At 43.0% G+C, this 123,029-nt stretch overlaps 4 protein-coding genes and 2 long non-coding RNA genes across 7 annotated transcripts; all 6 read right to left on the minus strand.

Annotated features, from left to right (window-relative positions):
* Positions 1-221: 221 nt before the first annotated feature.
* On the minus strand, positions 222-6,370 carry LOC309395349. Its single transcript, XR_014175888.1, has 3 exons — positions 6,001-6,370; positions 1,477-1,600; positions 222-233 (listed from the first exon to the last, which is right to left on the minus strand). It is a non-coding gene; the product is annotated as an uncharacterized lncRNA (long non-coding RNA).
* Positions 6,371-9,358: 2,988 nt separating this feature from the next.
* LOC309395081 (placenta-specific gene 8 protein-like) lies at positions 9,359-14,431 on the minus strand. The gene is made up of 3 exons (XM_081958875.1): positions 14,310-14,431; positions 12,755-12,879; positions 9,359-9,762 (listed from the first exon to the last, which is right to left on the minus strand). Exons 1-3 carry the CDS (start codon positions 14,419-14,421, stop codon positions 9,658-9,660), a joined length of 342 nt encoding a protein of 113 aa, XP_081815001.1. The 5' UTR covers positions 14,422-14,431; the 3' UTR covers positions 9,359-9,657.
* Positions 14,432-31,874: 17,443 nt separating this feature from the next.
* LOC309395518 lies at positions 31,875-33,783 on the minus strand. Its single transcript, XR_014175920.1, has 2 exons — positions 33,071-33,783; positions 31,875-32,928 (listed from the first exon to the last, which is right to left on the minus strand). It is a non-coding gene; the product is annotated as an uncharacterized lncRNA (long non-coding RNA).
* A 754-nt stretch (positions 33,784-34,537) lies between these two features.
* On the minus strand, positions 34,538-45,456 carry LOC309395347 (placenta-specific gene 8 protein-like). Of its 2 annotated transcripts, none has more exons than XM_081959504.1 (4): positions 44,961-45,456; positions 39,951-40,072; positions 38,082-38,206; positions 34,538-35,076 (listed from the first exon to the last, which is right to left on the minus strand). In XM_081959504.1, exons 2-4 carry the CDS (start codon positions 40,057-40,059, stop codon positions 34,972-34,974), a joined length of 339 nt encoding a protein of 112 aa, XP_081815630.1. In that variant the 5' UTR covers positions 40,060-40,072; positions 44,961-45,456; the 3' UTR covers positions 34,538-34,971. The 2 variants fall into 2 exon arrangements, with proteins under 2 accessions (XP_081815630.1, XP_081815629.1); XM_081959503.1 differs by lacking the exon at positions 44,961-45,456 and adding an exon at positions 41,645-42,184.
* A 5,084-nt stretch (positions 45,457-50,540) lies between these two features.
* Positions 50,541-82,029, minus strand: LOC309395785 (uncharacterized protein). The gene is made up of 9 exons (XM_081960318.1): positions 81,759-82,029; positions 72,416-72,532; positions 68,351-68,475; positions 67,271-67,372; positions 67,099-67,165; positions 56,138-56,254; positions 54,231-54,355; positions 51,714-51,822; positions 50,541-50,677 (listed from the first exon to the last, which is right to left on the minus strand). Exons 2-8 carry the CDS (start codon positions 72,519-72,521, stop codon positions 51,718-51,720), a joined length of 747 nt encoding a protein of 248 aa, XP_081816444.1. The 5' UTR covers positions 72,522-72,532; positions 81,759-82,029; the 3' UTR covers positions 50,541-50,677; positions 51,714-51,717.
* Positions 82,030-100,177: 18,148 nt separating this feature from the next.
* Positions 100,178-117,218, minus strand: LOC309395519 (placenta-specific gene 8 protein-like). The gene is made up of 5 exons (XM_081959837.1): positions 117,128-117,218; positions 109,499-109,629; positions 106,731-106,855; positions 101,019-101,123; positions 100,178-100,437 (listed from the first exon to the last, which is right to left on the minus strand). The coding sequence occupies exons 2-4, from the start codon at positions 109,599-109,601 to the stop codon at positions 101,019-101,021; spliced, it is 333 nt and encodes a 110-aa protein (XP_081815963.1). The 5' UTR covers positions 109,602-109,629; positions 117,128-117,218; the 3' UTR covers positions 100,178-100,437.
* Positions 117,219-123,029: the final 5,811 nt, after the last annotated feature.

The raw sequence follows: 123,029 nt of genomic DNA on the forward strand, positions 1-123,029 counted from the left end.
CCAATTTCATGAGTATTTCTTAATATTCTAGTTTGGGGTGTTTTTTTTTTTTAGCTAGAATTTATAAACCTGAAGTTTGTCTAGTCTTAGGTAAAGTAATCTACTTACAGGGATATTGTATTTTGTCCTGTAGACAGCTCGCATGGCCACACTTGAGCCATAGCAACAACATTCATTCATATCTGCAGCAACTTGGCATCCCAAACAAGGGAAGCAGAACAATCCACAGAGACCTATAGAGAGGAAGAAAAAGGCCCTGTAGAAATATTTTGGCAATGCGTTGAATGACATAAGATTTATGGCCCAGAAAGTGCAAATTATGCTATTTGTGCAACATCAACAGTGGGAATGCAAATGCTAGTTAAGACATCACTTAGCAGAGGGGAGGGCTGAAAAAACTAATGTACACACCACATTAAATTAAAAGCACACTCTATTGTATTTTTCTGTATACTGATGTTCCCAACTATTCTGACAGAGAATTAAGGAAATTACTGTCGGAGAGAGACTGGCTGAGCCAGGGAGTGGAATCAAACAGGGAACTAATCTGGAATCCTTACATGGGCATAAGGGAATGAAGTCTGATCTTCCCTGAATGTTGTTTAACTTTATCTAGTCTCACCAGTGCAAATCGCCTGTCTAAGAAGCTTCCTATTTTAGAGGCCTGCGTAATAAAATAGCTAATTGAATTCTTTGCACCTGGATTGATTGTGCCTAACAATTACCAATAGAAGAGAATATTTGTAGCTCACCTTGGAGCTGTTGTGTCCTTGGTGATCTCTGAACTTGGTTGTTTTCTTGCAAATATTTCATTACCCAAGTAAGTAACAGCTTTGGTACTAGCATGGATGCTGTCCTAGCACTGATGATATTCCCTACCTGGGTAATGAAACACGTGCAAGACAACAGCCAAGCTCCCAAAGCAGCAAGGAGCCCTCATTATGAACGTTAAAATTGAAAACATTAAGAGAACATCATATTGCTTTCTTTAAAAAAAAAAACCATTTAGCATAATTCTTCAGGTGGGTAGCATCAGGCATAAAAAAACCAGGTGCCAGAATGGAGTTTACTTCATGCTTTGTGCCAGAATCTGATCTACTAATGGTCAAGACAGATTGGTGCTAAATAAGAGTCAACAGAATTCATGGGGGACTGGACTTAGATCTCCGGTGGGAGCATAGCGATTCCAAACTGATGGTGCGTTTCACCCCACCCACGGGCTCAGCCTGGTCATCTCCTTCATGTAGAACCTTAAAGTTCCATAAACAACTTTTGATAGTATAGAAGCCGTGTCTCCCTTTATATCTTGCCATCCTAATTCCAATCCAGGGGGCTGTTCAAGAATTAAACATCCCTTGCTCAAATTATAAAGAACAATTTATTTCTGCAACCTATCCAGTCTGGAAGGATATTCAGCCCATTCTTCCCAAGAAGGCTTCCAAAACCCCACTATCAGTTATTGGCCTGGTCACTTACAGACTTCACAATCGCTAAAGCAGTCACATAAGTCTGTTTGCCAATTGTTTCTGTTGGGCTGGACCACCATCATCATCTGTGGCTGAGTGACAATCACTGGCTGAACATTCACGGTGGACATTTTCTAAGAAAAAGAAAGAAAAGAGTCAAAAAGAGAAGAAATGAATGAACAAGCTGGGTAGAAGGCAGGGGTGAAATGCTACCGGTTCGCACCGGTTCGTGAGAACTGGTAGGGACGATTTTCGTTGGTTCAGTGAACCGGTAGTAAAAAAAAAAAAGCTTCCGAGGATCGTACGGCTCATCTGAACCTTTCCCCTCCACTTCTTAATGCAATTTTTACTACCAGTTTGGGCAAATTGGCCGGAAAAAAAATGCTTTAAAAATCGGAGGGAAAGCTTCCAACAATCGTGCGGATCAGCTGGGAGCCGCGCAATTGTCAGAAGTTTCCTCCCCTCTTTCTAAAGCATTTTTCTCCTGCCTATTCGCCCGAACCGGCAGGAAAAAAAATGCTTTAGAATGTGAAAAGAAAGGTTCCCACGTTCGCACGACACAGCTGAATCTTTTTTCCCACTTCTTAAAGCATTTCAGGCGAATAGGTAGAAAAAATGTTTTAACATTTTTTAAAAAGTTGGCCATGCCCACCCAGTCACATGATCCCACCACCACCAAGCCACGCCCACCAAGACACGCTCAGAGAACCAGTGGCAAAATTGTTTACATTTCACCGTTAGTAGAAGGTGATCTCAGTCCCAACTCCACAGAGTGGGATCTGGTTGCTAGATTCGATTCTGGATGAAGTCTTTCTGATACACAAATTGGTACTGTGAGAATCTTTCAAAGAGTACTGGGCCTAAAAACAGAGGGGATATCCCACTGTATACTTCCCTCCAAGTAGATGCCGTTGCATTGAGGACTACAGGTTGAGTGCATTTGGTCAGCCAGTCATAAATACATCTGGTGGTGATGATGTCTTACCCCCATTTGTTTTATTCTTATCAAGCAGTAGGTTATGGTCTACTTTATCAAATGCTTTATTGAAGGCATGAGCATGGTTAACTTTCTTAGGGTGCACGGCCCCCCTGTGGAGTTGGCCGGTATATATGAATAGGCTTGTAATCCACATAGTATAAACCATCCGTGGGGTAGCCTCATGTAGCTATAGGAGTGGGGAATGTTTTCTGTATTGTTGCATTTGAGGTCGGTCTTGTTGAGGTTAGCGCAACCTACCCTTCTTTGGGCTTCGCATCCCTCGACCCTAAAACACCAGGGTAAAGACGAGACGGCTGCTATGTGTAGAGTGTACATGTCTACGTTTTTACTCTGGGTGACGTTTCCCCAATCATAAATGGCTGAGTATGACGGAGTGATGGGGATGTGCCTACGCTTAGTGTCGTTGTGAATGGCTTGGGGTCCCTAAGCATTCCCAGATGTTTCCTTTCTCTGGGATGACGTTTGGTTCTAAAAATGCAGTTACTTGAGTTACAGTTAACATTATACAACAACATAAAACCTTTATCCCAATATTTTCTTTTCCCATTTTAAGCTAAACACCCCCCTTTTTTTGGGGGGGGGAGTTAATCCTATCATAAAACATGAGGAGGGTGTTTTCCTGTTTGGGCCGCTTATACAAAGGTGTCTGCTTTATGTAAATGGTCATGATGTTTGTGTTATCTTGGAATTTGATTTTGTGCTTTTGTTATCCTGGCCGGTCATTGCTAGATTCCCAATTCTGTTACCCTTTTCCTAACCCCATTATCTTATTTCTTTTGTGCCCAAGTGTAACCTCTTCCTGGCTACGTGTGTGGTTTTCTCTGGCTATGGCTCCTGGCTACGTGCTTATTAATTTTTTCTGTGCTTGCCGTCTGGGTTATTTCTGTTACCTTACTACAGTATGGTAGAGTAGAGTAGAACAGAACAGAACAGAACAGTTGAAAGGGACCATGGAGATCTTCTAGTCCAGTGGTGGGCAACCTTTTTTTTCAACTGAGCCAAATCTCGCCAAAACCACGATTGAAATTTATTTTGAGAGCCACATTTTTAAAACCGAAAATACATAGGATGGTACACTGTTATTTATCTGTGGATGACGCACTGGTATTTATCTGTGGATGACGCATATATGGCATCTTATGTTTGTGTAAATAGTATTATAAAATTAGTGGGGCTCATCATGGATATTTTAAGCAGGGTTCTCCACCTTGATGGATACACCCAAACAGTAGGCAAGAAGTAATAAAACAGGCATGCACACATTGCACTGGCTCTGCAGTCAAGTTGAATAAAAGTAAAAAATGACAACATAAAATGAAATAAAAATCAAGATACAACTAAAAAAGTACATATAAAAGTATGTGAAAACACACTCAAATAGTCCTCACTGGTACTGTTATATATTGACCTCAGAACCTGGCCACTAACTTATTTTGCTGGCTCCTAGATTACGATATTCCGCAATTTTATGTCCACACCCCCTTTTTCACATCAACCCTTTTTATGTCAATCCCACAATGTCACATTTCTCCCCTCATGTCACATTTCTGCCCCTCCATGTCACATTTCACCCCCTCATGTCACATTTCTGCCCCTCGTGTCACATTCCCCCCCCCATGGCCATGGAAATGGAAAAGAAGGAAAGGAAAAAGGAAAGGAAAGGAGAAATGAAAGGAAAAAAATGAAAAGGAAAGGAAGATAGAAGAAGGACAGAAAGGGAAAAGAAAGAGTGGAAAGAATTGGTACTGCTCAAAAGTCCAGTCTCAAGATCGCGTGGACCCCGGATATGCAGAGAAAAGCAGGCTACAACCAGCGAATCATGTTTTCCCAGGAACCAATGAAGCCCCTTAGGACCAATAGGAATTCTCCATTCTGCAACGTCATCGGTATCCGGGCAGAATCTTCCTTGATTTCACCAATCATGGAAGAGAGAATTCGGTGCAGACAGAGAGAAGGGAGGGAGGGGGGATATTTTCACTCACATTTTAAAACTTCTGCGCTGCGTTTCCTTGTTATCTGCGCAGCTTAGAGGGAACATTGGCGGCCGCCCGAGGAGGGAGGGGGGCTGGCGCCCGGCACACAGAAGAGCCACATTAAAGTGTGTAAAGAGCCGCATGTGGCTCGCGAGCCGCGGCTTGCCGACCACTGTTCTAGTCCAACCCCCTGCTCAAGCAAGAAACCCTATCCCATTTCAGACCAATGGTTGTCCAATCTCTTCTTAAAAACTTCCCGCGTTGAAGCATTCCCAATTTTGGTAGGCAAGTTGTTCCACTGATTAATTGTTCCTAACTGTCAGGAATTTTCTTCTTAGTTCTAGATTGTTTATTCCTTTGATTAGTTTCCATCCATTCAAGGAGAAAACCTAGTTTATCTATGGCCATGAAGGGTCTGTGCTGCTTGCAATATGTGACCATCCTAGACCAGGCAAAATCCAGAAAAACATCAGGGAATTTCTAGAAATTCACTCTGACAAATCAGCCATCAACAGACACATAGACATTAACAATGTCTATAGACTATGCAAAAAGAGTCCATCAACCAGCCCAAAAGAGAACAAAAAGACTCCAGCACTTCTCCACCAGCAATCCGCACCCAGATCAGCATAGAATAAATTAATTCCAAGGTTAACTTCAGACCAACAATCAAGTAAACACTACCCCAATCAAGAAATTTCCAAAGAGCCATCAATAAACAAGCCAACCAAAGAGCTCCCACCCACACAGTAAGGCAACCCATCAGCATATAAACTGACAGCAAACAGCCCTCCTTATCACACTGATGATGTTACCTAGTTAGGGTAACGAAATGTCTGCATGAAAATGAGGAAGCTCAGAGAGCACCAAGAACCCCTCATTTCAATCCTGGACTACAAGCATTCTCCTTTATTTGCTATTCTATTCTATTCTATTCTATTCTATTCTATTCTATTCTATTCTATTCCATTCTTGTTTCTCCCCTTTAAACACAGTATGGATCAGGGGGTGGGTTCCGGCAGTGACTACTGCAGAAACAAAAAACAAGAACCGAACCAGTTCTATGGCACAGCCCAGAGAACCAGTTCACGGGTATGGCAGGCCTAAATTGCTGCCGGTTCCAGCGACCCAGGCTGCCAAACCACTACTGGTTCAGGAGAACCAGTCCGAACCGGTAGGAACCCACCACTGGTATGGATACTTAAATAGGCAGCATGGATATTCATTAAATAAAAATAAGGATTTCAAAACTTGGGCACTGGGAGGATATAAGGATGGGGATTAGACATGAAACACTTAATTTAGTTTAGTCACTTCTTAGCTTTCCTCTGCAAAAGTGATCATCTTTATATTTGTGTTACTTTAGGAATCCACTCTTATTTTTCCCCCATGTTTAAAAAATGAGGATTCGGATTCTGTAATATAATACAGAATGTCACAAGAGGGTCTTTTAACAACCAGATTAGGTCCAGCAAGATTAAAAAACTCAGACAACTTTATTAGTTTAGAATAAATGCAAAAGCAAAGGCAGAAAGATTTCAAAGAAAGCAAAATCTCAAACCTTTTTTTCCTTCTTCCTTCCTTCTTCTTTTGGCTCCTCTTTGCTGAGCTGTAATAAACTCTGCCCACTTTTCCCCCCCTGCTTTTGTGGTTTAAAACCGAAAGGGAATGAATTTAGTGAACCAATTTGCTCTGATATTTTTCTAAACAAGGAAGTCCAGCCTGATTGGTGTTTTTGTAAAAAAAAAGCAAGAAAAAAAACCCAAAAGAAAAGGCTAGGAAGAGAAACGAAACTTGGTTCAGATGAAACCATGAGAGGCAATGAGTGGGAATGCTTAGAAATTATCCTTAAATCGATCCTTTCTTGTCCCGTCTTTAGAGACAATTCTGATGTTTCTGTTTTGTGTTTCAGATTCTAGGAGTCAAACAGTAGATCCCCCACTATTTCTGACCCACCCAACACCTCTGATCACAGGTAGTCCTTGATCTAGAACGGGTGTCAAACTCAAGGGGCTTGGAACAGTGGTGGGATTCAAACATTTTTACTACTGGTTCTGTGGGCGTGGCTTGGTGGGCGTGGCGTGGCGTGGTGGGTGTGGCAGGGGAAAGATACTGCAAAATCCCCATTCCCTCCCCACCCCACTTAACTTGCTTTCCAGTTCTGTTCTCCTATTCAGGGCAACAAAAGAAGATCAGCTGGGAGGCAGCAGGGGTGGGGCCAGCCTACTTGCCGGTTCTCTGAACTACTCAGAATTTCCGCTAGCGGTTCTCCAGAACCTGTCAGAAATACCACCTCTGGAAATAGCAAAGGATCGGCCCGTGGTGCCTCTCCTAGCAAAAGTGGGGTGCCGGGGGCTGTGCGTGGCCCCCATGCAACACACTTTGGCCTCCAGGGTGCTCCAGGCAGCATTCCAAGCGGCCTTCCGGGCCCAAAAAGGGGCCTCCAGAGTGCTCCAGGAGGCTGTCCTTTACTCAGAAGGTTTTCAAAGGGAGGAAAGGTACAATATTTTACCTTTCAGGCTTGCAGGATTCTGCAACTATAGCCGATGTCAACAATTTATCGTTCTACTCTTCCGATGGAGTCATTTTCTTGGTCTGGTCTCTCTCATAAGGTGATCAATAGATCAAGTAAGAATAAAAACAAAACAAAATAACAGAAATGTGATTCTTCCCTTGTTGGAAGAAATGTCCTTCTGGGTTCAGTTCCAAGTGGGGAAAAAGACACTGGAAACATGGAGGCTGGTTGGAAAGACGATTTTAATGGTGGATAGGATCACGTGGTTTCAGGACGTATGCCCTCTCCGGCCTTCGATCTTGATCTTGTATTCTGATTGGTTGTTGGACTCCCATGGAGCCACGCATATGCAGCTCTCTAGGATGTGCTTTGAGACCAAGTTTGGTTGCCTTGCTGGCTGATGTAATCTTCCCAGGTGCCTTGTGGTGAGTTTCCGTGGAAGGCTAATTCTACCTTTGTTATGTAGAGTAGACTAGCTCAGGCTTTTTAATGGACCATTGACAAAAGTGGGGGCTACTAAGAGGGAGTCTCTTCCCTGCCTAAAAACATGTTTCTCCATTTCTTATCCAGGGAAATATAATATTCTGCCTTTTTAATATTTCCCAAGAGAATCCATTTTTCTAAGGGAGGGGTGGGTGCTAACTTCCTACAGACAGTTGCCAAGAGCCAATGTTGACTCAACGGAAATTAAAACAAAAACCACACAATCACATTGTTCATTCTTTCCATTGGGTTGATGGGAAACCAGGACAATTGCTTATGTTATTTGTGGAATTCCAGTACAATTGTCCTGTCCCACTTTATATATACCAATGAAAATCTTAGCCTTCAGATTAATAGATTAATAAAATAACCATTACACCATAAAAACAGCCTAGCAAATTAACACCGACCGCTTTTCCCTAGAACAGAATAATATTTGAAACACACAAAACGTGAGATAAGAAAAACAAGACTGTTTTTTATTAATTTCTAGGTAAATTCTCCATACAGAATGGGGCACATTCAGTATAATTGAACCACAGTAATATTTTCCAGACTGCCTTTCTCCCAAATTAATTACAATATCACTTAATGGTAGGGTGGGCTTTTGCGCCATCATATAAAGTATGAATCACTTATTCTCACACATGGCTCTGGCCCATGCAGTTTTGAAATAGGCAGACTTCTAAAGCACCCAAGTTGCTAAGAAGGGAAAGCATTCCGATTATTATATTGGAGGCTGCTGAAATCACTTTATTGGATAGTTTATTTTTGTCCTTTGGTTTTACCATAAGCTGCTTTATGGCAGGGACGTGCGGTCAGGGGAGGCAAGGGAGGCAGAGCCTCACCTCTTTTCATGAAATAATAGTATATAATATTCTATAATATTATATACATCCGCCCGGCCGCGCCCGGGAGCTGCGGAGGAAGAAATGTTGTCAGCGCTCCCGGATGACGAAGCCACGAAAGCGACTGGGGAACGATGCGCAAAATCCAGCAGAGGCAGGAAGGTTCTCGTCGTTCCCCAGTCGCTTTCGTGGCTTCGTCATCCGGGAGATCCGAAAACATTTCTGCCTCCGCAGCTCCCGGGTGCGGCCGGCGGATGTAGCCAGAGCGATGCCGAGACGGTCCGGGCGGACGAAAGCGAGCGAGCGAGCGATGGAGGTCCTTGGTCGCTCGCCCGCCGGACTGCCTCGGCACCACTCTGCCTACCTCCGTCCGTCCGCGCCCGCGAGCTGCGCAGGCTGAAATGTTGTTGGCGCTCCCAGATGACGAAGTCTGCAAAGTCCAGCAGAGGCAGGAAGGTTCTCGTCGTTCCCCAGTCGCTTTCGAGGACTGCGGAGCGCGAGCCGGCGGAGCACGTTCAGGAAGGCGGGGAATGGGATCACGTGTGCTGGAAGCTGAGGCAGCCACAGCTTCCAGCACACGTGGTCCCATTCCCCGCCTTCCTGATGACATCACCAGCCTCACTAGCCATAAACCTCACCGCACGTCACTGCTTTATGGGACAGACTATAATGCATAGGTGAATACAGTATAATCTTGTTTAGAAACCAAATACTAACAGGATCTGACAGGAAGTAGCCAATAAAACTTTCAGGGCTATGTTTGACTACAAAACTTTTATTATTGTGAGTTTCACAGCACATTTAAAGGCACTAGGACAGTTTTTTTTTAAAAGGAACACAAACTATGTAAATGAGCATATCTCCATTTCCACAGTACAGCTGGTCGACTTATAATAGTTTATTTAGCGACTGTTCGAAGTTACTTATGACCATTTTTTACACTTATATCTGTTGCAGCATCTCCATGGATCCATCAGTGGTGAGTTTCCATTTTTGTTCCCTACTGGTTTAGTAGCCCTAAAACAGGAAAGGCAGAATGGTAGACCCGCCAATAAATCTTCAAAGGTCTAGTAGGGTTTTTATTTTTTTATTCTTAATTGTTTCATAGCAGCTGCAACCAAAATGTTTTTGTTTTCCATCTTAAAAGAAATAGGAAGAACAAGCAAAGACAGGATAAACAAGAGCAAGTTTTTGTGTGACTGGATTTTGAGCTCTGAATCGACACTAAAATTTAATTAAGAATATGCTTAGAATTATAAAGGAAGGGTGCCTCTAAATAATAGTACTTCCTACAAACTACTTTAATGCATCTTACTTCTCAGAATTCTCATGAAAAAAAGGAGGAATGTAAAGGCGCTTGGGACGAAGTCTTCTAGAATATCCCCATTGCTTTCCTCAGTTTGATATCTCTCTGGATTTGGCAGAGGGAACAAAGGGGGCAACACCCCACAATGCAGCTATCCTCACAGATGGATCCCTGTTGAAAAGAAAAGAAACCCAATGAATCAATAACCTTTTCAATAGAATAGAATAGAATGAATGGGATTTGAATAGAATAGAATAATAGAATAGAATAGAATAGAATAGATGGAATGTGATATGAATAGAATAGAATAGAATAGAATGGAACAGATGGAATGGAATATGAATAGAATAGATAGAATGGGATATGAATAGAATAGAATAGAATAGAATAGAATAGAATAGATGGAATGGGATATGAATAGAATAGAATGGGATATGAATAGAATAGAATAGAATAGAATAGAATAGAATAGAATAGAATAGAATAGAATAGAATAGATGGAATGGGATATGATAGAATAGAATTATTTATTGGCCAAGTATAATTTGGACACAGAAGGAATTTGGTGCATATGGTCTCAGTGTACATAAAAGACAAGATACATTCGTCACGAATCATAAGGTACAACTCTTAATGATAGTCATAGGTTACAAATAAGCAATCAAATCATACTAGGAAACTATCAATATAAATCGTAAGGATACAAGCAACAGTCACACAGTCATAAGTGGTAGGAGATGGGTGATAGGAACGATGAGAAGATTAATAGTAATAGTAATGCAGACTTAGTAAAACCATGACGTACAGATATGGAATCATGAAAAGCTAACTCTATCTTGGACTGTTGACTTACAACAGTCCATTTAGTGACCGTTCAAAGTTACAAAGCAGCAGAGTAGGCGGGCATGGTCCCACAGGTTACAATCCTTAATTCATGGGACTTGTAACATATACTGCCTTCCCATCCTTATGGGCCAGTTACGTTTGGCATGAAAGTGTCGTTTTTATTTTCATTCCTCTAATTCTGAAAGATTATGGTCTCCTGCAGATAACAGATGAAAGAATTAGCTGTTGGCTTCAGAGTTACAATGGCACTGAAAAATGCGACTTACGACCGTTTTTCAAAATTACCACCTTTGCAGTATCCCCTGAATGAAAATTCAGATCCTTGGAAACCAGTTCATATTTATGACGGTTAGAGTGTCTTGGGGTCATGTGATCCCTTTTTTGTGACAACTGCCGTGATTCACTTAACCACTGTAGCCAGAAAGGTTGTAAAATGGGGCAAAACCAACTTAGCGAATTTCTCACTGAACAATAGACATCCATTCCGTTATGAAAACCTATTTTTTAAAAAGATCCACTTCACCCATCGCCAGTGGCAGCAGCAACGCAACCAAATTAACCACGTGATCGGCTCCATTTCTATTTGTAGTCCTCAGGCTCACTGAGCAGGTCTTTTTTTTCATCGTCCCACAGATGACAAACCTTAATCCATGGGACTTGGAACAAATTATGCCTTACCCTTATGGGCCAGGTTGGTGTGATAGTTACCTTTGGCATAGAACAGCGATAGCAAACATTTTTTGTCTTGCGTGCCATAAGTGGGGGGAGCGCAGGGGGTATTGTGCAGGCGTGCCGCACACATAATGCAATGCGCGACCCCCCCAGTGCACATGCTTGCACTACAGGCGTGACCCCCCCCCAATTTTGCATGCTTTTTTCGCCCTCCCCAGACTCCAGAGGCTTTATAGGAGCATGGGGAGGGCGAAAACAGCCTCCCCTGCCCCCCGGAAGCCCTCCGGAGGCTTCAGGGACCTTCAGGAGGCTTCCCTGAAGCCTCCGAAGCAGTCAAAATGACCTTAGGAGCAAACCGGAAGCTTCCGGTTTGCTCGGAGGGTCGTTTTAAGTGCTCCGAAGGCTTCAGGGACCTTCAAGAGGCTTCCCTGAAGCCTTTGGAGCGCTCAAAATGACCCTCCGAGCAAACCGGAAGTGACTTCTGGTTTGCTCGGAGTGTCGTTTTAAGTGCTCCGAAGGCTTCAGGGACCTTCAAGAGACTTCCCTGAAGCCTTTGGAGTGCTCAAAACGACCCTCCGAGCAAACAGGAAGTTTGCTCGGAGGGTCGTTTTAAGTGCACCGAAGGCTTCAGGGACCTTCAAGAGGCTTCCCTGAAGCCTCCGGAGCAGTCAAAACGACCTTCGGAGCAAACTGGAAGCTTCCGTTTTGCTCAGAGGGTCGTTTTAAGTGCTCCGAAGGCTTCAGGGACCTTCAAGAGACTTCCCTGAAGCCTTTGGAGTGCTCAAAACGACCCTCCGAGCAAACAGGAAGTCCGTTCCTGAACTTCTGGTTTGCCCGTAGGGCCGTTTTTTTGCGCTCCGAGGGGTTCAGGGAAGCTCATGAAGCCTCTGGAGGGCCTCCGGGGGGCAGGGGGGGCGGGGAAGCTCTTTTCTCCCTCCCCAGTCTTCTGTAAAGCCTCTGGAGCCTGGGGAGGGCGAAAAATGGCTTTAAAAAAGGGTGAACACCTCTCATGCCCTGACAAATGTCTCCGTGTAGGTTCGCCATCACTGGCATAGAACAAGTGTCATTTTCATTCCTATAATTCTGAAAGATTATGGACTGCTGCAGATAACAAATGAAAGAATGATCTGTTCACATCACAGGTCAGGTTTTTATTTTCTCACAAACTTCCGGATTGTGTATGCCAGGTGTCTTTCTGAGTGGGTCTAGGACACCTTGTCACATCCAACTTGCAGTGGCCAACAGGCTTCAGGACAACTCGTTGTGGTCAACTCCCCAAGGACAATTTGCCATAGGACAAGAATTACACTGATATTGAAGAAATGATGGAATAGAATCCCTGGAGAAAGGATGCCAAAGGAGGGGCAAAATGAAATGTGAATGACCAAAATTAAAATAATCTTTAAAATATATCTTAAATAATTAGATTGAGTTGTTGAATTTTCCCTTGGCCAGTTGGCCATGACAAGTTATCCCCCAGCAAGTTGGTGGCCTCAGTCTGTTTCTGAGTTGGTATTTCTCTCCAATTTCACGAGTATTTCTTAATATTTTAGTTTGGTTTTTGGGCTGGGTTTTAACTAGCATTTATAAACCTGAAGTTGGGCTAGTCTTAGGTAAAGTAGGTAAAGTAAAGTAATCTACTTACAGGGATATTGTATTTTGTCCTATAGACAGCTCGCATGGCCACAGTTGCACCACACAAACAGCATTCATTCATATCTGAAGCAACTCGGCATCCCAAACAAGGGAAGCAGAAATATCCACAGAGACCTATAGAGATGAGGGGAAAAAAACACTGTAGAAATATTTTGGCTATGCGCAAAAAATGCAATTTCTGCAACATCAACACTGCGAATGCAAATGCTAGCTAAGACATCACCTAGCAGAGGGGAGGGCTGAAAAAACTAATGTACACACCACATTAAATTAAAAGCACACACTATTGTATTTTTCTGTATAATGAGTTCCTAACTATTATGAAATAGAATTAAGGAAATTACTGTCGGAGAGAGACTGGCTGAGCCAGGGAGTGGAATCAAACAGGGAACTAATCTGGAATCCTTACATGGACATAAGAGAATGAAGTCTGATTTTCCCTGAATGTTTCAATACAATACAATAGTAGAGTTGGGTTATATACCTTGGAGGTCTTCTAGTCCAACCCCCTGCCTGGGCAGGAAACCCTATACCGTTTCAGACAGATGGCTATCCAACATCTTCTTAAAGACTTCCAGTGTTGGGGCATTCACAACTTCTGGAGGCAAGCTGTTCCACTGATTAATTGTTCTAACTGTCAGGAAGTTTCTCCTCAGTTCTAAGTTGCTTGTTGTTTAACCTTATCTAGTCTCACCAGTGCAAATCGCCTGTCTAAGAAGCTTCCTATTTTAGAGGCCTGCGTAATAAAATAGCTAATTGAATTCTTCGCACCTGGATTGATTGTGCCTAACAATTACCAATAGAAGAGAATATTTGTAACTCACATTGGAGCTGTTGTGTCCTTGGTGATCTCTGAACTTGGTTGTTTTCTTGCAGATATTTCATTACCCAAGTAACAGCTTTGGTACTAGCATGGATGCTGTCCTAGCACTGATGATATTCCCTACCTGGTTAATGAAACATGTGCAAGACCACAGCCAGGCTCGGAAAGCTGCAACTATCCCTTATTACGAACATTAAAATTGAAAACATTAAGAGAACATCATATTGCTTTCTTTAAAAAAAAAAAACATTTAGCATAATTCTTCAGGTGGGTAGCATCAGGCACAAAAAAACCAGGTGCCAGAATGGAGTTTACTTCATGCTTTGTGCCAGAATCTGATCTACTAATGGTCAAGACAGATTGGTGCTAAATAAGAGTCAACAGAATTCATGGGGGACTGGACTTAGATCTCCGGTGGGAGCATAGCGATTCCAAACTGATGGTGCGTTTGACCCCACCCTCGGGCTCAGCCTGGTCATCTCCTTCATGTGGAACCTTAAAGTTCCATAAACAACTTTTGATAGTATAGAAGCCGTGTCTCCCTTTATATCTTGCCATCCTAATTCCAATCCAGGGGGCTGTTCAAGAATTAAACATCCCTTGCTCAAATTATAAAGAACAATTTATTTCTGCAACCTATCCAGTCTGGAAGGATATTCAGCCCATTCTTCCCAAGAAGGCTTCCAAAACCCCAGTTTCAGTTATTGGCCTGGTCACTTACAGACTTCACAATCGCTAAAGCAGTCACATAACTCTGTTTGCCAATTGTTTCTGTTGGGCTGGACCAACACCACCACCTGTGGCTGAGTGACAACCACTGGCTGAACATTCATGGTGGACAATTTTCTAAGAAAAAGAAAGAAGAGAGTCAAACAGAGAAGAGATGAATGAACAGGCTTAGTAGAAAGCAAGGGTAAAATGCTACCAGTTCACACGGTTCGTGCGATCTTTGGAAGCATCCCCCCCCCTCTTTTTAAAGCATTTTTTCCTGCCTATTCGTCCCAGCCGGCAGGAAGAAAATGCTTTAAAAAGTGGAAAAAAAGGTTTCATGACAATCAACTGTGCCGTGCAATCATGGGGATAATTTCCCCCCCACTTTTTAAAGAATTTTTTTACTACCTATTCACCTGAACCGGTAGTAAAAAAAAATGCTTTAAAAGGTGAGAAGAAAGGTTCCCACAATTGCAGGGCACAGCTGAACCTTCCCCCCCCCCCCCCACTTCTTAAAGCATTTCAGGCGAATAGGTAGAAAAAAATGTTTTAACATTTTTTTAAGGTTGGCCATGCCCACCCAGTCACATGACTCCCCCCAAGCCCTCCGTCCCCCCGCCCCCCAAGTCACACCCAGAGAACCAGTGGCAAAAATTTTTACATTTCACTGTTAGTAGAAGGTGATCTCAGTCCCAACTCCACAGAGTGGCATTTGGTTGTTAGATTCGATTCTGGATGAAGCCTTTCTGATACACAAATTGGTACTGTGAGAATCTTTCGAAGTGTACTGGGCCTAAAAGCAGAGCCTTGAGATATTCCGCTGTAGACGTCCCTCCAAGTAGATGCCGTTGCATTGAGGACTACAGGTTGAGTGCATTTGGTCAGCCAGTCATAAATGCATATGGTGGCTATGATGTCTTACCCACATTTTTTTTTATTCTTATCAAGCAGTAGGTTGTAGCCTACTTTATCAAATGCTTTACTGAAGTCCAAGTAAATTATATCCACCAAATTTCTCTGGTCCACTAATTTTGTCACTTTGTCAAAGAATGCAATAAGAGTTGTCTGGCATGATCTGTTTTTGACAAACCCATGTTAGCTTTTGGTTATGACTCTGATGGCCTCTAGGTGTTCGCTGATTGATTACTTGATATCTTTTTCAGAATCTTCCCAGGAATTGAGGTCAGGCTGATAGAGCTGTAGTTTCATTTTTTCCCCTTTTTTGAAAATGGGAACTATATCAGCCCTTTTCCAGTGTTCTGGGAATTCCATTGCATTCATATCCCATTCCATCTGTTCTGTTCTATCCTATCCTATTCTCTTCTATTCCTTATCCTATCCTATCCTTCTATTGGTAGTGCTAATTGTCACACTTGTTAAGTGCATAACTGGTGGTCCAGGATCTTTAAAAGGTATAGTTCGGTGGTTCTGAAATCATGTCCGTCAGTTCCTTCAGAACCTTTGGGTGTAATCCATCTGGTCCTAGTGATTTGAACTCATCTAGGGTAGACTGGTGTTCACTTACCATTTTCTTCCCTAATTTAAAGTGTTCCTAATCTGTATTTTGTGGTGCTGTCTTTGATAGGCTGAACCAGAAGTGGGTTTCTGCCATTCTGGCCCGGATCGAGAAAACCGGTAGTAAACGAAATGGAAACCCACCACTGGGTTAAATTATTTTTTATCCCTTTGTGTAAAGACACCAAAAACCATTTAAGTAGTCCTGCTTTCTCCCTGATGCTTGTCACTTTCTTGCCACTTTCTCAATTTATAGACTGGGCTTTTATAATCTCACTTTTCAAAATTTCCCAAGCTTCTTGAGTTATTTTCCCCTTGAGGATTCTCATCCATGGAATCCTTCCCACGCTCTCTCTAAGTTTAATGAAATTCGCGCTCTTAAAGAAATCTTAAGGGAGGGAAGCTTCATTTAATATCTGCAGACTGTCTTATCAGCTATATTGCAAGCAGCACAGACCCTTCATGGGGCTAGACAAACTAGGTTTTCTTCTTGAATGGATGGAAACTAATCAAGGAGAGAAGCAACCTAGAACTGAGGAGAAATTTCCTGACAGTTAGAAAAATTAATCAGTGGAAAAACTTGCTTCCAGAAGTTGTGAGTTCTTCAACACTGGAAGTTTTTAACAAGATGTTGGATAACCTTTTGTCTGAAATGGATAGAGTTTCCTGCCTGACAGGGGGTTGGACTAGAAGATCTCCATGGTCTATTCTATTCTATTCTATTCTATTCTATTCTATTCTATTCCATTCCATTATTCCATTCCATTCATACCCCGTTCCATCTATTCTGTTCTGTTCTATCCTATCCTATTCTCTTCTATTCCTTATCCTATCCTATACTTCTATTGGTAGTGCTAATTGTCATACTTGTTAAGTGCATAACTGCATTTCTTAAGTATATGTTGTGAAATTAACTGCCAGTAAGTAGATATGGCGAAAATGCTCTCATTTCGAAACATATATACAAATTTAACCATAATTTCAATTGTGAAAAATTTAAGACAGCTGCAGTGTCCTGAGCTCATGTGATCCTCTTTTGCAACTTTCTGAAAGGCAAAGCCAATGGCGAATCCAGATTCACTTAACAATTGTGTTATTAACTTAACAACTATGTTATTAACTTAACTGCAGTGATTCACTTAACAAATGTGGCAAGGTCATAAAATGGGGCAAAACTCACTTAACAAATGTCTCATTTAACAACATACATTTTGGGCTCAATTGTGGTCATAGGTAGGATTATCAATAGAGTAGAGTATGGTAGGTAGAGGAGAGCAGAACAGAACAGTTAAAAGGGACCATGGAGATCTTCTAGTCCAGCTCAAGCAAGAAACCCTATCCCATTTCAGACCAATGGTTGTCCAATCTCTTCTTAAAAATTTCCCATGTTGAAGCATTCCCAATTTTGGTAGGCAAGTTGTTCCACTGATTAATTGTTCCTAACTGTCAGGAATTTTCTTCTTAGTTCTAGATTGTTTATTCCTTTGATTAGTTTCCATCCCTTCAAGAAGAAAACCTTGTTTATCTATGTGCTGCTTGCAATATGTGACCATCCTAGACCAGGCCAAATCCAGAAAAACATCAGGGGATTTCTAGAAAGGCACTCTGATAAATCAGCCATCAACAGACACATAGACATTAACAACGTCTATAGACTATGCAAAAGAGACCATCAACCAGCCCAAAAGAGAACAAAAAGACTGCAGCACTTCTCCACCAGCAATCCGCACCCAGATCATCATAGAATATATTAACTCCAAGGTTAACTTCAGACCAACAATCAAGTAAACTCTACCCCAGTCAAGAAACTGCCAAAGAGCCATCAATAAACAGCCCAGCCAAAGAGCTCCCACCCACACAGACAGGGAATCCATCAGCATATAAACTGACAGCAAACAGCCCTCCTTATCACACTGATGATGTTACCTAGTTAGGGTAATGAAATGTCTGCATGAAAATAAACAAGCTCAGAGAGCACCAAGGATTCCTCATTTCAACCCTGGACTACAAGCATTCTCCTTTATTGCTATTCTATTCTATTCCATTCTATTCCTATTCCATTCTTGTTTCTCCCCTTTAAATACAGTATGGTATGGATAGTTAAATAGGCAGCATGGATATTCAATAAATAAAAATAAGGATTTCAAAACTGGGATGATATAAGGATGGGAATTATACGTGAAACACTTAATTTATCTTAGTCACATCTTAGCTTTCCTCTGCAAAAATGATCATCTTCATATTTGTGTTACTTTAGGAATCCACTCTTATTTTGCCCCCATGTTTAAAAAATGAGGATTCGGATTCTGCAATGTAATGCAGAATGTCACAAGAGGGTCTTTTAACAATCAGATCCAGGGAGATTTAAAAACTCGGAAAACTTTATCAACTTAGAATAAATGCAAAAGCAAAGGCAGAAAGATTTCAAAGAAAGCAAAATCTCAAACCTTTTTTTCCTTCTTCCTTCCTTCTTCTTTTGGCTCCTCTTTGCTGAGCTGTAATAAACTCTGCCCACTGGGTTCTTTCTGCTATTGAGGTTTAACACTGAAAGGAAATGAATTTACTAATCCATTTCCTTTGATATGCTTCAAAATGAGGAAGTAATTTTTGTTTCAGCCGAATGGGCGTTTTTTGTTTTTTTAAAAAAAACTTAGGGGGAAAAAACCACAAAAGAAGATACAATACAATACAATACAATAGTAGAGTTGGAAGGGACCTTGGAGGTCTTCTAGTCCAACCCCCTGCCTAGGCAGGAAGCCCTAAGATGGTAGGAGGAGAAACAAAAATTGGTTCTGATGAAATCAAGAGATGCGATGCCTGGGAATACCTAGAAATGATCCTTAAATTGATTCTTCCTTGTCCCGTCTTTAAAAACAATTCTGATGTTTCTGCCTTTTTTCCGTTTCAGGTTCTAGGAGTCAAACAGTAGATCCCCCACTATTTCTGACCCATCCAAAACCTCTGATCACAGATAGTCCTTGATCTAGAACAGGGGTGTCAAACTCAAAGAGCCTGGAAATAGCAAAGTGCTTCAGCTAGCAAAAACGGGGTGTGGGGGTGCTATGCACAGCCTCCAAGCAACCCATTTTGGCTCCAGAGTTTTCCAAGCGTCCCTCCAGATGACCAACCAGGCCCAAAATGGGGCCTCCAGAGTGCCCCAGGAGGCCATCCTTGACCCAGGTTGTAAAAGGGAGGAAATTAAAATATTTAACCTTTCAGGGTTGTAGGATTCTGCTACTATAGCCAATGTCAACAATTAATACCCTGTTTCCTCGAAAATAAGACCTCCCCAGGATAATAAGCCCAATTGGGCTTTTCAGCGCATGCGCTAAAATAAGCCCTCCCCCGAAAATATTGCAACACAGAAGCAGCCATGAGGTGACCACGCTCGCCGCCTCCTGTGCCTCAAAAATAATAAGACCTCCCCGAAAATAAGGCCAAGCGCTTATTTCGCGGGGGGGGGGGGAGAGAAAATAAGACCCTGTCTTAGTTTTGGGGAAACACCATAGTTTTAGTCTTCTTACGGAGTAAGTTTCTTGATCTGGTCTCTCTCATAAGGTTTTAGTCCCTCAAGTCTGCATTTTTAAATATTTAGGGGTACGCTTTTTAGCTGATTTTAACTTTTATTATTCTGTACAGCTGAATTTAGGTTTAATTCGCTTTTAAGGGTATTTAAGGGTATTTATCTTTTGTATCTGGTTTTTAATGAGATGCCTGTACACTGTCCCGAGTCCCTTCGGGGAGAGGGGGCGGTCTATAAATCTTGAAAATAAATAAATAAATAAGGTGATGAAGTAGATCAAGTAAGCATTAAAAAAAACAAAATCACAGAAATGTGCTCCTATTTTTGTAAGTGTATAAAACCACGTGTGTGGTGTATAAAGCCATGCGCATCTTGGCCACACCCAGCGCCCACCCACCTCCGGCCCTCAGAGGTCAAGCACAACCCTGATGTGGTCCTCAATGAAATTGAGTTTGACACCCCTCATCTAGAACTAGTGGTGGTGTTCAGCTATGTGGGAGAACCGGTTGTTAACTTTCTAAGCAGTTCAGAGAACCGGTTGTTGGAAGAAATCTCATTTTGTTTTTTCCCCCCCCACTTTACAGGCTAATATGGTAAGGAAGGCAGGAAGGAAACATTCGGGTGTTGTTTCTAGCCTAAACTTTATTACCCTATTCTACGCGGAGCGTGAACATGGGTTTCCATTTTTCTTACTACGGGTTTGCTTGTGCACATGTGCAGAAGCGTCCAGGCGGTTGGGTGGAGCCGCCGTCACCGATCCAGGCCGAACCGGCAGAAACTCACCTCAGGGACACAGGATTTTATATTTGGATGTTTGACAACTGGGTCATATTTATAACGAATACAGTATCCCACGGTCAGAAGGCTTTTGCAGCCTTCTGACAAGTAATGTCTTAGGAGAAGTCCAATTCACTTAACAACAGTGTTACCATCTTAACAACTGCAGGGATTCCTTTAACACATGTGGCAAGAAAAGTCGTAAAATGGGGCAAAACTCACTTAACAAACGTCTCACGTAACCACCTAAATTTTAGGCATGCGCAGAACTGTCAGGTGCGCAAGCGTGCACATGTGCACGAGCAAACCGGTAGTAAAAAAAATGGAAAGATATAGTTCAGTGGTTCTGAGATCTCGTCTGCCAGTTCCTTCAGAACCTTTGGGTGTAATCCATCTGGTCCTAGTGATTTGAACTCGTCTAGGGAAGATAGGTGATAAGTGAGCACTTATCATTTTCTTCCATATTTTAAAGTGTTCCTAATCTGTATTTTGTGGTGCTGTTTTTGATAGGCTGAACCAGAAGTGGGTTTCTGCCGGTTTGGCCCGGATCGGGCAAACCGGTGGTAAACAAAATGGAAACGCACCACTGGGTTGAACTATATTTTTTTCCCTTTGTGTAAAGACACCAAAAACCATTTAAGTAGTCCTGCTTTCTCCCTGATGCTTGTCACTTCCTTACCATTTTCTCAATTTTAGACTGGGCTTTTATAATCTCACTTTTCAAAATTTCCCAAGCTTCTTGAGTTATTTTCCCCTTGAGGATTCTCATCCACGGAATCCTTCCCATGCTCTCTCTCTAAGTTTATTGAAATTAGCGCTCTTAAAGAAATCTTAAGGGAGGGAAGCTTCATTTAATATCTGCAGAGTTTCTTATTAGCTATATTGCAAGCAGCACAGACCCTTCATGGGGCTAGACAAACTAGGTTTTCTTCTTGAATGGATGGAAACTAATCAAGGAGAGAAGCAACTTAGAACTGAGGAGAAATTTCCTGACAGTTAGAAAAATTAATCAGTGGAACAGCTTCCCTCCAGAAGTTGTGAATGCTCCAACACTGGAAATCTTTAAGAAGATGTTGGATAACAATATGTCTGACATGGTATAGAGTTTCCTGGCTGAACAGGGGGTTGGACTAGAAGATCTCCATGGTCCCTTTCTTCTATCCTATCCTATCCTATCCTTCTATTGGTAGTGCTAATTGTCACATTTGTTGAGTGAATAACTGCAGTTTTTAAGAATATATTGCGAAACTGAACTGCCAGTAAGTAGACTTGGCGGAAATGCTCTCATTTCGCAACATATAAACAGATTTAATCAAAGTTTCAATTGGAAAAATTCAAGGCAGCTGCAGTGTCCTCATATGATCCCCCTTTGCAACATTCTAAGAATCAAAGGCAATGATGACGCCAGATTCAGTAAACAATCATGTTACTAACTTAACAACTATGTTATTAACTTAACAACTGCTGTGATTCACTTAACAAATGTGGCAAGGAAGATCGTAAAATGAGGCAAAACTGACTTAACAAATGTCTCATTTAGCAACATAAATTTGGGGCTCTATTGTGGTCATAGGTTGAGGACTATCAATAAAATAGGGTAGGGTAGGGTAGAGGAGAGGAGAACAGAACAGTTGAAAGGGACCATGGAGATCTTCTAGTCCAACTCCCTGCTCAAGCAAGAAACCCTATCCCATTTCAGACCAATGGTTGTCCAATCTCTTCTTAAAAACTCCTGTGTTGAAGCATTCACAATTTCGGGAGGCAAGTTGTTCCACTGATTAATTGTTCCTAACTGTCAGGAAATTTCTTCTTAGTTCTAGATCGTTTATTCCTTTGATTAGTTTCCATCCCTTCAAGAAGAAAACCTAGTTTATCTATGGCCATGAAAGGTCTGTGCTGCTTGCAATATGTGACCATCCTAGACCAGGCCAAATCCAGAAAAACAGCAGGGAATTTCTAGAAGGTCACTCTGACAAATCAGCCATCAACAGACACATAGACATTAACAACGTCTATAGACTATGCAAGAAGAGTCCATCAACCAGCCCAAAAGAGAACAAAAAGACTCCAGCACTTCTCCACCAGCAATCCGCACCCAGATCATCATAGAATATATTAACTCCAAGGTTAACTTCAGATCAACAATCAAGTAAACTCTACCCCAGTCAAGAAACTGCCAAAGAGCCATCAATAAACCCAACCAAAGAATCTCTAAGACGGCTCCCACCCACACAGACAGGGAATCCACCAGCATATAAACTGACAGCAAACAGCCCTCCTTATCACACTGATGATGTTACCTAGTTAGGGTGATGAAATGTCTGCATGAAAATAAGCAAGCTGAGACAGCACCAAGGACCCCTCATTTCAACCCTGAACAACAAGCATTCTCTTTTATTGCTATTCTGTTCTGTTCTGTTCTGTTCCGTTCCGTTCCGTTCCTGTTCCTGTTCCTGTTCCATTCTTGTTTCTCCCCTTTAAATACAGTATGGATCAGGGGTGGGTGACTACTGCTGGTTTGCTTGTGGGCGCGGCACACATGCATGCATGTGCAGTACAATAAAACTTGATCTGCGCATGCGCAGAAGCAAAAAACAAGATGGACCCAGAGGACCAGTTCGGGGCCAACAAACCACTATTGGTTCAGCCAAACCAGTCCGAACTGGTAAGGACCCACCACCAGTATGGATAATTAAATAGGCAGCATGGATATTCAGCCTCAAATATAATAATCGGAATGCTTTCCCTTCTTTGGTTGCTTTAGAACTCTGCACATTTCAGAAATACATTGGCCAGAGCCATGTGTGAGAATAAGTGATTCATACTTTATATGATGGCGCATAAGACCACCTTACCATTAAGTGATATTGCAATTAATTTGGGAGAAAGGCAGTCTGGAAAATATTACTGTTTGCTCAATTATACTGAATGTGCCATTCTGTATGGAGAATTTACCTAGAAATGACTAAAAATAGCCTTGTGTTTCTTATGTCACGTTTTGCGTGTTTCAAATATTATTTTGTTCTACGGAAAAGTGGTCAGTCCACAGATATGGTTTTATACACTTATAAAAATAGCTGTACATTTCTGTAAATTTGTTTTTTAATGCTTACTTGGTCACCTTATGAGAGAGAGAGACCAGATCAAGAAACTGACTCCATAGGAATACTAGAGCTGTAAATTGTTGACACGGGGTTGGACTAGAAGTCTGTCACTGCGAGATATACTGCGCAGGTCATAGGCCTTATCAGCAATGATTTACTGCACATTCTTCTTAACAAGTTTCTTAATACATCACACATTCCAGAGACTTCTTTACTTCTGATCTTCTGTTCGTCTGCCAAGAAGGTGGACGACAATTGCTCTTGCCAGAATGTAACAATTAGATAGATTTGTTTTATTTCTTATTTTTATATTAAAGTTTGTTTTTAATTAGAACATGTTATCGGGTCTTATTTTCACTTTTTCTGAAGATATACTTTTTAGGAAAGCCGATGGTCTACACCTCATTAGCTCAGGGTGAAATTTCCCCTGACAAAGACCTCCAAGGTCCCTTCCAACTCTGCTATTGTATTGTATTGTATTGACATAGGCTATAGGAGTGGTGAAATTCAAATTGTTTTTACGATCGGTTTCGTGGGGGTGGCTTGATGGGCATGGCAGGGGAAGGATACCCCATAATCTCCATCCGCACCCTACTTTGGGGCCATTCAGAGTTGACATTTTCTGGTTCTCCAGAACCTGTCAGAACCTGCTGAATTTCCCCCTTGGGCTATAGTAGCAAAATCCTGCAAGCCTGAAAGCTAAAACATTGTACCTCCATGGCATAGGACCTAGTTATCTGCAGGATCGCATCCTACCACACACGTCCCTGCGACCTATCCGCTCACACAGGGAGGGGCTCCTCCTGGTGCCGTCTGCTAGGCAATGCCAGCGGGCGACGCCTAGGAGTAGATCCTTCTCTGTGATGGGCCCAACCCTCTGGAATGACCTCCCCCCAGACATTCGAACCACCACCGACCTCCGTTCCTTCCGGCAAAAGTTAAAGACTCACCTATTTCAATCAGCTGGCCTGGCACTTTCTTAGTTTTACCTCCCGGGGATTTATTTTATTTTAATTGGGTTTGGGGTTTTAATTGTGATGTTTTTAGGATTAGAATATATTTATTTCTTAGTACAGCCTATCTCCCCCTCCAAATGTATCTTAAATGTATTTTATTATTATGACCGATTTTATCTGTATTGACTGTACACCGCCCCGAGTCCCTTTCTGGGAGAGGGGCGGTCTAAAAATCTAAGAAATAAATAAATAAATAAAATATAACCTTCTGAGTCAAGGATGGCCACCTGGAGCACTCTGGAGGCCAAAATGGGTTGCAAGGAGGCTGTGCACAGCCCCCACCCCCACCCCCATTTTTGCTATTAGAGGCACGGCAGGAAGAACTGAGTGGGCAGAGTTTATTCCAGCTCGACAAAGAGGAGCCAAAAGAAGAAGGAAGGAAGAAGGAAAAAAAGGTTTGAGATTTTGCTTTCTTTGAAATCTTTCTGCCTTTGCTTCTGCATTTATTCTAAGTTAATAAAGTATTCTGAGTTTTTAAATCTCCCTGGATCTAATCTGGTTGTTGAAAGACCCTCTTGTGACATTCCGTATTATATTACAGAATCTGAGTCCTTATTTTTTAAATTTGGGGTGGGGGGGAATAAGAGTGGATTCCTAAAGTAACTCAAATATAAGGATGATCATTTTTTTGCAGAGGAAAGCTAAGAAGTGACTAAAATAAATTAAGTGCTTCACGTCTAATCCCCATCCTTATATCCTCCCAGTGCCCAAGTTTTGAAATCCTTATTTTTATTTATTGAATATCCATGCTGCCTATTTAAGTATCCATGCTAGTGGTAGGTTCCTACTGGTTCGGACTGGTTCAGCTGAACCAGTTGTGGTTAGGTGGCCTGGGTCGCTGGAACCAGCAGCAACGCAGGCCTGCCACGCTCCCAAACCGGTCCTCTGGGTCCATCTTTTTTTGGGGGGGTTCTGCATATGCGCCCACAAGCACTGGCAGTAGTCACTGCCAGAACGCACCCCTGATCCATACTGTATTTAAGGGGGAGAAACAAGAATGGAATAGGAATAGGAATAGAATAGAAAGGAGAATGCTTGTAGTCCAGGGTTGAAATGAGGGGTCCTTGGTCCTCTCTGAGCTTGTTTATTTTCATGCAGACATTTCATTACCCTAACTAGGTAACATCATCAGTGTGATAAGGAGGGCTGTTTGCTGTCAGTTTATATGGATTCCCTGTCTGTGTGGGTGGGAGCCGTCTTAGAGATTCTTTGGTTGGGCTGTTTATTGATGCCTCTGGCAGTTTCTTGATTGGGGTAGTGTTTACTTGATTGTTGGTCTGAAGCTAACCTTGGAGTGAATCTATTCTATGCTGATCTGGGTGCAGATTGCTGGTGGAGAAGTGCTGGAGTCTTTTTGTTCTCTTTTGGGCTGGTTGATGGTCTCTTTTGCATAGTCTATAGACATTGTTAATGTCTATGTGTCCATTGATGCTGATTCGTCAGAGTGAATTTCTAGAAATTCCCTGATGTTTTTCTGGATTTGGCCTGGTCTAGGATGGTCACATATTGCAAGCAGCACAGACCCTTCATGGCCATAGATAAACTAGGTTTTCTCCTTGAATGGATGTAAACTAATCAAAGGAATAAACAATCTAGAACTAAGACGAAAATTCCTGACAGTTAGGAACAATTAATCAGTGGAACAACTTGCCTCCCGAAATTGGGAATGCTTCAACGCGGGAAGTTTTTAAGAAGAGATTGGACAACCATTGGTCTGAAATGGGATAGGGTTTCTTGCTTCAGCAGGGGGTTGGACTAGAAGATCTCCCTGGTCCCTTTCAACTGTTCTGTTCTGCTCTCCTCTACCTACCATACTCTACTCTATTGATAGTCCTCAACCTATGACCACAATTGAGCCCAAAATGTATGTTGTTAAATGAGACATTTGTTAAGTGAGTTTTGCCCCATTTTATGACCTTCTGGCCACATTTGTTAAGTGAATCATTGCAGTTAAGTTAATAACATAGTTGTTAAATTAATAACATGATTGTTAAGTGAATCTGGTTTCGCCATTGGCTTTGCCTTTCAGAAAGTTGCAAAAGAGGATCACATGAGCTCAGGACACTGCAGCTGTTTTAAATTTTTCACAATTGAAATTATGGTCTCCCTGGATCTAATGTGATTGTTGAAAGACCCTCTTGTGACATTCGGTATTACATTGCAGAATCCGAATCCTCATTTTTTAAACTTGTGGGCAAAATAAGAGTGGATTCCTAAAGTAACACAAATATGAAGATGATCATTTTTGCAGAGGAAAGCTAAGAAGTGACTAAGATAAATTAAGTGTTTCATGTATAATTCCCATCCTTATATCATCCCAGTGTCTAAGTTTTGAAATCCTTATTTTTATTTATTGAATATCCTGCCTATTTAACTATCCATACCATACTGTATTTAAAGGGGAGAAACAAGAATGGAATAGGAATAGGAATAGAATGGAATAGAATAGAATAGCAATAAAGGAGAATGCTTGTAGTCCAGGGTTGAAATGAGGGGTCCTTGGTGCTCTCTGAGCTTCCTTATTTTCATGCAGACATTTCATTACCTTAACTAGGTAACATCATCAGTGTGATAAGGAGGGCTGTTTGCTGTCAGTTTATATGCTGGTGGATTCCCTGTCTGTGTGGGTGGGAGCCGTCTTAGAGATTCTTTGGTTGGGTTGTTTATTGATGGCTCTTTGGCAGTTTCTTGATTGGGGTAGTGTTTACTTGATTGTTGGTCTGAAATTAACCTTGGAATTAATCTATTCTATGGTGATCTGGGTGCGGATTGCTGGTGGAGAAGTGCTGGAGTCTTTTTGTTCTCTTTTGGGCTGGTTGATGGTCTCTTTTGCATAGTCTATAGACGTTGTTAATGTCTATGTGTCTGTTGATGGCTGATTTGTCAGAGTGAATTTCTAGAAATCCACTGATGTTTTTCTGGATTTGGCCTGGTCTAGGATGGTCACATATTGCAAGCAGCACAGACCTTTCATGGCCATAGATAAACTAGGTTTTCTTCTTGAATGGATGGAAACTAATCAAAGAAATGATGGGGTTGGACTAGAAGACCTCCATGGTCCCTTTCAACTGTTCTGTTCTGTTCCACTCTGCTCTGCTCTACTCTACTCTATTGATAGTCCTCAACCTACGACCACAATTGAGCCCAAAATGTATGTTGCTAAATGAGATATTTGTTAAGTGAGTTTTGCCCCATTTTACGACCTTTCTTGCCACATTTGTTAAGTGAATCATTGAAGTTGTTAAGTTAATAACATGATTGTTAAGTGACTCTGGCTTCGCCAATGGCTTTGATTCTCAGAAGGTCGCAAAAGGGGATCACATGAGCTCAGGACACTGCAGCTGTCTTAAATTTTTCCCAATTGAAACTTTGATTAAATCTATGTATATGTTGCGAAATGAGAAGATTTCCGCCATGTCTACTTCCTGGCAGTTCAATTTCACAAGATACACTTAAGAACTGCAGTGATTCACTTAGCAAGTGTGACAATATGACAAAACTCACAACAAATGTCTCACGTTAGCACCTAAATTTTGGACATGCGTAGAAGTGTCACACGTGTGAGTGCATACACGTGCACGAGCAAACCAGTTGTAAAAAAAAAAAGGAAACCCACCACTAGGTTGAACTGTTTTTTTCCTTTTGTGTAAAGACACCAAAAACATTTTAAGTAGTCCTGTTTTCTCCCTGATGCTTTTCACTTTCTTGCCACTTTCTCAATTTATAGACTGGACTTTTATAATCTCCCTTTTCAAAATTTCCAAGCTTCTTGAGTTATTTTCCCCTGAGGATTCTCATCCATGGAATCCTTCCCACGCTCTCTCTCTAAGTTTATTGAAATTATCTCTCTTAAAGTAATCTTAAGGGAGGGAAGCTTCATTTAATATCTGCAGTGTGTCTTATCAGCTATATTGCAAGCAGCACAGACCCTTCACGGGGCTAGACAAACTAGGTTTTCTTCTTGAATGGATGGAAACTCATCAAGGAAAGAAGCAACCTAGAACTAAGAAGAAATTTCCCGACAGTTAGAAAAATTGATCAGTGGAACAACTTGCCTCCAGTTGTTGTAAGTGTTTAAGAAAATGTTGGAAAACCATTTGTCTGAAAGGGGATAGAGTTTCCTACCTGAACAGGGAGTTGGACTAGAAGACCTTCAATGCAGTGGTGGGTTCCGGATCCCGTTGCAACCAGTATGGTGCAACGGGGCCCGGCATCCATCACATGAACGCGCGCAGCACACGTGCGCAGCACACGAATGTCTCCTTATCTCCTGCGATGCTCCGCAACGCCTCCGCAACACTCCAACTGCTCGGCGGAGCGTCACGCAGGCACAGTATGCTCCGTGCGCGTGCACGGACGTGCCGAAGAGCTCAAATACAGGTAAGGCGGGCGGGCTCTCGGGAACACCATACCGGAACGGTACCCAGTGCTCCCAGCAGGCACTGGTACACCCGTACCAGGGCGTACCGCCTGCAACTCACCACTGCTCCAATGTCCCTTTCTTCTATTCTATTCTTTCCTTTCCATTCCTTTCCTTTCCTTTCCTTTCCTTTCCTTTCCTTTCCTTTCCTATCCTATCCTATCCTATCCTATCCTATCCTATTCTATTCTATACCATCCTATTACATTCCATTCCATCTGTTCTGTTTTGTTCTGTTCTGTCCTATCCTATCCTATACAATCCTATTGCATTCCATTCCATCTGTCCTGTCCTGTCCCGTCCCATCCCGCCCCATCCCATCCCATCCCATCCCATCCCATCCTATCCCATCCCATCCCATCCTATCCTATCCTATCCTATCCTATCCTATCTTATTGCATTCCATTCCATCTGTCCTGTCCTGTCCCGTCCCGTCCCGCCCCATCCCATCCCATCCTATCCTATCCCATCCCATCCCATCCCATCCTATCCTATCCTATCCTATCCTATTGCATTCCATTCCATCTGTCCTGTCCTGTCCCGTCCCGTCCCGTCCCGTCCCATCCCATCCCATCCCATCCCATCCCATCCCATCCCATCCCATCCCATCCCATCCCATCCCATCCCATCCCATCCCATCCCATCCTATCCTATCCTATCCTATCCTATCCTATCCTATTCTATACCATCCTATTGCATTCCATTCCATCTGTTCTGTTTTGTTCTGTTCTGTCCTATCCTATCCTATACAATCCTATTGCATTCCATTCCATCTGTCCTGTCCTGTCCCGTCCCGTCCCGCCCCATCCCATCCCATCCTATCCTATCCTATTGCATTCCATTCCATCTGTCCTGTCCCGTCCCGTCCCGTCCCATCCCATCCCATCCCATCCCATCCCATCCCATCCCATCCCATCCCATCCCATCCCATCCCATCCTATCCTATCCTATCCTATCCTATCCTATCCTATTCTATTCTATACCATCCTATTGCATTCCATTCCATCTGTTCTGTTTTGTTCTGTTCTGTCCTATCCTATCCTATACAATCCTATTGCATTCCATTCCATCTGTCCTGTCCTGTCCCGTCCCGTCCCGCCCCATCCCATCCCATCCTATCCTATCCTATTGCATTCCATTCCATCTGTCCTGTCCTGTCCCGTCCCGTCCCGTCCCGTCCCATCCCATCCCATCCCATCCCATCCCATCCCATCCCATCCCATCCCATCCCATCCTATCCTATCCTATCCTATCCTATCCTATTCTATACCATCCTATTGCATTCCATTCCATCTGTTCTGTTTTGTTCTGTTCTGTCCTATCCTATCCTATACAATCCTATTGCATTCCATTCCATCTGTCCTGTCCTGTCCCGTCCCGTCCCGCCCCATCCCATCCCATCCTATCCTATCCTATTGCATTCCATTCCATCTGTCCTGTCCTGTCCCGTCCCGTCCCGTCCCGTCCCGCCCCATCCCATCCTATCCTATCCCATCCCATCCCATCCCATCCTATCCTATCCTATCCTATCCTATCCTATCCTATCCTATCCTATTGCATTCCATTCCATCTGTCCTGTCCTGTCCCGTCCCGTCCCGTCCCGTCCCATCCCATCCCATCCCATCCCATCCCATCCCATCCCATCCCATCCCATCCCATCCCATCCCATCCTATCCTATCCTATCCTATTGCATTCCATTCCATCTGTCCTGTCCTGTCCCGTCCCGTCCCGTCCCATCCCATCCCATCCCATCCCATCCCATCCCATCCTATCCTATTGCATTCCATTCCATCTGTCCTGTCCTGTCCCGTCCCGTCCCGTCCCGTCCCGTCCCGTCCCGTCCCGTCCCGCCCCGTCCCATCCCATCCCATCCCATCCCATCCTATCCTATCTTATTGCATTCCATTCCATCTGTTCTATTTTGTTCTGTCCTGTCCTGTCCTATCCTATCCCATCCTATCCTATCCCATCCTATTGCATTCCATTCCAACTGTTCTGTTCTGTTCTGTCCCGTCCCATCCGGTCCGGTCCGGTCCGGTCCCGTCCCATCCCATCCCATCCCATCCCATCCCATCCCATCCCATCCCATCCCATCCCATCCCATCCCATCCCATCCTATCCTATCCTATCCTATCCTATCCTATCCTATTGCATTCCATTCCATCTGTCCTGTCCTGTCCTGTCCTGTCCTGCCCTATCCTATCCTATTGCATTCCATTCCATCTGTTCTGTTTTGTTCTGTTCTGTCCTGTCCTATCCTATCGCATTCCATTCCATTCGATCTGTCCTGTCCTGTCCTGTTTTGTCCTGTCCTATCCTATCCAATTCCTTATCCTGTCCTTCTATTGGCAGTGCTAATTGTCACATTTGTTAAGTGATTAACTGCAGTTCTTAAGTTGCGAAATTGAACTGCCAGTAAGTAGACTTGGCGGAAATGCTCTCATTTCGCAACATATAAACAGATTTAACTATGTGATCCTCTTTTGCAGCTTCCTAAGAAGAAAAGCCAATGGCGAAGCTAGATTTACTTAACCATCATGTTACTAACTTAACAACTGCACTTGAGATAACGCTGTAACATTTCCTACACAGAATCATTTAGAACAATGTAATGATTAAGGCAACATGCTAGAAACCAGGAAGCTGTGAATTCTAGTCCTGCCTTAGGCATAAAGCTCAAGGGCCAGTCAGACCTCTGAGCCCCAAGGAGGAGGCAAGGACAAACCGCTTCTGAAAAAGTTGTCAAGAAAACTGCAGGAACTGATTCAGACACGTTGGAAGAAATGTCCTTGTGGGTTCAGTTCCAAGTGGGGGAAAAGACACTGGGAACATGGAGGCTGCTTTGAAAGATGGCTAATCTTACCTTTGTTATGTAGAGTAGACTAGCTCAGGCTTTTTAATGGGAATCTGTTTCCTGCCTAAAAGCATGTTTCTCCATTTCTTATCCAGGGAAACATAATATTCTGCCTTTTTAATATTTCCAAGGATATTTCGTTTTTCTAAGGGAGGGGTGGATGCTAACTTCCTACAGAGAGTTACCAAGAGCCAACAAAAATAAAAGATTTGTCCCTATCGTCCTGTCCCACTTTATATATATATCGATGAAAATCTTAGCCTTTAGATAATTAAAACAACCATTACACCATAAAAACAGACTAGCGAATTAACACCGACATCTTTTCCGTAGAACAGAATATTTGAAACACACAAAATGTGAGATAAGAAACACAGGGCTATTTTTATTCATTTCTAGGTAAATTCTCCATACAGAACGGCATATTCAATATAGTTGAGCAAACAGTAATATTTTCCAGAAGGCCTTTCTCCCAAATTAATTACAATATCACTTAATGGCAGGGTGGGCTTTTGCGCCATCATATAAAGTATGAATCAATTATTCTCACACATGGCTCTGGCCCATGTATTTCTGAAATAGGCAGACTTCTAAAGCACCCACGTTGCTAAGAAGGGAAAGCATTCAGATTATTATATTTGAGGCTGCTGAAATCACTTTATTGGATAATCTATTTTTTGTCCCTTGGTTTTACCATAAGCTGCTTTACGGGACAGACTATAATGCATAGGTGAATAAAGTGTGATGTTGGTTAAAACCCAAATACTAACAGAATCTGAGAGGACGTAGCCAATAAAACTTTCAGGGCTATGTTTGACCACAAAACTTTTACTATTGTGAGTTTCACAGCACATTTAAAGGCACTAGGACAGTTTTTTTTTTTTAAAAGGAACACAAACAATGTAAATGAGCATATCTCCATTTCCACAGTACAGCTGGTCGACTTATAATAGTTTATTTAGTGACTGTTGGAAGTTATTTATGACCATTTTTCACACTTATGTCTGTTGCAGCATCTCCATGGAAACATCAGTGGTGGGTTTCCATTTTTTTTCCTTACTGGTTCACTCGCTTGCATGCACAATGCTTCTGCCCATGCGCAAAAGCATCCGGGCAGGTGGGTGGAGCCTCCTGCCGCCGCCATTCCCAGTTCTCCAAATCCAGGGTCTTGTGATGACCTTTTACAACCTTCTGACAAGCAACGTCATAGGGAAAGCCCGTTTCCCTTAACAACAGTGTTTAGCTTAACAGCTGCAGTGGTCCTTTTAACACACGTGGCAAGAAAAGTCGTCAAATAGGGCAAAACTCCCTTAACAAATTTCTCACTTAACGACCTAAATTTTGGGCTCAATTGTCGAGAACTACCTGTAGTTAGGATTTTAATAAGCAGACGACGGTCCTGAGCAAAGTCAGATTATCCTATTGTTTAGACCAGGGGTGTCCAAACTTGGAACTTTAAGACTTGTGGACTTCAACTCTCAGAATTCCCCAGCCAGCATGGCTGGCTGGGGAATTCTGGGAGTTGAAGTCCACAAATCTTAAAGTTCCCAAGTTTGGACACCCCTGGTTTAGACTTTTAGACAATCAAGGTTGCAGAGTCAAATTAGCAGAGAGGAGAAAATGGCAGATCAGGTCAGTTCTTCCTTGACGTAAGTGACATTTCTGTCCTAACCCAAAGGTGCGTTTTCAAAAGGCAATTGGACTTCGTTTTTCCTTTTCTGAAAAATGCACCTTTGGGATAACCATGACCTGGATGACCGAGAATCTCCATAGACATTTCTGTCCTAAGGAACTCTAGCTCCCAAAGTAACTCACACACCTACCATCTCTCTTTAAGGATAGGATTGCCGTGACTTCAATCTTGCAGAGTGCATTGATTGCAAATTCTATGTTCATAACTGTATTTGGAGGATACCTCATGAAGTATACAATTCTAACATCCATATACCACGTCAGTGTTCAATGGAGGTCTAGAATACATCATCCTGAGAGGAATTTCAAGTAAAAGAGCTTTACTTTTACTGTGAGAGATGACAGCCCGAGAGAGATGAAAGTCCATTGTAGTGGTGGAAAGGGAGAGATGCTACCAGGTGTCAGGACTAACCATTATTCTATAATGAATAACGAACGTCAGTAACTTTATCATCTACCTCCTATGTTACAAGAATCTCACCCGACAGCTTGTATTCCTGTGGGAATAGCCAGATAAGGCTTTGTGGATCTTGCGGGAGGTGAAGCTTATGCATTGGTGGCTGCTCCAGGACTCCCAGCTAGGCCCTCACTTGACTCCTCCCTCCAGCCTGCCTGGCATTTCCCACACCAGCATTAGGAAAGTACCATTAGCTAGGAGAGTAAGAACAACATAATTTACTAGCTAAACAATCACGCACACTAGTTGTTCTTAAGATGGTGTTCTCCATGTTTTTTTATATCTCGTTTAATTAAAGTTGTGATGTCTGGGAATCACAATAATTCTAGTCCCTCACATCTGGACAGCAAGCAGTTCCAGGAATGCTAGTTATGGCTAATGGCTTTAGATTGTAGTTTTACCTCATATTAATATAGTCTTTATTGTCATTGTACAAAATAATCACAACAAAATTGGTTATATTCTCCAGTTACTACATCTTGCAAACCAAAACCACTAGTAGCCTTAGAATAGGAACGTCAGAATGATAGATACTCCGATAAATCTTCAAAGGTCTAGTAGGGTCTTCTTTTCAAAATTCCTAACTGTTTAATAGCATCAGCAACCAAAATGTTTTGTTTTCTATTTGAAATGAAATAGGGAGACCAAGCCAAGACAGGACAAATGACAGCAGGTTTTTGTGGGACTGGATTTTGAGCTCTGAATCGGTGCTAAAATGCAATTTCTGGGTTAAGAATATGCTTAGAAGCAGGGCGTGGGCTGCTGGGGGTTCGCGTGGATTCAGGAGAACCTCAAGATTCTGTGCGGTTCGGAGAACCCCCAAATCCCACTCCTGGCTGGCCCCACCCACCCCACCCCGCCCTTCCAAGGAGTCCCCATGCGGCCCATTTGGGATGTAGGTAAGTGCAGGGTGTGCATGGAGGCTCGAGTAGGGCGAAAAACAGGGCTACCAGAAGTTCAGGAAGGGCGGAAATAGGCCCGTTCTGGCTTTCAGAGGGCCTCTGGAGCCCAGAGAGTCGTTTTCGCCCTCTCGGAGGCTCGAACAAAGCCTCCGAAGCCCAGAGAAGACAAAAAGGCCCCCTCCCCCGCTGTGGTGCAAGAGGCTGACTAGGCGACACCCACCATGGCCACGCCCACCCAGCAACCGGGCAGAGAACCCCTTGCTAAAATTTTTGAAGCCCACCCCTGCTTAGAATTATAAAGCAAGGATGCCTCTAAATAATGGTTCTTCCTGCAAACTACTCTCCTGCATCTTACTTCTCAGAATTCTAATGAAAAAAGGAGGAGTGTAAAGGCGCTTAGGATGAAGTCTTCTAGAATATCCCCATTTCTTTCCTTTTCTTGATATCTCTCTGGACTTGGCAGAGAGAACACATGGGGAAACACCCCACAATGCAGGTGTCCCCACAGATAGATCCCTGTTGAAAAGAGAAGAAATAGTTAAATAAAAAATTGATAATGATAATAATGTACACCAGTGACGTGCAGTCAGGGGAGGCAGGGGAGGCACAGCCCCACCACTGTCATCATGAAAAGAAAAGAAAATGTAAAAGGAAAAAGGCGAGAGCTGAAGTCAGGCTGAGCTAGTTGCTGCCTCACCGTGGATGACTCTGCTTAACAGTTTAAAAAAGCCTCTAAAAAAGTGCCCTCTACTATGAGGCAGGAGAACTGCATGCCTCATCTAGTCTGACTTTAGGCGTTTTATGATCACTCGAGCAGTGTTAAGCAAGGGTTAAAAGCCTAAAAATTCCTGATGTAGATGAGGCATGCAGTTCTCCTGCCTCATGGTAGAGGGTGCAAAGGAGAAAAACAAATGCGGTTGCTTTAAATTGGAACTGAGCATGCCTGGCTGTGGAATTCTGGGAGTGGAAGTCCACAAGTCTAAAAAAATTTGAAACCCACCACTGTCTCAGTGCCTCACCAGCCATAAACCTCACCGCACGTCACTGATGTACACAATGCGTAGTGTTATGATAAGCAATAACTGGATATGAATATTGAATGATAACCTTGAAGGGAAGGCTAGAAATCCTTTTGGATTATATATAAAGGTTAATAACAATAATAACAATAAAAAAGAATTAAATTAGACACAGTTAAGATTTGATTATTAGGGGGGAAATGTTATGATAAAGGATATAGTCAAATAAAGAAAGGATAATGATAACAATTCATATATATGTATGGGTATAATATAAGGAAACTGGATGCAAATTGTAAACAGTGATTTGGAAAGGAGGATTAGAAAACTTTGTTATTAAATATTACGGATGTTTAGCTAGAATAGGACATAAGGATTCAATGTTAATGGAGGATTTTAGAAATAGTAAAGGAAATGCCAGTATGTGGTTATGTACTAAATTTTGGTATATTTTATGATGAAGGACGTTTAAATAATTATAGTCAAATAAAAGTGGAGGTATGATGATGGTAATATGTATAAACACCTGAGTTTAGTTTAGTTTAGTTTATTTAATTTATAAACCGCCCCCTCTCCCCGAAGGGACTCGGGGCGGTGTACAGACAATAAATATTCAATACTAGATAGTTAAAATACTAGAGTTAATATGAACTAAACTTGATGATGGTGGAAGAGATGCACAAAAGCTTTTTGTAACCAACTGATACACTTTCTACAGTATGTAAAGAAGAGGGTTCTTTATGTTTGTTTTGAAAATTAAAAATAAAAAAAAATTGTGGCAAAAAAAAAGAAAAGAGAAGAAACCCAATGAATCAATAACTTTTTCAACAAAATCACGAGGTAGAGCAGGGGGGGGTCAAACTCAATGTCATTGAGAGCCACATCAGGGTGGTGCCTGACCTTGGGGGCCTGGGGTGGGTGTGGCTGGGATGGGCATAACCAGCTCAACGTCACTCGTCTCAGTGGCACCTATGATGGCCCAAGCGCTCTGCCAGAGAAAACAGGCTCCTGAGCTCTATTTTCAGCTGTGATGGCCTCCTGCAATCCTCTCCCAGTGAAAATGAAGCTCGGCAGGGCTGCAGAGGCATCCTGGGCTGCTTCTTTGCCGTTTCCAGGATGGCTCCATAGGCCAGATCTGTTATATATTGACGAGCCTGGCCAGCAGAGGGCGTTCAGGGAAGCCTCTCTGATTGGTCCAGGCGCGCGCTCCAGCCGGCGGGAGAATTGGTTGAATTCTATTGGTTCGCTGTCTGACAGCTGCGAGTATAAATAGCTGTCAGACGGCTCGTGTTTGTTCGTTCCTGTCAGTTGTTAAAAACCAATAAACGTGTTGCATTACAGCTGCCTCAGTCTCCTCAGTGCGAGATTTAACAAGATCTAAGCAGCCTGCAGGCCAAAGCCAGGCCCCGGGCCTTGAGTTTGACACCCCTGATGTAGAGATATGGAATCATGAAAAGCTAACTCTATGTTGGATGGCAAACTACAGGCAGCCCTTGAGCCACAACAGTTTGTTTAGTGATAGTTCAAAGCTACAAAGCAGCAGGGTAGGGAGGGGCAACGAAGGGCCACCACTGAGAAGGTCTTTTTTCATGGTCCCACAGGTGACAATGCTTAATCCACGGGACATGTAAAATATTCTGCCTTCCCATCCTTGTGGGCCAGGTAGATGTGACAGTTACGTTTGGCATGGGACAAGTGTCATTTTCATTTTCATTCCTATAATTATGAAAGATTATGGTCTCCTGCAGATAACAAATGAAAGAATTATCTGTTCACTTCCTAGGTCAGGTTTGTCCTCCCACAAATTTCCAGATTGTGCACGCACTGCCTTTCTGAGGGGGTCTAAGAAAAGCTTGCCACATCCAACTTGCCATGGCCAACTCACGGCAGCCAACTCACTGCATGACAACTTCCCCATGGACAAGAATTACACTAATACCTTGTTTCCCTGAAAATAAGACCTCCCCAGACAATAAACCCAATCGGGCTTTTGAGCGCATGCACTAAAATAAGCCCTCCCCCGAAGATAAACCTTCCCTGAAAATATTGCAACACAGCAGCAGCCACGAAGTGACCACGCTCACCGCCTCCTGCACCTCAAAAATAATAAGACCTCCCTGAAAATAAGGCCAAGCGCTTATTTCGAGGGGGTGGGGGTCAAAAGAAAATAAGACCCTGTCTTATTTTCAGGGAAACACGGTATTGAAGAAATGATAGAAAAGAATAACTGAAAAAGGATGCCAAAGGAGGGACAAAAGGAAATGTGAATACAAAAATTAAAATAGTTATTTTAAATAATTAAATTGCATTGTTGAATTTTCCCTTGGCAAGTTGGCCCATGATGAGTTGGCCATGACAAGGCAAGTTGGTTGCCCCAGTCCCTTTCTGAACTGGTATTTCTCTCCAATTTCACGAGTACTTCTTAAGATTCTAACTTTTTGGTTTTAACTTGAGTTTATAAACCTGAAGTTTGTCTAGTCTTAGGCAAGATAATCTACTTACAGGGAGATTGTATTTTGTCCTGTAGACAGCTCGCAGGGCCACAGATCCGCCACAGCAACAACATTCATTCATAGCTGTGGCAACTTGGCATGACAAAATAGGGAAGCAGAACATTCCACAGAGACCTATAGAGAGGAAGAAAAGGACCCTGTAGAAATATTTTGGCACAGTGTTGAATGACATAAGATTTATGAACCAGAAAGTGCAAATTATACTGTTTCTGCAACATCAAAACTGCAAATGAAAGTGCTAGTTAAAACATCACCTAGCATGGGGGAAGGCTGAAAAAAACTCATTTACAAACCACATTAAATGAAAATCACACTCTGTTAGATACTTGCTCTAACTACAGTGGTTTCCACCAAGGTCCTCTGTTCCGGCGGGAACAGAGGTTTAATCCTATCGGTCGAAGGGTCTGACAGCTCCCTATAAAAGGGCTGCTGTCAGACTCAACCTTCACTGGATTGTTCTCACTTGTTGTACTTAATAAAGAGCTGTTGTTACCGTTGAGCCTGTGTGTGCCTATCCATTACCCAATCTAACACACTCCATTGTAGAATTAAATAAATTACTGTCGGAAAGAGACTGGCTAAGCCAGGGAGTGGAATCAAACAGGGAACTAATCTGGAATCCGTACATGGACATAAGAGAATGAAGTCTGATCTTCTCAGAATGTTGTTTAAACTTATCTAGTCTGACCCAGGTGCAAACCACCAGTCTGAGAAGCTTCCTATGTTATAGGCTTGAGTAATAAAATAGCTAACTGAGTTCCGCGCACATGGATCTGATTAATTGTGCCTGACAATTGACAATAGAAGAGAATGTACGTAACTCACATCTGAACTGTTATGTCCCTGATATTCTCTGAACTTGGTTGTTTTGTTGCAGATGGTTCTTTACCCAAGTAAGTCACAGCTTTAGTACTAACATGGATGCTGTCCTAGCATTGATGATATTCCCTACCTGGGTAATTAAACATGTGCAAGACAACAGCCAAGCTCGGAAAGCTGCAACTGTCCCTTATTACGAATATTAAAATTCAAAACATAATGAGAACATCATATTCTTTTCTTTAAAAAATCCTTTTAGCATAATTCTTCAGGTGTGTAGCTTCCGGCGCAAGAAACCATGTGCCAGAATAGAGTTTAAAGGTAAAGGTAATGTTTCCCTTGCACATATGTGCTAGTCGTTCCTGACTCTAGGGGACGGTGCTCATCTCCGTTTCAAAGCCAAAGAGCCAGCGCTGTCTGAAGATGTCTCTGTGGTCATGTGGCCGGCATGACTAAACACCAAAGGTACACGGAATGCTGTTACCTTCCCACCAAAGGTGGTTCCTATTTTTCTACTTGCATTTTTTACATTTGAACTGCTAGGTTGGCAGAAGCTGGGACAATTAAGGGGAGCTCACTCCATTACGTGGCAGTAGGGATTTGAACCGCCAAACTTTCTGATTGACAGGCTCAGCATCTTAGCCACTAAGTCACCGTGTCCCGTTAGAATAGAGTTTACTTCATGCTTTATACCAGAATCTGAACTAATGGTGAAGGGACATTGGTGCTAAATAAGAGTCAACAGAATTCATGGGGGATTGGATTTAGATCTCCTGTGAGAGCATAGCAATTCCCAACTGATGGTGCGTTAGACCCCACCCTCGGGCTCAGCCTGGTCATCACCTTCATGTAAAATTTTAAAGTTTTATAAACAACTTTTAATAGTATAGAAGCCATCCTAATTCCAATCCAGGGGGCTGTTCAATAATTAAACACCCATTGCTCAAATTATAAAGAATAATCTATTTCTGCAACCTATCCAATCCAGAAGAATATTCAGCCCAATCTTCTCAAGAAGGCTTTGTAAAACCCCACTTACAGACTCCACAGTCACTAAAGCAGTCGCATACGTCCGTTTGCCAGTTGTTTGCCTTGGGCTGGGCTGCCCCCACCTGTGGCTGAGTGACAACCTTTGGTTGAACATTCATGGTGGACAATATTCTAAGGAGGGAAAAAAAGAGAGAATCAAAAAGAGAAGAGATTAATTAACAAGTTGGGTAGATTGTGGTCTCAGTCCCAACTTCACAGAGTGGGATCTGGTTCAGAGGTGGTATTCAGCCAGTTCTGACAGGTTCTGGAGAACCGGTAGCAGAAAGTTTGAGAGTGGGGAGGGAATGTGGATTTCGCAGTTTCCTTTCCCTGCCATGCAAACAGAACCGGTAGTAAAAACTTTAGAATTCCACCACTGATCGGGTTGCTAGATTCAGCTCTGGACGAAGTCTTTCTGATACACAAATTGGTATTGTGAGAATCTTTCTCTCAACCTGGGACAGAGCCATTCTGAATGTCTAATTGTTCTCTGTTGTTTTGAGAGTGGCTCCCTCTGTGAGTGCACTCAGTCAGTTGCTCCTTCCTCCTTTGATTCTAGTCCCTGTGCTTTGGGATCTTGAAACTGGGTGGCTGCCGGCAAGCCATTGGCTTATCTCTCTCTCTGAAAGCACACTAAATTGACCAATGCTCTGTCCCATTGCTGATAGTCAAAGACATCTAGTATTCTAGTACGTTAAGAGTTACTTTTTATCCTACATCTTCCTTTTTTTTTTGTCTATGAAGATTCTCAATCATCAAATCATGGTTATCCCAAAGGTGCTTTTCCATGCTGTGCTATTAACAAATAGTCTTATAGGAACAACTGTAAGGGATGGAAGCATCATTTAATATCTGCAGAGTGTCTTATCAACCAACCAATCAATCTGAATAGAGCTGGAAGGGGATCTTGGAGGTCTTGTAGTCCAGCTCCTTCTCAAGCAGGAGACCCTATACCATTTCCGATAGATCCAGTCTTTTCTTTAAATTCTCCAGTGATGGAGCATCCACAGCTTCTGAAGTCCAGCTGTTTCACTGGTTAATTGCCCTCACTGTTAGGAAGTTCCAAGTTGCTTGTCTCCTTGATTAGCTTCCATCCATCTTCTTGCCTTGCCTCCTGGTGCTGTATCAGCTGTACTGCAAGCAGCTATGATTCTTCACGGCCACAGAAAATACTGTGTTTTCTTTTTCTTTCTCCTCTTTAAATTGTAGTAGACAGTATAGACATCCAATAAATAAAAATAAACAAGCATTTCAAAATCTAGACATTGGGAAGATGTAAGGGCGAGAATTAGAAATGAAATGCTTAATTCCTCCTTAGCTTCCTCTGTAAAAATGCTTTTATATTTGTGTTATTTTTGAATCTGCTCCCCCCATTTTTTTTTAAAAAAAAGGCGGATTCGCATTCTGTAATATAATGCAAATGTCACAAGAGGGTCTTTCAATAAGCAAATTTGATACAGGGAGATAAAAACTTGGAAAACTTTTATTAGTTTAAAATAGATACAAAAGCAAAGGCAGAAAGATTTCAAGCAAAAGAAGATTTCTTTTTTTATTATGGTTATTATACAGTTTTTATAATTTTATTATTTTATAATATAGCATGCAAAGAGAATACAAAAGTAAATAGTAGGGGAATTTGGGAAGGGAAAAGGGAAATAGTGGGGGGAAAGCAAGGGGAAAAAGAAAAAAAATGCATTGACTTACAACAGCCTTTGGTGCAGCAGAATAAGGCATTAACATCTAACCTCAAGTTTTTACTGTTACATAATAGTATAAACTAGCCTTTTCTATAACAACAAATCCATTTGATCGGTAAAACCCAACATCAAATTTTCATTGTTTTCCACCCCAAGCACAAAGTCCAGGATCGGTTTCCAAGTAGAAAGGAAAATATTTATATCTTTTTCTTCGATCAAAACAGTCAATTTAAACCACCTCAGCTAACTCCATCAGTTTTTGCAGCCATTTCTTCCGTGGTGGGGCTTGAGGTGATCTTCCATTTCAGTGCCAAAAATAATCTTGCAGCCGTCAACATATATAACATCAGAGTTCCAATTTTTTCTCTCTTCCCAAGTCTTTTTCCATTAAACTCAAAAGAAAACTCTCTGGTTTTCTTTCTATCTTCCCTTTAAGAATTCTCTCCTATTAGGATATGAATCCTACTCCGATGTGTCTTTGCTTTATCACACAAAACAAGATTTCAAGCCTTTTTTTCCCCTCCTCTTCTTCCTCTTTTGGCTTCTGTTTTCCGAGCTGTAATAAACTCTGCCCACTAGCTGACTCCTGCTTTTGCGTTTTTAAAATGACAGCTGATGATTACCCTACTAAACAATTGGCTAGATATTTTTTTCTGATGAGGAAGTAAATTTTTGTTTCAGTCAAGTGGAAAAAAAAACTTAAGGGGGAAAAAAAACAAAAGAAGATGGTAGGAGGAGAAACAAAACTTGGTATAGATGGAATACAAGATGTGATGATTGGGAATGCTTAGAAAATTATCTTTCAATTGATCGTTTCTTGTCCCGTCTTTGGAAACAATTCTGATATTTCTGCCTTTTTTCTGTTTCATATTCTAGGAAAACCCTCACTATTTCTGTCCCTTCCAACACCTCCGCCCATTTTATTTTATTTGTATCCCGCCTTTATTATTATTTTTACAAATAATTCAAGGCAGCAAATATGTCCAACGAGAGGGGTTGGTTCCGGCTTCTGTTACTGCCAGTTCGTTCAGGAATTCGCTTCAGGGATGCGCTTCGCATGCACAGTAGTAAAAAAATTGCTCCTGCACATGCGCAGAAGCAAAAAACAAGATGGCGGCACTTACTGTGCCGCCGATAGCACCAATTTGGGGGCGTGGCCGGCCGAGTTACAACCTACTTGACCGAACCAGTCCGAACCGGTAGGAATCCACCTCTGTGTCCAACACACGTTCCTTCTCCCATTTTCCCCACAACCACCACCCTGTAAATTGAATTAGGCTAAAAGAGGGAGGGGGGAGGGAGGGAGGGAGGGAGGGAGAGACAGAGACACAGAGAGAGAGAGACACTGGCCCAAGTCTCCAAGCTGGCTTTCATGGCTCAGGAGAAATTTGAACTCACAGTCTCCTGCTTATCTCCAATCCTATTATTTACTAGAGCAGGGTTCTCAAACTCAAAGCCTGGGGGCCAAATCCGGCCTTTAGGGTGCTTAGATCTGGCCCATAGGGCTGCCCTGGAAACAGTGAAGGACTGGTCTGTGGTGGCTGTGCCAGCGAAACCGGCGCTCGGTAGGGCTGTAGGTGGTCCTCCCGATTCCATTTTCACTGGCAGGGGGTTGCAGGTGGCCTTTGCAGCCAAAAACAGAGCTCAGGAGCCCGTTCTCACTGGCAGAGTGCTTGGGCCCCCACAGACACCCCCAATATGTGTGATGTTGAGCTGGCCACACACACCCTGGCACCCCAAGGTCAAACACAACCCTGATGCGTCCCTCAATGAAATTGAGTTTGACACCCCTTCTAGAGGATTCCCATCCAGTTCCCTCACCTGAAATTGTTTTAAGCTTCCAGAGAAAGACAAAATCAAGCAGGCATCAGCTAACCATCTATGTGTGACAGGGCTGGGAAACGATGGCCCTTGTATGACTGGTAGACTTCAACTCTAGTTGAAGTCCAGTTGCCTCTTGAAAAAGCCTATTTGGGACAACATTGATCTGGGTGATGGAGAATCTCCATAGACGAAGATGTTGAATGGTAATTGGCCCAGGATGGAAACCTTAAATATCCACCACAAACCCTGCAAGGTAAATTAAAGAGTCAGGTGGAAGAAACTGAGAAGTGCATGTGTTCAAATTAGTCTTCCTTGTGAAAAACAACAACAAATGCATGATGTTTTGAAAATTGCAGACATGTGCCATGTTTGTGCTTTGACTTTGCATTCAAATGAATCCTGTTAACAAGGTTATCTTGCCCATTAGAAGAGAAGAGAAGAGAAGAGAACACAATACAATACAATAGATTAACAGAGTTGGAAGGGACCTTGGAGGTCTTCTAGTCCAACCCCCTGCCTAGGCAGGAAACCCTATACTGTTTCAGACAAATGGCTATCCAACATCTTCTTAAAGACTTCCAGTGTTGGGGCATTCACAACTTCTGGAGGCAAGCTGTTCCACTGATTAATTGTTCTAACTGTCAGGAAATTTCTCCTCAGTTCTAAGTTGCTTCTCTCCTTGATTAGTTCCACCCATTGCTTCTTGTTCTACCCTCAGGTGCCTTGGAGAATAGCTTGACTCCCTCTTCTTTGTGGCAGCCCCTAAGATCTTGGAAGACTGCTATCATGTTTCCCCTAGTCCTTCTTTTCATTAAACTAGACATACCCAGTTCCTGCAACCGTTCTTCATATGTTTTAGTCTCCAGTGCCCTAATCCTCTTTGTTGGTCTTCTCTGCACTCTCTTTCTAGAGTCTCCATTTTACATCGTGGTGACCAAAACTGAATGCAGTATTAATACAGACTTTAAAATATCTGCCTTTGTAATTTCCCCAAATCTAAGACATTTTAGAAATAAGTGCTACTCGGTGATAATCAGAGGGAGCAATGATAAAGGATAGTAAAGTAAGACTAAACCTGGAGAATTGGTATCCACTCAATCTGAGTCGGAAAAACAACTACTATATATTGATTTCTATAGAAGGCTGCTACAAAGTCTAAAGTTTTTATAAACTTCCCTGCTATGAAGATCCATTTTCAAGACTTACTGAAAACAATAGCCTACAACACTAGATGTGATCCAAAGCTAATGGATTTTTAAAGCAAGTCATGTTAAGATTCTTCATTCCAAAATGATTAGTACGCATTAAAAATAAAATATTGAATTACTTCATGAAACCGCCCTTATCGTTTTAATGTAGGCCATTACAATGTGACAGATTGTTCAACTTGTGTTCTGTCCTCTTAATGCTCAGCACCTTGTGCATTTTGCATCAGTCCATCTTTGGCAAATAAATCGGGTTAGGAAAAATAAATCAAATACATTAATTCTGTTTCTGACCTGTGATAATATTTTTGAGGAATCGGGAGTCGTCTTCTGCTAGGAACCTTTTCTTGTCGCCATCTTCCGATTTGGAAAAGTGAAAATTAATGATCAGTTTACCCTCCGGTTTGGTTTCCAGGGAGCTCCCAAATTTTCAAGGCTTCCTATTTAGATCCTATTAGCTTGTAATATTATGGAGAGGTGCATTCGTTGAAGACAGTTGCCACTTCATCAAGCACAACGAAGCAGCTGTGGTGCGTCCTTTGACAAATCCAATGATAATTACAGAGGTATTTCAGCATAGCAACTGGAAACCTGTGCTGTTTCCCAGCAAAGTAATTAGATGTTTATGTTAAAGAAAAGTGCCTGGAGTTCACAATACTGAAGTGGATTTCTGCTCATGTAAGATAGGTCTTTACAAAAAAAAAATTCTTCCTAGCATTTTTCCGCAAGGACAGACAGAGTTAGATGTTTTGGGTTTTTTTGTCAGATCAACCTAAGTGTCGATCCATTGATTGTGACATGAATTGACTGACCCGCTTGTCACCTGAGTTTGAGATTTTGCGATGAGAGAGAGTGCCTGGCCAAAGGCCACCCAGCTGGATTTCATGTCTAAGGTGGAACTAGAATTCACTGTCTCCTGGTCATTGGCTGGATCTAGGACTTAGGACAACTTAGAATCAAATGGAGGAGTAACAATTCTCTCTTTATTGTAAAGTTACATTATTAACAGCATCTTCCCAGCCTGCAAGTACATCTTTTCCCCCTGCCCACCTTTAGAGTCCAAGAAAAAAAAAACTAAAGTAGGGAGAGTCCCTTCTAAGATGTTTGCCATGCCCCATTTTGTCTGTGGGCTCAGCTGCCTCTTATCTGACTTTTGCCTAGTCTTCCTCCTGTTTCTCAAGGTCATTCGATAATTGGATTGATATTTGCAAGATGCTTTTCTTGTTTACACACTACCAGGTGCTTTTGTTTCTCTTCTCTTCTCTTCTCTTCTCTTCTCTTCTCTTCTCTTCTCTTCTCTTCTCTTCTCCTCTCCTCTCCTCTCCTCTCCTCTCCTCTCTTCTCCTCTCCTCTCCTCTCCTCTTCTTTTTTCTTTTCATTTCATCTATGGTTACTCTCAGTCATCCAGGTCATGGTTGCCTTAAAGGTACTTTTTCAAAAGGCAACTTTTTTTTTCCTTGAAAATTTTTCTTTTTCCTTTTTCCTTTCCGTTTTCCTTTCCTTTCCTTTTTCCTTTCCTTTCCTTTTTCCTTTCCTTTTTTCCCTTTTTTTTGGTGCCCAGTGACACCATTTCCCCCTTGTTTATTTACTCAGATCACCAAATCCTTTTTAGTTTGAACCACCCTAAATAGTTTGGTATCACCAGTCGGCTTGACTAACTTGCTAAGTGCTAGGAGATTTCTTTCCTGAACACATTTGTGGATCCCCTGACTCCAACCCTGCTAACTTTGCTTTGGAGTCTTGATTTTAAGCTTTATTGAAAACCATTTGAAAACCCTAAAATGCTATATCTGAATGCAGCCATCTGACAGCATCCTGAAAAAAGGTGAAAAACATTAATGAGCTGGAAATTCTTTTCTTCATAAACTAAAGGGTTCTTCCTCTGGAGTAAATGTGCTGAAGGTGTTCTTTCCTGCAGTTTCTTGGATTTTCTGAATCCCATTTTAAAACTGGTTTTCTATCGATCATTTTCCAGCCACTGGGACTGTTCTGTCGTCACTACACTGTCAGGCCTGTAGCCATCTTTTCTTTTGGATCTTTGGCCTGCCACAAATTATTCTGTTCTATTATTCTACTATGCATTTTCTATTGTGGGAAACTGGGAGGGGGGATTGTACGGAGTTTGATGCTATGTAGCCATAACAAAATTCTTTCTAGAAAGCCAAGGTCATCCTTTGTCTTTGCACCTCTGCACCTGACCGGAACTGGATGGGTGGAACTGCCAGCGTGGCAGTGGGAGATTGGACCATGTGATGGACTTGTGGGTGTGGGGACAAGATTTTGAACTTTCAACTGGGTGGAGAAAACCGGGAAGCTTTTAGACTCGGGTTTTCCCAGATGTGTGCCAACGTGGCTCTCTTAATAAATTGGAATTTTGAGCAATACTTTGCCTTGGACTCTGATTTACTTTTGAATGCTATTTGGAACCCTGTGTGTCGCTCGATATGCAGCTAAATCTTTGTATACATCAATAAGCCAGACTATAAATGTTCTGTAGGGAGAACAAGGCAGACAGGGACTGAGGCAAGGCAGGTTGAAGCTAACACAACCTTTATTAACAGTGACAAACAGCTCAGATGTATGGCAAATCTCGGACCGGCAAACAGCGGCAAAAGACAGCTGACAGCTCTTTTATAGTCGAGCTGTCAGACGTGTAACCAATCAGGTAGCTGGATTCTCCCGCCGTCAGGCTGCTGCGTCTTAGCCAATCAGGAGTCAGCAATGCAAGTCTATGGTAGAAAAGTTCAGTACATAACAATAAATGAAGATCTTGATACTTTATTAAAGAACAGGATGAGGTGAAACAGCGATGCCACCTGTGGTGGGATTCAAAATTTTTTACTACTGGTTCTGTGGGTGTGGCTTGGTGGGCGTGGCTTGGTGGGCATGGCAGGGGCAGGATACTGCAAAATCCTCATTCCCTCCCCATCAGCTGGGACTCGGGAGGCAGAGAATAGATGGGGGTGGGGCCTGTCAGAAATGGTATTTACCGGTTCTCCAAACTATTCAAAATTTCTGCTACGGGTTCTCCAGAACTGGTCAGAAGCTGCTGAATACCCCCTCTGGATACCATGTATGGGATATAGATTTTGTCCTCAGAAGAACGTGTGTCACGGACTAAGCTGGACTTTTCTAGATGTTTCTATTACCTCAGAATGCTACAAAATGGAGTCTGGCTTCTCAGGATGCAGCTTCTTTCCAGAATGATGGGAGAATGGGTGCTCTCTAACACCACCAAAGCCAACTTTCCAAACAATGAAAAAAATGAGTTTGTCCACCAGATGGAGCTCAATACATTTTGAAGAACAACAGCAAAAAAAATACACAAACTGTTGTGACAGGGCTCCCAAACACGGCAATCCCTTTGTAGTTAATGAAACGTTCTCTTTATTAGGAACGCCAGCAGCTGCTCTCTCTCACAGCAGGCTCCGAAGTCTCTAAGTCCTGGGCAAAGTGACGCTCACTCCCTTTCCTCCTGAACTGGCTCAACACACCAGGACTCGCACTCTCTCTTCTCACACTTGCAAAAGAAGTCCTGAAGGTGCGCTCACTTTCTTCCAGCAGCAGAGAGAGACAGACAGACACACACACACTCCAATTCCAAGAAGAATTCTGATAATTTTCAGCCAGAGTTCGGAAGCGCAGGCTATCGGTGGCGGACCGGCAGAGAGATGAACATTTGTCTGCCACACCTATTCATCTCTGTCCCCTGCCTTTTATCCCCAAAGCTAGGGTGGGGTTTTGCTAGCAGCAGTGACTCTTCTGTCCCAAGAACCGGCCCATGGATTTCCACTGCTCTCCTCTCCTCTGCCTTCTGCACATCCACGCGTCAGGCACTGAACCTAGCTGTTCCTCCTCTTCCTCATCAGCCACCTCCACACCTGGGGGCTGTTGACTCTCCATCTGAGGACTGACAGATGGCCCAGGCTCTGCCTCTGCCTCTATCTCTGACAGTTCCATTCCCTCTTCCTCCTTGGAGCTCTCAGATTGTCTTGATGCTGGCCCTGACTCCCAAGCCACCACCACCACCTCCTCCTCCTCCTCCTCCTCCTCCTCTGATTCGGCTGCCAAAGGGGCTGGCAGCCAACAGACCACAACACAAACTCTATGCTGGATGGAAAAATAAACCATTTTTTCTCCCCAGTTTGTTGAATCATAACTTCAGCTCAAAGGCTTCACCTCCAATCTTTCAAACCCATCCTCTCTAGAAGGTTAATACATAAAAGGATCCACTTAACCCAGCGATGACGAACCTTTTTTGGCTCACGTGCCATAAGTGGGGGGAGCACAGGGGGGTCGTGTGCAGGCGTGCCACACCTATAATGCAATGCGTGACCCCCCAGTGCACATGCGCGCACTACAGAAGTGACCCCCCATTTTTGCATGCTTTTTTCACCCTCCCCAGGCTCCAGAGGCTTTATAGGAGCCCTGGGAGGGGGAAAACAGCCTCCCCTGCCCCCCGTGCAGCCCTCCGGAGACTTCAGGGACCTTCAGAAGGCTTCCCTGAAGCCTCTGAAGCAGTCAAAACAACCTTCCGAGCAAACTGGAAGTGCGTTCCCGAACTTCCAGTTTGCCCGTAGGGCCGTTTTTTTTGCGCTCCGGAGGCTTCAGGGAAGCTCATGAAGCCTCCGGAGGGCCTCCGGAAGGGGGGGCTCTTTTCGCCTTCCCCAGGCTCCTATAAAGCCTCTGGAGCCTTGGGTGGGCGAAAAATGGCTTTAAAAAAGGGTGAACTCAGCTGGCCAGCGTACACATGCCCTGACAAATGGCTCCGTGTGCCACCTGTGGCACGCGTGCCATAGGTTTGCCATCACTGACTTAACCCATTTCCTGACCACAAAGAAGACTATCAGTGCTTTCCTATTGCTAAATTGGAACTGAGTAGGAACCGTTGAGTAGGAACCGTTATCAGCAATGAGATCATCAGGAGAAAATGACAAGCTACATTGCTTCCTCTTTGTTCCAGGCAGATTATCGATGTACGCATAGAAGTGAAACCTTTGGGTTTTTTTACATGTATGGAAATTAGTTTCTCCGTTTAATTCATGAAAAGGCAAGACAAGAAACAATAGGTGGAAACTAACCAAGGAGAGGGTGCTCCATCCCTGGAGGCTTTCAAAAGGAGACTGGACCACCATTTGTCTGAAATGGTATTGGGTCTCCTGCTCGAGCAAGGGGTTGGATTAGAAGACACGCAAGGTCCCTTCCAAAACTATTATTCTATGTTCTATGCTTTGCACAACAAAGCAGACAAGATGATTAAACTAATAGGTTCACTGCAGGTATTTAGGAACCCATGCCTTTCGTCAGGGGTGGGATTCTATCGGTTCAAGAGAACTGATTGTTAAACCGGTAGGATCCCACCCCCGCCTATTGTACAAGACATCATCCACCTAAAGACATCTAAGGATCTTGGCCTTTGTATATATTACGGTATTTTTCGGAGTATAAGACGCACCCGTTAAACATGTGTGTGTTTGTATTCCAGAATAACTCTGGAACCCCATGAGCAATTTCAACCAAACTTGGTACACAGATGACTTACCCTCTGGACAAAAATATTGGGAATAAGGCACCCCTAAAACCCCTCTGGAAGTGTGTTCTGTAAAATGGCTTCTACTGTACTGCCGTAAAATGGCTTCTACTGTACTGCCATAAAATGGGTTCTACTGTGCAGTGCGGTGGAGTTGCCATGGTAAGGGCTTCACAGTACTCCACAAAGGTGCTCCCTTTGGTAAGGGGGAAAATCCAACATTAGAAATTACATTTGGTCCGGACATTTTCCCCCTATAAATAAATTCCTGCGCAACGTCGGCTGGTTTCCAATAAGAAAACTATACACATTATCTTGAGTCAAAATGCTGTATTATTTTGTATCTGATGTATTATCTTGCACAGAACGCATTTATTGGGAATCATTTCAAGGAACAATTTGGTTTGATTATGAAAGATCACTTGGGAAGCATAAAATTGATTTGAGATGGTAGGACATGCACTGCTGAATAGAGCCAAACCTGAAACAGAAAAGAGAAAATTCAGACAACGTCAAAAACATTTCTAATTCTTTTAGTTGGGGTGGGTGGGGGTGGGCGGAGGGATTTTTCTACTTTTAAAACCTTTTTTACTCTTGTTTCGCTGAAAATATTGTACTCTCTATCCAAATATTAGCATACCTAACTACAGGTGGTCTTTGACTTATGACATTTATTTGGGGACTGTTTGAAGTTGCAACGGTGCTGAAAAAGGGATTTACGACTAGTCCTCACATTCATGACCGTTGTAATATCCATGCAGGCAAGTCATCACAATCTGGGCACTTGGCCATCAGTTCCCTCTTATGGGAGTTGTAGTGTCCTCCAGTCACGTGATATCATTTTACAACCTCATCACCTTCCCTCAAGTAATGGGAAACCAGCCGAAAGCTTCAAATCATAATCACATGATGTCTCATTTAACAACCATGTCAAAAACGGTCCCAGGATGCCTCACTTAACCCCATTGCTTAACAGTGAATTTTCTGGTCCTTATTGTGAATTAGAAGTTGAGGACTATGTATAAATACAAAGTTAGAAGGTTCTGGAGGCATATTTTATTGGATTTGCGGTAAAGGAGTAAAGAATGTACTGTATTTTTTGCTCCATAAGACATATTTGGGTGGGTGGAAATGTCTGTGTGTCTTATGGAGTGAATATCGATGAAGCCTTGCCCACCTGCTGGCCCCCCATCCTTTGGCTGTCTTCGGCCTCCGTGCGTCCCATTTTCCGCCTCCGCCTGTCCTGTTTTCAGCCTCTGAAAACATGAAATGCAGAGGCCAAAAACGGGGCGCACATAGGAGGAAAACGGGACGCATGGAGGCCAAAAATTGGAGTGCGTCTTATAGTCACTAAATGAACTGTGGTAAGTCAAGGACTACCTATACTTTTAAATCCTATGAATTTGTGCTTCCATTAGAGCACCTGTGCCACTTTTCTATCCTATTGCAATTCTTCCCTAGCTTCTCTGATTGCATGCCTGAGGCTTAGCACGTTATGTCCAGTGAGTAAAACCAACCTTCTTAGAAGATTCCCCTGTTTTTTCGTTGGTTGATGTCTCTCTTGAGTTGGCAAAGACTACAGGGAGCGCAACACGTTGTTGCAAAAAAGTCACCCACGAGGGATCCCTGTTTAAGCAGAAAGATGGGTTAAGAGCAGAACGATTCTTTTTGCAAGTAGACGAGAGAGTCACATGATAAACCAATGAAATGCTCGAGGGCTGTTCACATGTCAGACGTGGCATGCATAAACATTTCAGAAAGTAGAACACCCTTCTCCAACTGCTCGTCATTTAGATGTATGGATTTGAAATTTCAGACGTCCCCAGCCAAGATAGTCGCTGCTGAGAATTCCTGAATTTCACAATTCTGGAAAGAGTCCTCCAGTTTATTAATAAGCTGATAAACTAATAAACTGATAAACTGATAAACCGATTAATCAATACATTAATAAATTGTGAAATCCAGGTCCCAAAATTAATTAATTAATTGGCTTTTTGGGACTACATGTACTACTTAATTAATTAATTAATTAATTAATTAATTAATTAATTAATTAATTAAATAAATAAATAAATAATACACATAGTTCCAAAAAAAGCAACTTTGGTTATACTCAGAGATATTTAATCTTTTAGAGATATTTCATCTTTCGGTTTTTGTTCAGTATGTGTATGCCAACTGGCTGATTTCTGAACTTTCGCATCTACACACACCAGAGGTGGTATTCAGCAGGTTCTGACCAGTTCTGGAGAACCAGTAGCGGAAATTTTGAGTAGTTCGGAGAACCAGTAAATACCACTTCTGACTGCCCTTGCCCCTTTCTATTGTCTGCCTCCCGAGTCCTAGCTGAGGACCAGTGGTGGGTTCCTGCCGGATCGCACCGGATCGTGCGCTTCCTTTCGGCGCTAAACCCGGAAGTACGGTCTTGCCCCGCCCCTGGCGACGGGACGACGCTTGCCTGCGCTCCACCAGCTCGGCTGGGAACGGAGACGTTTCTCTGCTCAGCAATGTCTTCAGTGGAGTGGTGGCAGCCTGGCAGGCTGAGCCTGCGTCCCTTTCAGGCGCTCCGCTCCGCTGAGGAAACGTCTCCATTCCCAGCTGAGCTGGTGGAGCGCAGGCAAGCGTCGTCCCGTCGCCAGGGGCGGGGCAAGACCGTACTTCTGGGTTTAGCGCTGAAAGGAAGCGCACGATCCGGTGCGATCCGGCAGGAACCCACCACTGCTGAGGACTAGGGAATGAAGATTTTACAGTATCCTTTCCCTAGAGTGGGGAGGAAATGGGGATTTTGTGGTATCCTTCCCCTGCCTTGCCCACCAAGCCACACCCACAGATCCGGTAGTAAAAAAAATTGAATCCCACCACTGCTACACACAGATCCAAGGTTACCATTATGAAATTCACCCTTTTCCCTAATTTAGCAATATAGTTCACCGTTGAAAAAATAGGTAAACTTAGAGGAATGTCGAATATAAAACATTCCGTTAGGAAAATTCTGTACACAAATTGGGCTGGTGTAAGTTTATAGAAATATCCATGAAATACCAACATGTCATTTTGGTAAAAAACAAACAAACACCTTTCATTAAAAAATTAAAATCCAGCCAATCAGATCTGAGTCAGGGGAAAAAAAACCTTACAAAATTCAAATTGAATAGAATCTCAACAATGAAAAACTGAAATGGGCAGAATCATATACCCTGAATTTCTTTGCTGTTTGTGGCTTCTCTCCACAAAGTGTTGTGCAAATCCACACTCTGCTTCCTTTCCATTTAAAATGGGGTGGGCTGCTTAGGGTTCGCATGCCACGGGTTCGGGCGATCCTCTAGCCAAGGATCTCTGGAGTTCGGGGAACCCGCAAATCCCACCCCTGGCTGGCCCTGCCCACTTTCCCTCCCAGGAGTCTCCACGCGGCCCGTTTTGGATGCCAGGTAAGTACAAGGTCCATGCGGAGGGTCAGGGAGGACAAAAAATGGGCCTCCAGAAGTTCCAGAAGGCCAGAAACGAGCCTCCGGAGCCCAGGGGAGGCCATTTTCACCCTCCCGGAGGCTAAATGAAAGCCCCGCTGTGGTGCAGGAGGCTGACTAGGCCACGCCCACCATGGCCACGCCCACCCAGCAACCGGGCAGAGAACCCATTGCTGAAGAATTGGTACAATGCATTTAATGCATTGTACAAATTCAGAAAAGGGTTAATTCAAGAATCAGGTTAACATCCCAAAGGTGCTTTTTCAAAAGGAAACTTAGACTTTCTTGGGTTTTTATTTATTTATTTTTTAAATATTTTTTTCCTTTAAAAAAAATCTTTTGAAAGGTTTCGTTTCTCATCCAACAAGCTTCAGCTCTCCAAAACTGAAGAAGCTTTTTGGATGAGAAGCGGAATGTTTTCAAAGAAAAAAAACTTATCTCTTGGAAAAGCACCTTTGGGGAGAACCGTGACCTGGATGATTGACAATCTCCATAGCCAATCAGGTTAAACCAGGGATTTGCAAGATCCAAATGAAAACAGAAAGGAAGTACTAGAGATCCTCCACTCACCGGAATGCCGTATTTTGTCCGATAGACGGATCTCATGGCCATGCTTAAGCCACAGAGACAGCATTCATCCATATCTGAGGCAATTTGGCATCCCAAACAGGGGGGACAAAACAATCCACAGATACCTAGGAAAAAGGAGGAGAAACCTTTGCAAATACCATCTGGGTAAAGTTTAGAGTTGATACATAGTAAGATCAGTTTTCCCTCTCAGAGAGCACCACATGCTCTTTATGAAACAAGTTGCCAACATCTACAGACGCCTCACATCTTGGACATAAATTGTTTCAACTTCTACCCTCAAAACTATGCTATAGAGCACTGCACACCAGAACAACTGGACACAAGGACCGTTTTTCGCTGCATGCCATTACTCTGCTACACAACTAATTCCCACAACACTGTCAAACTATTCACTAAGACTGCATTGCTATTATTCTTCTCATCCTTCCTGTTACCAATCTTCTCCCACCTAGGACTATAACCTTGTTGATTGTATCTTTACAATTTATATTGCTTTGTTTAGTTCCCTAGTATGATTTTGATTGCTTATTTATTATCCTATGACTATCACTAAGTGTTGTATCTTATGATTCTTGATGAATGTATTTTTATGTACGCTGAGAGCTTATGCATCAAATACAAATTTCTTGTGTGTCCAATCGCACTTGGCCAATAAAGAATTCTTTTCCTACTCTATTCTATTCTATTCTATTTCCCCTTGTTATTCCAAAATTGCCTAAAGGCGGAACTCATCTTCATGCTAACGGAAATCTATTGAGAAACACATTCATGTAATAAATAAAATTTGAAGAATATTTTTTTTTCTGGAAGGAGCCTCTGTTCACACATCTGTCTGTGGTGCCTGGTGCTGTAAGTTGTTGTGCTAATCATCATTTTCAAACCTGATACAAGGGCTGTTTTATCTAACTGAAAGTATGCCTGTAGGACAGAGATAGAATTCAGCCAGTTATGACAGGTTTTGGAGAACTGGTAGTGGAAATTTTGAGTATCGGAGAACCGGCAAATAGGCTGGCCCTGCCCCCACTGCCTCTCAGCCAATCTTCTTTTGTGCCCTGAACAGGAGAACAGAGCTGGAAAATAGGTTAGTGGGGTCGGGAGGAAGTGAGGATTTTGCAGTAACCTTTCCCCCAGGAGTGGGGAGGGAATTGGGATTTTGCAGTATCCTTCTGCAAGGATTCTGCAAAAGGAGACATGATAGCAGTCTTCCAATATCTCAGGGGCTGCCACAAAGAAGTGGGAGTCAAACTATTCTCCAAAGCACCTGAGGGTAGAACAAGACGCAATGGGTGGAAACTAATCAAGGAGAGAAGCAACTTAGAACTGAGGAGAAATTTCCTGACAGTTAGAACAATTGATCAGTGGAACAGCTTGCCTCCAGAAGTTGTGAATGCTCCAAGACTGGAAGTTTTAAAAAAAGATGTTGGATAACCATTTGTCTGAAGTAGTGTAAGGTTTTCTGTCAAGGCAGGGGGTTGGACTAGAAGATCTCCAAGGTCCCTTCCAACTCTGTTATTCTATTCTATTCCCCTGGAGAGGGGTGGGAATGGAGATTTTGCAGTATCCTTCCCCTGCCATGCCCAGAAAGCCACCCCCACGGAACCGGTAGTAAAACATTCCTGATGTAGGAACAAATGTGGTTAAAACAGAAGTTGCCTTTTGTAGCATGGTAGCAATTCACCTAATAATATTTTTTAATGGTGTCTATTTCCAGAGAATACACTGAGCTTCTACAATAGTCCTACCTTTAGTAAACATGATCACAATGACAATGAAAATGTATTTCCACCACGTCAATCTTCCTGTTTGAGGACGTATTTGGTCCAAGATTTACTCAAGAATTCTCTACAATTATCTCCACCCTGAGCTATATATACATAGTTACTCACACACTCCACAGTCATTGAAACAATCGAATAAGTCGGTTTGCCATTCAGGGCTTTGATGTTGGGTCACCATCATCTGTGGCTGGCTCATAACCACGTGAGGATTCATCTTGAGGGCTCCTAATTCAGAAGAAGAGAAAACAAATGAGATTTTAAAGTTAAATAAATAATTCTAATACCCTAATGTGCTAGCTAGCTCAGGGGTCTCCAACACTTGGCTCCTAATTCAGAAGAAGAGAAAACAAATGAGATTTTAAAGTTAAATAAATAATTCTAATACCCTAACGTGCTAGCTAGCTCAGGGGTCTCCAACACTTGGCAACTTTAAAACTTGTGGACTTCAACTCCCAGAATTCCCCAGCCAGGTTGAGGAATTCAGAGAGTTGAAGTCTACAAAGTGGCCAAGACATGGGGACTCTTGAGCTAGCTCAATTCAAGGAATCCACTTCATATCCATGTAGACCCTTTTGAGAAGATCCAAAGACTGTTTAAGGTGGCTCAGTGGGTAAGACGCTGAGCTTGTCAATCAGAATGGTTGGTTCGATGGTTCGAATCCCTAGCGCCGCATAACGGAGTGAGCTCCCGTTATTTGTCCCAGCTGCTGCCAACCTAGCAGTTCGAAAGCATGTAAAAATGCAAGTAGAAAAGTAGGGACCACCTTTGGTGGGAAGGTAACAGCGTTCCGTGCGCCTTCGGCATTTAGTCATGCCGGCCACATGACCACAGAGACGTCTTCAGGCACCGCTGGCTCTTTGGCTTTGAAACGGATGAAGCCACTGCCAGAAAACTTGAAATAAATGCAAACAAGGGATAAACTAAGGTTTGTTAAGGTAAAGGTTCCCCTCGCACATAAGTGCTAGTCGTTCCCGACTCTAGGGGGTGGTGCTTATCTCCGTTTCAAAGCCGAAGAGCCAGCGCTGTCCAAAGACATCTCCGTGGTCATGTGGCTGGCATGACTAAATGCTAAAGGCGCATGAAACACTGTTACCTTCCCACCAAAGGTGGTTGCTATTTTTCTACTTGCATTTTTCACATGCTTTCGAACTGTTAGGATGGCAGAAGGTGGAACAAGTAACGGGAGCTCACTCCATTACATGGCGCTAGGGATTCAAACTGCCGAACTGCCGACCTTTCTGATTGACAAGCTCAGCGTCTTACCCACTGAGCCACTATGGTTTGTTAAAGGATGTGTAATGAGAAATGAATAGATATCCTCGGATGGATGGAGTCACCGAAGCAGTAGATGTGAGCTTAAATGGACTCCGGGGGATGGTAGAGGACAGGATGGCCTGGAAGAACATGGTCCAAGGGGTCGCAATGGGTCAGACACGACTTCGCAACTAACAACAACAAAGCTCTTCATGGCCCAAGGCAGAGTTTTCTGTGGGACTACCTGTCTCCAATTGTCTCAATTTGTCCCATGAGATCTGGAAAGGCGAGCAGGCTCAGGTTCCTTCTACGAACATTCCTGTGGAACCCAGGAAATGTGTTTTCTCTGTCTCTAAAGCAATGTTTCTCAACCTTGGCGACTTTAAGTCCTGTAGACTTCAACTCCCAGAATCCTGGGAGTTGAAGTCCACAAGACTTAAAGTCACCAAGGCTGAGAAACACTGCTCTAAAGCCTAACTCATGGGACATTATTTTTTGCAAGTTTCAGGTGTCCTGCTGACCTTCTTCAGAGTCCTGAAGACCTGGTTTCCCCTCTGGCCAGATTTCTTGAATTCTGCATGAACTTGCCAAGAAAGATTTCTGAATGGTTTGTGTAAGGACTGGCCTTGTTACACCTTTGTTTCCTTACTCTGTAATTCTGTTTACTATTCCAAGTTTCATTGTTTTTTATTTTTAGTTCATTTGCTTTCCACAGTCCTTTCCAATTGTAAGACACCCAGTTTACTAAAGGAGGTTAAAAAATAGAGCTGTCAAATAATTAAAACATTGCTTACTATCTCTCAGCAAACAATTAAATCCCATGACTAAGAAGTGTTTTCTTTTCCTTAGCCAATACCCATGGTCAGGCCTACTATCTTCAGCATATCTTACTTCCCTGGTATTGTGCCATAAAATGAAGGTGAGGAGGGGGAATTGGCAACAAGAGGAAGGGAGGGAATAACAGAGTGGCAGGAACAGAAGTGGGTGTCTACTGGTTCGGACTGGTTCGGCCAAACCGGTAGTGGTTTGCCAACCGGGGTTACCGGAACCAGCTGCGACCCAGGCCTGCCACGCCAACAAACTGGTTCCTGTCTGCACGGCATGGTTTTCCCCCCCATGTTTTAATGTTCTGCACATGCACAGACCTATTTATGGGCAACTGCACATGTGTGTGGAGAGCACGTCTGGCGTGCGCATGAGCATGCACGTGCAAAATTGAATGCGAACCAAACTGGCAGTAATGCCAGCAGCAACCCACCCGTGGACAGGGACCAGAGGTGTCAAACTGGCCAATCAGGGACAGACCATGAGAGCAGAATGTGAAACTACATCAAAGAGGCTGTTTCCCAAAAGCTCAAAGCCATTCCCAAAACATCTAAAATGAATATGATTGGGCACTAGTGGACTGGTCATGGGGAGGGGGCCAGGGATGAGGCTTTGCAAGGGGATATTCAGATCCAGCTTTGCTTCTGCTGTAACCACTTGAACTTAGTAAAACTGAACCTCTCATTACAACCATGGAGTCGAGGGTCTTTCTTTCCTAAGAGCCAAGTTGGGACAAGCCTGACACCCAGTGAGTGTCATTTCAATCTTTCGCACGGCATCCTTACTCTGAAAGTGGACAGACCAAATTTCTCTAGAGGGCCACACATTGACCTCTTGGCATTTCCCAACACTGCAGTTGCGTACGAGTGCCCCCCCCAACCAACTTATTTGACAATGAGAGAAATAGATGAGATTTGTCCTGGACCACTAAATCCTATGAAGATTATTGCCCCCATCTTGACTTTTTTGAATCCCCTGAAACCTTTGCAGATTAGACACATACAGGTAGTCCTCAACTTTAGTTCATTTGCTTTCCACAGTCCTTTCCAATTGTATGACACCCAGTTTACTAAAGGAGGTTAAAAAATAGAGCTGTCAAATAATTAAAACATTGCTTACTATCTCTCAGCAAACAATTAAATCCCACGACTAAGAAGTGTTTTCTTTTCCTTAGCCAATACTCATGGTCAGGCCTACTATCTTCAGCATATCTTACTTCCCTGGTATTGTGCCATAAAATGCAGGGGAGGAGGGGGAATTGGCAACAAGAGGAAGGGAGGGAATAACAGAGTGGCAGGAACAGAAGTGGGTTCCTACTGGTTCGGACTGGTTCGGCCAAACCAGTAGTGGTTTGCCAGCCTGGGTTACCGGAACCAGCTGCGACCCAAGCCTGCCACGTCAACAAACTGGTTCCTGTCTGCACGGCATGGTTTTTCCCCCCATGTTTTAATGTTCTGCGCATGCACAGACCTATTTATGGGCAACTGCACATGTGTGTGGAGAGCACGTCTGGCGTGCGCATGAGCATGCACGTGCAAAATTGAATGCGAACCAAACTGGCAGTAATGCCAGCAGCAACCCACCCGTGGACAGGGACCAGAGGTGTCAAACTGGCCAATCAGGGACAGACCATGAGAGCAGAATGTGAAACTACATCAAAGAGGCTGTTTCCCAAAAGCTCAAAGCCATTCCCAAAACATCTAAAATGAATATGATTGGGCACTAGTGGACTGGTCATGGGGAGGGGGCCAGGGATGAGGCTTTGCAAGGGGATATTCAGATCCAGCTTTGCTTCTGCTGTAACCACTTGAACTTAGTAAAACTGAACCTCCCCTTGCAACCATGGAGTCAAGGGTCTTTCTTTCCTAAGAGCCAAGTTGGGACAAGCCTGACACCCAGTGAGTGTCATTTCAATCTTTCGCACGGCATCCTTACTCTGAAAGTGGACAGGCCAAATTTCTCTAGAGGGCCACACATTGACCTCTTGGCGTTTCCCAACACTGCAGTTGAGTACGAGTCCCTCCCCCAACACAACTGATTTGACAATGAGAGAAATAGATGAGATTTGTCCTGGACCACTAAATCCTATGAAGATTATTGCCCCCATCTTGACATTTTTGAATCCCCTGAAACCTTTGCAGATTAGACACATACAGGTAGTCCTCAAATTATAGGGGTTTCTTTAGTGACTGTTCAAAATTATACTGGCAGTGAGAAAAGTGATATGCCTGCTGTTAGGGATGTAACCCTAGGCTTGGCTTGGCAATGTATATAAGTTATGATTACTTTACTGTTACTTTAAATGCTTAAGAGATGTAATTGGTTTATTACCTCAAGCAGCCATAAAAGGGAGCCAGAATGGCTGTTAGCTCTCTGTTTTGTTAGAAGCTGATCGGTGTATTTTGAGGTATTGTGTTTTGCTACTGTTAGCTATATTTTGTATGCTAGACTGACTATTTTGATAACTGAATTACTGAACCGTGTATGACTTGGACTGTTAACCGGACTCTGAATACTTCTATATGAGGACCCAGGAAAAATGAGGACCCAGATTATTGGAGGCAATAGGCTGACTCTGTAAACCGCTTAGAGAGGGCTGTAAAAGCACTATGAAGCAGTATATAAGTCTAAGGGCTAGTGCTAATAAGCTCTAGATTAAGACACATGTGTTTAAATAAAGGGACATCTGTTTTCACTTTTTAAGATAAGGAAACAAGATTTAATCAAATACAGAAAGAAGGAAGGTTACACAGGAGGAAAAAGTTCACGGTGATAGAACTGGGACTGTTGTTATAAGCAAACACATTTTGTTCTGTCCCGTTCCATTGATAAATGACTGGCTAAATCTTGAAGCAAAATCACCTATACAATCCCACCCATCCCAAGCTACAACTTTTGATCGAATGAACATACTTTGATCTCCACTGATCATCTGGTTAGTTTGAGGAGAAAAAAATAGCATCCAGGAACCCAGAACCCAGGGCAAAGAAGGTGTCTTCTGACAATCATATGCTTCATTCAGTCAGAGAGAGACAATCCATTTCAGTCTCTCTCTGACAATCCATTTTCCAGTTTTGCACAGTGCACTTGTTCCAACTGATAGCCGTGGTTTGCACAAATTCCCCTAAACCACATAGCTACTTTCCCCCACACAATCATGTCCCATTTTAGGAGATTGCCTGAATCAGCTCCTGCAGTTTTTTAAGCCAGATTTTTCAGAAGGGGTTTGCCATTGCCTCCTTCCTAGGGCTGGGAGAAAGTATCTGGCCCAAGGATGCAAGGCAAGATTAGAACTCATGGTCTTCTGGGTTTTTTTAGCCTGATGCTTTAGCTCAGAGGTCTTCAAACTTGGCAATTTTAAGACTTGTGGGCTTCAACTCCCAGAATTCTCCACATGTGACTTTACTCCAACATTGTTTGAAATTCAGCCCTGAGTCCTTGGGAGAAGGGCGGCATATAAATCTAATAAATCCAATCCAATCCAATCCTGTTCTTCCTAAGTTTTGTATATCACTTCCTTCTTTTGCGGCTAAGCAGTTACAGTACGTAAAACATTTTCCCATCTAGCTAACTTTTAAAAACTTATACAGAAATATTTGAGAAGCCCACTTTCTCTTGGAATGCTCACGCCTTTTAAATATTGTATATGGTACATTTTGCATATTTGCTACATATCACAGACTTGTCTTTAATTTTACATGTTTTATAAAGTAAGCTTTGTTACAGTGTCAGTAGATTTCCTTCCATGGATCGCTCTAGTCAGATTCTCAGATTCTTTTAAACATTGACAGAAAATAATCTTTAAAAAGATCGACATAGGATTCAATGCACTTACCTTCTGCTTAGAAAAGAATGAGAGATCTTGCTTCCTTGAAGTTAGCAGTAATTATAGAGACAGTTATGGGACTAAGCAACCTTTGTAGCTTCTAATACTGTGATTGGTTCCCTGGTAGGAAGTTGGAACTGCAGTTATGTTGCAGAAAGTGACAGGCTTTAGACTTCTCAGGATACAGGAGGAGTTTGGCAGCCAGGTTCAGAAAGTTAGCACATGGCTAACATTGCAAATTCTGAACAACCTTCATTATCGAAGCACACATTCTTATACATTCTCAAAGACAGCATAACACAAAAACACTTAACTCATTTCTTATTGGTTACCTTGAGGAAAAAGCCTTATAAGGAGATGGGAGTCTTATTTCTCCTTTTGTTACAGGTATGGACTACGTGCCATTAACGAACTTTATTTGAACCTTGTGGTTTTGGACTTTTTTCATAGGGATGTTTGCTGGAATATGTTGTGGTTGAAGGCTGATGACATTTCCCCATCCCTTTAAGCAAGCTTCTAACTATCCCTTTTATGCCACGTCTTCATTCTGATATTTTAATCCATATTTTAATCTACTTTATCCCCCACTTATAGACTCTATTAATACCCACAATTGAGTCTAGCCTCTCAGATTAACAAGATAAGCATGCAGGATACAGAATAGCAAAAAAGCAACGATACAAGCAATACACATCTTAGGGCTTATCTTCCAAAATCACTTTCTCTACTTCTAAAAGTGCAATTTGAATATATCTGAAACTTCCTTGAGGCTAGGTGGGATTAGGCTTTCCATTAACATGAACTCCTTTTCAGCCAATGTTCCTTTTACCGACCTCATAATGAGTTGTTTAAGCAAGGGTATTAGGCAAGGGTGGAAGGCTAAACTTGTGATTCCACATAATAAAAGAAATAGCATTTGCTTGATCCAACCTGTTCCGGGTAGCCAAGAGAACCACACATCTGTTCCTTGTACTTTTTGACCAATAGAGGCAGCTCGATCGCGTAGTTCTTGGACCACCCCCCAAACTGCTCCTGATCTATTCATATAGAAACAACTATCTTCTCCCAGGAATACACATAGCCCATCTTTTCAGCAGTTAAAAGCTCTATGGCACGCCTGCCAAGGAATTTATCTGGTCCTGGATTTCAACCAAGGTGCCAGAAATTTGCTTCAGGCTTTCTTGGAATTCTTCCGACAGTTGCCTGAACTGTGTAATGGAATGGGTCATTCCACCTACACCCGTTCCAACTGCTGTCCCTATTCCCAAGATTGCTAATAGTGGAAATAGGAGCGGCACTCTTTTCTGAACATGTCCCATGAGGGGTACAGGGAGGGCCTGTTCCCCATTTTGGGGAGGAGGTATACTAGGGTGCATGTGCCAGTCCAATTAGTGGGCAAGCACAGATAGGCATTTCTCCCACATAGAAAGAAAACTCCATTTTCTCCTACACATACGCCGATGTTCATGGAGAAGGCATGGGCTTGGAGGTTCCTTTCATTTGTCCAGACTTGTAAGGTTCCTGCTAGGAACATACTAGTCAGGGGCTGTAATGGAACTTCTTGATTAGGGTCCATTAGCTTATTCCTGAGGACTGGTCCTTCAAAGAGATATTGAGAACTGGCGTTTCCAGGGGGAAAGTAAACACAAACTCCCGTAGTGGATTGTTTTGAAAGCCAAACGGGAAGTCAGGGAGGTTGGAATGGCAGCTTCCAGTAGTCAGATTCCCCTCCCATTGGTTAAAAACGAGTGGAGGTGGGAGTGAGAAAGTGACTTTCTGTTGAAAGAGCTTGTGAGCAGAGGGAGACATGCTGCGAGTTAATTTCATGTCTACAAGGGTTTTCCTGGGGGCAAGGTACATTTCAGATGGGCATTGTTCCTCTGATAATGACCCCACAGGAATGCTAGGTTCCTGATATCGTTTGATGCACAAGGAGGGTGATCCTATAATTTCTACACCCACTGCTATGGGGCCAAAGATGGAGAGATGGCTCATCCCCAGTCTTTTAAGTGCGTCATTCAGATTGCCATGTAGCTGGACTTCTGCCATTTTCGTTCCCCATCTACCTCCCTTGTCAAAGACTATCGTAGCTTTGTTTTTTCCCCCCCCCAAAGATCTGGCTCAACTGAAACAGCATGATAAAGTGAAGGTCTAGCAGACAAACACAACCAGTATTTTTGACCCAGAGCAGAGTCAGACTGATTGATTAAGCTTTGACCTAACTCCAGCACTCTTAACATGTAAGCCCCTTTTCTCAATTGTTGCAGGGGTCTGTTTTCCCTATGCTTTGCCATTTTTCTTACAGGGTTTGTCAGATAATTGACTTTAGGTGTTGGGATTGCCTTACGGTTCCATCCCCAAGCATAAATGATGTGACGTTGGCGGGAGCGGACCTGCTCCACATCCTGTAACTTGATTCCACCCTGTTCTCTGGGATTTTTAACATCCTCGGATCTTTCTTCAAGAGCAGGGGGGGGTTGCTCGGGGATTTCTGCAACATTGGGAACTACTATTCAAGATGTTATCACTTAGAAAGCCCATTGCCAATAACAGCCAGATCCACAAAAGGCTCATAATCGTCCCTCGCACAAAACCTATCCTAACATAATTCTTTTAGCCTACTGAATCACCACATCAGGGAGAAGGCAGGGGTTATATATACTTTGAGGAAGGGCAATATCAGCTTTGAGCAATCCACAAAACCAAATCTTATTTGCTAAACATATCACCCACAATCCAAAAACTCCTATTATACTGCAAAGAACCCATTCCCACGGTTCCTCAAACATGTCATCGGATAATTCGTTTTCCTCTTCATTACAATTAATGATCTTAGCCTCAGCACCTGTCTTCCTCTGATAATTTTCAGTATGGAAGCGCAGGCTATTGGTGGTGGACCAGCAGAGAGATGAACAGTTGTCTGCCACACCTATTCATCTCCGCCCCCTGCCTTTTATCCCCAAAGCTAGGGTGGGGTTTTGCTAGCAGCAGTGCCTCTTCTGTCCCAAGGACCGGCCCATGGATTTCCACTGGGGGCTGTTGACTCTCCATCTGAGGACTGACGGATGGCCCAGGCTCTGCCTCTGCCTCTATCTCTGACAGTTCCATTCCCTCTTTCTCCTTGGAGCTCTCAGATTGTCTTGATGCTGGCCCTGACTCCCAAGCCACCGCCACCACCTCTTCCTCCTCCTCTGATTCGGCTGCCAAAGGGGCTGGCAGCCAACAGACCACAAGACAAACTCTATGCTGGATGGAAAAATACACCTATTTTTCTCCCCAGTTGGTTGAATCATAACTTCAGCTCAAAGGCTTCACCTCCAATCTTTCAAACCCATCCTCTCCAGAAGGTTAATACATAAGAGGATCCACTTAACCCATTTCCTGACCACAAAGAAGACTTATCGATGTACACATAGAAGTGAAACCTTTGGTTTTTTTTACATGTATGGAAATTAGTTTCTCCGTTTAATTCATGAAAAGGCAAGACAAGAAACAATAGGTGGAAACTAACCAAGGAGAGGGTGCTCCATCCCTGGAGGCTTTCAAAAAGAGACTGGACCACCATTTGTCTGAAATGGTATTGGGTCTCCTGCTCAAGAAAGGGGTTGGATTAGAAGACACGCAAGGTCCCTTCCAAAACTATTATTCTATGTTCTATGCTTTGCACAACAAAGCAGACAAGATGATTAAACTAATAGGTTCACTGAAGGTATTTAGGAACCCATGCCTTTCGTCAGGGGTGGGATTCTATTGGTTCGAGCGAACTGATTGTTAAATCGGTAGGATCCCACCCCTGCCTATTCTACAAGACATCACCCACCTAAAGACATCTAAGGATCTTGGCCTTTGTATGTATTACGGTATTTTTCGGAGTATAAGACGCACCCGTTAAACGTGTGTGTGTGTGTGTGTGTGTGTGTGTGTGTGTGTGTGTGTGTTTTCCAGCATAACTCTGGAACCCCTTGAGCAATTTCAACCAAACTTGGTACACAGATGACTTACCCTCTGGACAAAAATATTGTGGGGAGTAAGACACCCCTAAAACCCCTCTGGGAGTTCTGTTAAGATACAGCCTGTTGTGCCTTAAAATGGCTTCTACTGTACTGCCGTAAAATGGCTTCTACTGTGCAGCGCAGTGGAGTTGCCATGGTAACAGCTTCACAGTACTCCACAAAGGTGCTCCCTTTGGTAAGGGGGAAAATCCAACATTAGAAATTACATTTGGTCCGGACATTTTCCCCCTATAAATAAATTCCTGCGCAACGTCGGCTGGTTTCCAATAAGAAAACTATACACATTATCTTGCGTCAAAATGCTGTATTATTTTGTATCTGATGTATTATCTTGCACAGAACGCATTTACTGGGAATCATTTCAAGGAACAATTTGGTTTGATTACAAAAGATCATTTGGGAAGCATAAAATTGATTTGAGATGGTAGGACATGCACTGCTGAATAGAGCCAAACCTGAAACAGAAAAGAGAAAATTCAGACAACGTCAAAAACATTTCTAATTCTTTTAGTTGGGGTGGGTGGGGGTGGGCGGAGGGATTTTTCTACTTTTAAAACCTTTTTTACTCTTGTTTCGCTGAAAATATTGTACTCTCTATCCAAATATTAGCATACCTAACTACAGGTGGTCTTTGACTTATGACATTTATTTGGGGACTGTTTGAAGTTGCAACGGTGCTGAAAAAGGGATTTACGACTAGTCCTCACATTCATGACCGTTGTAATATCCATGCAGGCAAGTCATCACAATCTGGGCACTTGGCCATCAGTTCCCTCTTATGGGAGTTGTAGTGTCCTCCAGTCATGTGATATCATTTTACAACCTCATCACCTTCCCTCAAGTAATGGGAAACCAGCAGAAAGCTTCAAATCATAATCACACGATGTCTCATTTAACAACCATGTCAAAAACGGTCCCATGATGCCTCACTTAACCCCATTGCTTAACAGTGAATTTTCTGGTCCTTATTGTGAATTAGAAGTTGCGGACTATGTATAAATACAAAGTTAGAAGGTTCTGGAGGCATATTTTATTGGATTTGCGGTAAAGGAGTAAAGAATGTAGTGTATTTTTTGCTCCATAAGACATATTTGGGTGGGTGGAAATGTCTGTATGTCTTATGGAGTGAATATCGATGAAGCCTTGCCCACCTGCTGGCCCCCCATCCTTTGGCTGTCTTCGGCCTCTGTGCGTCCCAGAAAACAAGACACGCAGAGGCTGAAAACGGGAGGTGCAGAGACCAAAAATGGGGTGCACATAGGAGGAAAACGGGACGCATGAGGCTTAGCACGTTATGTCCAGTGAGTAAAACCAACCTTCTTAGAAGATTCCCCTGTCTTTTCGTTGGTTGATGTCTCTCTTGAGTTGGCAACCACTACAGGGAGCGCAACACGTTGTTGCAAAAAAGTCACCCACGAGGGATCCCTGTTTAAGCAGAAAGATGGGTTAAGAGTAGAACGATTCTTTTTGCAAGTAGACGAGAGAGTCACATGATAAACCAATGAAATGCTCGAGGGCTGTTCACATGTCAGACGTGGCATGCATAAACATTTCAGAAAGTAGAACACCCTTCTCCAACTGCTCGTCATTTAGATGTATGGATTTGAAATTTCAGACGTCCCCAGCCAAGATAGTCGCTGCTGAGAATTCCTGAATTTCACAATTCTGGAAAGGGTCCTCCAGTTTATTAATAAACTGATAAACTGATAAGCTAATAAACTAATAAACTGATAAACCGATAAACTGATAAACCGATAAATCAATACATTAATAAATTGTGAAATCCGAGTCCCAAAATTAATTAATTAATTAATTAATTGGCTTTTTGGGACTACATGTACTATTTAAACAAACAAACAAACAAACAAATAAATAAATAAATAATACACATAGTTCCAAAAAAAGCAACTTTGGTTATACTCAGAGATATTTAATATTTTAGAGATATTTCATCTTTCGGTTTTTGTTCAGTATGTGTATGCCAACTGGCTGATTTCTGAATTTTCGCATCTACATTTAATGCATTGTACAAATTCAGAAAAGGGTTAATTCAAGAATCAGGTTAACATCCCAGAGGTGCTTTTTCAAAAGGAAACTTAGACTTTCTTGGGTTTTTATTTATTTATTTTTAAATATTCTTTTCCCTTTAAAAAAATCTTTTAAAAGGTTTCGCTTCTCATCCAACATGCTTCAGTTCTCCAAAACTAAAGAAGCTTTTTGGATGAGAAGCGGAATGTTTTCAAAGAAAAAAAACCAAGAAAATCCAGTTATCTCTTGGAAAAGCACCTTTGGGAAGAACCGTGACCTGGATGATTGACAATCTCCATAGCCAATCAGGTTAAACCAGGGATTTGGAAGATCCAAATGAAAACAGAAAGGAAATACTAGAGATCCTCTACTCACCGGAATGCCGTATTTTGTCCGATAGACGGATCTCATGGCCATGCTTAAGCCACAGAGACAGCATTCATCCATATCTGAGGCAATTTGGCATCCCAAACAGAGGGGACAAAACCATCCACAGATTACTAGGAAAAAGGAGGAGAAACCTTTGCAAATACCATCTGGGTAAAATTTAGAGTTGATACATAGTAAGATCAGCCCGTAGAGAGATTTCCTTCTCAGAGAGCACCACATGCTCTTTATGAAACAAATTGCCAACATCTACAGACCCCTCACATCTTGGACATAAATTGTTTCAACTTCTACCCTCAAAACTACGCTATAGAGCACTGCACACCAGAACAACTGGACACAAGGACCGTTTTCCCCCGCATGCCATTACTCTGCTAAACAACTAATTCCCACAACACTGTCAAACTATTCACTAAGACTGCATTGCTATTATTCTTCTCATCCTTCCTATTACCAATCTCCTCCCACCTAGGACTATAACCTTGTTGATTGTATCTTTACAATTTATATTGCTTTGTTTAGTTCCCTAGTATGATTTTGATTGCTTATTTATTATCCTATGACTATCACTAAGTGTTGTATCTTATGATTCTTGATGAATGTATTTTTATGTACGCTGAGAGCTTATGCACCGAAGACAAATTCCTTGTGTGTCCAATTGCACTTGGCCAATAAATAATTCTTTTTCTATTCTATTCTATTCTATTCTATTGTGTTCTGTTCTGTTCTGTTCTATTCTATTCTATTCTATTCTATTCTATTCTATTCTATTTCATTCATATCCCATTCCATCCTATTCCATTCATATCCCATTCTATTCTATTCCATTCCATTCATATCCCATTCCATCTATTCTATTCTATTCCATTCCATTCCATTCATATCCCATTCCATCCTATTCCATTCATAACCCATTCTATTCTATTCCATTCCATTCATATCATATCCCATTCATAACCCATTCCATCTGTTCTGTTCTGTTCTACTCTACTCTACTCTACCCTACCCTACCCTACCCTACACTACACTACACTACACTACTCTACTCTACACTACACTACACTACACTACCCTACCCTACCCTACACTACACTATTCAGAATGAGATTATCTGAAGGACCATCCAGTTGCATCCACCGGACCCACTAGAATGGGGAGGTAGGGAATGTTGTGGGTCCTCTCTTCTAAGAAGTTACATCTAGTGGGACCCATAAAAGGGCCTTCTCTGTGGTGGCTCCCTCCCTATGGAACACCATCCCTGCAGAGATTAGACTGGCACTCACTTTAAAACTCTTTCACCATGAAGATCTGGTTTTGCCAATGAGCCTGGGGATGGAGTGGGATGGAGCCCATCAAATGGCTTGTTTCATTCCTTGTTGTCACCATGGGTAGGGAAATTATTTTTATTGTTTTCCTATTGGCTTTTTATTACCACCCAGAGTCACCGAGACTGAGCAGACGGCTATGTCTAGTATCTTATAAATAAGAAGGGATTAGATCAGTGGTGAAATTTAAAATTTAAAACTACCGGCTCTGTGGGCGTGGCTTGGTGGACGTGGCAGGGGAAGAATATTGAAAAATCTCCATTCCCTCCCCACTCTAGAGCCAGCCAGAGGTGGTATTTGCCAGTTCTCCGAACTACTCAAAATTTCCGCTGAGATCCACATATGGTGCCTGGAGAATTCTGAGAGTTGTAGCCCACACCTCTTAATGTTATCAAGATTGAGATAGAGCAGACGTGAGGAACGATGGCCCTTTTATGACTTGTGGACTTCAACATTGCTGGCTCAGGACCTCTGGGAGTTGAAGTCCACAAGTCATAAAAGGGCCATCGTTCTCCATGTCTGCTCTAGAGCCGGAATGTCAAACTTGATTTCATTGAGAGCCGCATCAGGGTTGTGTTTGACCTGGGGGTACCTGTGTGGGCGATGCCGGAGTGGGTGTGGCCAGCCTGACATCATTCGTGTTGGGGGTGCGGGTGCTCTGCCAGAGAAAACGGGCTCCTGAGCTCCGTTTTCGGCTGTGACAGCCTCCTGCAGGCTAAATCTTCGCTGATTCCAGGGTGGCCCCAGGGGCCAGATCCAGCCCCCAGTCCTTGAGTTTGACACCCTTGCTCTAGAGCCGTGATGGCGAACCTTCTTCGCCTTGGGTGACAAAAACACAACATTCACGCTATTGTGCGCACTCGTATGCCCGCCCCCATAATTTAATGCCTCCCATGCCGTGCCTCCTGATCATGCACGTGTGGCACCCCCTGCTGCTCCACGCATGTGCACATGGCCTTTTTGGAGCCTGGGGAGGGAAAAAATGGCCTCCTCCACACCCCCGGAGGCCGGAAACAACCTGTTTTCTGACTTCCGGTACGCTCGATAAGTCCATTTTTCACCCTCCCCAGGCTCCAGAGACTTTCTAGGAGCCTGGAAAGGGCAAAAAAAGGCCCAACACAAAAACCGGAAGTTCAGGAATGGACTTCCAGGTTGCCCATTGGGTCATTTTTCTCCCTCCGGAGGCTTCAGGAGGCTTCCCTGAAGTCTCCGGAGGGCAATAAATGGCCAAAAACGAGCTGGCCAGCATGCTCATGTGCGCTGGAGCTGACAGGGTTGCCTCGCGTGCCCTCAGAAATGGCCCCACATGCCACCTGTGGGATGCGTGCCTTACGTTCACCATCACGGCTCTAGAGGGTAGTAGGATGAGAAAAGTTGCAAAAGGCAGTCTTTCCTTGCCTTCAGTTTTTAGTTCCCATGATTGCTATAAAATTCCTGTAGTTTTCTTAGAGGCACAACATTAAAAAAAAAACCATAAGTGGAAGCAAAAGGCCATGCATACTTCACATCTACTGTCTTATTTATTTCTCTTTTGTCCACAGGAGCCAAATCACCATTAAGTTGGTGAATGAGATGGATTTCCCCTTGTTATTCCAAAATTGCCTAAAGGGGGAACTCATCTTCATGCTAACGGAAATCTATTGAGAAACACATTCATGTAATAAATAAAATTTGAAGAGTCTTTTTATTTCTGGAAGGAGCCTCTGTTCACACATCTGTCTGTGGTGCCTGGCGCTGTAAGTTGTTGTGCTAATCATTATTTCAAAACCTGATACAAGGGCCGTTTTATCTAACTGAAAGTATGCCTGTAGGACAGAGATAGAATTCAGCCAGTTATGACAGGTTTTGGAGAACTGGTAGTGGAAATTTTGAGTAGTTCGGAGAACCAGCAAATAGGCTGGTCCCACGCCCGCTGCCTCCCAGCCGATCTTCTTTTGTTGCCCTGAACAGGAGAACAGAGCTGGAAAATAGGTTAGTGGGTCCGGGAGGAAATGAGGATTTTGCAGTAACCTTTTCCCCAGGAGTGGGGAGGGAATTGGGATTTTGCAGTATCCTTCTGCAAGGATTCTGCAAAAGGAGACATGATAGCAGTCTTCCAATATCTCCGGGGTTGCCACAAAGAAGAGGGAGTCAAACTATTCTCCAAAGCACCTGAGGGTAGAACAAGAAGCAATGGGTGGAAACGAATCAAGGAGAGAAGCAACTTAGAACTGAGGAGAAATTTCCTGACAGTTAGAACAATTAATCAGTGGAACAGCTTGCCTCCAGAAGTTGTGAATGCCCCAACACTGGAAGTTTTTAAGAAGATGTTGGATAACCATTTGTCTGAAGTAGTGTAAGGTTTTCTGTCAAGGCAGGGGGTTGGACTAGAAGATCTCCAAGGTCCCTTCTTCCAACTCTGTTATTCTATTCTACTCCCCTGGAGGTGGGTGGGAATGGAGATTTTGCAGTATCCTTCCCCTGCCATGCCCACAAAGCCATGCCCACGGAACCGGTAGTAAAACATTCCTGCTATAGGAACAAATATGGTTAAAACAGAAGTTGCCTTTCCAGAGAATATACTGAACTTGTACAATAGCTCTACCTTTAGTAAACATCATCACAATGACAATGAAAATGCATTTCCACCACAACAATCTTCCTGTTTGAGGACGAATTTGGTCCAAGATTTACTCAAGAATTCTCTACAATTATCTCCACCCTGAGATATATATACATAGTTACTCACACACTCCACAGTCATTGAAACAATCGAATAAGCCGGTTTGCCATTCAGGGCTTTGATGTTGGGTCACCACCATCTGTGGCTGGCTCACAACCACGTGAGGATTCATCTTGAGGGCTCCTAATTCAGAAGAAGAGAAAACAAATGAGATTTTAAAGTTAAATAAATAATTCTAACCAATACCCTAATGTGCTAGCTAGCTCAGGGGTCTCCAACACTTGGCAACTTTAAGACTTGTGGACTTCAACTCCCAGAATTCCCCAGCCAGGTTGAGGAATTCTGAGAGTTGAAGTCCACAAAGTGGCCAAGACTTGGGGACTCTTGAGCTAGCTCAATTCAAGGAATCCACTTCATATCCATGTAGACCCTTTTGAGAAGATCCAAAGACTGTTTAAGGTGGCTCAGCGGCTAAGATGGTAGCTTGTCAATCAGAATGGTCGGCAGTTCGATGGTTCGAATCCCTAGAGCCGCTTAACGGAGTGAGCTCCCATTACTTGTCCCAGCTGCTGCCAACCTAGCAGTTCGAAAGCATGTAAAAATGCAAGTAGAAAAGTAGGGACCACCTTTGGTGGGAAGGTAACAGCGTTCCGTGCGCCTTCGACGTTTAGTCATGCCGGCCACATGACCACGGAGACGTCTTTGGACAGCGCTGGCTCTTTGGCTTTGAAACGGAGATGAGCACCGCCCTCTAGAGTCAGGAACGACTAGCACATATGTGCAAAGGGAACCTTTACCTTTTCTTTTAAAGATGGTTTGTTACCAAAAGTGTTGGCTATACCTGTTTGAGGAACATGTTGGGTTTAAACCATATTATGATTATATTAATTGATCCCTGTGTTTCTCAACTTTGACCTGAGTGGACATCAGCTCTCAGAGTTATCTAGTCAGCATGCTGACCAAAGGATTCTGGGAGTTGGAGTCTGAACACCTTAAAGGTCAAGAAACCCAGCTACATCTCAAGAATATCTTCCTTGTGGGCATGGAAAACAGCTGCTAAGAACCAGTTGCCTACCAATGCAACAAATGCAACCTGCTTTGGTCTATAAATCACCTTTGTTTAGTATTTGTTTTATTGGAGGCTACCTTTTAGCAAATTTGTTTACTATTTGTTCTTTGGAGGCTACCCTTTAGCAAATTTCAGCACTATTTACAAAATCAAGAATAAAGCCCGACCTAAATAAATACGAAATCAGAACAACAAGAAGCAAGAAACTAGTAGGGCGATCCCTGCTTCGTTAAAAAAAAAAATTAAATAAGTGGAAAATGGCAATTATATACCTGATATGGGTATATCAATCAACTACAATGGCTGAGTTCTTAATTTTCCCTGATTACTAGACCCCACGTAGATGACAGGTATAGAATAACTCTATGTCTAGGAACGGAGATATCTTGAAGCAACATTAATTCCTGCATCAGTGTCCATCAACCTACTGCACACAAGTGGCACATCTGTTTATTGCTCTGTTTATTGCTCTTACTTCCAAGGTAAGTTGGCACTACAAGTTGGTAGAAACAATCCGGAGATATTATAACCAAATTCAACTGGAGTGGAGATTAGATAAAATGTACCATTTATTGACAGAAGAGAATATGTATAGCTCAGGGTGAAACTATGGGGTTCATGGCGCCTTCTCAGCTTGCTGGTTTCCTCGCAGGCATTTCATTATCCAACTAGGGCATTGATGATGTCACTGAGTTATCTCTCTGTTTCTGGCACACTCTTGCCAGCCCTAGCGTCGCTGCCACTCTTTTTGTGGCTGCCACTAAGAGAAGGGGCAAGGTAGCTAGGGTGCCCCGTGGATGGCAGGCACATGTGGGGCGCATGGGGCATGTTCCCCCCTCTTCCTCCCCCCAGGAAATCAAATTCAAATTCAAATTTTTAATTTGTTAGCCGCTCCCTCTCCACAGGGGACTCGGGGCGGCGTACAATAAAAATATACATGCATACATGCATACATATAGACATACAGGTACACACATATACATACATATACATACATGTACATACATGGAGGAGGTAGTAATCAAACATATATGACATTAATAATAATAATAGAAAATTAAAAATTAGCCATTAAAATCCCATGATAAAATACAATTTAAAAGGACTGTCAGGAGGAGGATAAACTACGGTTGAGCCAGGCCAGATAATTGAAAGAAATGATGGGAACCAGCTGTGCATGCATTTAAATAGTTTAGGGGAGGGCTTATTTTCGGGGGAGGGCTTATTTTAGCGCATGCGCTCAAAAACCTGATTGGGCTTATTATCCAGAAATGTCTTATTTTCAGGGAAACAGGGGAGTTTGGTAATGAAATGTCAGGGGGGAAAACCCCACTAAGTTCAGAGTGTACCATTTATATCTCCTTTCTAGGGATTTCTAGTGTGGAAAGCATTTTGTAAGGTGAAGGTGAGGTCCACACACACACAGAAACACACCTTTGGCCTTCTGGAAGATAACAGGGCCCTGATGAGGCTGCTTTATATTGGGGGTGGCCCATGGGATAGAGAGAAGACCATGTTGTCAGCCATCCTCATGGTTTTCAGCCCCTGTGTAATCTTTTTTTTATTTCAAAGGCCTTATCTTATCTTTTTATCATTTTGTAAATGGCCCAGGATCACGTCAACAGCGGGAAGCTCAGTCACTGTGGAAACGTTAGTGGCTTTGTAATGAAGCCACTGCCAGAAAACTTGAAATAAATGCAAACAAGGGATAAACTAAGGTTTGTTAAGGTAAAGGTAAAGGTTCCCCTTGCACATAAGTGCTAGCCGTTCCCGACTCTAGGGGGCGGTGCTCATCTCCGTTTCAAAGCCGAAGAGCCAGCGCTGTCTGAAGATGTTCTCTGTGGTCATGTGGTTAAACACTAAAGGAGCATGAAACACTGTTACCTTCCCACCAAAGGTGGTTGCTATTTTTCTACTTGCATTTTTCACGTGCTTTCGAATTGTTAGGATGGCAGAAGGTGGAACAAGTAACGGGAGCTCACTCCGTTACGTGGCGCTAGGGATTCAAGCTGCCGAACTGCCGACCTTTCTGATTGACAAGCTCAGCGTCTTAGCCACTGAGCCACTATGGTTTGTTAAAGGATGTGTAATGAGAAATGAATAGATATGCTCGGATGGATGGAGTCACCGAAGCAGTAGATGGGAGCTTAAATGGACTCCGGGGGATGGTAGAGGACAGGAAGGCCTGGAGGAACATTGTCCATGGGGTCACAATGGGTCAGACACGACTTCGCAATTAACAACAACAAAGCTCTTCATGGCCCAAGGCAGAGTTTTCTGTGGGACTACCTGGACTGGCCTTGTTACACCTTTGTTTCCTTACTCTGTAATTCTATTTACTATTCCAAGTTTCATTGTTTTTTTATTTTTAGTTCATTTGCTTTCCACAGTTCTTTCCAATTGTAAGACACCCAGTTTACTAAAGGAGGTTAAAAAATAGAGCTGTCAAATAATTAAAACATTGCCTACTATCTCTCAGCAAACAATTAAATCCCACGACTAAGAAGTGTTTTATTTTCCTTAGCCAATCCAGGATCAGGCCTACTGTCTTCAGCATATCTTGCTTCCCCGGTATTCTGCCATAAAATGCAGGGGAGGAGGGGGAATTGGCAACAAGAGGAAGGGAGGAAATAACAGAGTGACAGGAACAGAAGTGGGTTCCTACTGGTTCGGACTGGTTCGGCCAAACAACCGGTAGCAACCCAGGCCTGCCACACCTCCAAACCAGTTCCTGTCGGCACGGCATGGTTCCCCCCCCCCATGTTTTAATGTTCTGCGCATGCACAGACCTATTTATGGGCAACTGCACATGTGTGTGGAGAGCACGTCTGGCGTGCGCATGAGCATGCACGTGCAAAATTGAATGCGAACCAAACTGGCAGTAATGACGGCAGCAACCCACCTGTGGACAGGAACCAGAGGTGTCAAACTGGTCAATCAGGGACAGACCATGAGAGCAGAATGTGAAACTACATCAAAGAGGCTGTTTCCCAAAAGCTCAAAGCCATTCCCAAAACATCTAAAATTAATATGATTGGGCACTAGTGGACTGGTCAGGGGGAGGGGACCAGGGATGAGGCTTTGCAAGGGGATATTCAGATCCAGCTTTGCTTCTGCTGTAACCACTTGAACTTAGTAAAACTGAACCTCTCACTACAACCATGGAGTCGAGGGTCTTTCTTTCCTAAGAACCAAGTTGGGACAAGCCTGACACCCAGCGAGTGTCACTTCAATCTTTCGCACAGCATCCTTACTCTGAAAGTGGACAGGCCAAATTTCTCTAGAGGGCCACACATTGACCTCTTGGCATTTCCCAACACTGCAGTTGAGTACGAGTGCCCCCCCCCAACCAACTGATTTGACAATGAGAGAAATAGATGAGATTTGTCCTGGACCACTAAATCCTATGGGGATTATTGCCCCCATCTTGACTTTTTTGAATCCCCTGAAACCTTTGTAGATTAGACACATACAGGTAGTCCTCAACTTACAGCCGTCTGTTCAAAATTATACTGGCAGTGGGAAAAGTGATATGCCTGCTCCTCGCGCTATGACCATTGTTAACAACCCTGCAAAAAGCCGATCAAAAGTTGGTGCTTGGCATCCAGCATGTATGTAAGACCAATTGTGTCGCAGAATTACATGATCATCATTTGCTACCTTCCCAGCTGGTGTCTGACAAGACAAGACAGATTTGCTTAACGACTGCACGATTTACTTAACAACTGCATTGATTTGCTTAATAAACTTGGCAAAAAAAGGTCTTAAAATTGGGTCCTTAAGAACGCCTTGATCAGCAACGGAAATCCTGGTCCCAATTGTGTTTGTAAGTCAAGGACTAGCTGTATATTTTGCCACTTGTCTGCTGTTTCTCCATCCCTCTGGTGTCTTAGTCAAGTCAAGTATAATTGTGATCTTGAGGAATGTATTAGACTAAAAACACAGTCAGCAAATCAGTACATACTCCATACATACGCTTCCAAAGCAGATATGGCTCTTTCACATGGGAAAATCATAACCTTGAAAGTATTCAAAATGCTGAAAACTTAGCAACCTTAATGAAGGAAGTCCCTTCCCTGCCCTAATTCACACTAGAGTAATTACTTTATTGCCTGAAATAAACCATAAGTTATTGTACTCCCAGTGCTCGGCCTCTTTATCTTTGCTAAAAGTTCATTTCTTTTCAAACTTGCAAGTGAGAGGAATAAAGTAAATGGACGGCCATAAAAGTAGCAGTTTTTCCATCTTGCAAAAATAGCCTCTGGATGGTGGCAGGAAGAGAAATCAGGTGATTATCTAATTTAATTGAATATTTCCAGTTTATCAAGAAAGGGTTCTTCCTCTAATAAAAGTTGTATTAATCTTTCTGGGGAGAAAAGAACTCCATAAGTCTTCTAAACTCTACTCCTAAACTTTTTCAGGAATAATATTGGGCGTCAAAGGGTTCGCTTAACAACCATGTTATTAATTTACCAACCACAGGGATTCACTTAACAATGGTGGCAAGAAAAGTAGCATGATGGGGCCAAGCTCCCTTAACAAACATTTCACTTAGCAACAGACATTCTGTTGCTCAATTGTGGTCGTAAGTGGAGGACTCCCTGTACCACAGGATAAAAAGATTTATATCCTGAGTGGAAATCCAGATGTTTGATTTCCGGTTTCCTATGTTGGGTCACCAAAAAATATTAGACCATATAGAATGTTAGCCTAGAAAAGCTGAAATCCACCCTGTACAGATTGACCTCAATTTATAATGATTTGTTTAAAGACTGTTCAAAATTACAGCAGCACAGAAAGAAGTGACTTATGACCAGTCCTCACAGGCTTTATGCAATCCCCATGGTCACAGGATCAAATATTGAGCACCTGACAACTGTATCATGCATTTTTGACAGTTGCATCATCTTGTGGAGTCTTGTGATCACAATATGGGTCTTTCCTAGCTGGCTTCTGACAAGCAAAGACAATGGGGAAACCTAGATTCAGTGAATAACCATGTGATACACTTAACAAGTGCAGTGATCACTCAACATCCAAGGCAAAGAAAAATGGTCATAAAATTCACTCTAACAATTGTCTTACTCAGCAATGGAAATCCTGGTCCCAATTGTGGCCATAATGTTGTGGCCTGCCAATGGAGCTGGCAGCAGATTCGGACAGTGAGGAGGAACATGGGCCAGTCCTGGAGTCTGGGGAAGGCTCTGATGAGGGGTCTGTGTCGGAGGCAGAGATGAGGCCAGAGCCGTATGCCAATTATCAGCTGCCTTCAGAGTCAGACATCAGTGAGGCAGAAGAACAACTGGAGCCTGTTCCCAGTGTATGCATGCGCAGAGTTGCCAGAGGAAGGGGACAGCTAAGGAACAAGGGTCAACTTGGGAGTAAGGCCATGGGTAGACGATGAATGGCCCCTCCCAGAGGAAATAAAAGAGGAGCAAAAGGGGAGTGGAGTTTGCAGGAAACAATTAGTTTGCTCAATTGATTCATGACTCTCCGAGGCTCCTTGCCAAGTTGTGCAGATATCGGCCTGGCAGCTCTCCAAGCCAGATAAGATCTGTGACTGTAAATCCTCCCTTGAAAGACTTTGCCGGATGTGACTGAGCAGAATTCACAGTCAATTAATAAAAGGGTTTTTTGTCGGGACAAGGAGTTTGCTTTATGCTCTTGGGAAACCTCGGTCAGAACACGTAAGTCGAGGATAACTGTAGATTGAGACCTTGATCAGAAAAGGAAAGTGCAGAATAGACAGTGGTGACAAGCAACTGATGGAGAAGAAGGAGAATCTTGTCATGACTACTATAAGATAATCATGTAGATCATTTTTTATCAGGAAAGAAATATTATAAATCCGCAGAAGTCCCAGAGGTCCCCCAGATAGGTCCAACGTGGTCTTTTCTAGCAAATGCTTAATGAAGATGCAGAGGTTGGAAGTTGAAATTGAAAAAAGGATTTGTAATGTCCAGCCATAAATGGATTGGGGGGGGGGAGTTAAAGATGGAAAATGAAAATTAGAAACAATCAAGAGCAGAAATGAATGCTTTCAAGAAGTTCTGGTGGTCTAGGAAAACTAAATTGTCTAAACGTAAGAGCAGAAAGCCAACTCAGAGTAAGTACAGGTAGTCCTTGACTTATGGCCACAATTGAGCCCAAGATTTATGTTCCTGAGTGAGAAATTTGCTAAGTGAGTTTTGCCCCATTTTACGACTTTTCTTTCCACATGTGGTAAGGGAATCACTGCAGTTCTTCAATTAAACAAATCCACTTTGAACTACCGATACCTGTAGTTCAACAATATTGGCTCTCAAGCCTTTGAAGAAAATTAAAATGGAAATCCTTGGAGTTAGTTGTCCACTAATTGCATTAGTTAAGGTAAAGGAAATGTCCAAGTACAGGCAGCATTTTCACCATGTAGAATAGAATAGCAGAGTTGGAAGGGACCTTGGAGGTCTTCTAGTCCAACCCCCTGCCTAGGCAGGAAACCCTATACCATTTCAGACAGATGGCTATCCAACATCTTCTTAAAGACTTCCAGTGTTGGAGCATTCACAACTTCTGGAGGCAAGCTGTTCCACTGATTAATTGTTCTAACTGTCAGGAAATTTCTCCTTAGTTCTAGGTTGCTTCTCTCCTTGATTAGTTTCCACCCATTGCTTCTTGTTCTACCCTCAGGTGCCTTGGAGAATAGTTTGCCTCCCTCTTCTTTGTGGCAACCCCTGAGATATTGGAACACTGCTATCATGTCTCCCCTAGTCCTTCTTTCTATTAAACTAGACATGCCCAGTTCCTGCAACCGTTCCTCATATGTTTTAGTCTCCAGTCTCCTCCTCATCTTGGTTGCTCTTCTCTGCACTCTTTCTAGAGCGCAGAGAAGTGTAATAGCTGACTTCTCCATTGGAAAGATCATATAGCATGCCCATGTAAAAGAAGACATATGTATAGAAAACACATGTGTAAGAAAGATAAAACACCCATGAAACACCCATAAAAGAGCCGAGGTGGTGCAGTTGTTAGAGCACAGTACTACAGGCTACTTGAGCAGACTGCTGGTTGTCTGAAGTTTGGCAGTTCAATTCTCACCAGGCTCCAGGTTGACTCAGCCTTCCATCCTTCCGAGGTGGGTAAAATGAGGACTCAGATTATTGGGGGCAATAGGCTGACTCTGAAAACCGCTTAGAGAAGGCTGTAAGAGCACTATGAAGCAGTATATGTCTAAATGCTAGTGCTAATAAACTCTAGATTAAGACACACGTGTTTAAATAAAGGGACATCTGCTTTCACTTTTTAAGATAAGGAAACAAGATTTAATCAAATACGGAAAGAAGGAAGGTTACACAGGAGGAAAAAGTTCACGGTGATAGAACTGGGACTGTTGTTATAAGCTAACACATTTTGTTCTGTCCCGTTCCGTTGATAAATGACTGGCTAAATCTTGAAGCAAAAACACCTATACAATCCCACCCATCCCAAGCTACAACTTTTGATCGAATAAACATACTTTGATCTCCACTGATCATCTGGTTAGTTTGAGGAGAAAAAAGTAGCATCCAGGAACCCAGAACCCAGGGCAAAGAAGGTGTCTTCTGACAATCATATGCTTCATTCAGTCAGAGAGAGACAATCCATTTTCCAGTTTTGCACAGTGCACTTGTTCCAACTGATAGCCGTGGTTTGCACAAATTCCCCTAAACCACATAGCTACTTTCCCCCACACAATCATGTCCCATTTTAGGAGATTGCCTGAATGAGCCCCTGCAGTTTTTTAAGCCAGATTTTTCAGAAGGGGTTTGCCATTGCCTCCTTCCTAGGGCTGGGAGAAAGTATCTGGCCCAAGGATGCAAGGCAAGATTAGAACTCATGGTCTTCTGGGTTTTTTTAGCCTGATGCTTTAGCTCAGAGGTCTTCAAACTTGGCAACTTTAAGACTTGTGGGCTTCAACTCCCAGAATTCTCCATGTGTGATTTTACTCCAACATTGTTTGAAATTCAGCCCTGTTCTTCCTAAGTTTTGTATATCACTTCCTTCTTTTGCGGCTAAGCAGTTACAGTACGTAAAACATTTTCCCATCTAGCTAACTTTTAAAAACTTATACAGAAATATTTGAGAAGCCCACTTTCTCTTGGAATGCCCGTGCCTTTTAAATATTGTATATGGTACATTTTGTATATTTGCTACATATCACAGGCTTGTCTTTAATTTTACAATTTTTATAAAGTAAGCTTGTTACAGTATCAGTAGATTTCTTTCCATGGATCGCTCTAGTCAGATTCTCAGATTCTTTTAAACATTGATAGAAAATAATCTTTAAAAAGATCGACATAGGATTTAATGCATGCCACTTACCTTCTGCTTGGAAAAGAATGAGAGATCTTGCTTCCTTGAAATTAGCAGTAACTATAGAGACAGTTATGGGATTGAGCAACCTTTGTAGCTTCTAATACTGTAATTGGTTCTCTAGCAGGAAGTTGGAACTGCAGTTACAAGTGTTTTGCAAGAAGATAAGTCATATCTCACTAGACCTTGAGACTCCAATAGTATTCACACGAAAGGGAAACCGAATAAATAAAAGCAGGAAATAAACAGACATTTCATGGAGAGATATAGCAAAAAAAAAACAAAGAGAGAGAGAGGGAGGGAGGGAGGGAGGGAAGGGAAAGGAAGGGAAAGGAAAGGAAGGGAAGGGAAGAAGGCGGGAAGGAAGGAATTCTTAGACCAGTTAAAGAAAACTCAATTGAATTAGCGGGACAATTAAAAACAAGATACTTAACTTCCAAACAAGTCTTACAAACTTGGTTTAGAGTCAGAAAATCATGTGACATTTTCCTCCTTTGGGTTACCTTACAGCTTTAACTTTTCTTAGCTGCCCAGAATTGTATGTGAGATTTGTGACCATATTGGTGTATTTAAGCATATCAATAAAGCTCTTCTCTATGACCCTTTTCCATTGCTGAATTCAACTGCCCTCCACCCATCCTTGAGTCTGTGAAAAATAAGGGCCTGGGTTAAATTTCTTGTCCTCATTTCAATCACTGTCCTTCCCCTGTTTCCCCTGTGCCCAGATCCTGTGGGGACCTGACTTCTCTCCAAGGAAATGGGCCACGACAGAGTTGACATATCTCAAGGCCGCCTCTCATTCGCATCAGACTAAGGGAGAAAACTGTACTGCACTCCCAGATAAAGACACTTTACAGTAAGGTGGGCTGGTGGTGTTTGTTTGTTTGCTTGTTTGTTTGTTCAATTTCTATGGCTGCCTACCTCAGTCAAGGATTCTGGGCAGCTTACGGTTCATAAAATAGATCATGATTTAGAAAAAACACATTGTAAAACAATAAATACAGTAAAACAAGTTTTTTAAAAAACCCATTAAAAACATCCAATTCATGATACACAAAAGCAAGATACTTGATCTGTTAGGAACATAGCCAAAAATGGGGCTCTTGCCACATTCAGAGTTTCAAGCTCAGGAACATAGCTGGGTTTTTAAGGCCTTAAAGGTAAACGGTAAAGGTTCCCCTCACACATATGTGCTAGTCGTTCCTGACTCTAGAGGGCGGTGCTCATCTCCGTTTCAAAGCCAAAGAGCCAGCACTGTTCGAAGACGTCTCTGTGGTCATGTGGCCGGCATGACTAAGCCAGGGGTGGGTTCCGGCAGGATTCAGCCGGTTCGCACCTATTCGAGAGAACCGGTTGTTAACTTTCTAAGCAGTTTGGAGAACCGGTTGTTAGAAGAAATCTCCTTTTGTTTTTTTCCACTTTCCAGGGCTAATCCTGTAAGGAAGGCAGGAAGGAAACATTCTGGTGTTGTTTCTAGCCTAACCTTTATTGTCCTGCTTGCAGAAACTGCCTCTCCGGTTAGCCCTTATTGCATTGTAACAGCTAAGGCGAAGCGCCCATCGACGTGAGTGATGTTGAGTTGGCTATGCCCGTACGGTCACGTGACCACCAAGTCACGCCTACCCAGTTGGTTATTAGGGCAGAGACTTATTGGAATCCCACCACTGGATTGGGATCAGAATTATGAGAGGTTATGAGAGGTCAAGGCTATACCGGATGTTCCTACCAGAATATCCCTCTGGCTTTACTCTACACAAAAATAGAACAAAATTAACTTTCCTGCCCTGAAAAGGAAGTCCTACGTTTTTCTGGCTGAGTTTTGATACACAAAGTAGCAATTGGAAAGTCAAAATCTCATCAGGAAAAAAAAACGTATGCCTGTATTTTAACAATGTGATTCATTTTTTAAATATATCTCTTATAAGGAAATAAGACAGTCCATTGTGTCCTGACCGCATTGCTAGATAGTTTTAACATTGGCTTTTCTGCTTCCTATTAATTGCTACTTTTTCTCATATTTCTCCCCACAGAATAACAGAGTTGAAAGGGACATTAAACGTCTTCTAATCCAACCCCCTGCTCGGGGAGGAAGTCCTAAACCATTCCAGACACATGGTTCTCTCCTTAAAAACTTCCAGTGTTTGGAGAATTCACAACTCTTGGAGACAAGCCGTTCCGCTGATTAATTGTTCTCACTGTTAGGAAATTTCTCCTTAGTTCTAGGTTGCTTCTCTCCTTGATTAGTTTCCATCCATTGTTTCTTCTTCTGCCCTCAGGTGCTTTGGAGAACAGCTTGACTCCGTCTTCTTTCTTTCTGTCTTTCCCCTTCCTTCCTTCCTTCCTTCCATCCATCCATCCATCCATAGAAGAGAAGAGGAAGAGAAGAGGAAGAGAAGAGGAGGAGAGAATTGGAAGGGACCCTGGAGGTCTTCTACTCCAACCCCCTGCTCAGGCAGGAAACCCTATAGGATTTCAGACAAATGGTTGTCCAACATCTTCTTTAAAACTTCCAGTTTTGGAGCATTCACAAATTGTGGAGGAAAGTTGTTCCATGGATTAATTGCTCTTAACTGTCAGGAAATTTCTCCTCAGTTCTAGGTTGCTTCTCTCCTTGCTTAGTTTCCACCCATTGCTTCTTGTCTTGCTCTCAGGTGCTTTGGAGAATAGCTTGACTACCTCTTCTTTCTGTCTGTCTTTCTGCCTTTTTCCTTCCTTCCTTCCTTCCTTCCTTCCTTCCTTCCTTCCTTCCTTCCTTCCTTCCTTCCTTCCTTCCTTCCATAGAAGAGAAGAGGAAAAGAGAAGAGGAAGAGAAGAGGAAGAGAAGAGGAAGAGAAGAGGAAGAGAAGAGGAAGAGAAGAGGGAATTGGAAGGGACCCTGGAGATCTTCTAGTCCAACCCCCTGCTTAGGCAGGAAAACGTACACCACTTCAGACAAATGGCTATCCACCATCTTCTTAAAAACTTCCAGTGTTGGAGCATTTACAATCTCTGGAGGCAAGTTGTTCCACTGATTAATTGTTCTCACTGTCAGGAAATGTTTTCTTAGTTCTAAGTTGCTCCTATACTTGATTAGTTTCCACCCATTGCTTCTTGTCTTGCCCTCAGGTTAGTGGGGGTTCCGGATCCCATTGCAACCGGTACGCTGCAGTGGGGCCTGGTGTCCACCACGTGAAGGCGCTTGTCATGCGTACTTACCTCCCGCAACGCTTTAGCTGCTTGGCGGAGTGTTACACAGGCGCCGTGTGCTCCGTGCACGAAAATCCTGATCTGCTCAAATAGCAATAAGGAGAACGGGCGGGCGGGCCCTCCGGAGCACCGTACCAGAACGGTACCTGGTGCTCCCAGCAGGCACCAGTACACCCGTACTGGGGCGTACTGGTCGTAACCTACCACTGATGCCAGGTGCCTTGGAAAATAGTTTGACTCCCTCTTCTTTGTGGCAACCCCTGAGATATTGGAAGACTGCTATCATGTCTCCCCTAGTCCTTCTTTTCATCAAACGAGACATACCCAATTCCAGCAACCGTTCTTCATATGGTTTAGCCTCCAGTCCTCTAGTCATCTTCGTTGCTCTTCTCTGCTCTTCTCTGCGGCTGCTTTTGAACAGATGACCAATCTGTAATGGTATTCAGGCAAAGCCTGTTTTTCCTCATTCAGACCCTCACAGCCTCCAGGCATGGAGAGATAGCATCTCGACGTCATCTCCAGCTCTGCTCAGGATTAAGAAGGACAACTCAGTACCATCAACATATATTTGGAAACTATAGTTTCTACCGCTATCTGAATTCACCCAACTCACTCAATGAATTACGATTCAACAAAGCTTGATTTGAAATGATATGTCAACCTTGTCTTGGGAATCAAGATAGCAAAAGTTAAAGAACCAAGATCCTTTATTGCATGCGAGATGCTTTATTGTAGAAGTTTCAATGGAAATACTTTTAGAAAGGTTTTTAAGATCCAAAGGGCACCTAAAATAAAAGGTCATTTTAGGTGTCACTCCTTGCAGAATTCTTTGATGAGTCCAGCAAACACAACAATGATATTGTCTGGTTAATTAATTTCATGTTTAAATCACAAAATGTATATTTCATGTTACTTAACATTTTCCCAAAGCAGTTAGTGAATGGTAAAAGCAAATTGGTGAGCTAATTAAGAGACATGAGGTAGCACAATGATGAATCCTGATCTGAGTTTGTTCCTTGGGAAATGATGTTAAAATTCATGAAGAATTGTAGACGAGACGTTTTATCATGATCTTAGATTTTTTAATCCCTGAGCTTGACAGTTTCCTTACAGACATTTCATTACCCAACTAGGTAACATCGTCAGTGCTCGTGAAGTGCTGCTCCAGTACTGATGATGTTACTTCATTTGGGTAATGAAATGCCTGCATGAAAACAACCAAGCTCAGATAGCACCAAGGACCCATCATTTCAACCCTGTACTACAAATAATTGATTTTTATTGGTACTTTTTAATCCTTTCATCCTGAGATGTACAACTTTGTCTTAGGAAGGTGACCTCAACAATAATAGTAATTGCCTGCTGAATTGTGAAGGAAAACGCACTAGAACCGTGATGACAAACCTATGGCATTACCATCTCTGAGGGCCTGAGAACCGTTGCCCTACGTCAGCTGCAGCACGCATACGCGCACACAGGACAGCTGATTTTTGGCCTTTGAAGGGCCACCGGAGGGCCAGGGGAGGCTGTTTTCGCCCTCCCCAGGCTTCAGGAAAGCCTCCGGAGCCTGGGGAGGGCAAACAAATGGGCCTACCTATGGGCCATTTCTTAAGGTGACCAACCGTCCTCCTTTAGGGAGGACAGTCCTTCTTTTGTAAGTTCTGTCCTCCCTCGAAAAGTGTCCTCCTTTTCGATATTTGAAGACTAATCCGTTGCGTGTTATGTGACGTATTTGTATTTGACATGACAATTCGTCAAGGCTCGGTATAGTGCAGTATAAGACGCGATTATGAGACGCATGCGCTCCACACAGGAGACCTTGAGAGAGAGCGCCGCGTGCAAGTGGCTTTGTTTACTTCTTACCGAAACACGACATGGCACATACGCACGCAGTAGACTCACGGCACGTCGGCAATTGAATGACTCACGGTAATTATTTCTTTCTCAATGAATATTCAATTATACAGAGGTAAGTACAATTCATGTTTTATTAATTCATTATCTATTTAATAATTTCCAAATACGTATAATTTTATTTACAAGTTTATACAACCCTGTTGTCAACAGAAGTGTAAAATAACTTAAATTTAAATTTTAGTGAAGTTTATTCGCTTATGTTATTAAAGTTTCAGTTGTAGTAATTAATTTTATTTATTCATGATGTGCTTGCATCGTTTGTGTAGCTTTATATTTTATTTTAAATTTTAAATTTCATTTAGGGATGGAAAAATCAAAAAAGAGGAAATGCCATTTCAACGATCAATTGAAAAAGGAATTTCCATTCCTCATATCAAAGAAAGATGCCATTGTTTTCTGCAATATTTGCAGAGGAGAATTTCTGTCTTCCCCCCCTCTCCCTCTTTCTCTTTCACCCTCTCTTTCTTTCCCTCTCTCTTTCTCTCTCTCTCTCTCTTCCCCTCCCTCCCTCTCCCTCTTTCTCTCTTTCACCCTCTCTTTCTCTCTCTTTCTCTCTTTCACCTTCTCTTTCTCTTTCTTTTTCCCTCTCTCTTTCTTTCTCCCTCTCTCTTCCCCTCCCTCCCCTCTCTCCCTCTTTCTCTTTCACCCTCTCTTTCTCTCTCTTTCCCTCCCTCACTCTTTCTCTTTCTCTCTCTTCCCCTCCCACTCTTTCCCTCCCCCCTTCTCTCTCCCAATCCCCCCCCCCCGGGAGAAACACGATGCAGCTGGGCTGGGGTGACAGCGCACATGTGCCCACAGAAAGGGCTGTGAGTGCCACCTCTGGTACAAATGCCATACGTTCGCCAGCACTGCACTAGAACATTAAGGAATGTGATGTGCTTCCACAAAGGTAAAGTAAATTGGAGGAAACATTACATGGGAAAGGGTTTCCAATCATAGGGAATATGTTCATCCTCAACTAACACGGGAACTGATACAGCACAAACTAAAGGAAAAGGAAGTCCTTTCTTTAGCAAAGCATCTGAGAATCGTTGCCGCTGTTGGAAGGTTTCAAATCTTCCTTTGCTAGGTTCGATTTTCCCGCCGGGAGCGTGAAAAATAATTTGAGCGGAACAGCTGCATGGAAGCCAGGTATTTTATTTTTCAGGAAGGAGGTACAAGCAGCAAGGTACAAGCAGCAAGGACATCGTTCCTGGGCTAGCTACTCAACTGGGATTGACTTGATATTTTATACTCTTTTTACCTTTTGAAGTCTGATACTAATGATTCTGGCTTTTGCGTGATTCCTGTGTTAATGGTTTCATTCCTGCTTTGCTCTTCGATTGGCAAGGAGGTGTTTGCTAGTTTGTGTTTGTAATTTTAACTTTATTTGCCCCAAGTATGTTTCCCAAAACTGATACTATCTTTATAACCTGTCTTCAGCACCTTTTTTCTTCCTTCCTTGTCATTCTGGCCTCTTTTTAGCACCTTTTGCTTCCCCCCTTGTCACCTAGCCCGATCTCCTCTTGTATCCGCATTTCCTGTTTTGTTTTCCTCCACTATATTGGAATTTTAATTACTTTGGTCTCCCTTCTTGAGCTATCTGTTTCTATGGGGGCTTTAGATGATTATCTATTCCAATGTTTCCTGTTTTTCCTAAAAAGCTTCTAGTGGTGCCTTTGTTTCTGAATTTAGGATTTTATTCCTTTTTTTTCTTTTAGTAGTGGTAATTTCCTCCCATTTCCTTCCTACAATCCTCCATTTTTTTTTTTTTTTTTTTTGTTCTTAGTGATCGTCTTTATTGTGTGTTTCCCCTAATTGGATGTCTGAATATACTTGGTATTCGTGGTCAATTTGAACCATCATTAGAGCTGCCGGTTTCCCTGGGATATTTGATTGAGGGGCAGGCCTACAGGCTCTTATGCAACTAAGGCAGAGAGGTATGAACTGACAGAGACAACACAGGAGAGCTCCCAGGACACAAATAGCAATTATGGTTGCTATGAGGACTTTGAGCCAATGAAAATCTGGTAGCCATGAGAAGAGCCAGGAAAAATCAAAGAATGATTGTTCGTGGCCAATATTTTGGGCCAGCTCTTTCAGGTGGTGGATGTCCCTCTCTACGAGTCCAGAGGTTCGGTCAATTTCAAAGCAACACATCCCCTTGAATGCTTCGCAGCCATAGTTATGTTTCAATAATAGAAAATCTATTGCTGCCCTATTCTCCAGGGTGGCTTCTCTGACCTCTCTCAGTTCTCTGTTGAGGGCATCCAGGGCATGGGAGGTCAAATTTAAACTTTTGGCTAGGGTACATGCTAGGCTATTCAAATTCCTGGAATTCCGTACTGCCAGCCCTGGCACTCCCACTAGCGATACTGCCAATGAAACATATTCAGCTTTTGTGAGTAGGGAGACTTTGGAGTCACAATCTGGGTCTAAAGTGTGAAAAGCTCTTCTGTGTCGCCTCTGTAAGGAGGGCATAAGCATTGTCAATCTCCCTAAGGTACAGGGGCCTCCTGTGGCATTTGCAGGGAGATATGAAAAGGCCTTTAACCCACATAAGAAGAACCATCCTGGTGGAAGCCTCAGGTAACTGTAAGAAAATGGGATAGTTTCTGTGTGATTGCATTGTAGATCTGTATTGCTTAAGTTGATGCATTCTGTGACTTTTGCTGGCCTACACCCTGTGAGGTTAAAGCACTGGTCAGAAGCAGTAACTGCAGCAATGTGTAGTGTGTACATAGTGCGGTCCTTAGTGTTTGAAGAATAACCCCAGTTGAAAATGCTTTTGTAGGAATCAGGAAGGTCGAGGTCTCTAAGTGTAGTGTGGTTGAGGATACCCTGTGGTCTAGATGCTACTCCCATTAAACATGTGGTTAGAATATCCTTGACTGATTTTCCTCCTGCTAAGCAAAAGTTGGTGGTGTTGAGTATTTCCTTTGCTAAATATTCCCATATGTTTCCTTGCACTTCCACACTCACTCCCCTTATTTCTACAAATTTAAATTTAGTATGGTACTCACCTGCTTTCAGGCAGCTGTCAGGAGGAAAAAAAATCCCGAAGACTCCCTTTATTACCCAATGCCCTGGGCAGGGTCCGTAGATATCTTCCCTGGACTAAAAAAGGTCCATGCCGGCTGGGATTTTGTCTCCGGGCCCCGTCCGGTGGCTGGGTTGGCTGGGAATCCCGCTGGCTCGCCAATTGTTGGAAGGTTTCAAATCTTCCTTTGCTAGGTTCGATTTTCCCGCCGGGAGCGTGAAAAATAATTTGAGCGGAACAGCTGCATGGAAGCCAGGTATTTTATTTTTCAGGAAGGAGGTACAAGCAGCAAGGTACAAGCAGCAATGACATCGTTCCTGGGCTAGCTACTCAACTGGGATTGACTCGATATTTTATACTCTTTTTACCTTTTGAAGTCTGATACTAATGATTCTGGCTTTTGCGTGATTCCTGTGTTAATGGTTTCATTCCTGCTTTGCTCTTCGATTGGCAAGGAGGTGTTTGCTAGTTTGTGTTTGTAATTTTAACTTTATTTGCCCCAAGTATGTTTCCCAAAACTGATACTATCTTTATAACCTGTCTTCAGCACCTTTTTTCTTCCTTCCTTGTCATTCTGGCCTCTTTTTAGCACCTTTTGCTTCCCCCCTTGTCACCTAGCCCAATCTCCTCTTGTATCCGCATTTCCTGTTTTGTTTTCCTCCACTATATTGGAATTTTAATTACTTTGGTCTCCCTTCTTGGGCTATCTGTTTCTATGGGGGCTTTAGATGATTATCTATTCCAATGTTTCCTGTTTTTCCTAAAAAGCTTCTAGTGGTGCCTTTGTTTCTGAATTTAGGATTTTATTCCTTTTTTTTCTTTTAGTAGTGGTAATTTCCTCTCATTTCCTTCCTACACCGCATTTCCTACAATTGTGAGGTCCCTTCCATACTATCCTTGTGGGAGGAAACAGTGATGAAAGCAGAGAATTTACCCATGATAGTAAAAGGAAAGTGTTGCAGAAGTTTTTTTTAAAAAATGATTTCAGTATCACTGATACTAAAAGCTTTGCAGTTTCAGAGTAAATAGGAGAGAGGTGAAGAGATTACAGCTGTTGGGACGTTGATGAGACTTTGGGAACAATGGAGGACCTTCCAAAGACAGGACCTGGAGCATTTCAAAGGGAAAATTGTGGGTTTCAGCCCCGTGGGATGCCATTCTGCTTTCTCGGTGTTGCTAAAGAAAGTCTGTGATTGTCAGTTGAATCAGGCGGTTTTGCAAAGAGGAAGTGTCCCAATATTAAAACGGTTGAGCCAAGCACAGTTTCAGGAATACTCGTCACACAGGAAAGAAAAACCTATCGGAAGGAGGGGGGGGGGAAAGAGCAGAGCAAATGGTGATAGTTGCATAGCAGAACGGCCCATCTGAAGAATGGAGGGGTCCATTGCTTCAGAAGATCTTGGGGGATCATTTCTGAAAAAGTATTGTAAGGTTCCAACAGTTTCCCGGAGCCCCTGAAATGCCAAAAAAGAGTGAGACTTGAGATGAGGCTTGCAAAAAATATCAGCTTTTATTTATGGCCATAGCAAAAGCTGGGTGACAAAACTATATCCAAAACATACAAACAAATGCATGTAAGGAATAGCCACACCACGGAAGAGGGGCTCAGAGTACCGTGTTTCCCCGAAACACGGTACTTTTGACCCCCGAAATAAGCGCTTGGTCTTATTTTCTTTTGACCCCCGAAATAAGCGCTTGGTCTTATTTTCGGGGAGGTCTTATTATTTTTGAGGTGCAGGAGGTGGCGAGCGTGGTCACCTCATGGCTACTGCTGTGTTGCAATATTTTTGGGGAGGGCTTATTTTCAGGGAAGGGCTTATTTTAGTGCATGCACTCAAAAGCCCGATTGGGCTTATTATCTGGGGAGGTCTTATTATGGGGGAAACAGGGTGTTATATACATTTTAGGCAGAGAGAAACAAACTTTATCCAACCAGAGACAAAGATTCGTTACCAACGTGATCTTTAAAACATTCTTTTGTTCAAGCTCCTGTCTCTGTCTACCTTATCTAAGGAGTATTCCTATAGCCTTGTGTAAGGGGTGGCAGCCCCCCTCCCCCTTTGCTGAGTTGTTTTTCGGCAGAATGCTTTAAAGATTTATGAGCCAGGAAAACTCCCTAGTTTGGTTCCTTTATCTATGGGGCCTGATATTCCCATGTAACAATTTCTTCTATGTTTTCAAGAATGTGCCTAGCTTTGAACCCAGGAATAGAAGCGAGACGCAGCAGTGAGATAACATTTGCAGTAATGCCGTCCAGTATTAAGATTACGATTTGTTAGGCTAGAAAACAACTAATTTCTGAGAGTATACAATAACATAAGCAGAAGCCAATAACAAAGCTTCATTCTTAATAAGTGATTTCTTGCAGTATATCATATCAGAAGCAAACAGCAAATGATGCTTTAATTGGTAACAATTATATAGTATCATAAGCAATTCATAATAAAAGCAAATAGCCAATATTGATTCATATACTCCTTCAGCCTTCATAGGACTTCTCTCTCTCTCTCTCTCTCTCTCTCTCTCTCTCTCTGCTGTTAGGAAATTTCATTTGGGCACAAGAGAATAACAGAGTTGGAAGGGAGCTTGGAGGTCTTCTAGTCCACCCCCCTGCTCAAGCAGGAAACGCTATACCATTTCACACAAAAGGATGTCCAATCTCTTCTTAAAAGCCTCCAGTGATGGAGTGTCCAGGACGTCTAAAGCCAAGCCATTCCACTGAATCAGAATAGAGCTGGAAGGGACTTTGGAGGCCTTCTAGTCCAGCCCCCCTGCTGAAGCAGGAGATCTTATACCATTTCAGACAAGGGACTGCCCTGTCTCTTTTTAAAAAACCTCCAGTGATGAAGCATCCACAATTCCTGAAGGCAACTTCTGTTCCACTGGTTAATTGTCATCACTGTTATGAAGTTTCTCCTCAATTCCAGGCTGCTTCTCTCCTTGATTAGTTTCCATCCATGGCTTCTTGTCCTGCCTTCAGGTGCTTTGGAAAATAAATTGACACACACACACCCTTGTCTTTGTGGCAGCCTCTCAAATGCTGGAATGCTGCTATCATGTCCCACTAGTCAGGGGTGGACTTCAAATATTTCAGCAAGGGGTTGTCTTCCCGGTTGTTGGGTGGGCGTGGCCTAGTTGGCTTCCTGAACCATGGGGGGGGGGGGCATTTTTACCTTCCCCAGGCTCCAGAGGCCCTTCCCGAACTTCTGGTAGGCCCGTTTTTCCCCCTCCCCTCCATGTGCACCTTGCACTTACCTGTATCCAAAACAGGCTGCGTGGGAACTCCTGGGAGGGGAGGGTGGGCAGGGCCAGCCAGGAGTAGGATTTGGGGGTTCTCCGAACTGCACCGAATCTTAGCTACAGATTCTCCTGAACCCCTGCGAATGCCAGCAGCCCACCCCTGCTCCTAGTTAATTGTTGGTTGATTGTTGATTAGTTGTTCTCACTGTCAGGAAATTTCTCCTCAGTTCTCTCCTTGATTAGTTTCCACCCATTGCTTCTTGTTCTACCCTCAGGTGCCTTGGAGAATAGTTTGACTCCCTCTTCTTTGTGGCAACCCCTGAGATATTGGAACACTGCTATCATGTCTCCCCTAGTCCTTCTTTTCATTAAACTAGACATACCCAGTTCCTTAAAGCTTGGTTACAGTATTCCCCCCGCCCCCCCAAGAATCTGATCTTATTTACCCGACATGCCTGGGATGATGGTAGGGAGATATTATATTTTTGAAATATTCAATTGCACACATCAAGACTGAATAAATAAAGCAGACAAATACTGAAAGGTAATCATATGATTCTATCAAACAGTGTGAATTCGCATGTTTTTCTTTGAATCTCAAGGAGACTACACTTTCCTCCCAAAAATAAGACCCAGGTGGAAAATAAGCCTTAACCATGATTTTTCAGGATGCTAGTAATATAAGACCTACCTCCAAATTAAGCCCCAGTTAAGATCGTTAGCCAGACTATTGCATTTAGTACCGTATTTTCCCCCAAAATAAGAGCTAACCAGAAATTAAACCCTAATGTGTCTTTTGGAGCAAAAATTAATCTAAGGCCCGGCCCAGTCTTATTTGTAGGGAAAGATGGTATTTCCAAATAGTTAATTCATATAGAAACTGTGATTATCTCATGTAGAAACTGGGTTATTTCTGCTTCCTGGATTGGCTCCTTCCCCTTTCTTTGATCCCATGATTGCTGAGAACCATTCCTGGGTTTACACAGGGTAGAACAAATAAAGTGCCCTTTGTGGCTGCTTTACAGCAAGTGGGCCTTTCGGTAGCTCAAATGTGACCTTTGGATTAGACTCTGATTTGAATATGACTCATTCCCTTTTCTTTCCTTCCGTTCTTTTAACCATTTAGCCTTTCTAGGCAAGAGATCTCCATGCTACCCTGTCAAGCACAAATGCTTTCAGTTGTTGGATGTTCATCTTTGTATCAGATTTGATGCTATCAAGCCAGGATGTTCTTTGTTTTCTTCTCCTTCTTCTTCTTCTTCTTCTTCTTCTTCTTCTTCTTCTTCTTCTTCTTCTTCTTCTTCTTCTTCTTCTTCTTCTTCTTCTTCTTCCTCCTCCTCCTCCTCCTCCTCCTCCTCCTCCTCCTCCTCCTCCTCCTTCTTCTTCTTCCTCTTCCTCTTCCTCTTCTTCCTCTTCTTCCTCCTCCTCCTCCTCCTCCTTCTTCTTCCACTAACCGTCCCTAGCACCACTGCCTTCTCCAATGAATTCGCACGCAGAACATGGCCAAAATAAATCAGATGTAGTCTTCTGGTTATGGCTTCTAATTATGTTTCTGGTTTTAAATGATTTAGTGCCTCTCTGTCGGTTGCTTTTGCTGTCCATAGTAGAAGTAATTATTTACGCCACACCACAGTTCGAAGCAGAGGTGGTATTCAGCAGGTTCTGACCAGTTTTGGAGAACCGGTAGCAGAAATTTTGAGTAGTTCGGAGAAGCAGTAAATACCACCTCTGACTGGCCCCGCCCCCATCTGTTCTCTGCCTCCTGAGTCCCACTTGATTGGGAGGAATGGGGATTTTGCAGTATCCTTATTTTATTTATTTATTATTTATTTATTTATTTCTTAGCGCTTATAGACCGCCCCCTCTCCCGAAAGGGACTCGGGGCAGTGTACAGTCCATATCAGAAATACATCATGAATAACTATAAAATTTAGACAATTAAAATTTTTAAGTAGATAGATAAATAAGTAAGAGGAGGATAAAAAGATTTACAGAACTGTACTGCTAAGTAAATAATTTAAAATTTAAAAATTTAAAACCCCTGGAGTGGGGAGGGAATGGGGATGTTGCAGTAACCTTCCCCTGGAGTTGGGAGGGAATGGAGATTTTGCAGTATTCTTCCCCTGGAGTGAGGAGGGAATGGGGATTTTGCAGTATCCTTCCCCTGGAGTGGGGAAGGAATGGAGATTTTGCAGTATCCTTCCCCTAGAGTGGAGAGGGAATGGGGATGTTGCAGTAACTTTCCCCTAGAGTAGGGAAGGAATGGGGATTTTGCAGCATCCTTTCCTTGGAGTGAGGAGGGAATGGGGATTTTGCAGTATCCTTCCCTTGGAGTGGAGAGGGAATGGGGATGTTGCAGTAACCTTCCCCTGGAGTGGAGAAGGAATGGAGATTTTGCAGTATCCTTCCCCTGCCATGCCCACCAAGCCACACCCACAGAACCGATAGTAAAAAGTTTTGAATCCCACCTCTGGTTCAAAAGCTCCAATTCCTCTTCGATCAGCCATTCTTAGTGTCCAACTCTCACATCATACGGAAGTCAGTTGCTCTAACTAGCCTACTGTACTTTTATAGTTATTTTTCTTCCTTTACTATCCAGGATTACTTTTAGGTGGTCTGAAATACTAGAATGGCTGCCCTTCATTCACTAGGGAACACAACCTCACGTTCCCACAATTCCTTCATGATTTTCACTTTCCTGAGAAAATCCACCAAGAAGAAAGATGAGAATAAATAAGCACGAGGAGACCAAGGTCTCAATTGTTTTGTGTACCTTTTATTTTTATTTTTTATTCTGGAAATCAGCTACATATTCTGGATTTTATACCAATGAAGTAAGCTAATCTAAATCTCCCCATCTAAAACCATTCTTGTTTGTTCGGAGACTATATCAGAAGCTGAGGTCAACTGAAAGGAGAACAATAAAAACCATCTGGAATGTAAGGAGGAACAGGAGTGCCTTTCAGTTGTACACAATAAAAAAGCCAGTGGCCTTGTGCATTATCTAGGTGCAAAGGTGTTGCTCAATATATGATTGTTTTAAGGTGGTCTGGAAAGTAGTATTTTTTGGAGTATAAGACGCACCTTTTTCCCTCAAAAAAAAGACTGAAAATCTGGGTGCATCTTATACACTGAATACAGCATTTTTTGCCTCCCAAAAGCCCGTCCCCTTCACCAAAATGGCTGTGCATAGCCTTGAGGAGGCTTCCAGAGTGCTCCTGGGGGCTGGGGAGGGCAAAAATGAGTGAAGAACGTGCCTTTTTTGCTCATTTTTGCCCCCCTCTCCAGGAGCACTCTACAAGCCTCCTAAAGGCTGTTCATGGCCCCCCCGTTTTTTTTAAAAAAAAACCAGGCCCATTTTTGTGAAAAACGTGTCGTTTGGGGGAGGTCTGCAGAGTGCAAAAACTTTTTTTAAAAATTTGCCTCTAATAATCTTGTTAGACTAACAATAATACAATGAAACACTGACATATATATGAATAATTTAGAATTTTTTGTTATAAAATGAAGGATAAAGATAATAAATGAACCAATGTACATTTGATAGAAGATTGGTAATATAATATATAACTCTAAGTGCATACCATAAAGATATCCTGTGGAAAGCAGTGAAAGATATACAAACATAAACACTAGGTAAATTCTTTTATATTGTAAAAATGTTTAAAATGAGATAATGATTGCATAAAGGCATGTTGTTGTTAAGCAGACAATCAAGAATGTAAGAGAATTAAGCTTATTGAAAAGAAAGGAATACTAATCGTAATTGAACATATGCTGCACAATGAAAGTGAGGTTTTTGGCTATATTGGATGGAAAAACTGGGATTGTATATGTAATTGAAAATACGGATGTAAAAGCACTTGTAACCAAACAACATGCTATATGTAATGGATGAATTTTTTTTAATGTTGTCTTTTATGTTCAAAAATAAAAAAAACATGGGGAAAAAATTTGCCTCTTCAAAATCTTATACGTCTTATACTCCGGTGCGTCTTATACTCCAAAAATATGGTAGGGATGAAAAAGACACAGACTGGAAACATTGGAAGCAATGGGCACTTTCTTGGCTTCCTTTCCCAACTCTTGCCCCCAAACTTTTCGGATGTCCTGCACATTGTATATCCACAGTGTATATCGGACATTAATACGATCGAGTGGGTCCAGAACAGAGGTGGGTTGCTCCCGGCTTTACTACCACTTCACTGCACTCGCATGCACAGTTCAATGTAAATCGTTCTTCGCTCACGCACAGAACAATTTACATTGAATTGCGCACACGCGTGCACTACTGAAGAACATGCCGGTAGCGGCAGCGGCGACTGGAGAACTGGCCATGAAAGATGACACAAGTATAATCTATGCTTCCGTTTGAGTGAAGCAGCAAGGACAGCCAATATTATTTCCAGGAAGTCTAATTTTGCCTGCCTAGTAATTTATTAAGTGATCCTCAAGTTCATTCACAACTTATGAGGAATTTTTCACATTCCAGCTGACTTCCGGTCTTTTAAAGAACTTTTAGTTTCCGCTATATTTATTTTAACAAAGCACAAGGCGGGGAGGGGGGTGAGGGACTTTCTCTTGTTGATCTTGCTTATCTCCAGGATAGGAAATCTTCTTGCTAGGTGAAAAATCTTGCTTTTGCTGCCCCCCAGCCCTCAAGAGCACTCTGGAAGCTGCCTAAAAAATTATGCATGCTCTTCTGTTGACAAGAAAGGGACTGTTTTTGTTAAAAATGGGCGGGTTTTTGCTCATTTCCCCCCCCCCCAGCCCCCAGGAGCACTCTACAAGCCTCCTAAAGGCTATGCATTTTTTTGACCAAAAAAATGAACCCTTTTGGGGAGGTGTGTAGAGTGCAAAAACTTTTTTAAAAAAAATTGCGTCTTCAAAATATTGGTGCATCCTATACTCTGGTGCGTCTTACACTCCGAAAAATACTGTAGTTGAATTAAATGTTCTGTTTTCTTCTGAAACTTTTCTTTTTTGGGATGTATCCATGGTTGGCCTTCCTGGGGTCGAAAAGCTCAATAAATCGCGTGCTGGTGGCTGTTGCGATGCATATTTTGAATGACAGGGAGCCGCAGCAGAGGCATGAAAGAGCCACATGTGGCTCCAGAGCCATGGGTTGCTGACTCATGAAGTAGATAGATGTTGAATGAATTGGTGTTTTTCAAGCTGGCTTACAAGGTTTCAGTCTTGTCCTGGTGAACAGGAAGAGCCTTGTTGTTCAGCATCCTTGACCACAGCTGAATGAGAGCTTGTTATCTTCTAATGTGGGGCAGTAGGATAGTGCTAAGTACTGGTAACCAGCGCGCCCTCCCTCAGGTTCAGCCTGATCATCTCCTACATCAATCTTAATTATTATTATTTTCATTTAGAAGATGCATTTTGATGACAAATGCCCGATAGATCATTCTAATGGCTTTTCTCCAAAATTTTTCATCCTTACAACGTTGTATCCAAAGAGAGTTTGTGTTGTGGTCCACTGGCAGCTTACGGAGCTGGCAGCAGATTTGGACAGTGAGGAGGTTTGGGGAGGAACATGGGCCAGTCCTGGAGTCTGGGGAAGGTTCGGATGAGGGCTGTGTGTTGGAGGCATCTGGGAGTTATGTGCTGCCTCCAGAGCCCCCAAAATCGGACATCAGCAAGGCAGAGTTACAGGGTGAGCCTGTTCCCAGTGCGCGCATGCGCAGAGCTGCCAGAAGGCAAGAACAGTTAAGACAAAAGGGACAACTCAGGAGTAAGGCTTGGAGATGATTTGCCCCTCCCATAAGACATAAAGGAGGAGCAAAGTCATGTGAGCCTTTGCAGGAAGCAACTTTGTTCATCCTGGTCAGTTTAATCTCTGAAGCTCCGTTTTGACCAGTGACGTGCAGTCAGGTGAGGCAAGTGAGGCACAGCCTCACCACTCTCATCATGAAAAAAAAAGTAAAAGAAAAAAGCTGAGCTAGTTGCTGCCTCACTGTGGATGACTCTGCTTAACCTCACTGGTGCTCTCCCTCCCCAAGTGTAGTGACTTCCTCCCCAGGCCCCCATTCATTTCTCTCTCACATACACACAGCTGGATAAAACTATATAAAAATCTAGCCCAGCTTCACTGATTACAAGTTTGAAAAGGCAACGTGGCTCCACCTGCAATCAAACTACACTTGGGGAGGGAGAGCACAAGCGAGCACTGAGGAGACCACAGGAGGAGGCAGGAAGCCAGGCAAAGAGCCATGCTGTAGTACACACACTTCCCCCCAGCCTCTTTCTTTTGGAAGGCTCGGCTCCCCTTTGGCTTCTCTGCCTCTCCTCTCACCCCAGCCTGACAGCAGGAGGTGGTGGGTGGGCTTTATTGTGTTCCAGGCATTTCCCACCCAGACAGCAGGCTGCATTTGCAATGGTGGAGGTGTTTGGGAAAGGCAGCAGGGGAATGGGGGGGGATGGCAGAGGAGCTGCTTTCAAGCCACTGGAAAAGATATCCAATCCAACTTTTGTGGGGGGGGGGGGTGTTTGAGAGTGAGTGAGAGAGGGAAGGGGTAGGAGAGATAGTCCAATCCAACTTGTGTGTATGTGTGTGTGTGTGTGTGTGTGTTTGAGAGAGGGGGAGGAAGGGAGAGAGGGAGGAAGGAGGGGAAGGAAAAGAAAAAGTAAGAAGGAGCAAAGGAGAAAAACAAATGCTGTCACTTTAAATTGGAACTGAGCATGCCTGGCTGTGGAATTCTGGGAGTTGAAGTCCACAAGTCTAAAAATATTTGAAACCCAGCACTGTGTCAGTGCCTCACCAGTCATAAACCTCACCGCACGTCACTGTTTTTGACTCTTTGCTCCGTGTGGCCTTGCAAAGCTAATTGCCAATTAGGTCTTTGACAGGGTTTCAAGGAAGATAAAGGTGGGCGCTTAGCCTTATCTCGAAAGACTTTGGCAGACTTCTGTTGGACTCTTTACAAACTATTTGTGACTCATTACGGGCTGTGAATGAACATAATTCACAGCTGTTGAAATAAAAAGAGGGTTTTGGGGACTAAGCGTGTGCTTTTTACTGTCTCAGGAAGCCTAGGACAGAACAGTTGGAACACCTAACTCCGGACAACAGTCTCCCACGTTATTCCTGGTTTTATTAAATAAGGCACAATTTGCTGAATAAAAATCACATCACTGACACGGTATAAATTATGATCTGTAAATCACTATGCAACGCTAAGCCCAAAGCAAGCAAGCCCTGTGGGAATCCTGCCAATGGTGAAAAAGGAGCATCTACGGTGAAGAACTTGCAGAAGATCTACTGAAGTCCTGAGAAGTTGAGCCATCCTTCTTCACGTTTCCTGCTTCGCTCTGACCAACCTAGCAGAAAAGGACAGGGATTTTACCAGAGAAATATAGTAAAGAAAAGGTATATTTAATTATTCATGTAATAAATGCAGCTAGAATTGTATTTGCACAAAATTGGAAAATGGAAAAAATTCCCTCAGAGGGAGAGGTAATTAAAAAAAGCTTAGACTGTACAGAAATGAATAGGTTAACATTGGCAATTAAAGAGAAGGAAGAAGTATTATAAGATATGGGGATGTTTTTAGCCATTGGATAGAAAATAAATATAGGCAAAAAGAAATAGAAAACTAAATAATTGGGGGAGGGGGGAATGTAGAATTATAGGGGAGGTGTTGAATGAAAAGGTAATTGAAATGTAAAGGCAAGATAAAAATAGATTAAAAACGATGCAACTGTTAAATATGATGACACAAAAACTGTCGCCAGATGACACACTGTGAGATTAATGATGTAAAAGAGGTGATGAAAGAATAAAATAAGAAAAACTTTTCAGGAAAATAAGAGAGGACAGGACAAGGATTACATTGGAGAATTGCTCATTTGTATTACCCAATCAACCCATCTGCACAGATAGTAAGTATTTGCAAACTTACCTAGAAAATCCCTAACTGCTTCCTCCTGTTGATATCTCTCTTGAGCTGGCAAAGGTTACAAGGACCACAGAAAGTTACCGTAAGACAGTCTGAGCAGATCGATCCCTGAGGAGCAAAGGAAAAAAAGAGAAAGAAATCACAATCCTGAGTGCAGCCCTACATTTTGAACTATGGTTTACCGTACACAAGCTAAACAATCCGAAAAGCTGGCTCTGAAGGTTTCTTTATCTGAAGGTGTCTCTCTTCCCCGTCATCATTTTAGGTGTGACTGATATTGTTTCTCTGTGAAACCCGCAAAAGGCACAGTCCAACCTCATTAAACTGGACAGATTGTAAGACAAAGCGGCTGATATGGGACATAATAGATACTTTGGAACAGGTTTCGAGTCAACACATCCCATAAACATCCCTGAAAGATGGACTGAGCAAGAAGGAACATGTTTGAAAGCTCTGAGATAAGCAAAGTATCACAACGGAAAGGAACACGTTGCAAATCTTGGCAGATAGCAAAAAGATCAAGCAGACCTGGACTAGGTTGGCTGAAAATTGGTTGAGGAAACCCAAACAACATGTCAGAAGTCTTGGACATTTAACAGAATAGCAGAGTGGGAAGGGAACTTGGAGGTCTTCTAGTCCAACCCCTGTTCAGGCAGGAAACCCTATACCAGTGATGGCGAACCTATGGCATGTGTGCCACAGATGGCACATGGAGCCATTTGTCAGGGCACGCGAGGCGTTGCCCTGTCAGCTGGCCAGTGCGCTTGCGCGCACTGGCCAGCTGAGTTCACCCTTTTTTAAAGCCATTTTTCGCCCTCCCCAGGCTCCAGAGGCTTTATAGGAGCCTGGGGAGGGCGAAAAGAGCCTCCCCCCCCCCGGAGGCCCTCTGGAGGCTTCATGAGCTTCCCTGAAGCTTCCGGAGCACAAAAAAACGGCCCTAGGGGCAAACTGGAAGTTTGGGAATGGACTTCCGGTTTGCTCGGAGAGTCGTTTTGAGCGCTCCGAAGGATTCAGGGAAGCCTCTTGAAGGTCCCTGAAGCCTTCGGAGTGCTTAAAACGACCCTCCAAGCTAACCGGAAGTGACTTCCAGTTTGCTCTGAGGGTCATTTTGACTGCTTCGGAGGCTTCAGGGAAACCTTCTGAAGGTCCCTGAAGCCTCCGGAGGGCTTCCGGGGGGGGGGAGGCTGTTTTCGCCCTCCCCATGCTCCTATAAAGTGTCTTGAGCCTGAGGAGGGCAAAAAAAGCATGCAAAAATGGGGGGGTCACACCTGTAGTGCACGCATGCGCACTGGGGGGTCGCACACTGCATTATGGGTGTGGCACACCAGCACACGACCCCCCTGTGCTCCCCCCACTTATGGCACGTGAGCCAAAAAAGGTTCGCCATCACTGCCCTATACCATTTCAGACAAATGGTTGTCCAATCTCATTGAAATGGAATGGAATAGAACAGAACAGAACAGAATAGGAAGTAGAATAGAGTAAAGTAGAGTAGAGTAGAATAGAATAGGAAGTAGAGTAGAGGAGAAGAGAAGAGAATAGGGAGTAGAGTAGAGTAGAGTAGAATAGAATTGAATTGAATTGAATAGGAAGTAGAGTAGAGTACAGTAGAGTAGAACAGAACGGAGAGAATAGAGTAGAATAACAGTTGGAAGGTACCTTGGAGGTCTTCTAGTCCAACCCCTTACTCAGGTGGGAAACCCTCTACCATTTCAGACAAATGGCTATCCAACCTCTTCTTAAAAGCTTCCAGTGTTGGAGCATCCACAACTTCAGGTCCTTTGGAGAATAGCTTCACCCCCTCTTCTTTGTGGCAGCCCCTCAAATATCGGGAAACTGCTATCATGTCACCCCTAGTCCTTCTTTTCATTTGGCTAATTCTCAACTGAGTCTGATCCCAGCATTCTCTCAGTGATTTCCTACACTCAGATCACAGCAAGCGCCCACCCCACTCAGATTCAGCTAGCCAAAATTATTGCTGGATAATTGTTTCTTAAACATCGTCAAACATCGCAAAGGTATTGATAAAATGAAACCAAAAGCAAAAGCAGGGAAAGAGACATGAACTACGAACAGGTCAAAGAACTCAATATGTTATCAGATAATAGATAACTCTGTTGATAGAAAACCATAGAGAACAAAGGTGGAAAGTAGGACGTCAAGCCATCCCTCTTCCACCATGCACTTTGTAAAGGAAATAACTTGGTAGGTGTCCAACAAAAAGGAAATAGCAACACGTTGCTTTATCTTCATGTTCCATAGTGCGTGTAAATCACTACATTGGGTGGAGCATGTTGTGCATATGTGTAGGGAGGAACAATCACCAGAGGAGTAACCATGACTTTGATACACCTGAAACTGAGAACTTTGAAACCTTTGAAACAAATGGGTGCCTCTCTCTTACAGTGGAAACATTTTGTAGTGTCTCATGATTGTTGTTGTTAGCTGCGAAGTCATGTCTAATCCATTGTGACCCCATGGATCACGTTCCTCTAGGCCTTCCTGTCCTCTACCATCCTCTGGAGTCCATTTAAGCTCATGCTGACTGCTTCAGTGACTCCATTCAGCCACCTCATTCTCTGCAGTTCCATTCTTCTTTTGGCCTCAGTCTTTCCCAGTATGAGGCTCTTCTCCAGTGAGTCCTTCCTTCTCATTTGGTGGCCAAAGTATTTGAGTTTCCTCTTCAGGATCTGGCCTTCTAAAGAGCAGTCAGGGTTAATCTCCTCTAGAACTGACCGGTTTGACCACCTTGCAGTCCAAGGGACTCGCAGGAGTCTTCTCCAACAACATGGTTCAAAGGCTTCAGTTCTTTGGTGCTCAGTCTTTCTTATGGTTCAAACTTCACAGCCATCCATTGCAACTGGGAAAACCTGAGCCTTAACTATACACACTTTTGTTGGCAGGGTGGTGTCTCCTCTTTTTAGTATGCTGTCTAGATTTGCCATCGCTTTCTTCCCCAGGAGCAAGCGTCTTTTCATTTCTTGTCTTCAGTCCCAATCTGTGGTGATCTTGGAGCCCAGGAAAATAAAATCTGTCACTACCTCCATTTCTTCCCCATCTATTTGCCAGGAATTGAGAGGGCCAGATGCTATGGTAGAGAGTCTTCACTTTCTTGTCAGAGTGAGGTTGGAGGGGACAGAAAATTGGAATACTTTGCCCTTCAATGCTACAAAGCCAAACAAAAGTGGAATAAGCTCGACTTCTTGTTCATCCTGTTGGTCTCAGTTCCTATGGAGCATTCCTTAGCCGTGGTCCGTAGTTAGAGACAGTAGTTCTAACAGGACATCTGCCCCCTTCTTCATATATCTCTAACCATCCCATTGTTGTCCCTCTTCTCTAAATACCAGTCAAGGAGTCTGTTCTGACCGAGGCTTCCCAAGAGCATGAAGCAACTCCCTGTCCCAACAAAAACCCCTTTTGTTAATTTACTGTGCATTCTGCTCATTCACATCCAGCAAAGTCTTTCAAGGGAGGATTTACAGTCACAGACCTTATCTGGTTTGGAGAGCTGGCAGGTCGATATCTGCAAAATTTGGCAAGAAGTCTCGGAGAGTCATGAACCAATTAAGCGAACTAATTGTCTCCTGCAAACTCCACTCCCCTTTCGCTCCTCTTTTATTTCCTCTGGGAGGGCCAGTCATCGTCCATCTGTGGCCTTACTCCCAAGTCGACCCCTGTTCTTTAGCTGTTCCCTTCGTCCGGCAAATCTGCGCATGCACCCACTGGGAACAGGCTCCAGCTGTTCATCTGCCTCACTGATGTTTGACTCTGAAGGCAGCCGATAACTATCAGACGGCCCTGGCCCCCTCTCTGCTCTGACACAGAGCCCTCATCAGAGCCTTCTCCAGACTCCAGGACTGGCCCATGTTCCTCTCCAACCTCCTCACTGTCCAAATCTATTGACAGCTCTGCTGGCGGGCCACAGCAGACTAGTTGCTTTGTTGCAGAATTTCATAACCAAGCTAGATAACATCATCAGTGCTTGGGTCATGAAATGCAAGAAAACAACCAAGGTTAGAGAACACCAAGGACCCCAAATTTCAACCCTTCAAATATTCTCTTTCATTGGTACCAATTTAAGAGCGTTGGCTGTCCAGACCTTCTTCCTTAGACTTTAAAGAAATTTGAGCACTAGGCTATCAACCAGCTTGATTTCTAGCCCTTCCCATATGTCAAGCACAGCAATTTTTCTCATTGTGTATAATTTTAATAAAACTACCCACAGGAATCTTTTACAAGCTAGGAAACAAGTGGCACCTTAAAGATAAATAATCCATGTGTCATTAAGTAAGCTGTTACGGATAAAAATACACTTCATCATGTAGGCAACAATGTACACAAATGTAAGCGCAAAACATACTTGTTAATCTTTAAGGGTGAAAGTTCATTGCTGTTTAACTTGAGTAACTTACAGTTCTGGTTCTCAAATAACATTCCAAATCAATCATTAAAACAATAATCAATCAATCAATCAATCAATCAATCAATCAATAAGAAAAGGTGTATTGTAATAAATGCGTCAGTTTTGAAAACAATACTTCTGGCCGTATCCTAAAGCATATCCTTGAGCTTTGAAGAATAAATAAACTAAAGTGCAAATTAAACTAAGTCCCTGAACTTTATGAGAAAGGGAAATGGCATGGTAAAGGAAATAGTAAGGACCTTTTTTTTGCTGAAAGCAGACAAAAATGAACTTAAGATTTATGGCTTTGGTGACTACGCGGGTTTTCCTGAAAATAAAACAGGGTCTTATTTTATTTTGACCCCTTAAATAAGCATTTGGCCTTATTTTCAGGAAGATCTTATTGTTTTATATCATAAATTCCATTTCCATTTCTGTATTCCATTTCTGTGTTTTCTAGGTGTCCAAAGTGTTAAAATATAAACATCATAAGCATATATGCGATAATATCAATTGCTATTAAAAAGTATACTATCTTCCATTATGATACGTAGAAATGGAACAATATGGAAAGAAGGGAGCCACAATGGAATTTTAGTGTGTGTGTGTGTGTGTATGCATGCATGTATATGTATATGTATATGTATATGTATATGTATATGTATATGTATATGTATATGTATATGTATATGTATATGTATATGTATATGTATATGTATATGTATATGTATATGTATGTACTGTATGTAGTCCTCGACTTACAGCCACTACTGCTCCCAAATTTTCTGCTGCTAAGCAAGGTAGCTGTTAAGTGAGTTTGCTCCATTTTACATCTTTTCTTACCACAGTTGTTAAGTGAATCGCTGCAGTTATTAAATTAGTAACACGGTTGTTAAGTGAGTTTGGCTTTCCCCATTGACTTTGCTGGTCAGAAGGTCGCAAAAGGGGAACTCATGACCCCAGGACACTGCAACCCTCATAAATATGAGCCAGTTGCCACGCGTATGAATTTGATGAACGTGACTGTGGAGACGTTACAATGAAAAGCGTCCATAAGTCACTTTTTTTTTTCAGGGCTGTTGTGACTTTGAAGGGTCACTAAAGGAATGGTTATAAGTCGAGGACTAGCTGTATTTTTCTTTCTCTCATTTTTCTTTTTTCTTATTCATTTTATCACCTTTCTTTTGCATCTAAACTTTTCTTTGTTTTTTGTTTTTGTCTTACTTTGCAAGAAAAAATGTTTTTTTTAAAAAAAATACAATCCATGGAAAAAAGAAGAAAAAGGGAAACATTGCAACGATCAATGAATTTACCGGAATCCTGTACGAAGTGCGATATCGTGTCCTCATGGCCACAGTTGGGCCACAGGAACAACACTCGTCCATGTCTTTGGCCACTATGCACCCCAGGCAACAATAGCAGAAGGCTCCGCATAGACCTAGGGAAGCAATCAAAGAAAACGTATCTTTATAACCTCAAGTGAAAGTAATAGCAATAGCGCTTAGACTTATATACTGCTTTACAGTGCTTCACAGCACTCTCAAAGCTGTTTACAGAGTCAGCCTATTGCCCCCAACAATCTAGGTCCTCATTTTACCTTTTGTGGCCCACCAGTGGCCAGCAGAGCTGGCAGCAGATTTGGGCAGTGAGGAGGTTTGGGAGGAACATGGGCCAATCCTGGAGTCTGGGGAAGGCTCTGACGAAGGCTCTGTGTCGGAGGCAGAGAGGGGGCCAGGGCTGTCCGACAGTTACCTTCGGATTCAGAGATCAGTGGGGCAGACGAACAGCTGGAGCCTGTTCCCAGTGTGCGCATGCGCAGAATTGCCAGACGAAGGGAACAGCTAAAGAACAGGGGTTGACTCGGGAGTAAGGCCACAAGTGGACGATGAATGGCTCCCCCAGAGGAAATAATAGAGGAGCAAAAGGGGAGTGGAGTTTGCAGGAGACAATTAGTTCGCTTAATTGGTTCGTGACTCTCCGAGACTCCTTGCCAAGTTTCACAGATATCGGCCTGTCAGCTCTCCAAGCCAGATAAGGTCTGTGACTGTAAATCCTTCCTTGAAAGACTTTGCTGGATGTGAATGAGCAGAATTCACAGTCAATTAATAAAAGGGTTTTTTGTAGGGACAAGGAGTTTGCTTCATGCTCTTGGGAAGCCTCGGTCAGAACATTACCCATCTTGGAAGGATGGAAAGCTGAGTCAACCTTGAGCCTGGTGAGATTCAAACTGCCAAATTGCAGGCAACTGGCAGTTAGCAGAAGTAGCCTGCAGTACTGCACTCTAACCACTGCGCCACATGCCTCAAAGGAAAGCTGCTCTGCTTGTTCTTAGAACAGAATTCTCCAAGCTGGTGTGTTCCAGAAGGGTGGGGACTACAAAATATGTAGACATGGCTAACAGCTCTAGCCATGATGTCTCAGAATTGGAAGTTGTCATTCCCACCCTTCCGGAAGACTCAACGTTGCAGAGGTTGTTAGATCGGGTAAGGGATAGGCATGCACAGGCTTAACAGTAACAACAGCTCTTTATTAAGTACAACAAGTGAGAACAATCGAGCGTAGGTTGAGTCTGACAGTAGTTGTTATAGGGAGCTGTCAGACCCTTCGACCAATAGGATGAAACCTCTGTTCCCGCCGGAACAGAGGACCTTGGTGGAAACCACTGTAGTTAGAGCAAGTATCTAACAGAAGCCATTTAGGGAAGCCTATTTAAAAGAACAATAGACTTTCATAATAGCCTCCCGTGAACCAGAAATTTCCAACTGCATTGTGTCACCGTTTTCTAGATCAACAAGGTGTACATGACTTAGAGCTCTTGCTTATTAATATCTGGAATTATTACATGTTAGCCAGAGGTGTGTCACCCTAATGGGTGTATTGCTTCAGAATTCTTACGTTGCAATCACCCAGGAGAAGATTTTGCAAGGAGGTATTATCCCACACTTCTTCATCAGCAGGATGGACTCTGTGTCCTTCTTACATGGTGACTAGGGAATTCTGGGAATTACCATATTTTTCAGATTATAAGATGCAACTGACTATAAGACATACCTAAATTTAGAAGAGGAAAACAAAAAAAAGAGGTTTTTGGCCTCCACGAGTCCCATTTTCAGCCTTTTTGAGGGCCTTTTTTCAGTCATTCTCTAGCCTTTTTTCTACCCATTTTTGAGGCTTTTGGCCCTTTTTTGATGCTTTTTTGGCCTGTTTTGGGGGCTTTTTCTCAGCCCATTTTTGAGGCTTTTTTCAGCCCATTTTCAAGGCTTTTTTTTCAAATGAGAGGAGAGGACTCGCTGGAAAAAACCCTGGTGTTGGGAGAGATGGAAAACCCATTTTTGAGGCTTTTTTCAGCCCATTGAGGCTTTTGGGGTCCATTTTTAGGCTTTCTTTGGCCCGTTTTTTAGGCTTTTGGGGGGTGGTTTTTTTGGCACAAAATGGGCCGAAAAAAGCCTCAAAAACAGGGCAAAGAAAGCCTCAAAAATGGGCCAAAAAAAAGGCCGGAAAAAGCCCCCCAAAAGCCCCCCAAATAGGCCAAAAATGGTCTGTGGGTGGGCGGGGCTTCAGCTATATTCGTTCTATTAGATGCACAGAAATTTTCATCCCCTTTTGGGAGACAAAAAAGTGCATCTTATAGTCCAAAAAATACGGTAAGTTCACACATCTTAAAGTTTTTAAAGTGGAAAAACAATGAGAGAAGATGGATAGACTCGGTGGGTATGAGTATGTTGTTGGAAGGACCTAGTTGAGGGGTGTCAAACTCTCATCACGTGACGTATTGGGACTTTCCCCCTCTTCGCTAAACCGGGCAGGGGTAGGACTAGCATGTGACGCATCTGGCCCACAGGCCGTGAGTTTGATACCCCTGACCTAGTTGGAGATAGTTTGCCCGGGAGAAAATCTATTTATGTGGCTGCTAAGGACTGACACTCCCTTAAGGACACCTAATTAATCAATTTAACTTGTTCTAAATTTCTGATTCCATCACACATGGATAGGAAATGAGTGTAGAAAGTCTTTGCTCATGGCTGGATCAACATTTAAAGGAAGAACAAGGATAAACTCCATCACGCAAGGATTCACTCACAGATGTTGCAATCATCGCCGCAGTCACAGAGCTCAGACTGCCACTCAAAACTCCTTGTGATAGTGTGACATTGTGGTTGAGTGACAATAGGGGACAACTCCATTGCACCACTTGTGGCGAGGTGCTCCAATCTAGTGGGAAAAAGTAAACACCCATTAAAGATTTGCCAAAATGCCATTGGGGCATTTACTATCAACCCAGATTTTCTGAGTAAACTTAGTAGCTAGGATAGGGATGACCAACTTGATGTCCCAGGATTGAAAACTGGCTTCTGAGACCTTGATTTGTGGTTAGTTTAATCTGGGGCTCTAAATGAGGTATGCTCCTTTTGAAGGAGTCAATATGCAATCTGGGAATTCTATTCTATTCTATTCTCTCTTTTTTTCTCTTCCCTCTCCTCTCCTCTCTTCTCTTCTCTTCTTTTCTCTCCTTTCCCCTTCCCTCCCCTCCCTTCTCTTCTTTTCTCCCTTCTCTTGTCTTCCCTCTCCTCTCCTCTCCTCTCCTCTCTTCTCTTCTCCCTTCTTTCCTCTCTTCTTCTCTCTCCTCTCTTCTCTTCTCTCCTCTCCTCTCCCCTCCCCTCTCTTCTCTTCTACTCTACCCTACCCTACTCAATACATCACTCTTGCTGGATCAACAGATAGAAGTCATGTCCAAGAGAACAACCAAGAGAACATGCCACACAAGTGTTCAAATAAATTGTTCCCCGCAGGAACTGGATCATCTACAGCCATAAAATTGTAAACACTGTAAAAGCAATCAAATTGGACATTATTCCATTCTCCACACCCTCTCTGGAATCATTCAACCTTCCCCCCAGCCTTGAGTTTGACACTCCTGCACTAGATGATTTAATTACTTCTTTTTCCTTGCTCTTTGGAAGGATGGGACCTTCCTCAGATTGAGTTCTTGGCTAGCATGGCTAAAGAGAATTTGATCCCTAACCTATGTGGAGATTCACCATATTAATTCTTCCTATTGTGACTTTAGGAATAGAAGAGCATTCCTCTTGGTGAATGTGTTATCAATTAGCACTCAGGCTACGTTCTTCTTTATTGCTAAAATGATTTGAACTTTATTGAACTTTATTATTTCTAGAACTAGTCTTCTTGTCGCAGCCTCTGTCTTCAATTTGGCTAAATAAGAAAGACCCAACTTCTTCATCCGAGTTCCTAATTTTCGATTGAGTTTCTGCTTTTTTCAGAAATGCTTTCTGTTTTGTTGTTTATGTTGAGGAGCACAGGACCGCCTTGTGATTAACCCGTGGGTTTCGGGGAAATGCGAAAAGTGCTGAGCTTTACTGGAAATCTTATGAAGTAGGCAGACTCAGGGAACAAACCCAATGCTATCTTGGTCCTACAAGTGCTTCCAAAAGATTGGAACAGCAAATAACTACTCCAGATCCTTTAATGGAAGAATCCTTGATTTTCTCCATGGAATTCCAGCGTTTTCCAGGACGCGGGATGAAAATTACTATGGGTATCTGGTTGCATGATCACTGTTGTTTAGTTGCCAAGTTGTGTCCTTGTGACCCAATGGATCACAGCACACCAATTCCGCCCCCCATCCTCTACTTTCTCCCTGAGTTTGCCAAATGTTCAGTACGCCGATGACCCTCTCTAACCATTTCCTCTTTTCCTGTCCCCTTCTCCTTTTGCTTTCCATCTCTCCCAATACCAGGGTCTTTTCCAGCGAGTCCTCTCTTCTCATTTGGAAGCCAACACATTTGTGCTTCCGCTTCTGTTGCGTGGTAGATATTAATCTCATGTAAGCCTTACAACATCTTCTGTGTTTTCAAAACACAGCAGCTTTGTCATTCTTGCTTCGTGAATATTTGAAGCATTGGTTGGAAAAGCCACTGAAAAGTTCCTCCAAAGCTGGCTCGGGGGCCACATATCAGAGGTGACATTCAGCAGGTTCTGATCAGTTGTGGAGAACCGGTAGCGGAAATTTTGAGTAGTTTGGAGAAGCGGTAAATACCACCTCTGACTGGCCCCGCCCCCATCTATTCTCTGCCTCCCGAGTCCCAGTTGATCAGGAAGGAATGGAGATATTGCACTAACCTTCCCCTGGAGTGGGGAGAGAATGGATATTTTACAATATCCTTCTCCTGCCACGCCCATCAAGCCACACCCACCAAGCCACGCCACACCCACCAAGCCACGCCACACCCACCAAGCCACGCCCACAGAACCAGCAGTAAAAAAAATTGAACCCCACCACTGCCACATATCCATCAGTCTATTGAATTGGACAACTTTGAGTGTTATAATCCGAACGATTAGGCAGTCGCCAGATTGTGGGAAACTCTTGCCAGTAACTGTAGTTGTGTAGCTCCTGACTTGCTTCATTTCATTTATTTTGGCATTGGATTTCCACATGCAAAGTATTGAGTAAGTGTGACTATTACGGGATATTTGGTCTGTCTCCAGCTGCTGTAGTGATCACACTGAGCTTCTGGGATGCTGTAGCCCAGGGGTGTCAAACTCGATTGTTTCTTGAGGACAAGACTCTTGAGCGCTGACAACATAAAAATTTATTCTGAACTTTTGCTTTTCTGACAGCTGATCTACAGTTCTGGGCTGTGTGCCTGCTTTACATTTCTTCATTTTTATTTTCAGAATTTCATTAAACTTTTGGAATAGTTTTGTCTGTTGCTCACCTTCGTGTTTTTTTTTTCCTTCCTGAAACTTACAACTGTCTTTATTACTCATGCCATGTCCTGTCCTGCTGGGAAGTTCTGCTTAGCACTGCTTTGACCTCATTAAAATCGTCTTTAGGAACAGCGCCCAATCTTTAAAGAATGACGCAAGGAAAAATTAGCCTCTTGATTGCCCTCTTACTCATGAAGCAAACAGAGTTAGGAATTGATCAAGGAGGATATTCGTAGTTCAGGGTTGAAATGAGGGCCCCTGGTGCTTTCTGAGTTTGGTTCTTCCCTTGCAGACATTTCATTACCAAACTAGGTAACATCATCAGTGCTAATAAGGTGTAGGGCCACAGGTGGCATGCAGACCCCTCTCTGCAGGCAGGTTGCCCCAGCTCAACTTCACTGCGATTTTGAGGTCCCTGCCGTGGGGTGATGTTATTTCTTAAAGAAAATAAGGCATCAATGTGTTCCAATGTTTGGTGACTCATAGGCCTCATAGGTGTGGTGTATTGAGTGCAATTTTCTTTTAGCTAAAGGAGAATATATTTTAGTAGGTACCGCATTTTTCGGAGTATAGTACATCACAAACAGTGTATAACATATGAAGAACGGTTGCAGGAACTGGGTATGTCTAGTTTAATAGAAAGAAGGACTAGGGGAGACATGATAGCAGTGTTCCAATATCTCAGGGGTTGCCACAAAGAAGAGGGAGTCAAACTATTCTCCAAGGCTCCTGAGGGTAGAACAAGAAGCAATGGGTGGAAACTAATCAAGGAGAGAAGCAACTTAGAACTGAGGAGAAATTTCCTGACAGCTAGAATGGTTAATAAGTGGAACAGCTTGCCTCTAGAAGTTGTGAATGCCCCAACACTGGAAGTCTTTAAGAAGATGTTGGATAGCCATTTGTCTGAAACGGTATAGGGTTTCCTGCCTAGGCAGGGGGTTGGACTAGAAGACCTCCAAGGTCCCTTCCAACTCTGCTATTGTATTGTATTATCTTCTGTATTGTTTGCTGTTTGCTGCAAGGAGGCAAATTGCTGGGAGGCAGATTTTTTTTCTCCTTGTTTTCCTCCCCCAATGCTAGGTTGTGTCTTATACTTCGGAGTGCCTTATCTTATACTCCAAAAAATACAGTAATTAATATATGAAATGTTGCATGGAACTTTGGGGGAAGAAATGGTGAACTGAAAACAGCTCTGTAGAATGAAGAGCAGGTGAGAAGCGAATTCCATTCCAGGCAAGGAAGGGACTTGAGATGCTCCAGACATTTGCTGCTCATGAAGAGACCACAAGATAGTGATCTCCAGCATTTTTTAAATGTTCCGGGAAAAGGGGGAATAGCCATTTTGCTCAAACCTTGGTTGATGCCTTTGAAAGGACACTATTTGTATAGTTCTTAATCATTTTCAGAAATTGCTTTTCAGTTATTTGGATCAAGAAGTTTTACAACACCGAGTGAGTTTCTCTCCATCCTTAGCCTAAGAAATGTTAATTAGAAGTTGAAGAACTTTATTTATTAAACCGCAAAAGGGTGATAAAACTTTGTTTAGGGTAGTTACCAATGGACTAAAGATCCAGATCAATTTGAAATAATATGGTGGGATTAATTGTAAAGAATTTTTCTCGTGAAAAAAATGCTTTCATTTTTAATTCCTTTAAATCAATGCTGATCTAATCTTTTGGATTAGCACTGATCATTGATGATGTTACCTACACAAGTTGGCTAATTGAACATCTGTAAGCCAACAAGCAAGAGATCACCATGGACTCCCCAGTTCAACCTTGAGTTACAGATACTCCCTCCTATTTGTTCTTTCAGTTTGAAGGACCATCCCACAAAATTAGCACCTGTAGACGCTTGCTGGCAGTCTTTCATTTGATGATGGGATTCACATTACATTTGTATTAAAATTACCTTCTGCATTTCTAAACCCACACCCATGCATTTAAAATGGCTTATGCAGATTTCATGCCGAGCTTATTTTTGTTGGTTTCTTGCTCATGACTTTTCTTCTCAAAGGATGATAGTAAATGTTCACCATCCTCTGCTCTCATCAATAACACCACACAGAAATCTCCAGACAGCAGCGAACACATTGAATTCCCACTGATTTCAACAGAGGGTGAAGCAGACACTTCATAGCAGGGGTGTCAAACTCAAGGCCCATGGGCCGCATCCAGCCCGCAATGTGGTTGGATCTGGCCCACAGGGCCATCCTGGAAAATTTAAGGGGCCGAAATGTGTTTGACAAGGTCTATCTAGTGCGAAGAGGAAGCATGCCAGCAGTTTGGGGAATGGTGTGAAGCTGGCCACGCCCACCCAATTGGCTACACCACTCAGTCAGTCATAGCCACCTGGCAGGGGATGGGTTGCTACCGGCATTACGCGCGTCGCTCGCGCACAAGCCAAACGCGCTCTCCGCGCACTTGCGTGTTTACACCTAAAAAGGTCTGTGCATACGCAGAATGTTAGAAAAGAGGGGGGGATTATATTTCTGCAATGGAGGCTGTTCTGTGCATGCTCAGAACCAAATGTGTAGATGCCGCTGCCGACAATAGAACCGGTTCGGGGGTGTGGGTGGCTGAGTTACTATCTACTCGGCTGAACCAGTTCGAACCGGTAGCAACCTACCTATGCCCCCCAGCCCCCCAAGACCAACACAGCCTGATGCGGCCCTCAATGAAATTGAGTTTGTCACCCCTGCTTTATAGCATCAGGGAATTAAAGCACTAATGTCGATGCTTTTTCAAAAGGCAACTGGACTTTGTTCTTCTTTGAAGACATTTCACTTCTCATCCAAGAAGCAGATTTCAGTTCTGACTAAATGGTGGAGGATGGAAGGATTTATATTCCTTGCAATCATCTGGTTGTTAGCACTCCTTGGGAAAAACCATGACCTGGATGACTGAGAATCTCCATAGACACTTAATGTCAATCATTTGCAGTTATGAAATTATCTTTGTTTACAATTTCTGGAACTTGGTGTAGGATTTTGAGGTGGAAAACCTGACAGGTGTATACCGTAAATCCTAAAATAAACTTAATACCATTTAAATGCACTCCCGCATGAATTCTCGCACATCTCACTTCTCACCCCAGAATAAAAATAGCACCTCTTCATCTACATCAGGGGTGTCAAACTCGATTTCATTGAGGCCGCATCACGGTTGTGTTTGACCTCGGGGGGGGGGGGAGAGACAGCATGGGCATGGCCAGCTTGATGTCAGTCGCATCAGGGGGCTAGCCTGTGGTGGTCTCAGCGCTCTGCCAGCAAAAATGGGCTCCCGAGTGCCGTTTTTGCCCGCAACAACCTCCTGCAGCCCTCTGCCAGTGAAAACGGAGTCTGGACGGGTGGTGTCTCCGTTTTCTCTGGCAGAGGCACCGTGGGCAGGGTCTTCCTAAAATAAATCCTAAAATAAACTTAATACAATCAAAATGCACGCCCGCATAAATTCTTGCACATCTTACTTCTCACCCCAGAATAAAAACTAGAAAAATCACACACCTCTTTACTTACATCAGAGGTGTCAAACTTGCATCAGGATTGTGTTTGACCTCAGGGGTGGGGTGAAGTGGGCAGCATGGGCGTGGCCAGCTTGATGTCACTCATGTCAGGGGGGAGCCTGTGGTGGTCTGAGTGCTCTGCCAGCAAAAACGGGCTCCCGAGCTCCGTTTTCGGCTGCAATGACCTCCTGCAGCCCTCTGCCAGTGAAAACTGAGTCTAGGAAGGTCACGCATGGATCCATTTTTGCTGGCAGGGGCACCGCGGGCAGGTTCTTTCCTGTTTCCAGGACAGTCCCAAGCACCCTGTGGGTTGGATCGGGGGGCCCAAGCCTTGAGTTTGACACCCCTGACCTACATAATGCAGTCCTGTCTATTTTGCATCATTAATCTAACTGCTGTGGTTGCTGCTAATGTACTAGGTGACACCCCCAGGGGCAAAAACCCGTCCACCTCAAGACTAAACAATTTTGTGAAAGAAGCCCAAGAAAGCTAGCATACAAGGTTGCTCAACTTTTTAGGTGCCAGGAAGCTCAACACAATTCACAGATAAAGCAATGCTGATATGCATTTTGTCCTCGTGGTAACCTCCAGAGCTAGTTATTATTAGAAGTTCAAACTCAAGATAAGCTCCAATATTTGCCTACTCTCTGTTCTCACCAGCACCATTAAAGGCTCAGCTTCAGATCATGAAGCAGACCTTGGAGGACAGATAGTTGGGGCATGGAAGCAAGCTTACCAGCTTTTAAACAAGTCCCTATTAAATCTAGGATATCTCATTTTCTAAGCGCACCAAAGATTTGAGTTCAGAGCCATTAAATTATACATGTGATACTCCCCCATAAAATATCCTTTCTACAGGCTTCTACCACATTTCCCCCCACCAATCTATAAGAAAGTTCTTTTTAATATTACTGTATTTAAATATACAATCTTTCTTGTCTCCATAGCACAGAGTGCAAAAATTCAAAAATCGGATATTTGCATCAGCTGAGTATATAGTCGCCACGATATCTTCGGGTACATAGGCAATCATTCAAAATCACTAAGATAGAGCAATCTCGTTCACTTCCTGTATTCCTATATTTCTGATGCACCTTTGGAAAACAGAAGATGAAAGATACAACTCAACAACAAAAAATTGTTTTTGCTAACGTTGAAGAATTAGCCGTCGTTCTTAGCCACTTCATTCATTTATGGAGCTCAAGATTGAAAACCCATAGGCACTCCCCTGGAAACAGACCTCATGAAATATGGTTTACTTCTAATTAAACCTGAGATTATTGTAAAATATCTCAAAATAGTTTGATTCAGGATTGTAGGTTAATAATTATCAACAAACCAATTTAAAAAGTATTGAAGCTTGTTGTCTAGAGCTAATTTCCACTGTTCTAAGTCAAAGATTATCTGGTTAGCATTTACCCCAATAAATTTAGTACTTTTGGAGTGATCAACTGGGGGAAAAAAACTTTACACATACCTTTCTGTTGTATTATCGCTCAAGGAGAAACTTCTTTCTCTAAAGACAAGCTAACCAATATGCCACCTGCACATGAAAAAGGCCAAAGTCCTTTGATGTGATGCTAAATCATGGAGTGCTGCTTATATTTGGGGAAGATAATTAATGGTTACTTTAATTGATCTTAACTTGATAATGCGCAAAAACAGTCATTAGTCCTGCATGTCAAAATAGTAAATTAGATGTTGAGGTGACTCTCCCTTGCATAATGACAAAAATGGAATTGGGTTGGTGTTACACTCAGTATGCTTTTGCACACCAGCAATAATGTTTTCCTATATTTAGAGAGGTTTATCCTGCAGTTTTGCTATGGGGGGGGGGGGGGATCTAACAAATTAATCTGATAAATTAAACATTAAAATACATTGATACAATTAATCTACCCTGTTTTCCTAAAAATAAGACCTCCCTGCATAATAAGCCCAATCGAGCTTTTGAGTGCATGCGCTAAAATAAGCCCTCCCCCCAAAATAAGCCCTCCCCCAAAAATTTGCAACACAGCAGCAGCCATGAGGTGGCCACGCTCGCTGCCTCCTGCACCTCAAAAATAATAAGACCTCCCCGAAAATAAGGCCAAGCGCTTATTTCAGGGGTCAAAAGAAAATAAGACCCTGTCTTATTTGAGGGGAAACACTGTATCATAATGGAAGATAGAATACTTTTCAATAGCGATTGATATTATCACATATATGCTTATGTTTATATTTTAACGCTTTGGACACCTAGAAAACACACCGTTCGATATAGAAATGGAAATGGAATTTATGCTATAAAACAATAAAAATATTATTAAAAGTAAAAAAAATAAAAATAAAATAAAAACCAACTCAAAAAGCCACACTCTACACAAAGGCATTTTGTTCTGGGTTGATATTACTCTGTCATGCTGTGATTATTGTTTTTTCCTGTACAGAGGGTGTGACAGGAGGGCTGTTGTGAAAGGTAGGGAATTCACCACAGTTTCATCCATTCGAAGATGGGCTTGGCAAACAATCCATGTGAAACAAATACAGAAAGACAATATTAGCAAGGATTAAGTGTGTTTTTTTTACTCTCTGCGTCAGCTGATTCCAAGGTAGGACATCATATTTATCAGAGGACATCATTCAAGCTCAAATAAGTGTGGGAAGTTAGCACCCACCCCTCCCTCTACTAGAGAGGTGAAATATGTTGGGAAATGTTAAGGGGGCAGAGTATTATATTTCCCTGGATGAGAAAAGGAGAAACATGTTTTAAAGCAGGGGTCCCCAACCTTTCGAACCTCAGGGACTGCTAAATTCGCAATTTTAAATCCCGTGAACCAGTGATATGAATTAGTGACGGGGTGGGGTCCTTCAGGCACTTAGCTTGGCCGCCTGTTAGCAGAGAGAAGTGCCTAGAGCAGGGTTGTCCAAACTTGGGAACTTTAAGACTTGTGGACTTCAATTCCCAGAATTCCCCAGCCAGCATGGCTGGCTGGGGAATTCTGAGAGTTGAAGTCCACAAGTCTTAAAGTTCTCAAGTTTGGACACCCCTGGCCTAGAGTCAAGCCTAGGTTTGCTGTCCATTGCAGCTAGGAATCTCAAATATGTCCAAGAATGAATGTTTGTCTTCTAGCCAGCCCGGGCGCTAGATCGGCCCCCTGCAAATTCTGTCTTTTGAGGAGCCCGGCCAAAGTTTCACGCACTGCTCACTGAAGCACCTGGACTCCCAGGGAGGGAGGGAAGGGCTGCAGGCAACCAAGCTAAGTGCCTGAAGGACCCCATCCCATCAGCAAGCGGGAGTAATTACTTCAGCAGGCCATATCCAGCCCAAGTCCAGGCCGTAGTTTGAGGATCCCTGATTTAGTGCAATACAAAAAATGCAAAATGCAAAGATTTTTCTGTGGACCGCCAAACGTTTCTCATGTACCACCAGTCGGCGACCACTGTTTTAAAGACAAAGCAGCTCCCTGCAGCTTCCTGTCCCCCCCCCACCTCCTTTATCAATGGGTCATTAAGGCCTGAGCCAGTCTATTCTACATAACAAAGATCTATCTACTTCAGACAGGAAGTAGGAATCCCAAAGCCCTTTCATTACATCACCACCCAGCAAGGCTCAACCGAACTTGGACTCAAAAGACAGACAGCCTACAAAGTTAGCTAAGACCCCTGCCCCCTGGGAGTCTGACTGCCAATGGGATATATTTCTTGAACAGGAAACTCTAAGGTGGAGCCCAGAGAGGACATAAAATCCAGGGACTCTCATCATCTCTGCCCTTTCTGCTTCAAGATCTTCAAGGCATGTGACCCGCTTTTCCCCCAGGATCTCAAACCAGTGGTGGGATTCAGCCGGTTCGCACCTATTCGGGAGAACCATTTGTTAACTTTCTGAGCAGTTCGGAGAACCGGCTGTTGGAAGAAGTCTCCTTCCAACAGCCTTTGTCCGTCCCCCCGCCCCCCCACTTTACAGGAAGACATTCAGACCGAAAGCTTTAGGTTTCCATGATGGCTCTGGCTCTCATTGATCTCCAGTGTGTAATCCCCCATTTCTAATCTCATGATTAATATTTAGGGCAGTTTTTTTGAAAGCAAAGAAGCCATTTGTATTTTTGGACAGGCAATCCATGCCTTACAACCGTTCATTTAGTGACTATTCAAAGTTACAATGGCACTGAAAAAAGGGACATTCTCATTTTCCACACTTATGACCATTGCAGAATCCCCACGGTCATGAGAGGCTGGGCGAGGTGAAGCGCCCCTTGATGTGAATGGCGTTGAGTTGGCCACGCCCACCCAGTCACATGGCCACCTAGCCATGCCTACACAGCTGGTCATTAGAGCAGAGAACCAGTTGTTAAATTATTTGAGTCCCACCACTGCCTCAAACCATGTGGTCCTGTCCACCATCAATAAACCTTCTTCCCAAGCAACTTCCATGAATCCAGTATCTTTTCCCCGCACTTGGAACCGAACCCAGAAGGACATTTCCTCCAGCAAAAGAATTTAGGGAGAACCCTCAATGACATTAATACCACATAAATTACCTCAGCGTTACTCTTGAAAGCGTACCTGGCCTGCCACACCCTACGGAGATATTATTTCCAAGAATAATTGTGCAATTTACACTACTCTTGTTAGGCTGCATAGTTTTGTGACTGGAGGGATAGGCAATTATACTGTGGGGGCAAAAAAAGCATACTCAAAAACAGCTTTTGCGAATGCAAACTCCCACAAACAAAGCCTTCGGAGGACTGCTGTACTTTGCTGTTTTTTTGGCTACTGGAAGATTTGTACTTGTGTTTATTAGTTTCTCAAACACGCACAAGATAGCAGGAATAAATATAAACATGGACATGAACAAAAGAAATGAATACAAATAAATGGGGACAGTAGGACAGGGACGATAGACAAGCTGGTGCACTTATGCACGCCCCCTTTACAGACCTCTTAGGAATGGGGTGAGGTCCACGGTAGACAGTTTAAGATTGAATCTGAGGGTTTGAGGCTATAACAACAGAGTCAGGTAGAGCATTCCAGGCGTTGACCACTCTGTTGCTGAAGTCGTATTTTCTACAATTGAATTTGGAGCGATTTACCTTGAGTTTGTATCGCTTGTTTGCCCGTGTGTTGTTGAGGTTGAAGCTGAAGTGGTCGTTGACAGGTAGGACGTTGTAACAGACAATTGTGTGTACTGTGCTAGATCATACTGCAGGCGGTGCAGTTCGAGATTGTCCAAGGCCAAAATTTTGAGCCTAGTGGCATAGGGAATTCAATTGTGAGTAGAGGAGTGGAGGAGTCTTCTCGTGAAATACCTCTGGACCCACTCAATCGTATTAATGTCTGATATACAGTGTGGATTCCAGGCCGACGAACTGTATTCGAGAATTGGTCTGGCAAACGTTTTGTATGTCCTAGTTAGCAATACAATATTACTGGAGAAGAAGCTTTGCAAGATGATTTACCAGTCGTCCCTTGTCACTAAAGGTATAACATATTAAGCCACTTGTTTAATGTTTATTTATTAAGCGCATTTATATAGCTGCCCAACTCACACACAGGTGACTCCTATGTGGGATTGCCTGAAGTTAATTGTTGTATATTATTTAGGCATTATAGTACATTTATATTCCTAATCATTTCGAGACACTAAATTAAGAATGTCTGAAGTACCTACAATGGCTTTGCAAATGGCCTGGGGAAGAGGATCAAATTGCAGAAAGTTTTTAAAAAAACATAAATTGAAAAAAGCAGCAGTTTTTATTTTTTAATCATTTGATCCTCTCCTAGAAACCGAAGGCAACATGGAATTAGCTGCTCCCGGTTTTTAATTCTGAGCTTTTAATTTAAACCCTAAAGCAGGAACAGGTAATTCAGATTAATAGCATGATTCATGATTGCCAGAGACTCCCTCACTATGACGAAAAAAATTGAATTTTTTGACCCTGGTCAACTAGGGCAGCCATGATCCAGTGGGCATTCCTAGCAATCTGTGATCCCAGCCAGCCTCAATACAGAAAAATGCAGTAAAACAAACTTTATAAACTTAAAAATTACTTCAGCTTCTTCCACTTACCCACATATAATATGCATGCATGAAATTGATGCACTTGAACATACAGCTTGAGGGCCTTCTAAAGCCAGCAATTTAAGAGATGATAAATTTGGAACATTCCCAGTTGCAATGCATGGCTGTGAAGTTTGGAGCATAAGGAAGGCTGAGTGCCAAAGAATGGAGGCCTTTGAACTCTGGTGCTGAAGAAGACTCCTGCAAGTCCCTTGGGCTGCAACACGGCGATCAAAGCGGTCAGTCCTAGAGGAGATCAACCCTGACTGCTCTTTAGAAGGCCAGATCCTGAAGAGGAAACTCAAGTACTTTGGCCACCTAATGAGAAGGAAGGACTCCCTGAAGAAAACCCTCATGCTGGGAAAGACGGAGGGCAAAAGAAGGGGACAACAGAGAATGAGGTGGCTGGATGGAGTCAACAAAGCAGTCGGCATGAGCTTAAATGGACTCTGGGGAATGGTAGACAACAGGAAGGCCTGGAGGAACATTGTCCATGGGGTTGCGATGGCTCAGACACAACTTCGCAACTAACAACAAAAGTTTGGAACAATCTCTTCAACTTATGAGCTTTAGTCCTGCCTCCTGGTATCGCAAATCAATGCCAGGCCCAAGGGGATAAATCAGGAGCAAGATGATTTGGACATCCCCCTGCCCCCTGTGCATGTGCACGCCCCCCCTCCCCGCGCCCCATTTTGGACCAAGTAGGCCTCCCTGCAGCAAAAATGGGCCTCCGGGGGGGGGCGCTGCACCCTCCTGCACTCCCTCCATGCCCAACCCCCTGCCTCCCACGCATGCGTGCACATCTCCTCCCCCCCCACCCCCCACACATGCGCAGCAGATACCCGAAAACCAGCTACCCGGTGGGAAGCATGCACGCATGCGTCATGGAGATGAGCTGGGGTGATGGCTCATGTGCCTGCAGAGACGACTGGGTGTGCCACCTGTATGGGACACATGTCATAGTTCGCCAACCTGTACAGCTTTTGAAAAATTATTTGGATGAAACTAAAACCACTAAAATGAGCCCCTTTGCTCAGTTATTGTGCATATTCAGGCTGCTGGTGGTTGATAAATGAACATGAACTATAATTTCATAGATGTCCCTTCTATCCAATACATCCATTTTTAAAATGAGTGATATATGAATATAGAACTCCCAAATGTCATAAGTGACGGCACTATAAAACCAGTCATTTTATTATTTACGCTTCTATAAACAGTTTCGACTACACAGTAGTACTATTTCAGTGTTGGAAGATATTTTTTTTTAAAACATAGTTTTACCTGTTTAATTCACTCACAATCTTATAAATATTACAACGGAAAATTTCAGATGTAG

The sequence above is a fragment of the Natrix helvetica genome (genome assembly GCF_964273705.1).
Source record: "Natrix helvetica genome assembly, chromosome: 7".
NCBI classification, from domain to species: domain Eukaryota; kingdom Metazoa; phylum Chordata; class Lepidosauria; order Squamata; family Natricidae; genus Natrix; species Natrix helvetica.

Excerpts from the sequence above, each read along its gene's own strand:
- LOC309395519 (XM_081959837.1), bottom strand. The coding sequence starts at position 109,601 with ATGGAGTTGTCCCCTATTGTCACTCAACCACAATGTCACACTATCACA. Across the intron at positions 106,856-109,498 it reads CGGCGATGATTGCAACATCT|GTCTATGCGGAGCCTTCTGC; the intron begins GTGAGTGAATCC and ends TTGCTTCCCTAG. Across the intron at positions 101,124-106,730 it reads GCACTTCGTACAGGATTCCG|GGATCGATCTGCTCAGACTG; the intron begins GTAAATTCATTG and ends TTTGCTCCTCAG.
- LOC309395785 (XM_081960318.1), bottom strand. The coding sequence starts at position 72,521 with ATGAATCCTCACGTGGTTGTGAGCCAGCCACAGATGGTGGTGACCCAA. Across the intron at positions 54,356-56,137 it reads TTTCAATGACTGTGGAGTGT|GTATCTGTGGATTGTTTTGT; the intron begins GTGAGTAACTAT and ends CCTTTTTCCTAG. Across the intron at positions 51,823-54,230 it reads GGACAAAATACGGCATTCCG|GGATCCCTCGTGGGTGACTT; the intron begins GTGAGTGGAGGA and ends CTGCTTAAACAG.
- LOC309395347 (XM_081959504.1), bottom strand. The coding sequence starts at position 40,059 with ATGAATGTTCAACCAAAGGTTGTCACTCAGCCACAGGTGGGGGCAGCC. Across the intron at positions 38,207-39,950 it reads CTTTAGTGACTGTGGAGTCT|GTCTCTGTGGAATGTTCTGC; the intron begins GTAAGTGGGGTT and ends TCCTCTCTATAG. Across the intron at positions 35,077-38,081 it reads GGACAAAATACAATCTCCCT|GGATCTATCTGTGGGGACAC; the intron begins GTAAGTAGATTA and ends TCTTTTCAACAG.
- LOC309395081 (XM_081958875.1), bottom strand. The coding sequence starts at position 14,421 with ATGAATGTTCAGCCAGTGGTTGTCACTCAGCCACAGGTGGTGGTGTTG. Across the intron at positions 12,880-14,309 it reads CTTTAGCGATTGTGAAGTCT|GTCTCTGTGGATATTTCTGC; the intron begins GTAAGTGACCAG and ends TCATCTCTATAG. Across the intron at positions 9,763-12,754 it reads GGACAAAATACAATATCCCT|GGATCCATCTGTGAGGATAG; the intron begins GTAAGTAGATTA and ends TCTTTTCAACAG.